Here is a 144,179-nt window from a genome sequence, read left to right as displayed (position 1 = left end):
CACATGGCCAGATGATGTGAAAGACAATGCCCTAGGGTTTGCTTTAGGTTGGGAGATCAGAAAGGTATTACAAAGAAGATGACATTTAAGTTAAAACCTCAATGACCAAAAGGAACTTGCCACAAACACATTTGGGGGACCAATAATTTGTCCAAAGGAAACAATTTCTAAATAAAACTACATGAGTGAGTGAGCTTGGGCTGTCTGAAGATTTCTGAAGCCAGCGAGGCTGGTAAAGATGGAGGGAAATGAAGTCAGTGGAAGACGAAGTTAGGGGAGTAGAAAGGTTACACATATCAGTCACCTTAGGCCCAGGTACTTTAATGTAGGAGAAATGGGAGTCTCCTGGCAGGTGTCAAGCAAAATAGTGATATGATATGATTTATATGTTTAAAAGGTTATCCTAAATACTAGGCTAGGGCAAGAGAAGAAGCAGGTAGTCAGATGAAAGATGGTGGTGGTTTAGATTAGGACAATAGTAACAGAAGTAGAGATATGTGAGTGGGTACGTGTTATGCTTTGGACATGGAACACGCTGTTGGATTGGATTAAGAAGTTGGGGAATGTTTTCCTTCTGCTGACTTGTGCATTTCTGGGCTCAACAACCGTGTATAGTGCTGTCATTTCCTGAGATAAAAAGTTCTGAGGAAGAAGAAGATTTGAGGGAATGGAACTCAAGATGTCCTTTTGGATATCTTACTTTTGAAGTAGCTATTGGTTTTTCCAGTGGAAATGTCAAATAGACATTGTGTATCTAAATGTAGTGTTTACAGGGATGCCATTCATTAACTCAATCACTCATTTCACAAAAACTTGTAGAAAACTATTATATGTTAGCTAATTCTGCCAGTGATGGGGGTGTTACTATAAAGAAGAAGTAAGATCATGCCTTGCTTTAAAAAGTTCATTTTTTGGCCCAGCGTGGTGACTCACACCTGTAATCCCAGCACTTTGGAACTCTGAGGCAGGCGGATCATGAGGTCAGGAGTTCGAGACCAGCCTGGCCAACATGGTGAAACCCCATCTCTACCAAAGATACAAAAAATTAGCCGGGCGTGGTGGTGCGCACCTGTAATCTCAGCTATTCAGGAGGCTGAAGCAGGAGAATCACTTGAACCCGGGAGGCAAAGGTTGCAGTCAAGATCATACCACTGCACACCAGCCTGGGCAACAGGGCAAGACTCTGTCTCAAAAAATATAGAAAATAAAAATAAAAATAAAAGTTCATTTTTTTGTGGGGAAAAGCAGACATATAGATGCATAATTACTATCAATATATAGTGCAATAAGTACTTTAATAAAGAAAGAAACAGCACTTTAAATAACAAGCAATGGCATGACCATTTCTGCTTAAAGGAATTGGTAAAGGACATAGTAAGGAATGACATTTTCAGAGTTGCTAAAATTTTGACGTTGATAGTATTTTATCTTTAGTGCAAATATGATGCCAAGTTACTAGAGTAAAATTTCTGAAAATAATCTTGTAAATGTGCATGTGATCTTTGAAAGCTAAGTGTAATATCTTCAGAAAGACCATGGGGAATTATCCCAAATACAAATTACCTCAAATACGAATAGAGACAAATCGAAGAATCAATGTGCTGCATGTGCGGAAAGTAAAAACATTTTTCACATGTTGTATTTTCTCTGATTAGTTTTAGCACTGTTTTGGGGGATAACATTTTCCAATGAATAATTGAATGGATGCCAATTTCCTTTCCATCTCCTTTACTATTGTCTAGGCAAGTGAGAATTTTTCAAAGTATATTTTTAAAAATAGCAATAAGCACCCAAATCCTCCAGGTAGTGTCTTGGCAACGCATGTATACCAAATCTTATTTCCTAATGCTTACTGCTGTTATTAACTACTCTACTTAATTAAGGATTCTGTTGACTTCTTGTTCTACCTCTGTCTGTTTCTGCTTCACGTATAGCCTTGAAAGCAGCAGGCAAACTGCTTGAAACCAAAAGTTTAATTGCTTCTTGTGCCCTTCTGGAAGCTGTGAGTCTAGGGGGAGAGACGAGTGATTAGGTGGAAAGTTTTCCTCAGTCGGACAGGTTGTAGATTCTTAGCACACAGTTAAGAAGCAAAGAAGCCCTAAATGGAGGAAGCAGGAGGGGTCCATTTATTTTTGGAGGTCGGTGTTCCAGCAAAAACCAGATCTGCAAGGCAAATTCTAAAACAGCTGTAACTGGGGGCGTGGTCAATTTACCAGCTTTCTTGTCCCTCCTCGGATGTGTGGTATAAGACATACAATGAAGGCCCAATATTGTGTGCTGCCTTAACATCTGGTGAAGCAAGGAGAACGTCAAATGGCCTAACCACAGCTCTCTATTCCCATAGACCAAGTCGTCTCGCCAAACAACCCTCCTTATCATGGGGAACAAGCACAGTGCCTGCTTATCCCTGAGTGGTGGGTTTCAGTTCCCTGCCAGTTCATGGAATATCCACACAGCCAATCACATCCTGCCATAGAACCAGGGACCACCCCACTTCCTTGGTACTGCAAAACCTGCCTCCCACAGGCCCTGGTTGTTCACCCTGTTAAGAGTCACCTATGTGTGGCTCTGCATGTGTGCTGTGTCCTTCTCTCTGGGCTGTGGGAATATGTGACTCATAAACTGCTGTTATCTCACCTGTCCAGTGTTGGGTGTGCTGTGTTCAGAAATCCTCATAGCTCTGGGGTAGAAAGTTCTCCATCACCAAGGGAAGTGAATAGTGGGTTGATTAAAATAAGTTGGTACTAAGAGGCACATAGCTCTTTTCCCTAGCCAGTTTCAGAGCACTTTAAGAACTGGAAGTATGTGCCTTTACCCCAAGAAGCGTAGAGGAAGGGCAGCTAATTTTGAAAGTGACCACAAGAAAGAATTTACCTTCTTTGCCATCCTAACCTTTCTTGAATTTTTGTGAAACTTGATGTTACACATCCAAGGCTCATGCTCTCTTCTTGCCTTTGTGCTTTCATCCTTCATTACACCATTGTGGTCTGATCTTCTACCCATATCAATGTCTTAATTCTCAATTCTGCATGGATTAGTTCCTCTCCTAATTATATTTTCCTTTACAGGGCCTTTCCAATATACACATTAGTTCTTCTCACACTGTGCTACCAAAGGTGTTAGAGAGCGGGGCTTCTGCCAGAGTAAATCTTTTCCAACTTCTTTTGGCCCTTGGCTTCTGCAATTATGATGCTTCAAGTTTTTCTTTTATTTTTTGCTGATACATAATAATTATACATATTTATCGGGTACATAGTGATGTGATATGTATGCAATGTATAGTGATCAGATTGAGGTTATTAGCATATATTCATTTCCTCAAACATTTGTCATCTCTGTGTTGGGGACATTCAAAATCCTCTTTTCTAGCTACTTGGGAATATACAGTAATTTATTGTTAACTATAGTCATCCTACAGTGCTATAAAACACTAGGACTCATTCCTCCTATCTAGCTGTAGTTTTGTATTTGTTAACAAATCTCTCTCCATCCTTTTCTCTCCTATACATTTCCCAGCATCTAATAACCATAATTCTACTCTCTACAACGTGCTCAACTTTTGAGGCTCCCACACTTGAGTGAGAACATGTGGTGTCCATCTTTCTGTGCCTGACCTATTTCACTTAACATAATGTTCTTCAGGTTCATCCATCTTGCCTTGAAAGACAGGATTTCATTCTTTTTTATGGCTAAATAGTATTATATTGTATATGTACACCATTTTTAAAATCCATTCACCTGTGGATGTACGTTTATGTTGATTCCATATCTTGGCTATTGTGAATGGTGCTTTAATGAACATGGGGGAGCAGACCAGGTATCTCTTTGATGTACTGATTTTCTTTCCTTTGGATAAATAGCCAGCAGTGGGAATGCTGTGATCCTCCAACTTTTGATTGGAGCCTATTCTTTATGTATCAGCTCCTGCCAAGTTCAGTAGTTGGAATGCTTGCATGTGGTGTCATTATTTTGTTTGGAGTATTATTCATTTTTAGATCACCAGGATATTCTTTTGAAAATATTAAAATTTTACTATAAATTCAAGCATAAGTGATAGATATTAGATTATTTCTGACCCTCGAACTAGCACAGTGAGTCAAAAGTTGACTTACATCCATTACCCACGTGGGCATGTTTGTGAATATTTCCACAATAGGCTGCGACCCAGCTGCAGGTATCTTTGGTTTCTAAGTACATAATGGTTGATGGCATCAACTTTGTAGCTATTTTCATACACAGGAGTAGCCACTCTAGTCACATATGGCACCTACATATACACACTCGAACATACTCCATTTTCATACATACAATAGATTTCTTATTTTTTTCTCCTTCTCTCTCCACTGCTGCAAAAAATATTGCATTTCCATTTGGCTCTGATAGAAAATGTTCTCCTGAGTTAAAGGGAGCACTTGGTTGTCTGATGAACTGGAGCTGCAGTGATAGCACACTCAGAGTTGTCAAGGAGGAGGAGATTGATTTCTGCAAATGGAATCACATGGCAACTGAAAGGGATAGCTACAAAACTATCACCCCCTTCTCTTTGACATTGATCCTTCTGCCATGTCCCAGATCATTATCTTGTGGGCAGAAGGGAATTGCAACTTTACGTAATTCATGGAAGTTTTACAAGAGGGAGTGGGAAAGGGAGACTGTCTGGTACAATGCCCTGATTGACAGAGGTTTGTAGCCCACAGTGATGACATGAAATACTCGAACAGAAAAGTATTTATTCATAAAATAAGGTTGCACTTACATGGCATGGAGATCATTTTAAGAAATGGTAAGAAAATTCACAATATGCGATTCTAATCCAGGTTAGTATTTAAAAGAATGGGCTTGTGTTAACATGGCATTTCCCAGGTCACACTTTGGTCTGCTGTGCAGCTTGAAGACAATTTTTTTTTTTTTTTCCATTTTGAGTCATTGTTACGCTTTGGTGCATTTCCAAGTCAGATTAAAGACAACTCATGGGCTGTGGAACGCATTACAGTTACCCACGTTAGGACCTGGTAATTGGTATGAATGAATCAATGCATTTGCTCTGGGAGGGTTCTGAGATCAAACAGGTTTAATAAAATTGTTTTAAATGGATTCTTCCTGTCATTTAAAAGAAGTGTCTGTAACCTCATCAATTTGCATTGAAAAGTTCTTTCCGCCTTCTGGAGAGATCAGTGTGGACATACACGTTTGATAGTATCGAATAGGTGCTGCCCTCTGCTACACAAGCTTTCGTGTGTCTGTCAAAATGTGTTCTTTGTCTTTGGGAATTGTGCATCTCAGACTATTTGCTTTAATATTGGAGATAATATAGATTTGATGGAACAGGAATCTATGTGACAAATGGAACAATGAATCTCCTGCCGCTAGAAAGAGTGTACTAAAGAGTACATTAAAATACACTGCAGCACTGGGCACGGTGGCTCACACCTGTAATCCCAGCACTTTGGGAGGCCGAGGTGGGCAGATCATGAGGTCAGGAGATTGAGACCATCCTGGCTAACACGGTGAAACCGCGTCTCTACTAAAAATACAAAAAATTAGCCGGGCGTTATTGCGGGCACCTGTAGTCCCTGCTACTCGGGAGGCTGAGACAGGAGAATGGTGTGAACCTGGGAGGCAGAGCTTGCAGTGAGCTGATATAATGCCACTGCACTCCAGCCTGGGTGACAGAGCAAGACTCTGCCTGAAACCAATAATAAAATAAAAATAAATAAATAATAAAATACACTGCAGCATAGGCACACTCTGCAACCGCAGATCTCATTTTTAAGGAATGGACACAGAGTAATTCTCTTGTCATCTTGATACATATCTTACTCACCCCCTAATGCATAGCTCACATCTCCCCTCTAGTTCCCAATCATTATCTGGCTTGCCTGTTCCACCTCCATGATCCTTACTCTCAATAGATAACATTTTCCCTATGGTATGAAAAGACAAAAGGTCATAATAAGCAGAAACCCTCACAAATGTTCTCTCACTGTTAAAAAAATTTTTTGAAAAGGAAACCATACCACAGTCCACTTCCTCATTCCCTGTTTGTTCGTCACCTACTGCAAACCAGCTTCTAGTGACACTGCACTACTAGAAAAGGTTCTCATTAAAACAATGACAACTTGCCAACTGGCAAATTCAACCACCATCTCTTGACCTTGGTGGCAATCAACATTACTCACTGTCTGTCTTCTTCCTTCTACAGTAGTCTCTGCCTTATGTATTGTTTCGCTTTCCATGATTTTAGTTATCTGAGGTCAACTGTCACCCTAAAATACTAAATTGTAAATTCCAGAAATAATTCATGTTTTATATTGCATTCCTGCACCGTCATTCCCCTCCTGCTCCATCCCACCTCTGGACAAGAATCATTTCTTTGTCCTATGTATCTACCCTGTGGACACTACTGGCCAGACACTCACTCAGGAGCCATCTCATTATCAGATTGACAAATCACAACAAGAAGAAGGGTAAGTATGGTAGAATAAGGTATTTGAGAGAGAGAGAGAGACCACATTCGTATAATCTTTATTGCATTATATTGTTATAATTGTTCTGTGTTGTTATTAGTTGCTGTTAATATCTTACTGTGCCTAACTCATAAGTTAAAATTTATCCTAGGCATGTATATATAGGAAAACAAATAGTACGTAGAATATATTGTGTTTGGTATCCACTGGGGGTCTTGGAACATTACCCTGTGGATAATTGGAGACTACTATAATCCAAAATACTGTTTTCTCTTGTTTTAACTTTTTTTCTTACCTCTCAGATTGTTACATTTCAGTTTATTTCAGGGACTGTCTCCTATGCTTGCCTTGGTAGAGGTGAGAGGAGGCATATGTTTGGCTGTAAGTATTCTTGAGTTAAACAGCACGTGGCTCCGTAATACTGGCTCCTCTCCTCTGCCTTCTGTGTTTTCTATAGCCCCTCTGTTACCATTTTCCCTCCAATTCTGTAGCCAGGCTTGGAGATAGAAAGTGCTTAATTTATTACTTGGTATATGCATAGTAAGTGCTTAATTAAAATCAGCTCATTATGGATGGATTTAAGTGATCTAACATACATATTTTAAATTTTGCTATAATTTAATTTTGTTATTAATTCTCAATAATGCTTCCCCATCTTTAAAACAATTCAATTTATTCAAATTGCAACTATCCATTAATTATCCTATGTTGCTTCTTTCTTCTATATTAAATCATTTCTCTTATTGGATTTGGGTCAATAGCTCTTTATACATTTCATCAGAGTTCTAGTAAAGCTTTTTGATAATTTCCTATTTAATTAAAACATTAATATAATTAGATAAAGGAGTTATACATAGATTAATATTGTAAAGTTAAAGATACGGCTGAGATGAGATGAAATGGACTCATGTATTTACTTCGACTGGGCATTTAGTTAGTCTAAAATGTACATTAGTAATAGAAATCACCACGTGGAGAGTTTGTAGATTTAGTTTTCATGTCAGAGACAGGATCTACCTGGAAAGCATTTGAAACGATTGCTAAGGAGACCAAACAACAATATCCCATTCCCTCTGACTCATGTAAAGTGATGATGAATACGAAAAAGGAAACACACATACACACACACACACACACACACACAGAGAGAGAGAGAGAGAGAGAGAAGAGAGAGAGAAGAGAGAGAGAAATAAGATTTAGTAGAAAAATACAAAAGACTTAGATTCAAATTATACCCGCAGCACTGATAGCTCTCTGATAACTCACTTAACCTCTTTAAATGGGACCCTATAGGTTGGGAAGAATTTCACCTACCTATCTATTTTCTGGTGCTGGAAAGTTAATTGTGATTAGTAACTGTTCTACACATGTAAAGGGTTATTTAGATTACCATGCACCTGATAAATATGCATTATCTGTGACTAAATTGAAGTGAATGTCACAGGAAGCTCAGTAGTCTTTCTTAAAAGATAATACCCTCAGGGAACATGCAGGTCAATCCTATGCTGCCTGAACCAAATTATTCTTACAATATTAACTGTTACTTTATCTTTCCAAGTTTTACTTTGTTCATCTGTAAAGCTGGGACATTAATAGTAGGTACCTACCTCATGGAAGAGTTATAAGGATTAATTGAGACAATACAGGCAATACCTCAGAGATACTGGAAGTTGGATTCCAGAGCACCACAATAAAGCAAACATCTCAATAAAGTGAGCCACACAAATGTTTTGTTTCCCCAGTGCATATAAAAGTTATGTATGTCTTAGAAAGTAGTCATACCTTAAAAATATTTTATTGCTAAAAAATGCTGTGTCCTGAGCGTTTTGGTATGTTGTATTTTTATTTGTCTCTTAGTATTTTCTAATTTTCCTTGTGATTTCTTCTGTGATTCATTGGTTGTTTAAGAGGACGTTGTTTCTTTTCCAAAATTGATGAATTGTCCCGTTTTCCTTCTGTTATTGATTTCTAACTTTATTCCATTGTGGTTAGAGAAGATACTTTGCATAATATCTATTTTTTAAAAATCTGTTAAGACTGAATTCATGGCCTAATACTTGGTCTATCATGGAACATTTCCCACGTGCATTCTGTTGTTGTTGGGTAGTGTTCTGTATATGTCTGTCAGATCTAGTAGCTTTATTGTTCAAGTCCTTTATTTCCTTATCTTCTCTTTGCTTGTTCTATGCATTCATTATTGAGTGGATTGTCGAAGTTTCTAGTATTTAAAAATGCCTATTTCTCCCCTCAATGGTGACAATTTCTCCTTCTTATATTTTGATCATCTACTAACAGTGTAAATGTTTATAATTGTTATATGTTCTTTCTGTATTGAATCTTTTATTCATATATAACATCCTTCTTTGTTTCTCATAAGCTCTTTTATTTTATTTATTCATTTATTTATTTTGAGATGCAGTCTGGCTCTGTCACCCAGGCTGGAGTACAGTAGCATGATTTTAGCTCACTGCAATTTCTGCCTTCCAGGTTCAAGCAATTCTTCAGCCTCCCAAGTGGCTGGAATTACAGTCATGTGCCACCACGCCCAGCTAATTTTTGTATTTTTAGTAGAGATGGGGTTTTGCCATGTTGATCAGACTGGTCTCAAACTCCTGACCTCAGTGATCCTCCTGCCTTGTCCTCCCAAAGCACTGGGATTACATGCCTGAGCCACTGCACCTGGCCAGATTCTCATAAGCTTCTTATCTTCTTTTTTACTTGAGCTTTTATTTTAGACACAGGGAGTACATGTGAAGGTTGGGTTACATGGGAATATTTCATGATGATGAGGTTTGGGGTATGGATCCCATCACCTCTGCAGTGAGCATAGTAGCAGATAGGTAGTTTTTAAACCTAGCCCCTCCTCTATTCTCTAGTAGTTCACAGTGTCAATTGTTCCCATATTTATGTCCATGTGTGCTCAATGTTTAACTCCCACTTTAACTGAGAATACACAGTATTTAGTTTTCTGTTCCTGTTTCAATTTGTTTAGGACTTTGGCCTTCAGCTCCATCTATGTTGCTGCAAAGAACATGATTTTATTCTTTTTTATGGAGGGATAGTTGCATAGTATTCCATGGTGTGTATATATATGTATAAAATGGTAGTGATAGATCATGGTGTAAATATATAGATATAGATATAGAGAGAGTAGCAAAGATATGGAATCAACCCAAGAGCCTATCAATGATAGATTGGATAAAGAAAATGTGAAATATATATATAAAAAATATAATGTGATATATAATATATATTATATATAATGTGATATATTATATATAATCTGATATATATTATATATAATGTGATATATTATATATAATATTATATATTACAGAAGTGGCCAAAAAACATGAAAAAATATTCAGCATCACTAATCATCAGAGAAATGTAAATCAACACCACAATAAGATACATCTCACAGCAGTCAGAATGGCTACTATTAAAAGTCAAAAAACAATAGATGCTGGTGAGGTTGTGGATAAAAGGCAATGCTTATACACTGTTGTGAGAGTGCAAATTAGCTCAGTCACTGTGAAAAGTGGTCTGGAGATTTCTGAAAGAACTTTTGACAGAGCCACCATTTGACCCAGCAATTGCATTACTGGGTATATCGCCAAAAGAAAACAAATTATTCTACCAAAAAGGCACATGCACTTGTATGTTCATTGCTGCATTATTTAAAATAGCAAAGATATGGAATCAACCCAAGACCCCATCAATGATAGATTGGATAAAGAAAATGTGATATATATATCACATTATATATACCAAAATCTGGCAGAAACAAAATGAAAAAAGAAAACTTCAGACTAGTATCTTTCATGAACATAGATGCAAAACTTCTTAATGAAATACTAGCAAACTGAATCCAGCAGCACATCAGAAAGTTAATATATCACAATCAAGTAGGCTTTATTCCTGGGATGCAAGGCTCTTTCAACATACACAAATTAATAAATGTGACTTACCACATAAATGGAATCTAAAGCAGAAACCATATGATCATCTCAATAGACACAGATAAAGCTTTTGATACAATTCAACATCCATTTATGATAGAAATGCAACAGACTAGGTGTTGAAGGAACATACCTAAAAATAATAAGAGCTATCAATGACAGACCCACAGCCAATACCATACTGAATGGGCAAAAGGTCAAACCATATTCCTTCAGAACTAGAACAAGACAAGGATGCCCCCATTCTCACCACTCCTCGTCAACATAATACCAGAAGTCCTAGATAGAGCAATCAGGGAAGACAAAGAAATAAAAGATACACAGATAGGAAAAGAAGTCAAACTATCTCTCTTTGCCAGCGATGTGATTCTAAACCTAGAAAATCCTGAAGACTTGCCTAAAGCCTCCTAGATTGATAAATGACTTTAGTAAGGCTTCAGGATCTAAAAAATAAATGTACAAAAATCAGTAGCATTTCTATTCAACAACAAAGTCCAGGCTGAGAGTAAAATCAATGACACAATTCCACTTACAACAGTCACAAAGAAAATGAAATACCTAGGAATATAGCTAACCAAGAAGGTAAAATATCTCTACAAAGGAGAAACTACAAAACACTCCTGAAAGAAATCAGAGACAATATAAAGAAATGGAAAAACATTTCATGCTCATAGATTGCAAGAATCAATATTGTAAAAATGGCCATACTGCCCAAAGCAACTCACACATTAAATGCTATTCCTATCAAGCTACCAACATCATGTTTCACAGAATTACAAAAAAAAAAAAAAATACTAAAATTTATGTGGAACCAAAAAAGCCCAAATAGCTAAAGCAGTCCTACATAAAAAGAGCAAAGCCAGAGGCATCGCATTGCCCAACTTCAAACTACACTGTAAAGCTACAGTAATCAAAACTGCTGGTACTGGTACAAAAACAGACACATAGACTAATGGAACAGAAGAGAAAACTCAGAAATCAAGCCATAACCTACAACCATCTGATCTTCAATAAGGCCAACAAAACGAGCAATGGGAAAGAACTCCCTATTCAATAAATGGTGCTGGGATTACTGGCTAGCCATATGAAGATTATTGAAGCTGGACCGCCTATCTTTTATCATATGCAAAAGTTCACTCAAAATGGATTAAAGATTTAAATGTAAGACCTCAAATTATACAAACTATATAATTTAAAGTCCATTTTGTTTGATATACTACAACCACCCCGCTCTCTTGTGATTACTACTGGCATGGAATATCCCTTTCCATTTCTTCACTATCAACCTGTTCGTGTCTTTGGATCTAATGTGAGTAGACAGCATATAGTTGGCTCATTTAAAAAAAAAATCCATTCTGCCAGTCTGTTTATTGACTGGATAGTTTAAGACATTTACACTTATAGTGATTACTGATATGGTGGAATTTACTTCTGTCGTGTTTAGATTTTTTTTCTATATGCCTTATAGGTTTTTCAACTTCATTTCTTGCATTACTGTTTTCTTCTGTGTTTCTCCAATTTATTGTAGTGAAACTTTACACTCCTTTCTCATTTCCCTTTGTGTAATTTTTCTTGTGGTTACCATTTTTGCATCATGCAAAATATCCTAAAGTTATATTCCAATGTGTTAACATTTGACTTGAATAATATGGTAACTCTGAATAGCAGATTCTTCCCTTTCCCCAGGGTTTCTTTTTTGTTGTTTGTTTTGTTTTCTTCTTTGTATTTTATTATTCTTTGCCCAGCACCAGCCTGAGATATAAACTTTAGGTCTTCTCAGGTTTTTTTATGAGCCTGCTCCTTTACCTAGGCATGCACAGTAACTTCTTAATTACTTCCATATATGCAGTTGCTTTTGAATGTCTTATTCTTCAATGTCTCACTCTCAAAAGGCAGGGCGGGGTGGGGGGGAGGGGGAGGAATAAAGGGGGAAAAAGATGCTGACCCTTTAAATTCCCTGGAGAATATGTCAGCTGAAGTGGGAGGGGCCTGCAGCAATGGTGAGAGGTGCAGCAATGACCACTACCTCTCTGTCTGCACCTCTCTGATCAGAAGCAATGATCAGCAACCACAGCAGAAATCCCTGATATTTGGAAGACTGAGTCTGCTTTTCCTGCCTTGGTCTCCTCAAGCTGTGTGTAAGCTGCTCCAAGAGCAAATGCACAGCTGTCTGCCATGGGCTGAAGAGTGGGGGATGGGTAGCTGCTCCTTTGCCAAGAGCTAAAATAGACCAAAATTAAATGCAATTTACCATCCAGGCCTTCCTGCTGGAAGCTGCAAATATACAATAGACTTCAGAGTTCCAAAACAGTTACATTAGACAGATCCTGCAAATGCAGTTGCTGGATAGGTGGGAAGACAGATTTTTGTTGCTTCCTACTATGTCATCTCAGATTCCCTGTATTTCTTCTCTTCCTTCAAGATATTCTATGCATTGCTTTAGTTAATATATTACACTATAATTGTTTGCTTATGTATTTGCACCTGGAACAGAACCAAGAGACCCAACTGCCATCCTCTACTTTGTTCTTAGTAAAAGAACTGTAATTTTCTTTTGAATAGCTTTCTACCCAGCTAAAAACCTGTATGCCCTCTGACCCTCTTGCTGCTAGGCTACCCACTTGACACAGTTCTAATCAATGAGAACAACTAGAATATTGCTAGTGGTTTTAAAATTAATTTTGGTTTCCTAATATAGGCATAGCCTCCTTCTTCATAACTGGAATTTTGATGAGAGGCTAGACATAGAGCATGCATTTTAGAGCCATGTGGCAAAGACGAAAATAAAAGCCATGTGTGAAGGATGATGAAACAAGAAGATAAAAAGGAAGCTATAGTGACAATATGAAACTCTGTACCATGCCTGGGTATGTACTATAGATGTTTCAAATACAATAAAATATCAACCTGTTTGATGAAGCCGGTGTTTCTATTTTCTTTAAACATCACAAAATACATGGAAAATTGGAATTATTTAATACTTGCCTGGAAAGGGAAATTCACGGGCAAAATCGAATATTCAAAATACTCTTCTCTCAGAGGAATGGAGGTTCATTATCTTGTCACACCTGTAACACATTGGCAAAACAAGAATGCATTATATAGTACACCTGTTTGGAATCTTTGCTAAGATTGCCTTTTCAGGCAGCTGAACATAATTTCTTACTAATACAGTTTCTCTAGCTAGACAATGAGATTATTGAGAGCAAAACTATGCATTATTTATCTTGTTTCTTGCTCACCTAGTATGGTGCTGGAAACTTGGTAGTTATTCAATAAATATTTGTTGAATACATGTAAAGAAAAAAACCAACTCAATGTCCCAGACTAGTTTTCTCACATTTCTGGATCATGCTTATTTCTGACTCAAAGCTTTAATTCAATTTTCTTTCTGCCTGGAAAAACTTTTTGACTCCTTTCCACATAACTAAATTCTACCTATTCGTTAAAGTTTTCTTAAATTTCAGCTCTTCCACGAAATTCCTCACCAACTTACTCTCTTCTCTGTACTCCTGTAACTCTTGTTGAAAGAAAGGTTCGGGGCCGGGTGCAATGGCTCACACCTGTAATCCCAGCACTTTGGGAGGCCAAGGTGGGCAGATAATGAGGTCAGGTGATTGAGACCATCCCGGCTAACCCGGTGAAACCCTGTCTCCACTAAAAATACAAAAAATTAGCCGAGTGTGGTGGCACGTGCCTGCAGTCCCAGCTACTCGGGAGGCTGAGGCAGGAGAACCGCTTGAACCTGGGAGACAGAGGTTGCAGTGAACTGAGATCATTGAGATCATGCCGCTGCACTCCAGCCTGGGCAACAGAGCGAGACCCCGTCTCAAAAAGAAAGAAAAAAAAAACAAAAAAAAGAAAGGTTCACTGTTGGATCATCTCATATGGGTATTTTTCAACTAATTGACCAGCTTTTCCATGTTGTCACATAGTAATCGTATTTTTTACTAACAAAATGTTGTACTTTGGCTATTCTTTTCCTAATAACATGTTTTATATTATGAAAATATAAACAATTGATGATACAAATAAATAAGTTAATCAAATAAACAAAACTAAACAATTTTAAAACTACATTTTAAATGTTCAATTTAAGAAAATATTCCACCTAAGATGGATCAGCCATAGCTTCTTAAAATATGAATCTAGTGAAGTTTAGTTAAATGTACCAAATTGGTTAGAAACCTGTAGTCCCCGCTATTCGGGAGGCTGAGGCAGAAGAACGGCGTGAACCAAAGAGGCGGAGATTGCAGTGAGCCGAGATCGTGCCACTGCACTCCAGTCTGGGTGACGGAGCGAGACTCCATCTCAAAAAAACAAAAAATTGGTCAGAATCTCCCTCAAAGTAAAAACTAGGAGTTTTCAGGGCTCCAAAGCTCTTAGAACTACACTCAAGAGACTATCATCTGTCCAAAATTTTTACTAAATTTGATGGGCAGGTAGGCTTATCAAGGTCTTTGGATGGTAAACCAAGATCAGGACACTTTTCACAAGTTTTCTGTTTTCATGAACAATTATCTGCTGTCTGATTCATCAACCTTAAATATCGTGGAGAAAAGTTCACATTTCTTGAGATACTTAGATACCTCTGGATCAGTGCTTATAATGTCACCTTTAGTTCTAATTTCTTTCCATTGGAATGCCTCTTGACACAGCCAAATTATTATTTACATACTCAGAAACTTCTTCCTTTGATTTCTTACTTTTCCTGTCCTTCAGCATTTTGCCAAAATTTGTGCTTGGGTGTGTTTGATTGTACATACACACCATCAGAAGTTATTGCAATTTGTGACCAGGCACAGTGGCTTATGCCTGTAACCCCAGCACTTTGGGAGGCTGAGGTGGGCAGATCACTTGAGGCAAGGAGTTCAAAACCAGCCTGGACAACATGGCAAAATTCTTTCTCTACTAAAAATAAAAAAAATAAAAAAATAGCTGGGTGTGGTCGTGCAATTTTTAGCCATATAGTGAGTAAATTGGACACTGATTAAACAGCCTGGTATATCACCTTTCTACTACTTTGGCTTGGCTTTGGAAAATTACTCGGGCTTTAGAAAATTTGAGTCTACCACAAGGAACACTGCCATCTAACATAGCAAGTAGCTTTTTATGTCTAAATGATCCTAGAATGTTCCTGAGTTTGATGTATGTAATGTTTCTAGAATTTACAGCCTTAATATTAAGGCTTTTATTCTCAGGTATAATATAATATGTAGGTAATCTCTTTAAAATTTCTGGTGATAAATACAGTCGAATTGGTGGAGATGGCAAAGAAGAAGCAAATATTGAAAAATGTGTACTTGGATTGGAGCCAAAAGCCTCCACTTTGCCTCTTAAAATTTGTGTGGCATTAGGCAGTAAATAAGTCACCTTGAGCTTTAACCTTCTGTAAAATGAAGATGATTCTAAACTTACCTATTACACATGGATATCATAAAAATCATATACCGTATTCAAAGTGCTTCGTAAACGAAACTACTATTTTAAAAATCTAGCTATATTTACTGGCTATCTAGTATCTACACATGAACCCCTCATTTGGTTAATTTATCTCTTGAATATTTCTGTTTTTTTTTTTTTTTTACTTCCAATTTCCTTCCAATTTAGAATATTTTAGTTCTAGTCATTCTATTCAATGAAGACAGAAATGTCAACCTGCCTTCTTTAATTTTAAAGCTGAAATAATGGATGAAACATTTATCTTTACCTTCAAGTTTTTATATCGTTAATTAGATGCATTGATAGATATTCTAAATATGTTGGAGATTTAAACACTGATGGCTTATAAATGCATTTCATTTGGTATTGTGTGGCTTGCCTACCCTTTTGATGTTCATACTAGATAAGCTTCAATTTTAAAGAAGCAGTTCCATTAAAGTATCTTCAAAACTGAGAAGTCACTTATCATTGACTCGAGAGATTCTATTTCTCCATAAAATTGATTGATTCAGTGGTTTTATTTTGAAAGGCTGGTTCACAGTACCACTGAAGTCCTTTAAAAGGAAGTTCATAGGGCCTGTTTACCAGGTAATACTGTCACATGCATTCAACTTGCAACTGTTTTTGAATTCAGAGCCATAAGGCTCTCTGCAGGTATGGTTTTCAGTTGGTTGTAAAATGCTTAAACAGATGGGACATTGTTATTAACATGGATAATATATTTTCATTGTATTAGGGTTGAAAGTGATTTTCCAGATAATGGCTTAGACAAATGTTTGTAGAATCTGTCCAGTTAATCTACCAAAAATGCAGCCTGGCTTTCAGCAGCAATTTCACTTTTATTAAATGTTTTTGATTAAATATTTAATTCTTGTGAATTTCTTACCACATTGTTGAATAATCTTTGTTAGTTTCTTTTTGGAATCATTATTATTGCATTATTTAACATAATATTGACCTTCAGAAACCCATTTAAAATTAAATAGCCCCAATGTTTTATTGTATATTAGGTGATTCACTTAAAAACATCTCAACAAAAGCCTTTTTATGTTTTCACAGGTCTCATGAAGTGAAGGTCAAAAGGTTGTTTGATAATTATTGGATGAGATGCTGTGTATTAGTCCATTTTCATACTGCTATAAAGAACTGCCTGAGACCGGGTAATTTATAAAGGAAAGAAGTTTAATTGACTCACAGTTCAGTATGGCCAGGGGGCTCAGGAAACTTACAATCATGGTGGAAGGTGAAGGGGAATTGAAGTACCCTCTTTATAAGGCAGCAGGAAGGCGAAGTGCCCAGAGAAGGGAAAAGAGACTCTTATAAAACCATCAGATCTCGTGAGAACTCACTCACTATCCCAAGAACAGCATAGGGGAAACTGCCCCCATGATTGCATTACTTCCACCTGGTCTCTCCCTTAACATGTGGGGATAATGGGGATTACAATTCAAAATGAGATTCGGGTGGGGACACGAAGTCTAACCATATCATGCTGTAACAGGGGTCCAAAGACCAAATAAATTGCTCACTCTCCAACCTAAGAATTAGCCACAGCATAGTAATGCCATCTATTTATTCAACCAACAAATTGAGTGTCTCTTATGTAGCAGTCACTATGTTAGGCACTGGGGACACAAAAATAGACAAGAGTTTCATGAAGACAAGAACATGACATTTAAAAAATACAATTTCAACTTTCTGTAATTAGGGCTATAGAAGAGATGTACTACTTATTGGCTATGTGGCCTACAAAAGTTACTCATTCTGTCCCCGCCTCAATTTCTGTATTAAGATGGGGGATATTAACAAACCTCCAGAGTTGTTTGAAGAGGCAAATGAGATATGACTGCCTGGTACAAATGGAAGCTCTATATAGTGAAAAAACAAACAATAATGACCTAAAAAATTAAAGTTTTAAATAATTTGAAGTTTGCAATATTTCAACATCATTTTTGCACTTCCTCAAATTTCTCGGCTGACAGTATCTTATCAACTATTTAAGTATTGATTTTTATTATTTCTCAAGTTCTTTGAGTCTCTAAAATTGCCACATTCCTATCTGTTGTTATTAACTTATGTGAGAAACTGGAAAGCTGTAATAGCTGCTCATGGTTTGGTAGACTTCCCATCCTGCCATTTCCTTCATCTTTGATTTCTTGACTCAATTATAAAATATATATCACCGACACCAATATTCCTCCTCCAACAGATAACAAATAACCCACAAAAATAGCTGTACTAGTTTCCTGATGTTGTTGTCACAAATTACCATAAGCTTAGTGGCTTAAATTAGCGCCAATTTATTCACATACTGTTCTGGAGGTCAGAAGTCTAAAATAGGCCAGCAGGGATGTGTTCATTCTGGAGACTCCAGGGGAGAGTCCATTTCCCTGCCTTTTCCAGGTTCTAGAGGCTCCCCATGTATCACGGTCTTTTATGACTCTGACTCCCCTGCCTCTCATTAGCACACTTGTGATTCTAATAGGCCTACTAGGAAAACCCAAGGTACTCACATCTCAAGGTCCTTAATCGCATAGATAAAAATTTTGTTTTGTTTTATTTTTTTGCCTTGTAAAAGAACATATTCACGGATTCCAGGAACTTAGCATATAGACATCTTTGTGAGGCCATTATTTTGCCTACCAAAATATCATAGGAAGACAAAAATAAATCTGAAGCGTGTTTCATTTTTTAGAAATAACTAGGATGGCAGAAAATAAACCAAGCACAGGCAATGAAGAAACGTGATACTATCTTTCAACAAATATGATCAAATTCCATTAGGGTGAATTGAAGAAAGAAGTCAAACAGCAGTGGAAAGTATGAATTACAGAATTTTGTTTGCGAAAGCAGTATTTTGGCATTGGGTATGAAGGGGTAACTAGAACTAAGACAGCTGGAAATAGTTCTAAGCGACACTGTTGATTTGTTTCAGGGAAAAGATAGGAATAGTAAGAAATTATCACATGGTTCCATCATGAAGTAATGATAATTTTTTTGTGGTAATTTAGATTTCACAAAAAAAGTTTTTTGAATATTGTTTTCTTTTTAATACTCCAAATACCCCTATATGGTAAACGAGGAATGCATTTTGAACTCTATGTTACTTATGAAGCAGTGACGCTGAGTGATATTAAACAACTAGCTCAGGATTACAGGCTAGAATGCTAGTTGAAGGCCTGAGAGGCAAAGGTCACGTGTGTGAACTCTAATGCCAGAGGCTACCTGAAATCCATTTAATCCCATAAGTAGCTGAAGCATCTCCTACCAAGCCTTGTTTACATGATGGTAGTTGCTTGATATTCTGACAGTCATACCCTAAGACTACAGAAAAATCTCTAAATTCACAAATAACATATTTTTTATATTTCTAATTTCTATTAGTGCCTTTAATGTAATTCATCACATCACACAGGTGAGCAACTATTGCACTAAATATTAAATATATAAGTGGTAGCTGAATGTTGAGAACACATGGACACAGGGCAGGGGAACAACACATACTGGGGCCTATGGGAAAGGGGAGTGGGAAGGGAGAGCACCAGGAAGAATAGCTAATAGGTGCTGGGCTTAATACCTGGGTGATGGGTTGATCTGTGCAACAAACCAACAGGCCACATGTTTACCTGTGTAACAAACCTGCACAAACTGCACATGTACCCCTGAACTTAAAAGCTGAAAAATAATTTCTTTTTGTTTCACCTTCTGTCACTATTATCAACAAAATGAATCACTATCTTCTCTTTTCTTGACCATCTCTAACAAAGGACGAAAATTTTTTTTATCGCTTTCAAAGATGACATATCTGGAATTGCTCTGACAAATTATTAATCACTGTTAAATAATGAACTACTTGCAGCTGTTCAACATTGGAACACGCCTACTAGAATCTTTTCATGTGAGAAGCAACTACCCTGCAAATTAAACCTGGAAATAAGAGGATCTGTTCTTGTGAGTCTCAATGTGGAGCTCAGTAGGTATATCTGGTCTTCTAGTCAACTCCCTACAGGAGCTCCTACTCTAGCTCCCCTGGAAAACCATGCTTATGTGTTGGTGTTCTCACCCCATCAAATGCTTTCTGTGTGTACTTGAAACCCAACTCTTTATGGCAGATCAGGATAGGCTTACTCTTACAATTTGGTATAAAAATCTGTCCTCAGTTTCACCTAGTCTAGAGGATAGCACCTTACCTTTTGAATTACCGCCAAAGCATCCCAAAGTGAAATTCCATCATTCCAATGTGTTCTCTAGATGTAGGCAACTAACATCCAGCTGTTTTCCTGGAATGAAACCAAATCTTGATTTTTATATAAAGGCAAGACTTTTATGTAAAAGGCAAGTTTTCCCGGAGCGAAACAAAATCTTGATTTTTATGTAAAGGCAAGAGGCACTGTTTATTTACAGATATGTAGTCAACAACAAAAATTCATATCAAATGATTGCTTAGGATTTCCAGCTTTGTAGAGTTCATATTTCAAATTTGTGTCTCAGCAAAATAAACCACAATATGTTATATACAGGTCTCCAATTTCATTCTTGCATAGTTCACCTGCACATTTTTCAAGTATCTTCTGAATTGATTTACTTAGCAAACATCATCAAATCCATTAGCTTTGTGTAGGATCACAAATAGCTTTTAAGTGAACTAAATAATGTAGAGAACATTTCAATCCAGTTTCTCTGTGAATTACCACAGGATCTCCTTAGTGCAATTAATAGAGTAAAACCAGGGAGACCCCTTATACACTCACCTCTGTACACACCTCACCTCCAACCCCTTTATTATGTTTTCATCTTCTCAAACTCTGCATAGGCAGCTGTTAAATCTACTTTGAAATATTATTTTTCTTAATAAGTTTCTTGGTGTATGTTATTGTCCAGTGAGGCTTATGGACTGGGGGAAAATGCTAACAAAAGTAAACAGTAAGTACTCTATCATTTTGAGAGGTTCCAGTTCCATAAGCCTTTATGACAGACTTTTGCTGTATTTTTTAGCAGCAGCTTGTCACGTGGGGCCCAGTTCATAGTATGGGTCATTATTTTCCAAATTGAATTGCTTATCTATGCTTCCCTTTATGGGTTCATTACCGAGAAAACCAAGCTCACACTACTTTTAAGAGTGTTCATCTGAACTCTGTTTTTCTCCTTTTTGAATACAATGCACTGGAATTAATAAAATAATGTATGTATCTGATAAAGTAGCTCATTTTATTTAGCCTCTTCTATTCCTTTGGTGCCTCAGATTTAAGAAAAAACTTAGACTCTTGATTCTTTTATTTCACTTTGCAAACTCGCATTTCACTGACTTCTGCCAAGAAGCTTTTTTTTTTTTTTTTTTTTTTTTTTTAAGCATTGCTATTTGGTTTCTTGCTAATTTAAAAATCTGTGGTCTGAGATCCTCCTCCTCCCACCCTTACCTTACATCAAGAGCAAGTGACCTTGTTTCAAGCTGAATATTGTTCTTGGCTTTGATATTCACATTCCCACCATCTTATTCGCTCCTATTACTGTTGTCTGTTCTTATTGGTGTTGACAGAGTCATCCCTAGAATAAAGCCTACCAAAGCAATTGCCGTTAGGTCTAAAGTGCTGGACACCTTCACATCTTTGTCACTAGGCTGCAGGTCAGGGAGTTGGGGTGGCGGTGGGCAGACAAGGTAGAGAGATGGTAGTGAGGGAAATATTTGACAGAGAATATTACAAAGAATCAGAGCTCACATTTTTTCAATAATTTATCAACCACCCTTTCTATTCCACACCCCCACAACCACCCCAAAGATAGGCAACGCTATTCCACTGATGCATTTATACACTCTATCAGTTCTGATTTCAAACAGTAGACATTAACACTGGCTATCTTCAGCTAAAGTAAAATTTACTGAGCTGTTATGGGGGTTCACAATATTAATGGGAGATCAAGTGTAGAAAAATGATAAAACCTGGAAACACCTAAGGGCTGGGCATCAGAAACCACATTAAAAGTGATGCTGCACAATCTGTCTGGTCCACAAGCTGCTATAGCTGAGATGCATATGGGGGCAACTTTCTATGCAAAACCTCAGAAGCAAGATCTGAGTGACCACAACTATTATTAGTCAGAAAAGAGTTGGAGTCTTCATGTTAATTAGAACATGATATCTCATCTGGGGAGAGGCAGCCTTATAGGAGCCAGGCTTTGCATGCAGATTCCAGCTAAATTTTAGTCTCTATTCATGAACAGATTCTGCAATTGGAAGGCGGGTACTATACACAGTGGGGAATTCCCCAAAAGGGAAAATGGGAGCAGGGTAATTAGAAGTGATTTTAAATATTGAAAAAGATTCATTGCATGCCCAGAAAAAGAAAGATGACATTTGCTGTTTACTTGTGCTTTCATTTTCCCCTAGAATGAAAACACAAGCTTGGGATGAGGCTGGGGATGAAAAGAATTTCCCTACTTTGTGGTTTGTATTGGCTTTAATATTCCTAAGTTCAGTTCCAGTAGACTTTCATAAGATCTCATATACATTCTATGAAGGAAAAAAATTAAAATTGTCAGCGTTAACAACCAGGAAAAACATTTTTCCTATAGTGACTATAGCATTTTTAGGAAGTGAGGGTTATAAAATTATGGAGTTTAGGAATTGTGGTATTTAATAACATGAATGCTTAGACCAAGATTTTGTTTGTTTGAATTAATTGCATGTCTAGATTAGTAATAATATGTTCTTGGTATAGCTAGTATAAAGTAGTAAAACGTCCTTTAAAAATGTTTTTGGTATGTATGCAATGATTCAGTAGCTTTCTGATTAAACATAGCTTAAACACATGCTTCTCATTTCTACTCCTCCCAAAACCTCATTAAAATGAAAATAAAAAATAAATAAATAAATAAAAATAGTAAATACACACAAGAACGCAAGAGGATACCAATAGTAGACTGAAACAGTACTATTAAGTGGATGGAAGAGCTAGCAGAGCACAGAAAGCAGCATAATAGCACTTGATGGGCAGAAAGGCAAGGATACCTGTACTTGATTTCTTCTCCAGACCCTGTACAGGCTCTGGAAGTGAGTATCACACAAAGCAGGGGAAAGTATGGGTCTACAATCAAGAAGGTGGTGGTAAGTCTCCTTAGAGACCATGAGATGAGTTCTCTTCTCCTCATGTGGATGGCCAGTGGACTCGGTTGTTTTGAGTTCAAAACTGTTATTCTGAATCAGAACAACAGGCTTTGGGCTCAGGGTCAGGAGGTAAAGCAGAAGGCATAAGAAAGGAGCTAAACTGAACACAGAGAGTTAAGTAAAAGTCTACATACCAAACTGTGAAGCCACTAGTCCCTACTGTTACTTGGCATACCCTGCTAGCAGGAGGTTAGAGCGTTCATTTTTGGAGAAAATGGCGAGCCTGTGGATAAGGAGTAGGGTGAAATTCCCAGTATAAAATGAGAGGGTTCCCAATAGATCACCATCATGTAGAAGCCCCTAAGTGGGAAGGCCCCATCTCCTCATACAGGGCATCCATTCAGGCTTTTAATGCCTTAATTTTAAAAATAAATGGACAACAAAAATCACTGGCTATTGAGGAAAGCCCCACCAGAGATTAAAAACACTAAAGACCAAAGAGAAAAATCGGAACTCATAGAAAACAGGGAATGCAGAAAGTAGATTCATTCTGCTCTCTAAAATTAAAATTATAATTTTTATTCTCAGATGAATGAAAAGTCGTTGTATTGAATAGGTTACCATAAAAATGGAGTGTCAGTTTGGCCACATGAAGTTCTTGAAAACTAGAAATATTCAGATGAAATAAAAGATTTATTGGAAGAGCTAAATACTAAAATTAAAGCATCCTCACATATAGCAGAAAAAAAATGAAATGGAAATTGCCATGGGTAAGAATATTAGTAAATCAGTTCAGGAGGTCCAAATCCTGATCAAAAAGAGATTTTGTTTGTTTGTCTTTTTCATAAAGCTAAGAAAAGGTAGGGAATTAGTAAACAAATAAGGAAGAAAAAGTTCCAAAACATAAGCCCCCAAGTTTCCAAACAAGAAAAGCCTAGCAAATGTCCAGCTTAATGATTTTTAAACATTACCACACTATGCTCATCAGCATGAAACTTTAAAATACTAACAATCATGAGCAGATGTAAAAATTTTCGAATAAAAATATTTAAAAGTTCACATACAAAATAATTTAGGATCCAAATAGACTTTTCAAGAGGCATACTCAAAGCTAGAATGCCAAGAAGAATTGGGGATGAATTCTGGACCCTCTAAAACCAGAAAATGACAATACAGAAAAGGAAAACTAAAGACTAATATCTCTCCTAAAGGTGCAAAATTCATCAACAACATATTAGCAACTCAAATCCAACAATATATAAGAAGAATTGGCTGGGCACAGTGGCTCACACTCTGAATCCCAGCACTTTGGGAGGCTGAGGCGGCAAGACTGCTTGATCCCGTGAGTTGGAGACCAGACTGGGCCACATGATGAGATCTCATCCCTAGAAAAAATTTTAAAAATTAATCAGACATAGTGGTGCATGCCTATGGTCCTAGCTAGTCAGGAGACTGAGGTGGGAGGATGATTAGAGCCTGGAAAATTGAGGCTGCGGTGAGCCATGGTTGTGCCGTTACACTCCAGTCTGGGTGATACAGCAAGACCCTGTGTCAAAAATAAAAATAAGTAAGTAAATAAAAGGAAGGAGAATTATGCAATGTAATTAAGTGGGATTTTTCTCAGATATTCAAGGCTGGCTCAACAATTAATGTAATCTCGCAAATCAACAAGCTAAATAAGAAAAATTATATGATTGTATCAAAAGACACAGAAAAATACCCATTCATGATTTAAAACAAAACAAACAAAACTCTCAGCAAACTAGGTATAGAGAAAGGCTTTCTCAACTCGATATAGAAAATTAACAAAAAACCTACACCTCACATTATACTTAATGGTGAGAAACTAGATGCTTTCCCCTTAAGATTAGGAACCAGGCAAGGTTGCCCCTCTCATGACTCTTATTCAACATCATAATATAAGTCCTAGCTTATGCAACAAGACAAGAAAAGGAAATGAAAGGTAAATAGATTGGGAAGGAAAAAATGAAACTGTCTTTGTCCACAGGTTACACGACCTCTGGAGAACATCCCAAAGAATTAACAACAACGAAAACACAACTGACGATATCAAATGTTGATGAGGATGTGGAATAACAGGAATGTTTATTGATTACTAGTGGGAACAATGAATGGTTCAGACACTTTGGGAAGTAGTTTGGCAGTTTCTTACGAAGCTAAACTTGGTCTTAACAATATGATCCAGCCATGTGCGGCTAGGTGTTTTTTCAAATGAGTTGAAAACTTTTGTCCTTACAAAAACCTGAACATAAATGCTTAGGGGAGCTTCATTCACAGTTGCCATAAAACTAGAAGCAACAAAGATGTCATTTAAAAGGTGAATGAATAAATAAACCATGATACATCCATAGAACAGACTACCATTAAGCAATAAAAATAAATGAGCTATCAAGCCCTGAAAAGATTTGGAGGAAACTTAAGTGCATATTACTTAGTGAAAGAAGTCAGTCTGAAAAAGCTGCATACTGTAGGATTCCAACTATATGATATTTGGAAAAGGCAAATCTAGAGAAATAGTAGAAAGATCAACGGGTGTCAGAAATTTGAGGGAGGCGAGGAGGAATGAACTAAAAAGGAATTTCTAGGCCCTAATGATTGACATTCAGATTGAACTTATGCTTTCCCAATCTTATCCCATTATTGAGTAAGGTTTAGGTCCAAGTCCAGAATATTTCATAACGTAAATTTGTTTGAGGTGAATTGGGGTCAGAAGAAGCTTCTCAGAAAAAGTTTCTCAGTTGCAGCTTTTTGAGAATGGCTTCTCTTGATTTGAAGATTCGTGAACTAAGAGACCTGTTATTTGACTTCCCCCAGCTCCCCCCATTTTACCCCTTCCACACACACACACACTGTGATTGGATAATTGCAATTCAAAACCAGGCAAATAGAAGGCCCAAAGAAGTCACTAATCAATTATAATTATAAATTCCAACCAAGCACCTGTTTTCCAGTCCTCGATTAGGGCTCAGTTCTACTTTTTGCAAGTGGTTTTCCTTATCCCTTCGTAAGTCACCCTCCTTTTATTTAGAAATGGCCTGTGTTTGCAGCTAAGTAGTTTTCTCAGTCTGTTTCCTGCTCATAAAAGTTTGGGAGCCAGGCAGTTTTTTTTCAAGGTAAGTGACTTGTGTTTAATTCAATCAAAGCTGGAAGTACTTCCACAAATATAATTCTCTTAAAAGCTTTCTGAGTTTCTTATAAATTCTTATTGTAGTTTATGCCATTAGACCAAGCCACACCCACAAAATTCTTTGAGACAGGTTTCACTTTACTAGGGGCTAAACAGAAATAAGGGTCTTCTGGACAAGGCCTTTAAGATTCTTAAAACCCTTTATCTACATGAGATGATCTCTGAGATGCAATCTTAAATTTCTTTGAGGTCACAGCAAAAGGTCTTATAGTCCCTTTGCATATGACCTTTACCCTGAGGCTATATTTTATTGGCAGAGTCCTAGCTTTGATCTTTGCCCTGAGACTATTTATTACTTTTATAGTCTTTCACAGGAAAGACGGAGATGAGAAACAATTTTCATTTTCAACCCATCATTTCCTGGTTCATTTGTATTTCTTTTAAATTCTGCTTGAAAATGGAACAGTCTCCTTTTTAGCTCATCTCAGTCCTCCTATACATTATCATAAGCAGCTAAATGAACCCAGATGGTATTTTCGACATTCCACTGAGGAACTTCCTTTGCCATATCCACAAGTTCCTTACGCACATTTTCTTTCTTTCACATTATTGCAGGTGGCAGTTTCCCTAATGATTTTACCAGTACACAATTCACATCCTCTTATCTGCTAGTCCCCAATAGCAAGTTTTTTACCACCTTTTCAGTCATCACTATATTCTGAAAAGTAAAAGAATTATGAAAGATCCACCTATTTCCAAAACAAATAAATTTCACTTATTTTCAGCGGCACCTGATTGACTTTGAGCCAACATTTTTATTTTATTTCATTTTTCTCTGTAATCTCTTGCTGCACAGCAAACAACTCAACACCTCATGGCTTAAACCAACAGTCACTTTATTTGTTCAAAGTTCTTCAGCAAAGAATCATCTCCACTTAGAGGTTATTGTGATAGTCTTACAAACAGGTGCTTATATATGTTTCCATTTCGCTGAGAGACCTTCTGGGGTTGGCTTAGGCAGGATGCCGGGGAGGTTTCATTTTCTCTCACTCCATTGACTCTCTCCCTCTCCATGTGACCTCTCCTTCTTACATAACATCTCATAGATCCCAATAGCACAGAAGTAGACACTACCAGGTCCCTTTATGGCTTAGGCCTGCAACTGGTATACCATCACTTTTGCCATATTATTTTGGTTCCAGTGAGTCATAGCTAGGGATAGACCAGATTTAAAGGGAAGACACCGTACAAGGTCATCGATACCAGGAAATTTGACCAGCTGGAGACCACTAACACTAAAGACTCCCACATTCCCTCTATTCTCTATTTAATCCAACAGCATATCTGGAGACTCCAGTAGCTCTGTGTTCTTGAATCCCTCCAATCCATTCTACACTCAGTAGCCAGAATGTCTTTAAAAACTACAGATTAGATAATGCAACTTTCCTGCTTACAATTCTCCAATGGCTTTCTATCACATTTTAAAAATGTCTTACAAGATTCTACATAGTATTTCTTCTGCCTCCCATTCTGACATGCTGACTCTTCTCACTATTCCCTAGACTGTAGCCACACTGGCCTGCTTTCATTTCCTTGAACATATCTAACTCATTCCTACTTTAAGGCCATTGTGTTAGCCATTTCCTCTCCCTGGAATGCTCTTCTCACAAATATTTATATGGATGAAACCTTGTCACTCAAATCTCAGCCTAAATGTCACCTCTTGGGGAGGTCTTCCCTGACCACCAATCAAAGTGTTGCTCTCCACTTCCTGATGACATAGTCAATCATAAGAGTTAATATGTTCTGATATTTTGTACTTTGTTTCTATTAGATTTCTATTTGCCTCCACTTATTAAATGTAAGATGCATGAGGTTGGGACATTGTTTTATTTCCTACCGTATACCCAGAGCCTAATCCAGTGTCTACTACATCGTGGGCCATAATTATTTGTGTATGAACCAGTAAGTGAACATTACTGTTAGTAGCAACATTCTTACCAATGTTGCTATGGGTATTGATTTAATAATAACATTACAATTACAATAGAAATTCATTTAGAAGCAAAGCTAGATGCTTCCATTAGAGATGAGTTTCTGGCTTGATTGTAGGCCCCTTGTGGCCCCACCAAAGTGCTGAGGAGTGAGGAGGATACATTCCACAGGGTGCCATCATGCTCTCCCTTGGTCTCTGTATGTATGAAATTTCCAAATCAGTGGAATTAACTATCCTTAGTCCCAGATTAAAACTAAAAATAAATGTTCACATAGCACTTAACAGAGGAAGCACTAAATGTAGGGTAGCTTTCTTTATTGTTAAGAACACAGGAAAAGAACCTCTGTCATGGAAAGTATTCTTACATTTCATTCATCATCCTTATTTTAGTAATGAAGCATCTGACCATGGAAACTATCCTTAGAACATATTTTTTAATTGTTAGACATATTGATGTGCCTCTATTTATTTAAATAGAAATTGTCATTATAAAATATTAAATAATAAGAACAACAATAACTAGTAAGGAAGTATTATCTATGGCACAATTTTACTTCTTATTGAAATGTATGCTGAATTCATTATCAGCAATTATAGTCCAGTTGTTAGTAGATTAAAATAGATTGACAAAATTGGAACATTTCCATTTTTTCTATAAATACCCTTTGACACTATCATGCACTCTCGTACACTGAAGAAAGATTCTAGTATGCTGAAATTATTTCTCTGCTTTGTCTTTTTGTCTTCCCACATAGCCACACTCATTTTCACAAGTAGCATTATCTCAGTGTTTCCTCACTGCAATTCTCTGTGGCAAGCACTTTACATAACATTCAGTCCCTATGACAACGCTGCAAGGTAGGCATCATAACAAGGTAGACAAACTTTTTTCTGTAAGGTACCCTAGATTAAGCAGCTTGGGCTCCGTAGGCCATATGATCTGTAATGTAACTTTCTGCTGTTGCAGTATGAAAGCAACATAAAAAGCAGACAGATAGTATGCAAACAAGTGAGCATGGCCATGTTCCAATAAAACTTTATTTATCCACCATGAAATTTAAATTTCATACGCTGTTCACAGGTCATGAAACATTGTTCTTTCTTTGATCTTTTTAACTCTTAAAAATATAAAAATCATTCTAAGCTTACAAGTAGTACCAAAGCAGTGAACAGGCCAGATTTGGCCCATAGGCCATAGTTTGCTGACCCCAGTAGAATACAGTCTAGGAGACTGGAGTTCAGAGAGAACACAGAACTTTTCCAAAGTGATAGCCGCAACGACTAGGGGAGCCAGGACTCAAAATAAGTACCTCTGATTTTTAACTCTTGTAGTATATTTCCTCTTGGACAGTTATCTTAAATCTAATCTAAATCTTAAGCTCTAATTTAACTGAGGTCACCTTTGTTTAGCATGGAAAGCTATTCACTATTTATTTAAAAAGCACTATTTATATGGCAAAAGGCATTCCTATTTCCAATCCTCATCCTCATCTTGGGATTATTTTCTGTTCTGGGGACTACCTATGTGTACATACATGCTCACATATGAAAGCACATGTTTCTTTCTTTTATAAGCATTTAAACTGTAGCGTGATAATTTAATCAAAGTTGATTAATTTGTACCAATGTGCAAACAGATCCATTTTCAACTAAAAATCAGTTTCTCCTAAGATCTATCCATAATGCCAACTATTACAACTCCCTCACTCTGACCTCCCAGTTGGGGATAGATAGAGGTGAGCTCACCAATTAGATAGACCACAGAGTTCTTCCAGATGATTCAGGATGATCATAATCATTGCACAGAGCCCTGTTCTGCCTCCTGTTAGTATAACTATAACTACATAGATGACTGAACATCTGGGACAGTGAGGGATACAAAATGAGTTTTTCAACCCTGAAAAAACAAGTAATGTGTCTGTACAAATGCTCATGTTTTTGTCTCCTCTACCTTATGTCTTCACCTCCTCACCCTCCCAATCTTTGCTCTCTTGGGGAGATTTGTATCCAGTCTGTTGAGAGCCTATGCATTATCTTGAACTCTAAGAATCTAACCTTTTGTATTTTAATTCAAAAGGGAACATTGTTCCAAACTGTCTATTATTTTCAACCAGGGCAAAATAATATAGGCTGTTGAGGGCCCCCAAACATGAGTAATTTATTGCTCAGAAATACTGGATTGAATGTGTTCCCCAGGAAAGCGTTCTTTAAAACCAAATATCAGGCACGGCTGTGCAGGAATCAGACTGTAAATGATTAAAAACACGATGGATCACTGGTCAGTTGTTCAGTCTGTCTAGAATCATTATGCTTGGAAGAGAAGTTAAGAAGCTAGGAAAGGAAACCCTTTGAGGTCTGTTCTCTATAAAGAAAAAGGATTAAAAAGAAAGCCAGGTCCTCCTCCCCCAACATCGTAGACAATGTTTGTGTACACACAGAGACAAACACACACACAGCCATATATTGCTCAACTAGCCCAAGGGTAAAGGTTAAAATTATGAGGGAAAGATTTAAAAACGCAAGTTTGGGCAATGATTTAAAACAGAGAGGAAAGAAGCCAAAATAAATGAGCATTATTTAATCCTATAAATGTGCTATCCTATGGTGTACATAAAGATGTAGGTAAGAGGCATTTGTTTGCTCACTGTTATGGCTGGAAGCCTAGGAAAATAAATTTATTCAGGCACGCCAGCCTGTCTGCAAAGACTTCCATTTCGCCTTTTATGGAAATCCTGAACAAAAGAGAATATCTTTGCTTCTGTCAGGAAGGGAGTTTCAATCAGACTGATGAATAAAAAGCACAGCTGCCAAACATGATCCACGACAGGGTAAAGTTTAGGTGCCCAACTGCCCATTTTTCTATTAAAATGTGTCATTAATGTTGGCCTGGGCCAATAGAGCAGGGCTATGCAGCACACTAAATTGCTTCTCAATTTTAAAATATCAATTCCAGGAAGAATTATGCAGGATAAAATGCAGAATATCGGCATCACAAAATAGTGGTTGTTCAGTGAGACAAAGGTTTGGTTTTGCCGCCACCAGATATTACTTCATAACATTTACATATTTGGTAATTCTGTGGTGATGCCTGTTTCCTTGGGAACTGTGTTCAATACATGATTATTCTGGGACATTACCATATTTTATCTGAAATAAGGAAGGCATTGCAGCTAAATTATTTCATTCAAAAGAAGCAACATATATGACACTTTTAGTTTCTAAAATAGTTCTGAGAAGTTAGGAAGCTGCAGAAAACTTAGCCTTTGATTTATACATCCTCCTTTTGCCAATGAAAGCATTCAGGATAGAAGAATTTGAGACTCCCTCAAACCACACGTCTAGAGGTGGTAAAGCAGCAGCCAGAATTTTAAATCCTAACCCTATCCTTTTTCCACTCAAATTACCTGTGGAAAAACATCAAGTTTGTGGTTTCTGGATAATATTTCCAGAAAGAGACCCTTAATATTTTAATGATTACAAATAACCAACCAATAAAACAACAGCAATAAAAAGATCTCTCACACAGAGAAACAAATCCTTCGAGTGCTAATCTCTCCTGTTACTGGCATGTCCTATGCAAGCTGTCTTTGGTGTATTCAAATGACATCAACTCTAATGTCCTCCTTGTAGTTTACCATGCTTGCTTCTGTTTTGTGGCATATTGCTGCATCAGAAAAGTAGCAAATATCTACTTTCTAAATATACGTAAACCTGGACTATTACAAAAATAAAGCAAAGAGAGAATAGGAAAGAAAGAAAACAAAGAGTCTTCTACATTTCTCATCAGGCTCATGCCAGAATATCATTTGCTTCTATTTTGAGACTAATGGCTTTAGGCCCTGGTCTCCTACACAAATGTTTATTGCTTATTTTTCAAAGACTGTTGTATTAGTTATCTACTGGAACATAGCAATTACCCAATAGCTTCATGGCTTAAAACAATAAGAATCTGTTTTACATTTTCTTTGGGTCAAGAATTTGGTTGTGGTATAGCTGGATGATTCAGGCTCAGGATCTCTTATGAGATCACAGTCAAGATGTCAGCTGAGGCTACATCTCCTCACTACTTGGCTTGGCCTGGAGGATGTGCTTCCCAGAAGGCTTACTCATGTGATGCTGGTAGTTGGCAAGAGGTTTCAATTTCTCTGCAGTGGACCCCTCTATGGACTGCTTGTATGTCCTCACAATATGGTGGCTGACTTATTCCAGAATGATCAATCCAGGACCGCCAAATGGAAATTAGAATGTCCTTAATGACCTAGCCTTGGAAGTCACGCAATAGTAAGGAAGTCATTTCTTCATTGTTCTATTAATTATAGAGGTTGACCCTGCTAAGAGTGAGGGAAGATTCTATAAGGGTGTAATGACGAAGAGCTGAGGATACTCCAGCGCCATCTTGGAAGCTAGCCCCACAATTGTTGTCTCTTAAACTTATGCTATGTCTACATTTAGGATAATTGTTTGATTTGGCTAAATGGGCTGGTCAATACAAATTATGCAGTTGTTGATTACTTTAAGCACACTATCACTTTCTAAGACACTGCTGTCCACTATTATTTACATAATAACAGTGCCTAGCTTATAATAATAACCTTATACTATTTATAAATATTTTCATAAGCATTATCTCATTTGATCACAACTTTCTTTTTTTCTAACTTCTTAAAATAATTTAAATGGTATTAACTTTAAATAAGAATTGCAAAGATAATAAAAATAATTCTCTTGTTCCTTTACCCAGATTTTCCTGTTGTTTACATCTTACATAACCTTACTAGTTGTCAAAACTGAGAAAATAATATTGATACAATACAATGAACTAAACTATAGGCTTTATTCAGATTTCCCCAGTGTTGTCATTAACATCCTTTTCCTGTTCTAGATTCCAATCTGAGATACCACATTGCATTTTGTCAGCATATCTCCTTAATTTCTTCTGTGACTATTCTTCAGTCTTTTCTTGTCATTCATGACCTGAGTCTTATGAAGAGTACTGGTCAGATATTTTGTAAAAAGCTCCTCAATTTGAGTTTGTCTGATATTTTCTCTTAATTAGACTTAGGGTAATGGACTTTGGGGAACAAAACCATAGAATTGATGGGCGCTTTTTATGATAGCAATATACATTACTATTACTGGTAATGTTAACCATGATTACTTGGTAATGGTGCTGGCAGGTTTCTCTACTGTAAAGTCACTGGTTTTTCATTTCAAAATTATATTTTTAAAGTGAGTCATTAAATCCCACTCAAGTGGGAGAAGAATTAAACTCTACCTGCTGGAGGGAGAAACTACAAAGAATTTATAAATGTAAGTTAAAGCCATCATAGTCATTAATAAACATTTTGGGTGAGATATCTTGAAGCTATGCAAACATCCTGTTTCTTTTTAAAGTTTTGCCCACTAATTTTAACATCCATCAGTGGATTTTGCTGTGGTATCCTAACAGTGAGTGTCTAGTCTCCTCATTCCTTCTACATTTATTCATTGGAATTGGTCTATTATGAAAGTTTCTCCATTCTCCTCCATTGAGTCACTCAGTCAATCATTTGTTTATATATCAACATAGGCTCATGAGTATGTGTTTTATATTTTTGGTTATAATCAATACTGTCATTATTTCTGTTAGTATTCAAATTGATCCAGGTAGCTAATGAAAAGTGTTTTAGGTTGCTGCCTATTTTCTTATGACCATCCCCTTTCCCCCCATCTATCTGTCTGCTGCTGCTTTTTTTTTTTTTTTAATTTTAAGAACCTCTTGCTTTCTGACACCCTGAAATATTCTAAGTTTATCTTGATTTTATTTTTTTTGGCCCAACTCTAGAATTAGTATCTTTTTCAAGGAGCTGTTTGTTTGTTTGTTTGGAGAATGATATTGAAAGTCAAGATTCGAGCATTAGTTGTATTCATTGGCCCTGGAGTGTTGCAGCTTCTAGGCTCTCTCTGCAGAGGGACCTGGGAAACATAAACACATATGTGAAACCGGGTACAACTTTTATTTTTGAGTGTCTTCTATATGTCAGACACCATATTAGGCACTTATTATTTCTCATTTCATCTTGTTCTCACGGAAGCTTTATAGAGTTAGGTTTTATGAGGCTCATTTTACAGAGAAAGTAATAAAATTTCAAATTATATGTCACGCAACAAAGAAGAAGAGCTAATATGAGAAATTAGGTCAGTAGACTCTAAATCATATCCTAATTTCTTTAAATTAGCTTAAGTAGCTATGGACGCTTTCTCTTTCTGGGACCCTTTTTTTATCTTTCCTTCCTTATATTTCTTCTCATTTTAATCCTCCTCTTATATTAATTCCATCATGGCAATAGATAAATTAGGTGTATATTTAATGAGTTGTGTCTAGGCAGTAGAATTACTATGACCTTTTACACATGTTTTTAGCTTAAGTTCTTGTTTTTGGCAGGATTTTGATATTTGGAATGAGACTCTTCAAAAGATTTTCCTCACCAAGTGTACAGCATCTCAATCCATCACTCTACTAATATTTATCATTATGATGTAGTAGGCCCAATTCTAGATGCTTGGATACAGTGGTGGGAAAAAATAGACAAAAGTTCTATTTTCGTGGAGTTTATTATCTAGCGTGGAAGAAAAATAAAAAATAAAATACAGTAATTCTGTGGTTTATTAGAAGGTGATGTGGAAAAATAAAGCAAGGAAGGGGATGAAAAGAGACAAGAGTAATTACAATTTCAACAGAGTAGTGGAGATAGTCCTGTCTGGTAGGGTGACAATTGATCAAATATATATAGGAGACCTGGAAAGGGTCTACATGCATTTATGGGTGAAGCCCATTAAGGAGAATGGAGAAAAATGAATTCAAAAATTCTGAGCCAGGACTGTACATCTTGTATTTGAGGAACAAATAGAAGACCAGTGAACCGGAGCCAGATGAGCCTGTGAAAGCAGGAGACAATGAGGAGTGGAGAGTTATGGATGGGAGCATAGATCATGTAGAACCGTGAGACCATTCTAAGGGCTTTGGCTTTTTCTCCTAGTGGGGGAGGGATGCAGTAGAATTGTTTTTGTTTTGTTTTGTTTTTTTTGAGGGGTTGTCTCACTTTGTCGCCTAGTCTGGAGTGCAGTGGCACGATCTTGGCTCACTGCAAGCTCCGCCTCCCGGGTTCACGCCATTCTCCTGCCTCAGCCTCTAGAGTAGCTGGGACCACAGGGGCCCACCACCACGCCCGGCTAATTTTTGTTGTATTTTTAGTAGAGACCGGGTTTCACTGTGTTAGCTAGGATGGTCTCGATCTCCTGATCTCGTGATCCGCCCACCTTGACCTTCCAAAGTGCTGGGATTACAGGCGTGAGCCACCGCGCCCGGCCAGTAGAATGTTTTGAGCAGAGGAGTGACCTCATGTAACTTATATTTCAAAAGGACCACTCTGCCCACCATATGGAAAATAGAAAGGCCCAGAGCTGAAGCTGAAAGCACAGTTAGAAGGTGGCTCAGTGAGATTCAGTGATCGCTGGGACCTGCGTAGTAAGTCTGGCAGTAGAGAAAGGTTATCAGATATTAGAAACATTTATAAGTTGAACCAAGAGGATTCTCTTAGCCATAGGATAGGTGGTCTGAGAGAAAGAGAGAAGCCAGTCGAGACTTCCAACATTTTAGTATAAGCAACTGGAAAGAGGAAGTTGCCATTATGGTAGAAAAAGATTTGGGGTGGAGAAGAAATACTTCAGTGTTAGGTTTGGGATGTCTATATATAATTTGCATGATGTAAGATTAAATGAGACTGGGGAAAATATGAGGCTGTAGTCAACAGGTGTCTCTCTGAGACTGAAGATAGGAATATAACCCCAGTCTATCAGAGCCATGATCCAATCTTAAGTTGGTATAAGGAATAAAATTTGACTGGGAAAGTTGGCATACCTGGGAATAAAGCAATCTCAAGACGAGGGAATGTTTTCAAAATATCCACCAGCACTTGAAAATGCATATTGGATCACCCAAGTCTAAATTTATTTGTATATTAAAAACGTAATTTTTATCTCTCCTCATTACTGTAATTTAAAATAATGCTTCCTTTATTTTTCTTAACAACAGGATTTGATGATAATTTCACATTCATTCTCAACCTACTTTATATTTTGATGAGCATTTGTCTTTTCAGACTATGGAGGTCTAAATTTTGCAACCTCTTTTTCTATGACCAACCCTCACTGAAAAGAATTTCCAAAAGATACTTTTTATGTATGTATGTATGTATTTGTTTATTTTTCCCCAGAAAGTCAAATAAATAGCTATCTAAAGGAGCAATTACAAAGCAAGATAGAACCTCATCTACACACACTGACAATGATTGGAAAAAAGAGAAAGTTTTAATGGGGAGAAGGAATGAGTTTGTCAGAGACTACTTCTTGTAGGTGAAGAATCTTCAACTTGGCTTTAAAAGAAGTGAGGGCTCACATAAAAGGAAGGCCCATTTATAAGATTAGTTTGCCTGGGTGAATGAGAAAAGTTCATGTATTTTTTTGAAGGCAATTATAGGCTTTCTGTCTCATCCTCTTTTGCTTTTTATTTTCAAAAACCACTGTATTTTGAAAAAGCTCATCCCATTTAACTCTCCTGTGGTTTAAAAATCTAACGTAGACATATGCTGTTAATACTTTCATATGTCAGGAGCCTGAAGGGTAGAAACAATTTTAAACTTAACTTTTTAATTTTGGTTTCTTGACAATGCTTTTTTATTCAGCCTGAGGAATTTCACAATGCCAAAAGTTATGAATTGTTCTATACTCAAACCAGTAAGTGGGGTGACATGAAGCAAATGATTGATTATAAACAAATGATGGGGTACAGGAAGGTGTCCCCATCTGCTGATATACATTTTGGGGGTATTTTTATCATGGTACTGGAAAGGCTGACAAAGTGTAAGATAATGATGGAAATAAATGAAAGGAAAAACTTGAAACCAGTAAAAAAAAAAAAAAAAAAATGCAGTAAGACACTTTTTCTTCAAAAAAATTGAACTTAAGCTTTTGAGAACAGGCACCACATCATCCCTAGTAGAGAAGTCGATTCATGATAATAGTAGCTCAGTCAATACATTTAAATTGAATCGTTATGACTCATTTTTTTAAAATGTTAATTCTGCAGTCTGAAAAAGATCAACCTTATTTCTCTCATTTGGTGAGTATTTTCAGATGGCTCTTAAAATTTTTTTTTCTTTCTTTCTCTTTCAATTGCTGGAGAGTAACTAGAAACAAATCTGTTCCTTGGAATAAATGTTCAGTCCATATGTTATTTTTCTTGGTAACTGATGGAAGTGTGAAGTCCTCAATAAATTCAGCCTGCACACTTGCTCTCCTCCCCCATCCCCCATTGCCACCATATGTAACACATCTTGGGAATGAAGAGAATAATTCCTTTATCATTTGACTTTTGTAGCTTCCATTTTTCCTCAAGTAACATGGAGATTTTAAAGAGGATCAGAGGTACTAGTGTAAAGAGTTGATAGGCCAACCCAGCTCTTTTGAAAGGCATTTATGATAAGCAATGGTCAATGGAAATATAAAGAAAACCTATGTATAACTTTTGCTTCCCCCCAAATTTAACTACTAATCACTTACTGTTGACTAGAAGTCTTACCTATAACATAAACAGTCAATACATATTTTGTATATGTGTTATATATTGTATTCTCACAATGAAGTAAGCTAGAAAAAATAAAATTTTCTTGGGAAAATCATAAGGAAGAGATAATATGTTTACTATTAATTAAGTGGAAATGGATCATCATAAAGGTCTTTATCCTTGTGGGCATGTTCAGTAGTCTGGGAATGAGGAGGATAGGTTGATCCTGTTGTTTCAGAGATGGCAGAGGCAGAAGAAAATCCACATACAATTGGACCAACACAGTTCAAACCCATGTTGTTCAATGGTCAACTGTAATTATAAACATTAACTATATTCCTCAAGTCTATACACTGTGGGAGACAGGATAATTATCATAGGCTTTGGAAGTAGAGAGATCTGGCTTCATCCCCAGCACCACCACCTACCTATGTGATTCAGACAAGTTTCTTAATCTGAATCTGAATGTTCTCACATGGAGAATGGTGGTACATAACCTCACAGTGCTAATGCAAGAATTTAGTAAGATAATGCAAGAACAGTGACTAGAACATAGAAAGTGTTCACTATTTGTTTCCTTATTCTCATCCTTCCATCTCACTATCATTCCTGTTATCAGTGATGAAAAGCTCTTGTTTGTGTTTCAGTGATTTATGAGTGTTCAACCAAGACCATGAATGTGATCAAGTATATGTTTTATAGTAAAAGATTCACTAGACATTTTCTTTTATAGTAAAAAGTCAGTCTAAGTTGACTGCTTTTGGCAAAGTTTCTGGTGCAGTTTGTAGGTGGGAGTTTAAATATAGATGAATGCTATAGGAGATTTTAACTCTAGGCCAGATGTTTTATGCTGGGAAAATAGTCTTTGATATTTGAATGGCTCTAAATGTTACACTGAGAGCCAAATGTGTAGGGGTATGACCCCTTGTGAATTGAAATATCAAAAAAGATTTGCATTAATTTCCTGCAAACCAAATATATAGAGTTTCACGCAGCTCTAATTGAAATGTAATAACTGTTTACAGATTTGACTGCATCATCACCACGAAGTAATTGGTTTTCCACACCAAGCAAACGGGAGATGAAGTAAATGTGTCTAGAAGGGTTTTGAAATTAAATACAATATTTCTAAAATTACTGCTATGAATGTTGTCCTTCCTGCCTTGACACCCACTTAGAGTTGGACCTCGATGGAATCAAGTTACTGCTGGTCTTGAGTTTCAGAAGAGACCTTTATTACTCCAGGTTGGGTTTGTTAAAACATGAAGCTGCATTATCTCAAAAAAGCTGCATTTTCAAAAGGTTATTTATTGTTGGTCTTTTATATGTTCTTCATAGTATTGGGCTTGACTAATCAGAGACTTGTTGGCTTTTTATTCACAGTAAGTATGTTGGTATCTCTTGGAAGGCAGAAAGAGAGAAGGCAAAGAACAGTGGCAAACTTGAATTCCTAACGAATCCCATTGCAATTTGGTCATTGTGAATATGCTTGATTGATTTATAATGAAATAATAACCAACCCTGCTCAAAACAACCAAGAATATAGTGTTGTTGTTGTTGTTGTTTTTAAAAAAAAAGAAAAAGAAAAAGAAAGAAACAGGATTTGAGAAACTGTTTACTCAACACAATAAAAGAAAATGTAACTTTCCTCCATACCCATTCCCACAGGCTTCAGAGTATCTTTATAAATGGCAAAATAATTGAGGAAAAGAGGAGAGTTCTACCTTTCGAGAATGTTGTAAAAAATGATAGTCCATTAGAGAAGGAATCTAGTTTTTGAGAGTTTATAACAATCCATGGTGCCAGTGTTGTTTTCCCCATTTTAAACAGAAGGAATCCAAGGCTCTGGGAAGTTAATTATTTTCCACAGAGAGTAATTTGCAAAATACCGATACAAAGATCATCTGTACTTTCTCCAAAATCAATGGTCTTGCTTGCACAACTGACCAGTTTCAAAATTTAAGAAGAGATCAAAATATCTACCATAGGTTCAAAGGAAAAATCCATTTTTTGTTATTAGGATCTGACTTGAATGTTAGTTCATTATTTTCATACATTATATGCTACTACTTAGAAAGTTAAAACATGAGAGAATGATTGAAATAAAATTGCTAGACCACAGGTTTCTGCTTTAAAAGATGAAAAGTATAATTTAAATTTCCCAGGGATATTATGAAAGGTCCATGAAAAACAATAGTTACTGAGCAGTTGGGAAATATTGGTACATTTTTCCCTCTCTTTTCTTTTTTGAGGGAGTCTCCCTCTATCGCCCAGGCTGGAGTGTAGTGGCCTGATCTCAGCTCACTGCAACCTCTGCCTCCCAGGCTCAAGCAATTCTCCTGCCTCGGCCTCTTGAGTAGGTGGGATTACAGGTGACCGCCACTACGCTGGGCTAATTCTTGTATTTTTAGTAGAGAGGGGGTTTCACCATGTTGGCTGGGCTGGTCTCGAACTCCTGACCTCAAGGGATCCACCCGCCTCTGCCTCCCAAAGTGCTGGGATTACAGACGTGAGCCACTGCCCCCGGCTGGGAAATATCAGTACTTTTTGTGATGAGCATTTTGTACTAACTGAAGCCATTTTGTTTTTTCATATGCTTTTAACAGACCTGACTTGGAATGCCAGCACTGTTTATGTAATAACAAGAAGATTGTGTAATAGCTGAGGCAACTGAAACCTCAGTTTCTGTATCTACAAAGTGGGATCATAAAAGTGCACATCGCACAAAATAAGAAAATGCATGTAAAGGGTATAGTATGGCTACTAGCACATAGTAAGAATTCATCATTCATTTTTATTTTTGACACAGTAGCTCTGGCAATATCGGTAATATAGCTTAGAGCAAAATTGCAGGTTTCCCAAATGGAAAGAACCTGCTCCCTAAATTGTTTCAATTATTTGTTAACATATTTCATACCGATCTTTCAATAACTTTTTTCCAGATGTAAGATTTGGCAAGGTACTTTTATAATGGCCTTTGAAGATTTTAGGGTTGCAGTGTATCCTTTGTGAGATGGTACCTTTTCTAGATCAATATAACATTTTTCACAGAAGAAATTTAGAAAAAATAAACTAATCTAATTGAATATTTACACTTTTTTTCATTGCTGTACTTTATGTTTTATATCATCTTCTCTAGCATGAACCATACACAGTTAAATATGTCTTCAAATCCTACACACCAACACACATAATAAATAGAAAATAGCATGGCAGAGGTTTTGTGGTAGGCAAAATAATACATCTCCCCCAAGGTGTTCAGGTCTTAATCCCCCAGACTTGTCACTATGTTACTGTACATGACACTTTGCTGATGTGATTAAGGATCTTCAGATGGGAAGATTATTTTAGAATATCTGGGTAGGCCAATGGAATCAGATGAGGATTTTTTTTTTTTTTCCTAACTCTTTTTGTTTGTTTGTTTGTTTGTTTGTTTTGTTTGGAGACAGAGTTTCAGTCTATCGCCCAGGCTGGAGTGCAGTGGTGCAACCTCGGCTCTGCAACCTCTGCCTCCCAGGTTCAAGCAATTCTCCTGCCTCAGACTTCTGAGTAGCTGGGATTACAGGCATGTGCCACCACGCACAGCTTATTATTTTGTATTATTAGTAGAGAGAGGGTTTCACCATGTTGGTCAGGCTGGTCTCAAACTCTTGACCTCAGATGATTCACCCGACTCAGCCTCCCCAAATGCTGGGATTACAGGTGTGAGGCAGCTGCGCCTGACCAACTTTTTTTTTGTTTTTTGCTTTTTTTTTACTTTTTATGTTGTACTTTAAGATCCAGGATACATGTGCAGAATGTGCAGGTTTGTTACATAGGTATACATGAGGTTCCTTGTAAGAGCAAGGTGGAAGAATCAGAGTCAGAAAAGGAAATGTGACAAGGGAAGCAGAGGAGAGAGAGGTGGCATTCCTGCAAGGGGCCATGAGCCAAAAAGTGGAGGACGTTTCTAGAAGTGGGAAAAGATAACGGCTGGGACCTTTAGAGTCTCCAGAATAAACACAGTCTCCTGACTCCTTGCTTTTATTCCTGTAGAACGCATTTTTGGACTTCTGACCTCCAGAAAGGTAAGGTGATAATCTCATGCTGTTTTAATTAATGAAATTTGTGGTAATTTGTTACAGTAAGCGCAGGAAACTAATATGCCTGTCTTTTTCATATTAAGTAGCTACTACATTGGAGCTCTGAAAAGTTATTATCAAGACAAAAACATTTTGTCATAAAACATGTATATACACAAATGTATATACACACAAATATATATTTGTACACAAATATAGGTATATCAAGAGGTATAAGCCATAACAATATTATCTTACATATTATTTTACTTTAACAGGCAATGTATCAAATTGAGGATAAAATCATCTTAGAAAACAATAAAATAGAAATGTTAACATTACCCAAACCTTAAATAAAAAGAGTCTCTTTTTCCTTTTTCAAAACCATTATTGCAGGGTATTCAATAACTTTGGCCACAATCTAAATATATTTGAGAAACCGAATTCTACACATTTAAAAAGAAAGTTTTTTTTTCCCCCCATAGCATTTTCCACAGATTAGATGTCCTGCTGACTCATGATATATTTCGTCTGCCTTTATTCAAATACAAGTTTTCAGTGCATGCAAGAGAAATGAAATGAATTAGAGGATCATCTTTATTCTTCGTGTTCTTTGGATACGTCTCTTGAAATGGCAGTTCATGGAGAATTTTAAATTTAATTTGTCTACAGAATTGATTAAAAAGTAAATGGATTGGTTTATTGTTGTCTTTTCTTATTTTGATTATGGTTATAATATATTTTAATGGGCTTAACAAAATGAATTTAAATTGGCAAATCCATTGCTTCATAAGTTTGATAAAATAAAGTCCAGAGAATAATTTTTTGTCCTATTGTTTTTGAAAAAAAATGATTCTTGAAACGTGCTTGGTCTGTAAATTTGATTCCACTCTTCTCTCTCGTTTGCTAGTTGACCTCAAGCTAGACACTGGAGTTGTTGTTCCTCTGTTGTTTCCTCATTCAAAAGATAAGGGAGATATCAAATTGCTTGTAAAAATAGCTCTAAAGTACTGTACTAAAATATACCAAGCATATAAACTGCTCCACAGACTATGTAACAAGCCCCCAGAAGCTGTTAAAATTAACACTGAGCTGTCATTAACTAAGTGTCCTCAAATTATATTGTTCTTATTGGTCTACAGAAGAAGACTGAAAAATAGCCATACAGTGTTTTTGAATCTTGAAATCATAAAACAAATTCTCCACAATCTGTAAATTCTAAAACCAACTCCAACATTTATGTAACTACTTATTTTCAGATAAATGTTGTGAGATAATCCAGGTAAGTATGTCTTATACTTGTATAATCCAGAGATCCATAGAGTATTTGAACTGGACTTGATTTTATATATTATTTAATCCAGTCCTCTAAATTTACATCCTGAGACAGATGCCTAAATGCTCTCAGTTATCTAGTTAGCTTGGGTAGTGCTACAAGTGAAACTCAGTCTAAAGATTTATAAAGTTCATTTCACAAATCTCAGTATTTCTCTTTACAAGGATTTCCAGTAAATGTACTGCCTAAATATTACCCTTCATTCACAAATATCAGATTGATTCTTGTAGAATGTGAAAGTCATTGATTCCATATATTTTTCTTAATGAATGGCCAATACTACTAGCAGGGAATGGTATTCTTGACTACCATTTAGATGATGTTTTAGCCATAAGGTAGCATCTATTCAGGGATTTACTGCCAGATAGTTTAGCTGGGACTGGAAAATGACCAAGAAGGAAATTATGTTGGATGAAGAGCCAGAAGAGTGAGGAACACTTAACTCCCCATTGTTACATACTTAAACACTGACAGCCCTTCCTAGCATTTGCTATTAAACTGTGAGTAAGTTGAAGACAAGAATAAAGACTTATTCATTTTTTCTAACTTATTTTCCTTCTTCATATTCTACATGTTAAACTCAATCAATTCCATTTGTTAAATGAATGAATGATTATAGCTTCCCTCTACAAAGTGTACCAGATTGTCTGGGTCTAAATCCCAGCTCTACTAAATGCATATTAGCTGTGTAGCCACAGGAAGCTAACCCCTATGTCCCACTTTCCACAATTTTAAAAATGGAGTTAATAAAAATATTTTAATTATAAAAAGATTTTGAGGATTAAGTTAATTTATACTTGTAAAAGTGCTTAAACTTTACCTATGTAGGGTAGGCAAAATTTTACCTCTATGCTCCTAGAGTTTTTGGGCAGGCCTGTAAGTTAAAGTGACCTGAGGCCTATTAACAAGAGAAAAGCATACAGAATTATTTAATATAAGTTTTACATAGCACAGGAGCCCCCATAAGAAAATGAAGGCCCAAATAAGTAGTTACAGTTGAACACTTATATATTGAGTTGGACAAGGTGCAGTAAATTATGAAAATGTTGCAGGGCAAGGGGACTTGGGCTAGGGCAGTTAATTGTGGAGAAGTGACTGGAAAGGCAAGGGTTAGTTTACAAGGTTGGTTTGCATAGACTTCTCTCAGCCTCAATTTCTAGTCCTTGGATGACAAGAATGTGACTCTCCTCCTGGTATAAGGAGAATATCTTCCGTATGTGTTTTTTTGTTTGTTTGTTTGTTTTCAGGAAAAGCAGTGGAGGTCATAGGGGGCCTTCTTATACCTGCTGTTTTTTAAGTGCCTTCAGCTCAAAACAATATTTTGGGGATTGCATATATTGCCACACTTCACTTACAAAGGTCTGAACAAATATGAGCTAGTACTAGTGGTTCCCAATGAGATATTAATTTTGCTCCCCCAGGGGACATTGGTCCATTTCTGGAGTCATTTTTGATTGTCACAACTTGGGGGAAATCTACTGGATATGGGTCATAGATTCTACTAAATATCCTACAATGCACAAGGCATCTCCCACAACAAAGAAGTATCTGGCCCAAAATGTCATTTGGGCTGAGGTAGAAAAACCCTAAGCTATTACTACCACTGTTATTACTACTCCTGCCACCCAGCCATTACTCCTGAGAGGCGTAATATGGCCATAATTTTTGTTTGTTTATTTGTTCATTGTTGTTGTCAATTAAATATGGAGATAAGACAATTCCTTCTCAAAGGAGTAAAGGGAATTGAGTCATATTAGTCAATGCCTACTATCTTAATACAAAAATTGCTTTCTATGAATAATATGTTTGCCTAAACCAATCTTCAATTCAGAACAGGGCAAGCTTAACTTTGTTAAGAATTTCACTAAAACTGATCAGGATCTTAAGCATTAAAAAGAAAAGTTCTCTTCAATGGCCAATTTAACATTAATATTCTCAAAGATTAGGGGGTCCCCATATTTGTGGTTTAATGGATAGCAGACTAGCTAGCTGGAATATTAAGAATGTTGATTTGATTGTGTAAAACTCAAATTCTTTTAAAGTTCGTGACATCACTGATGTTCTAAATGTGAGACATTATATTTTTTTCTAATTTTTAAATTCAGCTTTCCCAGGGGATGAAAATAGAAAGATAGATGAAAGCAACGAGTGAGAGAAGAAAATTTTATTCTACTCCATTGTAATCTCTCTCTCTCTCTGGGACTAATTAGAGCTGGGAATTTTATTTGAAAGCATGTTTTAAATTTTGCATGTTGCAATTAATTAATTCTGAAGAAAATTTCTTAGGTTTACTTTTCTGCGCAAATTGTTATTTTTTACCATTAGTCTGAGAGGTTAATATGTAGAAGAAAATACTCACATTTAAATATATGCCATATTTACATTTTTTACATTGTAGAACACTGTCCATGAAATAAAGAAGAATATATGTTCATAAGCCTCCAATTTTTAGAGTCTAACACGTATTTTGATTGTAATAAATTAATTTTGAACTAAGCAGAATTCACAGCATAGTTTCAACATTTATGTCCTTGGCAAAAGAAAAAAATGTTAACTGAATCCTTGTGATCTAACGTTAGGAAAAAAAAAAAAAATGATTACCAGGCTTTGAATGTGACTTTGGATAATCTTTAGAAATATTTTAGGCATGTAAAACGTTAAAGTCCAATTTCCTGTGATCTACTAATTTATTAAAAACATCAGGTCAATGTTTTTGGCTTTCTAATCAGTTACCAAAATTTCCACCTTCCTCTTCCTTTCCCCATCTTGCCCTCCTTCTGCTCTTATTGTGATAAAATTCTGCAGTATTTGGATTTAGAAATACCCTAGAGAAAAATTTCTGTACTATAAATTATGAAAGAAAGAGTCTATGATATGTGATTTATGACAACATTAGATGGAATCCCTCTTCCAAGCCTGGTGATTATCTCTTCAATCTAATCCTTCACGATCTTTCTTGAGTGATGGCAAAATCTTTGCAAAGAACAGTGGATGATTCCACACTTGCCCCAACACCTGACCCCTTCAGTTCATTCTCCACTGAGACTTCTTTTCACAGTGTAACTCAGATAAACATCGTCCCTCCAGCCTACAACTCTTCAAAGGGTTTATAATAAGATCCAAACTCCAGTCTGTATGTGCTGCTTTCTTTTCATCATTTTATCCTTGGTACATCTCTTATCTCTTCAGACAGTTGTTCTGCGATCACTTTGGTTAAAGCTTTAAAGTTCAATTTCCTCTGTTCCACTAGTTTATTAAAAAATCAGGCTTTTTTTTTTTTTTTTTTTTTTTTTTTGGCTTTCTAGCTAGTTACCAAAATTTCCACCTTCCTCTTTCTTTCCCCATCTTGGCCTCCTCCTGCTGTTATTGTGATAAAGTTCCCAGTCCCCACCAAGCCAATCTTCAACTCATCCTGTTTTACTTTCTTTGTAGCACTTGCCACTCTTGAATACCTATGTATACATTTATTCTGTCTCACAATTGTATTGTTACCTTCACTCCATTACAATCTTAGGTCCACTACAGCAAAGATTTTGCTCTGTCACGTTCATTGATGTGCCCTTGTGCCTATATTAGCACTGGCATATAGTAGGTACTTGTATTGTTTTTTTGTTTTTTTTTTTTAAACTTCCTGTGTTACAAATTACAAAGAAGACCTAGAGGTTTAAAACAATTCAGACATATTCTCTCATGGTTTCACAGGTCAGAAGTCTAGTCACGGCTCAGGCAGATTCTCTGCTCAGTGTCTCATCAGGCTGAAATAAAAATATCTGCTGCGCTGTGCTATTTTCTGAAGCTTGGGATCCTGTTTTAATTTCATATGGCAATTGGCAGAATTAAGTTCCAAGTGGTTGTGGCACTGAGGTTCATCTTCGTTTCCTGGTTTTCTTTTCCTTCTTTTCCTGGTTTTCTTTTCCTTCTTTTCTTTTGTCATTAAAACTGATGGCAAAACCCGCAATTACTTCTGCACCAACTTATAGATCACGTAATTTGTTTTCTCATTTTAAACTACTCTCTTAATGTAATGCTTAATATTTTCCTTGCAATGGTATGTGATTTTCTGATGAGGATTTAGAATAAATCATTAAAAATATTGTAATTCTCTTCACATTTTGTTTTATTCTTTAATGTTTTTCTCTCCAAAATAGGAAAAAAGCTTTAATTTTAGTTTTGATTGTGAATGTGTGTTTATCATGATAGATAGTACACAGGAAAGATCAGGCTCTCTGGACTCATCAAACTCTGTTTGACTTTGGAGTCCACTCTGTAATTGTTGTAAGTTGTAATCGTGAGAAACATCTTCCTTCCACTTCAATTAGCCTGTCAATAAAATGTGGATAATAATACTTAACTCAAAAGACTGGTGTAAAGAGTGAAAAAAACAAATCATTTGTAAAAGTGGTCAAACAATAGGTGTGAAAGTGAGATTTCTTTTCACAGGTGGAAAATACAGATATGGGTAGTATTTCCCTAAGCAGGCTCAAGGGTACTTGCTAAAAAGGCAAAATCCTAACGCCCTTCCTCAGACCTACCAGATCAGATGTCCTAGAACCAAACTCAGAAATCTACATTTTAAACCAATATTTCAAGTTGTTATTAGCACACTAATGTTTGAAAACCAAAAGATAGGTAACTACACAAAAATTTCCTTAAAGTATATTTTCATGTGTTTAAAATGTTGAAAAATATTTTTCATATTTGTAAAGGAATAATCATCATGTAAAATGTCATTTTCTTTCCTGTTTTGTTAAATTCTGCATACTACCTGTTAACTTTCATTGTATTAAAACAAATAATGCATAACTTAATAATCATATTTTTACTTCTTCCAACGTGTTGCAGACTGAAATAACTTCATCCCTCTCACTGTCCAGTGTCTTTGAGGCCTGTATTTTCAAAGAACCATATTCAAGAAGTCAAATACTATTCACATTCTGAGTCTTAAGTTTCACATTATAAAGATGGGCTTATATATATGTGTTTTATATATATGTATATGCTTGATCTTCTATTAGAAACAAAGTAGTGATGATTATAAAACAAATACATCTTAATCTTTTAAATGTGTGTATGAGGTATACAAGCATATTTTTGGAACAAAAATCAACATGTGGTTAAAATGGATGGAGACAACTGGAGAGAATATTTGACTATTTGAAGCCAGCATATCCTGGAAAATCAGCCAAAATCTGGAGGTTCACTAAATGTCTGCATGCCTGATTACTGTATTGAATAAAGAATATGAAAAGGCTCTTAGGTCTTTTAATTTCTAGGGTTTTATATTTTAAATGTTATGAAATTCAGAAAGATGCCTCTCTTCTCTTCTGTAAACCCCATCTCCACTCCGACCTTGAACTGTCTGTAGTTTGATTTTTGATTAGAACCATGTGCAACACTATTCTTTACTAGGATAGAAGCTGTTCATTGCAGTGCAGCATAGCTGAAACTCATAAAAAGCTTTATTGCCATCATCCTTTGAAACTGATAGAGAATGTGGTCCATCTTCCCACTGTGTCACATCAGCCCAGCAAATTATATCTTTTCCCTTCGTGAGGAGCCACAAAATGCACAGATGCGTTTTCTAAAGCACAATTTGAAAATAATGAGACAAATACCGGATACAACATGCTCTTAACAGAGGCCACTGAGTCTAAATCTGTGAAAGAGAATTAATTTGGCGAGATATTGCAGCTACAGCTTAACTTCTCTGACTTCTGCGATCATTGGGATTCTCAGATTTAGAAGATACCAATGCACAGATCAAAAATTATGCTCTAAAATGAAAATGACAGTTTTACAATTGCCAGTGACATTGAGCCTTGTTCTTGGATGGCAGAACTGAGGAAGCCTAACTATTTATGTAGCTTACATTGCTCACATGAGTGTCAAGGGTTTAGATTTAAGCTACTCCCCACCCTCCAAAAAATGCCTTACTTCTTTCTAGTTTCAAGGAAATAAGACTTCAAATAGACACTGCAATTTTATACTTGATATTTTGTTGTGATACTAAAAAGATCTTTCCTGGTACTAAATATGACAAAAGCTATATAAAAAGGTTATACATACACTTAAAAATGTCCAAAGGAATAAATAGATAAATAAAGGATACAATAGGATGTAAAACTAATTTAATATTTATTTTGAATTATATTATCTGCTGAAAGCACAGATTTTGGAGGCAGATTCAAATTCCAGCTCTGGCAAATTACTAGTTTCAGAACTTTAGAGAAGTTACTTAGACTCTTTGGGTCTTAATTTCCTCACCTATATAATGAGGATAGAACCGACCACTCATAGTTGTCGTAAGAGTGAAGAGTTACTACATGGACAATACTGAGAATGTTGACTAGCACATCTTAAGTACTTAACAAATATTATCATTAACATTAACTATAACAATTAATAGCTACGATCATTCGTAACAACTATTAGCATTAAAAATAATTTTAATATTAGTAATTAATAACAATGCTAATGTTAGCATTACTGATAACTATTTTTAGTGATAATTTTTATCACTCATGATAACTTATAACTGCTCTAGCTAGTGATGGTATATGATACCTGTCATTACTTTTTAAGCATTACTTCTTCTAATTTCAGAAAAACCTTCCTAACCATGGTTCTAGTTTCTTCCTTATGCAGATGCTTGATCATGCAAAGTCAAGAAAGAAAAAATAAAATTGCTTGAGATTATATGACCAATAACTGGCAGCACTGGGCAGAAGTTGTCTAACTCCAAAATGTGAGGGATTATATGTTTTTGCCTCTGAGTTTAAGCAAATAATTCAAAAACAAATGTAAAAAGGCAACTACACACATAAAAACCTGCGTATGGATGTTTATTTATAATTGCTGGAAGCAAGCAAGATGTCCTTCAGAAGACGAATGGACATATAAACTGTGGTACCTCAAAACAAAGGACTGTCGTTACTCAGTACTAAAAATAAACGAGTTATAACTCTGTAACTTTATAAAGCCATGAAAAGAAAAGGAGGAAACTTCAATGCATTATTACTAAATGAAAGAAGCCAATCTGAAAATGTCTACGTACTGTATGATTCCAACCATATGACATTCTGGGAAAGGCAAAACTATGGAGATAGTAAAAGGATCAGTGGTTACCTGAGGTTAGGAGGAAAGGGAAAAAAAAGTGGAGCATGGGTGATTTTTAGGGCAGTGAAGCTATTCTGTGTGGTACTGCAATGGTGGATACATATAGTCATATACTTGTCCAAACCCTTAGAATGTACAACCCTGAGAGTGAGCCCTAATGTAAACTATGGACTTTGGGTGGTAATGATGTGTCAATGTAGGTTCATCAGTTGTAACAAATTTACCCCTCTAATGAGGATGTTGGTAGTGGAGGAGGTTGGTGGGGGAAGGGGTATATGGAAACTCTATACTTTCTTCTCATTTCTTGTGATCCAACAACTGATTTTAAAAAAAGGCTTTGGGGGGAAAGTAACTACCATTTATTGGGCTGTACCTATGCTCAATGGGGTCTTTATTCTGCATAGGGACTGTGTTTCCCCACTGAGACATCTGGAAGCAGATCTTCAGCTGCTTTCTTTTGATATCAGGTAATACATTTGTGTGCTGTGTATGGGGGATGACGAGGGGAGATCCCCTCCAAACCTCTCCCACCCTTCCAGCAGCATTCTTAGCAAGTGTTTATCAGTGTCCAGAGACACTGAAAATAATGAGCCAGATGATATCCTAGCAATGTCCAAAGATTCAGCCACCTAGTCCTTCACCATCAACTCTCAAATTGACTGTCTTCTATCTTCTATGTCTACAAGACATTATTCCAGGCATGGAGGCTTAGCACTGAAAAAGAAAAACTGCTCTCATGGAGCTTACAACTCCACAAATGAAGAAGAAAGACCACAAGTGAACAATAAACCATAATATGTATCAGTATAAAGGGCTGAACTGTGTGACGGAGGATGACTATCTACTTTAAATCTAGTGATCAGGAAAGGCCATTCTGAACATTTGAGCTGAGATCTGAATGACAAAAAAGAAGTAGCTATGGAAAGATTAGAGGAAAGTGCATTTTGAGAAGGAAGAGTTAGACAAAAACCACCCAACATGCGAAGAGCCTGACATTTTTGAAGAACCGAAAAGTCCAGGATGACAGGGAGTATTGGACAAGGAAAGTGGGCTAGACTAAAGAGAGCTTGATAAGCCACGATCCCATAGTTAGATGTTACTGTGAGTGATAGGAAAAGCCATTGGAGGCAGTGAAGTGATCTGGTTTACATTGATTTTTTCCATCACTGTGGCTGCCACATAAAGCATAGATTTTAGAAGAACGAAAGAAAAAGGCCACTGGGAAACTAGTGTGGAGGCTATTGTAGGGTTCCAGGTAAGATATGAGGGTGGATTGGACCAAAGTAATTGAAGTACAAAATGGAGGGACGTAGACAGGTGTGCAGGTGAGCTTATGAAAGAGACCTGATAGGTTTGCCAAAGGGTTTCATGTACATATTCAGGTGAAGAAAAGAATCAAGGATGACTATAACTCCTAGTGGTCAGTGATTGAAGTCTACAGTTAAATCTAGATGTCAATAGAAAGGACAGACAAAGTGGTTTCTGAGCCCAAACACTTTTAGTGTCTATTGAGAATTGGAAGCATTTCTTCTCATGGAGCTACTAAGGTAGGAGGGGCAGACAGTGCTCCTACATCTCTGGACACTGACTCTCCTCCTGTTTGTGTGGTCCTACCAGCTCTTATTCCTTCATTTAAGGCCCCACTGACCTCCCCTTGGGCCAATTCTCTTCTGTCTCTCAACTTTCTTGTATAACCAAAGACATCCTCCTAGTTTTAGGAGAAGTGACCTGTTCTCTTATTCTTTGCACATTCCCCCATACCTCTTGCCTAAGAACACGCATCTTCCATTTTCCAAGCCTAGATTTTATGCTTCTAAAACACAAAAGCTACAAATTTATTGCGTTTTTGTTTCTGGTATGTAATTTCCTTTCTGTGTCAAATAAATGTTGAACGTATGTTGTGTCTAAATAGACGAAGAGCCTAGGTTAGAAGAAAACTCCAAGAAACAGAAACACACACATGCAGACATACATTGATTAATATTTCAAAATCGCTGTCCCTCCATGTGTACTTTGCCTTTATTTAGTCTCAACTACCATTTTTTTGTTCCTACTACTCACTGACTTTAAGCTTGTCCCTTGGCCTCTTATGGGTTAGTTTTATCATACATTAAATTAGGAAATTGTAATGAATAATAATTAAATCTCTTTTAGATCCACAATAATAAACTATAATTCCATTCTAGATTCTGGATAGAAACTAATATTCACTTGCTGCCTACTGTCTCCCAGGAGTTTAGGAGAAAACTCAGTCAGAGTTTGTCAGCCTATATTGTGTCCCTCGCTTGGATTCAAGATACATGATAAGAGCATCAATCAAGACTACTAGGATTCTATTTGAATTGGTGCACTAGATGTCTTCAAGAAGAGAAGTCATCCAAAAATCCCAGATAAAGCCTAAGTTGTGTGTCTTGAGAACCTAGGGCTATTCTGAGGATTGCAGGAACCTGGTGGGAAATAGCAACACCTCGCAGTAGCAGCTTGTCTGCAGGTACCAAAGGCAATAGTTGAGATTACAGGGAGACTAAAGGGAAGGAGAAAAAAAGGCAGGAGTGAGGGAAAAAATAAAAGAAAGGAAAGAAAGGGAAGGAAATAGGAAAGAAAAAAGAATAGAAGATACATAAGGTAGACATATACATAGCGGATACATACAGCAGAAAATATACATAGTAGATATTACACATGAAACATATCATGAGAAACCCCAGAAATAAGTGTGGAGGGGCAAGAGATAAGAAGATGATAATTTGACTACACAGTGGTAGCTGAGGAATACAGTTCACACTTGTAATCGATTGTTCTAGAAACTGAAGTTTAAAAGGTTAATTTTGCAATATTTTATATAAATAGAAAAAGTGGGAAAAGAATTAACGCATCCTTTCAAATAATATTTGTTGAGCACTTACCATGTGTCAGGCACCATTTTGGGCAGTGAGGATACAACAGTGATAGAAAATGTCACTGACCTCATGGAATTTATATGAGATAACAATTAGCAACTAAATAAGTATGTTTTATATCAGATGGGGATAGTACCACAGAGAAAAATGGAATAATGTTGAAGGAATAGAGAATGGAAGGGGTAGCGTGGGGCAAGCCACATTATTTTATATAATGGAAGTTCTCACTGTTACAGGGATTGATAAGGTTAGCAAACCAAAGTCTGAATAAATGTGACGGGTTAACACTTGATTCCCCAGTGCCTAAGCATAACGAGTTGTCATATCTTTATGGTTCCAAAGACAATGTAACCTTCCGATTACAACAATGCCTTAGTCATGGTATATTCAACACAACATGCAAAATAATACAAGTCATGGATAAGATCAGAAATAAAATTCCATTTTAAATGTTGAAATCCCTAAATCATGCTATTCCTCTACCTGCTTGACTGAAATTATACTACCCAACATAATATTGTAAATAGGGACCATACAATTATAAAAAAAGTTAAGGACACACAAAATCAGAGGTAAGGCAGAAATCTAGGATAGGTGATTGCAAGTCAGATAAGGAATAGCTTGCATTCACTCTTTAATAGGAGACATTCTAGTGCCAAAACATTGTTACCGACATTTCATTTTCCTGAACACTAAAAGAGTCTTTTCAGATGTTTCCTTTAAAAATAGTTAATTCTGGCTCTAGGTCTTATTGAATTGATTAAAGAGAATCTTGTTGGAATTTGCCTTAGCCTTGCAAGTCAAAATACCAATTGTGTTTTTAATCCCAAATAAGGAAATGAGAGAAAGTATATTGCTATATTTAGGGAACTGCTCATGTAATTGTCTCCTTGAAAATTTCTTAAGTTCGAAAACCAAGAAATTTGAGCTTTCTATAGCTAAACAATCACGTGATGCTGGCGCATTAACAGGGAAATTGGCAGCTGCCAACCTCAAAAATTTCGATGGGATATTTTCTATATCCTTGCCACCCTCACCTGCCATCAATCCACTATCACTCTCCAGGAATTATACTTAACCATGTTAGAACTGAAGACTTTAATTTCCTGTGATGCAGATTCTTCCCACTATGCCTCTTTTTTGCTGTGAAATCTTGAATTTATTTTCTTTAGATCATTGCTTCCTCATTTTTAAAATTGGTGTTAGTTAGATATTTCTAAAGTATCTTTAAACTCTAGTAGCCTTAAGTCTTTGTAACACTTGCGAGATGTTTTACAGATTGAGAAATATTTAAACGCCTTTTGAGTCAAACATGCATTTGAAGCCTGATTCATCAACTTATTAGTTGGGTAGCCTTGGGCTAATAAGTTAGTCATTCTGTACATATATTTTTGTCTTTAAAATGGAGATTAAAAATACAACATATTTAAAAAGATACATTAGGTAATAATGAATGAGAAGTACTTAGTTCAATGTCCAGCACTTAATAAATATTCAATAGATGTTTCCTATTACATCCATGTGTCGTGCTGCTCATTTTCCCAAAGACTGTCGATAGCTTTTGACCATCATTGCATTCATCATATTGCCAAAAAGGGTGTGGTGTCTGCAGTTTTACTAGAAAAAGGACAGCAATTAGACGTGCTTGTACAAAGACATGTTGGGCTTATATAGTCAACATTCTTAAGTTTGAAACAAATTCCTCTTTGAATGAAATTGCTAGCTCCACCAGCATTGACTTTGTGTTTAGAAATTTTCTAAAAGTACATTTGTTAGATGTACCGTGGAACAAACTACTTCCAAACTTAGTGACATAAAACAACCATCATTTTATTTAGCCCACAGTTCTGTGGGTCAGCTAGACAGTTTTTCTGTTCTAAGCAGGTCTGGCTGGTCTCTGCCAGGCTCTCTTATGTACCTGTGTCTAGCTGGGCAGTAAGGTGCTACTCGTATACTGTCAGTTAACAGGCTGTTGATGAGGGCAGCAGAAGTGCCTGGGATGACAGGGTCTCGATCTCTCGTTAGCCAGCATGCTTGCCTGGGCTTCTTGATATAGCGATGATGACAGTTTTAGCAAAGCATGAAGGGAGAGCAACAGTCAACGCACACACAAAAAGTTTGCAATTTTTAGCTTGTGACACATTTGCTACTATCCCATTGACCAAACCTAGTCACACGGCCAAGCCCAGACTGAATATGGAAAGCCAATGCCTATCCAGGGCCTTGGAGAAATGAATGGGAATGATTTAAGCTGCCTGCAGAGATTCTGCTGGACATGTACATGCTGTGTTGATTAATCAATGTTTAATTAACATTACAAAGTTAAAAGACAGCTGCTTGAAAGAGTAAATAATTGCAGCCACCTTAATGTTTATTTTAAAAATTCTGCAATATTAACTGTCTGTTGGTAACCCTCTTTTTTTTCTGCTGAATACACTCTATGATTTACAAATCAAATTGAAGCAAGGTATTCTACTGAGAAAAAAATAGATAGCATCCAAATATACTTTTCATTATTGTCTTAAATCCTGAAAAATTTAGGACTACACTTCTTATTCTTGATTGGTACCTTAAATACTATAAGGAAAATAAAATGTTCAGACTGACATGGGAAAGCTCAAAATAGCAGGTTTGCTTTTATACTGTAAAACAGGTATGAAGAAATATGCAGTGAAACATAGTATATTACCAATCTGGCAGTAAATACTTATGGGTTTTTTTTTTATTTTTTTCTAGAGCCAATAAGAGAATATAGATAACAATACATTTTTTATGAGTCTTCACTATTCCAATGACATACATAAAAACTATGTTAATTTTAGTTAGACTGATTAAGTCTAATACTAGTTAAGTCTGGCAATAGTAATGTGATGACTTCTTACCTCCTTTATCTCTCTTCACTCTTCCAAATGGCCAGCATCATAAATCAAGCAGAAGGGAATTCACATGTATTCCATGTGCACAGCATTTTGGATATTCTGCTAATGGTATAATGTATCTTATTTCTTTTCATTTTGAAATATATTTTGGAGGATGCTCAAGCCTGCTGTACAAACTATGGTAAGAAGTAGTTCTCACTTGGTGTCAGATGCCCTTTTGATTCTTAAACTATGAGAAGTAAAGCATGTGGTTTTGTGGCTTTTAGTTGTATCAGAGAACAATCATATCAAGAACCAGAGCCATATTCTAGCTATTCTTGTGCCGAATAGTATTTCCCAAAAGTCTATGAAAAAATAAAATAATAGGCATAAGAGTACTTCTTAACTTAATAACTCATTGATAAACAAAAGTATTTAGCCTATATGATATAGAAGACACAGTCTAAACACTGGGAATAAAAGCAATACAAGCTGTGCCAAGGTCAGGGTGTAAGGAATGGTCTGTCCCAGGTGCAGACAATTAGGAGGTGTGTTGTTCATGGAGAATTTGAAGACAATCATAAAGGCAATTAAAAGTCAATCTTCTTTTTATTATCACTATATACTGGAAATTGTAAGCAAAATTAGTCATAAAGTACTCTACCCCACCCCCAATATCTTGTTAGTATAAATATTTGAAACCAATGTTGCAACTACCGTCCAGCTTTTATAATATATAAATATTCCTTCATTTAAACACCTGTTTCTAAGCAAACAAAGGTAGCACATTACACAGATGAAAAACAGAGCTTGAGTTACCACGATCTTATCTTACGGGGCCACTTGGAATTTATATTTGTTCTTAAAGCAGAGTGCAAATTTTCAGGTGTAGTATTTTTGGTTGGTAAGTGCAAATTTTAGTTTACAGATAAAATATATTTGTTGTACTTATTGATTACTACTGAAAATAATTTTATCAAATGGGAGGATGTTAAAAAACTATCTGCTCCAGCTATCAAATAATGTTACTATAGCAACCTATTTGATATAAATACACCACCTAGTAAAAGCACAATCACAATTAAAATATATTTCTAGGCTTATGAAGTTTTCAATATAGTAAGTCAAATCGATATTAGAATGGGTAATTATAATACTGCATAATTACGTACATACAGCACCCTGTTGGAACAGGGAAAGGATAAATAGGAATATAGAAGGCCTTTAGAATTATTTCAGACCAATTGACAATGGCCCCCCCCCCCCAAAAAAAAAAATCCCTTGAAAAGAGGACATCTTGGAAATATTTTTAATCTTTTTGGTATTATTTTCCAATGTCCTATGACCAAGGGGAAAATTTTTCAGACTAGAATTATATGTTTTATCTGTGTGCTTGCATTTTCATCTCTGTGTTATCTTTTGTACTTTCTATTTCTATGAAATAAAATATGTGAGTGCAAATAAAACAACACTAGGCATAATTGTTCATTTGAAACTATTTACTTCTTGGAAATCTTATGTTTGCCTGTGGTTCATACACACATTTGTGCATCTGTTAGTCTATTATCACATTGCTGTAAAGAAATACCTGACACTGGGTATTATGAAGAAAAGAGTTTTAACTGGCTCATGGTTCTACAGGCTGCACAGAACAGGCGTCTGCTCAGCTTCCGGGAAAGCCTCAATACACAATCATGGCGGAAGGCGAAGGGGGAACAGTCACATCACATGGCCAGAGCAGGAGCAAGAGAGAGAGAGGGGAGGTGCCACACACTTTTAAACAACAAGATCTCTCGAGAACTCGCTATTGACAGGACAGCACCCAAGAGGATGGTGCTAAACCATTCATGAGAAGCCACCTCCATGAGCCAATCACCTCCCACCAGGCCACACCTCCAACATCAGGGATTACATTTTGACATAAGATATGGGCAGGCACACACATGAAATCTATATCAGTGTGTTTTGTTTCAAATAAGCTTTGAAAGCTGCGTACCAATTATTACCATTTTCAGTGTCAGAAGAGATACTCTATTAGGAAAAATATAAACACTTTTATTTAAATAAGTGGTTCACAATATAATCTGTGAACTCAAAATTAAAGTTTGCTTTAAGCTTTAAGAAAGCTTAAAGTTTGCAAGTTCTCTTAAGTAATTACCTTGCTAAACTTTTTGGAACGTTATGAGTAAAATAAAGGAATTTTATTGCTTTGTTCTAAAATGGCATTTTAACCAACACCATGGATTTTTAAAAAATATATATATATAATTAAGTAGAAAGAGAAAGAAGTCTTGTTAATATTGCAAACAGAAACTGGACAGAATGATATACTTAAATTTGAGGCACTCTCAAAGATTAGAACACAATGGCATGCAGAAATAAGTAATACCTGGGACTACTGATTAGCTTTTTGTTCTTCTTCCTAAAAATATTATTTAAATAGAATAATTAGAGTTAAGTGATACATACAATGTAGATACATTTATATACATATACATGTATATGTGTGTGCATATGTATGTATATATCAGGTTGATTAACTTAAGGATCAAATCCCATAAGAGAAAATCTACCCGTATAGCATGAAAGAGATAAAAATAAGAATTAGGCAATACTATAATATTTTAAGACACCCCTTTTTCAGCAACTTGTAATTTTTTGGAATTCAAGGGTTTTAAGGAGTAGAGTTTGGGATTTTCAGGACATAGAAAAATGTTGAATTATTTAAGATTCTAGATGGAAAGAATCTATACTTCTAAATATGCCAATGAGAATCTAAATGTACTACTCATAAACACACTTAGATTCAGAAAGCACTTTTAAATTCAAATGTCTGTTTTCTGTAATAAATAAGCACTAGATCTGTAGTAATATCGGAATTAGAAATAAAAATTAAATTCAATTTTAGTGTAAAAATACAAAAAAACAAGTAACATGTCATCTTTCACAATAACTTTAATATCTGAGTTCATTTTTTTTTTTTACACATAATTTTATTTCTTTGTACATAAACGTTTTCAAAAAGGTACTATGACTATCTGGGATCTGCTTTATAAATAAACAAGGTAGGGATATAATCTTAAATTCTCAGTAGCAGAGTTCTTTTGTTTTGTTTTGTTTTGTTTTTTTGAGATGGAGTCTCGCTCTGTCGCCCAGGCTGGGGTGCAGTGATGCGATCTTGGCTCACTGCAAGCTTCGCCTCCCGGGTTCACGCCATTCTCCTTCCTCAGCCTCCCGAGTAGCTGGAACTACAGGCGCCCGCCACCACGCCCGGCTAATTTTTTGTATTTTTAGCAGAGACAGGGTTTCATCGTGTTAGCAGGATGGTCTCGATCTCCTGACTTCACCATCCTCCCGCCCCGGCCTCCCAAAGTGCTGGGATTACAGGCGTGAGTCACTGTGCCCAATCCCATTCTGATTTAAAGAGGCTCAAACTACTAAGCTCAAATAGTAGTTAAAAGGACCCCTTGAGAAATAAGAAAACATTTTTTAGTAGATGGGAATGAATTGATATTCATCTCTTATTTCTTCTCCTAGATATCTAAGGAATCTATCCCAATATTTCTGGAGCAAATCTATTCCAAAAATATTTGTCTCAGTAATATTCAGCAAAAAATGAAAGCTCTATAAAACACTTTTCATGAAGCACGATGGTAATATAAACCTTGATAAAAGCGGAATTTGTCAACAGCATTTTTTTCCTTGCCATCTTCTTTTCAAAGTCACGTAACACTTGTTAAACTTAGTAGAAGGTGGTATATTCTAATATTATGACATTCACTTTATCTTATTATAAACATAGGTTCCCATTTGCCACTGCTTTGTTTTTTTGTTATATAAAATATTCACCCCTCCTCAGGCTTCCTGAGTCTGTTATGATTAGTATAGGGTGTTCTGTTTATTTTAAGTCATATGGAGCAGTGAAGTCAACAAGAATCTAAGATTTTAGCATTGCTCAGAGCAAACTTAATCTTTTCTTATGTCACATAAACACTTGGAGTATTCAATCAAGTAAAGATAGGCTATTCTTCAACATCTTCTCTTTGCTCATGGCCAAAAACAACTGTGGCCACCCTGTTGGAGCTCTGTGGACTAGAGATGTTTCTCATGATTTTTCAGTGAGTTCTTAGGGGCCCCAGCCTCTCAGGCAGGTTATCATGACTTTCCCTCTGAGCTGATGAGATCGGACATCAAATAAAAATGTTCCACCATGTCGCATTTTTTTAAAAAAAGAAATTGACAGTTGTGGATTACTGGCTTTTGACTTTGTCTAAGAAACTTTGGCTTCCTTACTTGTGAAATGTGGATCATATGAAAGGTTATAATCATTTCACTGGAAATAACAAATGGGGTGTGGAGGAAGCCCTCCCACAACGTCCTACTTCTGCCTAGACTCTAAAAGTGACTAAAAGAGAAAGACGAATGAGTCCTTGTCCGACAATAGAAATTTGATCCCTCCTCATGGCAACTCTAGCTCCAACTTGTGTCTCTGTCATGTTGCTAAGATGGACATTCCATGAATGATGGATGAAAGCTACTGTGGTTTGAGTTATGATTGTGTGCTGGGCTCTGTGCTAAGTGCCTGATGTTTTTTGTTTTATCTGATTTTCACAGCAAATTATTCACATTTTCGGACAAGGAGATTGAGACTTAAGTATTGGCAACAGTTAAAAGGTGGTGTTTAAAAATTTATGTGTCTCATTTCAGAGGTAATGGTAAATGAATTGAAGTACTTCTGTGCCTTATTCTGTCCCAGTGTAATCCTCTGGGTGATTAGAATTCATCGTCACCACTCTGCTTTGCTTGTTTCTTCAGATTCCATCCTTGTATTTAGAGCATTAATTGTATTAATTAGGATGGGTGATATTTTGCTGCAATAACAAGCAGCCCATAATCTCAATAGCTTAAAGCAGCACAGGTCTATTTCTTGTTTGTGTTACATATCCTTTGCTGGTCAGTTGGGGATTCTGCTTCTCAGTATCCATGCTCCACGGCTAAGGCTACTCTTCTAGTTGATCAATATAACATGTTTGTTTTCTACATCATAAAATAATATTTTACGTCATCTGTTATGTGGATACACCCTAACTTTCTTAACAAATCCCCAATTATTGCATCTAGATGGTTTCACAATATTAGTTATCCGATATTCCCATGACTGTGAGAAGATATATTTCCTAATGTTAAAGAGCACAGTCCTCAGCCAGGTGCATTGGTTCACGCCTGTAATTCCAGCACTTTGGGAGGTCGAGGTGGGTGGTTCACTTGAGGTCAGGAGTCTGAGACCATCCTGGCTAACATGGTGAAACCCCGTCTCTGCAAAAATTAGAGGGGTGTGGTGGTGCATCTGTAATCTCAGCTACTCGGGAGGCTGAGGCAAGAGGATTGCTTGAGCCCAGGAGGCAGAGGTTTCAGTGAGCTGAGATCAGGCCACCACACTCCAGCCTGGATGACAGAGGGAGACTCCATCTAAAAAGAAAAAAAAAAAAAGCACAGTCCTCAAGAACCAGACCCTATCCAGACCCTATGGATTTACTGCATTTGTGCCAAAAGCTGTATGACATTAAGGAAGCTACTTAAACATCTTGCATCTCAGTGTCCTCATATGTGAAATGTACTTGTAACTTACAGGGTAACTGTGTGGATTAATTGAGGATTTAGATGTATACAAAATATGTAGACTATGGCTGGCTCATGGTGACTGCATATATATATATATATAGGTTAATAATTCATGATTAAAAACATAAAAGTTTCTGGGAGTAGAATATTCAAGTGACAGGTTATACAAATATTAAGACTTTCAATACACAAAGCAAAATTGAAATGTATTTTTAAACTGATTCCCTGAGAGGAGCTAAAATTACTCTATGGAGTAGATCATGCACCATTTTCTAATGAAGAGTAAGGAACGAATGAAGCCCTCAGCTGCATGTGGACAGCTCAGTGTTTTTTCAGTACTATTTTCATCCTAAATAACACCAGATCTGCAGTCTCCTTTAATCAACTTCCTCTTTACACTCTGGCCTATGACCCACACAGAATTGCAGGAATATTTATTCTTTGTTAAAAAGCTTATTTCTGGATCTCAGACTCTCTCTGATGTAAGGCAAGCCCATCTGTCAGCCCCACCCTTCAGACCTTTAGCCCGTTTCCTTTATAAAAGGCAAGCAAGAACAATTCAACTTAACAAACATCGTTGATAGATGCAGGAACCAGTTCCACGTTTTCTCTCCATGTTTCAAGGCTCTCAGCAGCATATTCTTCCCCAGACATTTAATGCATCCCATCAACATTTACATTTTTTCTTACCATAAGGCTATATCGCCTACACAATGTTTACATGAGGCAATGAAGTTTCCAAAAATAAAAAATATCACTACAGCACAGTCCATATGTTGTTAAGAGTATCATTATACTTACTATTTGACTTTTTCTTCCTGAAGAATCTAAAAACCTTATGTTCTTTCTTGAAACTCCATGTACTTACTACATATTGCTTTTTACTAAAATAATATACATATTACAGAGAAATAAATGCAAAATTTGCATCTAATTTGCTAAACAAACAAATGAGTTGAATATTATAGTTTTAGTAACAAAACATGTGGCCACATGTCAGTGTAATCTGAGAGCCTAGAAATCCCCATATTCATGGATGGAAAGACTCAGATACCATTGATTTAAAAACTCAAAGTCCAGTGAAAACACAGAGCCCAGATTTAGCTCTTTGTTCCCTAACCCATCTGACTAGCATTTGGTTAATGTCAGTGTCTTGATAATACGTTTAGGGCAATCTCTTCCTCAGCATGATTAACTGTAATAGGGCTGCTGCTGAAAAGGTGTGCTTAATGTATTGTAAAGGGTCACAGATGGGAAGAATTAAGTCCAAGATGCCCAGCTAGCTAGACTATGAAAGACATAATCCATATTTAATATCCTTTCTCATTAACGATAACAGTCACATATAAGCAATTTCAGTTAAGAACTAATCTAAAGCGGTAACAAAGTTAGATGGCATCCCTAATTATAGAAGGTAGGGCTTCATTAGTCCCACCCACTATTGGCTGTTCATCAATGTTACTAGAAATTAAGGTGGGTCTTATGACAATAGGGTGCTCAAAGCAGATTTTTGGCATATGGCTATTTAAGAAAAAAAAAGGATCAAGTTTATTGCACATCTTCAGTCATTTCTTTTAAAAAGCATGATTAAAAAATCATCTAACTTAATATGTACTCATGTTTCTTCTTTTTATTCTTTTTTGAAAATTAGTGGATATTTATAGGGCAATTTATGTATTCAGTATAAATGAAGCCTCTTTCAAAATATGACTATTTTTGAGATCATCTGATTTTGTTTAGTGGGATTAATTAAATTTATTTTCACCAGATAGACTCTTTTCTTTCTGACAGTACATTATAAAAATGACCTAATGTACTTACTAATTTACAACCAGATCAATTAAGGTGAACCTAGTGTCTGCAGCCTTGAAGGATACTGTTAAGTTAAAAAAAATTGCATAGATAAGTTATAATAAAACCATCAAGGCACCCACAGCAGAAAGGTACCCATGCTTGACTATGGTTCCAATTTAGTAGGAATTTTCCATATAAGTTTGAGACTTTGTGCTCACAGCCTTTACCAATTTCCTATTCCTCTTCCACATGGGATTGTTAGCCCAGTGCACATTCATAAACTGGCATTCATTTGTTCAATTGGTATTTATTAATCACCGTACTGATCGACATACTAAGAGAGAAACAGTTATAACAAAATAGACAAACTCTAATCTTATATTTCTAACTTCAATATTCTAGTAGAGGAGGTAGGTTACTTAACAAATATAAACACACAAAAAACATAAATTATTATGAATTTATATAAGAACAATTTATATAAATGTCTAATTAGGAATTTATTTTATAAAGCCATCAGTACACTGATTTAAATTGGGTGAAATGGAGAAAGCCTTTTAAAAGGAGTACATTGAATAACAGGAATTTAGAAGACAGAGCAGGGGGGATCTTTCAGATCACACAGAAGAGCATGTGCAAGTTTCTTGGATGGTAATGAGCTTGATGACATCAGGAAACTGAAAGAAGGACTGAGTGAGGTTTTTGCTTGTTTGTTTGTTTTGTTTTTAAAGTGTCTTTTGCATGATTAATCTTGGGGAACAAATTATCATCAGGTGGTAAAGGATAAGTGCACATATTGTGTCACAGAATTTAATTTGCTCTGGCTTAACACAGAAGTATTTTTTCATAGTTTTGGCTGGATTTATGCCCAAGGCAGGCTCTTCTCAGAAGCTCCAGGCCCCGGGAAGAATAACGTTCAATCCACCCACAGAGTCTGGATCTAAATGGATAAATTCCACCAGCAATTGAATTGCATTGAGCTGTTTATTGCTTTATCATGAATCTGTTGCCTAGAAGCTCCTTAGACAGCCTCTCTCTGTCTCAGTCAAATTCAGCCCACTACTAGATTTCTGGTCATCTAACCGCAAAAGAATGCTTGTATCTCCAAATCCTTTTCCTCATCATCTTCTGCAGACATTTTCTTCTTGTTCCCCACCCTCCATCTCTTCACCTCTGGGGCTAATCAAATATTAAGCTTCCTAATTTCTTATTCCTTTATCTTCTGTCAGTCAAATATCTTACATACCTATAACCAATTTGCCAAGATTACAGTTAAGACAAGTAAGTTGCTTTTTTTAAAATAGCATCTCTTATCACCCATATTATCACATAAAACAGCTATAATGGAAATCAAGAGAATGAGAAGACAAGCCACAGAAAACAAAATATTTGCAAAAGACACATCCGATAAAGGAATATCATCTAAAATTATGAAGAACTCTTAACATTCAATAATAAGGAAACAAATGACCTGATTTTAAAAATGGGCAAAATACCTGAACAGATATCTCACCAAAGAAGGCATACAGATGGAAAGCAAACATATGAGAAGATGTTCAATATCATGTCATTAGCAAATTGCAAATTAAAACAATGCTATACTGCTACACACCTATTAATGCTCAAAACCCAAAACACTGACACCACCAAATGCTCGTAGAGATGGGGAGCAACAGAAACTCTCATTCACTGCTGGTGGGAAAACAAAATGGTACACTTACTTTGGAAGACAGTTCAGCAGTTTCTTACCAAACTAAACATACTCTTATCATGAAATCCAACAATACTCCTTAGTATTACCCAAATGAATTGAAAATGTATGTCCACACAAAAACCTGCATAGGAATGTTTATACTGGCTTCATTTATAATTGTCAAAACTTGGGAGCAACCAAGATGTCCATCAGTAGGTAAGTGGATAAATAAACTGTGGTACATCCAGACAATAGACTACAATTCACTATTTAAAAAGTAGTTATCAAACTATGAAAAGACATGGCAATAACTTCAATATATATTGCTAAGTGAAAGAATCCAATCTAACAAACTTACATACTGTGTGGTTCTAACTATATGACATTCTGGAAAATGCAAAGCTATGTAAATAGTAAAAGATCAGTGGTTGCCACAGGTTGGTAGGGTAGGAGAAGAATAGGTGGAGCATGCAAGCTCTTTAGGGCAGTGAAACTACTTTATGTGAAACTTCAGTGGTAGATATATGTCATCATACCTTTGTCCAAACACATAGAATGCACAACACCAAGAATGAGCCCTAACATGAACTACGGCCTCTGTGGGTATGTCAGTGTAGGTTCATGGATTGAGACAAATGTACTTCTCTGGTGAGGGATGTTGACAGTGGGGGATGCTATGCATGTGTTGGTGGAGGGCGGGGTACAGAAATCTCTGTACCTTCTGCTTAATTTTGCTGTGAACCTAAAATTGCTCTGAAAATAAAGTTTGTTAATAATTATTATTATATTTGTAAACAAAACAGACCAAAGCTTACAGCCAATTATATTAAAATATATGAGTAACTACATTTACATTTATACAAATATAACTACAAATTATAAGAAACCTAATGGAAGAAAAGTAGAGGTAAGAGTATATAACAAGTGAAATTTAAGTTAATTTAAACTTAAAGATGAGTAGCTATTAGTTGGACAAAGAGTGGGAAGGACAATTATTCCAGGAAGAAAGGTAAGTATGTGACTAAGAAAGAATGATATCGACAGTAAGGTCAAACACGTATGTTAAGAAATAGGTAATGGAGGTCAGAAAGGTACAGAGGTGAAGATACTAATAGATGAGAAAATGTTTTCTTCAAGCTTCCAGGCAATAAATATGTGGTTCTAAGGTGCCTGCATTAGTGGATTGTGTTTAAGATGTATCAATGACAAGTGAAACAAATTAACACATGCCAACTTAAATAGTATATTGAAAAAGGCTACACAGTATGGAATTATTGTGGGGCATCCTGTGGCTATTACACTTATTAATTTGCAATATCAAAGCTATTCATTCTTTGGTGTGTGAATCTTAGTACAGGCTTTCCCATATTTATACTATTTGTGTAGATTCGTGTTTTCTATTTTACTTTGCTTTTAGATGATACCTGGAGCTGGACAAATGGAAAATTGTGAAGGCACAGTTCCCAAGACTGCCCTCACTTCTAATAACAACTGCTAGTTTGGGTTGGAGGGGTTTTAAAACCACCCTCAGGCTGGATAATTCACTAGAAGGACTCACAGAACTCACCAAAAGCTGTTACTTCACAGTTATGGTTTACTACAGGGAAAGGATATAAGTCAGAACCAGTGAAAATAAAACATGTGTAAGGCAGAGTATAGAAGGTTTCCAAACATGAAGCTCCTGATTTCTCAGGATGTTCCGTCCTCTCAGTATAGATAAATGGCAATATGCAAAGAGGATTGCCAACCTGGGAACCTCACCCTAGCTTTGGTGTCCAGAGTTTTTGTTGGGGCTTCATTATGTAAGCTTAATTGATTGACTTGTTGCCCACGTGATTGAACTCAACCTCCAGCCACATTCTGCCCCTATTCAAGATGCCATGTGGCCACAGGAGCACACGATGAGTCACCTTGTTAGCATAAACTATTAGGTGTGGTAAGAGGGGCCCACCATGAATAACAAACGCACTCCCAGGCAATTAAGCACAGTAACAAACTACAAAATTAGGAGAATCAGTATAGATGCTCACATCCAGTTATTGCTATGTTGTGGTTGGTGAGTAATTTCTATCACTCACCTGGATCCAGTGCTTTTGCAGTTGGAAAATGGGTCAGTTATATCACTTATCAAAAGGGTTCCAGGCATTAAAAACAAGTGGCAGTGGTGTTTAGTGAATTGTCTTTACATAAAATAAAAACGAAAGCCCTAGATAAGCCTCAAAACCTTGACAAATTCTGTGTCAGCATGGCATGTGTTTGGATTCCATACAAGTCAGGTAGAGAAAGTCCTTGGGAGGGAAGTTTGGGTAATAGGTGTGGCATATTTTCAGGGCTACCTCCAATTCTGTATTATCCAACTAAACAAAGAAATTGTGTCTTATGTACTTCCTATTAAACTACAAAAGAGAAGGAGAGAGAAACAGGATGGAGAAATTTTGTCTATATTTTTGCAACTAGAACATCTAGAAAGATGCTATCTTAAATCCAACACAGTTCATTGCTTTACAGTTAGTAATGTTTTGTTTTATGAATTACATTTGTATGAAAGCTAAACTCAAAAGTTTTTAATCCAACTCTACCCAAGCCAACCGGAAGAAAATTTCTGAATGTCTTGATTTTAAGATTGAATAAACAGGAAGATGTCATAGACAGGGAAATAAGAACAACATTCAAAGTTCAACATCTGTGAGTAAATGAAATGTGACTGATAATCAAAGGAAAGAGCTCTTCCTTTTCTTTCTTTTAGATGGAAACTGAGAAGAAGCCACAGGTGCATATTAGATGTCTGATTCAGATGCAGGAAAACCTCATTGAGAAAGAGAGATGAATTTCATCTAAGCATCTAGCTAAAAAAAAAAAGTGAGAAAACACATCCTGCAAGGCATAGAAATAATGATATATTGATTGATGATTCATTCCATTTATATTTAGCATCTAGTGTCTGCAAGGTACTCTGCTAGATACTGGGGATAGTGGGAATAGAGAAATAAACAAAATAAAAGGAGTCATGGCCCTCAGGTGGCTTATACTGTAAAGGCAGAGACATCCAACATACAACTTATTATGCACATAATTAGATATAATTCTAATATATCTTTAAAGGAGAATTATGACATGCTAGAGAATACCCAGGTGGGAAATACAACCAAGAATGTGTGTGTATGCCTGTGTGTGTATGCGTGTGTGTGCACACACACACGCATACACTTTGAAAGGTGCAGTTTGAAAGAAAGGAGCAAGGCATGTGCACTTTGAAAGAAAGGAGCAATGAGGAAAGATTTTTCCAAGGAGGTAATATTTTAAGTCAAGACCAAAAGGATGACGATACATTAACCAAGTAAAAACAGAGGGTGTTGGTAAGAGCAGCTAATAGGCAGAAACAACATTGTATAAATGTCTCTGACTGGAATTTAGATAGCAAGAGGCATAAAGTGAGGATACTAATGTTGAGATGATGCATAACCAGATGAGACCTACTAATAATTTGGGTGTCCAATATATGGAAAGACCTTAAGGGTATCCTGAAATGATCAGTGTTACCAGAAGGTTATTCTGTGAAATAGAGAATGGATAAAGCAAGATCAACATGGAAAGCAAGAAGGCCAATTCGGAGTCTATATTCTTATGTCATCAGTCTATAATGGTAGCTTGGACTAGAGTCACAGAGTGGACATAGAAAAAGGTAGACAGATTTGGGAAATATTTTAGGAACTAACATTGACATTGTAAGTTTAGTAATTGACAATATAATGGCTGAAAAGGGGGTGATGTCTAAAATGACTTCCAAGTTTTTGTGTCTCATTTTCGAACGTATACTTTTGAAAGAAAAAACAAAAATTGACTTTAATTTCTTTAAGACTCTTGAATCTCTAACAAAAAAAAAAATTTACCTTTTTTTTTTTTATATTTGTGAAGATGCACTTTAGTAGAATTAAACATACTTTTGGTAGACGGAATTCTGACCTTTCCGAGTGCTATATCAGATTCTTTTCTTTAAAATGGGAAGTGGGGATGAGGGTTTCTTAGGAAAATAAATAAAAAAAGCAGTGGATGGGTGGCAGTGATGAAATACGTTCACAGAGCCTATTCACTTGTCACTTGGCAGTGACCTAGATTATGGAGCCTTGCTACCATTTCTGACAGTTTCATTAGATAAGTCAAGTTCAGGGCTGTCAGAAAAGCTAAGATCTCTTCTCTTCAGTCTTAAAAAATAGTCCAGAAATTTACCTTGGCATATTTGCAGAAAAGAGCCTGGAACTGCTATCTTTGGAGACATCTGCTTGCAAGGTTGTCTCTTGGCTGGTGTCTATGAGCTTGTGTGGCAAATGGTTCCCTGCACTAATATAAAACTCTCCCTAAGTAATAACAGTGGCTCACTGTGCCTAAATTATATAAACAATATGGTTTATGCTAGACATCTGCTTTCCTTTTGGAAACCTGACATTTTGGTACAAGCTACAATAGAGAGTGCCCATGTGACCAGCTCCCAATAAAAACCCAGGGTGCTGAGTCTCTAACAAGCTTCCCTGGCAGATAACATTTCACACATGTTGTTACAAATCACTGGCTGGGGGAATAAAGAATGTTCTGTGTGACTCCCCTGGAAGACAACTCTTGAGGGCTTGTGCCTGGTTTCCTCTGACATCTGCCCCATGTACTTTCTCCCTTTCTTGATTTTGATTTGTTCCTTTTCCCTGTAACCAATCTTTGCCATGAACATGATTATAAGTTGAGTCCTATGAGTCCTTATAGGGAAGTATCAAACCAGGGGATGGTCTTGGGGATCCCCGATACAGTAAATTACGGAGAACATTATCTTGCTGTCACCCGAGTTATTCCTTTAACAAGGCATTGGACATGGATTATCAATATAATAATTCAAGAGAGTAATGAGCTTGTCATGTACTTTGGGTCAAGATTATTTAGGACAATCTCAAATGTGAGCGCATCCCTTTAATATATCTTGAATTTGTTCGATTCACCTGAAGAAGATGAAAGTATGATTAGAATTATAATTTTGCATGTGATAATCTCCAGGAGTATAAAAACAAAAATGTCACTGATGTAAGTACTTTGGACTTCGTTTTCATTAAATTTTCTTTTTGGACTTCGTTTTCATTAAATTTTCTTTCTTGCTCACATTCATATCATTGATGTTATATTCAGACTACAAAGCTTTATATGAGAGGGTTCCAGTATTCAAAACGTTTTCTAAACAAAGGTAAAATATCTCATTGAAATGATGGTGAATGAACAACATACAGGAAGCAGCTGAAAACTGCTTCATGCTAAAAGCTTCCTGTGCCACAGATGCAACAGCATAAATAACATTGTCAACCATAAGTGACCCCTGGATTTGAATTGTGATTGCAGAAATGGCAATGTCCTTTCATTTAGGCAATTACTAAACCTCTTAGAGCAACTTATGTGTGCAGGGTCCAAGATTCTTATTACCTGCTGAAGCCTTTATTACCCTGCACAAATTTAGCACTCACTCTCTAATGCTCTGCTTTATCAAATTCTCATAAAATATCAATAATGTGCCCTGAAGAATTTTCTACATTTTTCCCCTCTGGAGCCATAACACAGTTCTTTAACCTCTGGTTATTATTTTTCAGTTGAAACATACTAGGCTTCTCTTGAAATGTATTCCTAACCCTACCTCACCCAGGTCCATGATTGAATTGACACTGTGTATGTGTGTGTGTGTGTGTGTGTGTGTGTGTGTGTGTGTGTGTGTCTACTAAAAATGTCCTTGGGTAAGGATAAAGAGTAATTGTGAATATTAGCCCATGCTTCACTTTATGTGATTTTTGAACTCATTCGTAAGCTCTCCTAAGGTTTGAAAATAAAAGTTAAATATTTACCAAGAGAGTATTACTTGCCTGATACTATTCTATTTTTTTTTTTATTATAAACACACCAACTCATTTAAACCTTACAGTAGGCTGGGCACAATGGCTCATGTCTGCAATTCCAGCATTTTGGGAGGCTGAAGCTGGTGGATCACTTGAGGTCAGGAGTTTGAGACTAGCCTGGGAAACACTGTGAAAACAATCTCTACAAAAAATACAAAAATTAGCCGGGCATGGTGGCGGGGGCCTGTGATCTCAGCTACTTGGGAGGCTGAGGCAGGAGAATCACTTGAACTCAGGCGGTGGAGGTTGCAGTGAGCTGAGATCGTCCCACTGTACTCTAGCCTGGGAAACAGAGCAACACCCTGCCTCAAACAACCACCACCACCACCACCACCAAACCTCACAGCAGCTTATGCATTAGGTGCTGTGGTTATCTTCATTATATCAATGGAGAAACAAGACACAGAGGGGTTAAGCCCCTTGTCCTAGGTCACACAGCTCTTCAGGGGAAGAGCCAGCGTGGGATGGGTCACAACCTCAGGGACTTAGTCACTGAATATTCATCCTTTGTTTTTCATATTCACCCCCTCAGTCACCGGTGACTGTGACTCCCTCTAATCACAATTCATTTGTTTCTACAGCTGTATGCTCTTCTACACTTTTGCCCATGATGTGCTTTGTCCTATGCATTCTCAGTCTGCCAGCTCTTCACTCAGGCGCCCTCTCCTGTAAAAGCGTTTCACAGTCTGATAGGCAGCCTGAGAAACACCGTGCAGACGACGCAGGAACAATTATTGCCCGTGGGGCTCAGACTGTGAGCAAAGTGTAAAAGATTATTTCTGATTCCATTACTTTCGATTATTTAGACTCCCTTACCCTAATGTGAGGAAGTGGAACTATACCAAAAATCTAGACTTCTAACATCAAAGAACGCAATTCCAAAAGACAAAAATTCTGACAAAAGAGGGCCCAGCCTTGCTTTCTCAGTATTGAATCCATGTTTGACTGTAGAACGTGTCAGACCGTTTTAAACACACGCCGTCAATTTCTACTGGGAGGCTTTAGAACATTTTCCCTTCCAGTGAAATTATATAATTCTCATTAAAATATTATCTTATGCTTCAAATGACAAGCAAATACTATATTCTCTGAATCCAAGAAAGTTGAAATTTGGTAGGAGAAGAAAATTTCACTAACTACTACATGTTTTGTTAACAAAAAAATCTCCTTAGCTTACCATATAGAACTTCTTTCTTTCCTTCTTTTCTTTCCTTCCTCCCTTCCTTCCTTCCTCTCCCTCTCTCTCTCTCTTTCTTTCTTTCTTTCTTTCTTTCTTTCTTTCTTTCTTTCTTTCTTTCTTTCTTTCTTTCTTTCTTTCTTTCTTCCTTCCTTGCTTCCTTCCTTCTTTCCTTCCTTCCTTCCCTCCTTCCTTCCTTCCTTCTTTCCTTCCTTTCTTCCTTTCATTCTTTCGTTCTTTCTTTCGGTTATAATATTCTGGATACTTTTCAGTCATGCCACACTTATTCTTTCCCAGTCTCTAGTTCTCTGTCTCAGAAATAAAACATTTTCCAAAACAGTACCAAGAATTTTCTAATTCCTCAGAGTGTCTATAATGTTAAACTGATGGAAAATCTTAAGGTTTTTCAAGTGTAGTATTTTCTTTCTTGTAAGTGACAGCTATTTTCAATTTTCTCGCCTTTTCCTAAGCAACTTTCCCAGGTCATTTTCTAATCTGTTAATTCTATTAATGAACTAAAGAAATCTCAACAGAAAGAAACAAATGGAAACTGTTGATAAGACTCATCAATCTTGCATATTTTTCAGGCAAATTAGTTTTTTAGACTGGAGTCCAGTTTAGGACTATTTGTCAATTGTTTATAAATGGATTCTTTTGGAAATATTAAGAAGAGTTAGAGATTCACTGGAGTTACTTGAATGGAGAAAAAGACTTAAGTAGTACTCAGTGGTGTCCTTCACCAAATTAAATTTTCCTGAATATGAAATTGTATCTTACATTGTTGGCTACAGATATCACAAAGAGGGATTATAGATAAGAAACATGATGGAAACTATATCTCATAAAAGTTTATGATTCAGGCCCCACTCACATTTCATGAGCATCTGTGATAACAAGCAATTATAATTTATAAGTAATAAGAAGGTGGATAAATGGATGGATGGATAGATGGATGAATGGACAGGTGGGTGGATGGATGAATGGATGGATGGATAGATGAATCCAACACTCGCTTTACATATAGAGTGATGACGATTCATTATTCCTTCAGCTCTCATTTTCCCCTGTGCACTACGGTCATATAGATGTTTCTACTTGATGCTTAATAAGTGTTTCAAACTTAACGCATCCAAAATGTCTTAATTTCTTACCCTGCTCACGTACATCTCTTCACTCCCACCACCCTCCAAAGCTACTTTCCCCCCAATATTCCAAAAACCAGTTCTTTGCACCACCATTCATTCCATTAGTTTGCCAGCCCCAAAATGTATCATCCAGGTTTCTTTTCTTCAGCACCATCTCCCTACATCCAATCTATCAGCAAATCCTGTCAGCTCTGTCTTCAAAATATATCCCAAATCCCAACAGTTCCGACTATTTTCATGATCGTTTATTCAAATCTCTGGGCAATAGCATCCTAATTTGTTTCTTGATTTCTATAGTCCCCTTCTACAACCAATTCTAAAATAGCAGAAAATAGGATATTAATGTGTAGACCTATTATTCTCTGATGGAAACTCTTCCATGGTTTCCTATTCCAATTAGAATAAATTTAAGATTTCTTCTTATGGCCTAAATGATCCACCAGTGTCTGATCCCTGCATACCTCTCCTGGGTGATCTCTTACTGTTCATTTCCTTGCCCATCCTGCTCCATGTCGAACTCTTTCTGTTAAGCCTCGTCACTAGCTGGTCTCTCTGTCCAGAAAGCTGTTCTTCCATCCCTTTCCCTGGCCAGCTTCTTCCTACCATCCACACCTCTATTAAAATGTTATCTTCTCAGAGAGGTCTTCTTCAACCAGCCTAATCAAATAGCTGCCCTCACTGTCCATTCTATTATCCTGTTTTATTTTCTTAAAATCACCTATCATTATCTGATAGTGTGCTATTACATACATTTTTATTGTATTTATTTGTTTAATATTTTTCTTCTCCCAATCAAATGCAAGCTTCACGTGGCAGGGTCTTTGTCTGTTTTATTAACTTCGGTGTTTCCAGTGCCTAGCATGGGAATTGCCCTGTAGTTGGAGCACAAATAATATTTGCTGAATAATTGAGCAAATAAATCATATCAGGTAATTTACATAACCACCTTGTAAGATGAGTGGCATCATCACTGGAATTTCAAGGCAGTAAAATGAGCTTTCTAAAATCACACCTGGTCAGACTCAGGACTCTTCACACAATTTCTAGTTTCATCTCCATCAATGATGGTTCCTCTCAAATGTTTCCCCACAGTGAACAGATATTTACATTAATGTTCAAATTAAACTACATTACTCAATATATTCCCATCCCACTTTAAAAAGAAGTCAACTTTCCACATACCTTAAGGAGCAAATTATGTCAGGACAAAGACACAAACATTTATTACTGCCAATGCAGCATGACAACAACCCAAAAACTGCAAATTAACTGGACATAATTTTGGTTGTGTTGTTCTCTAGAGCCCTTCCCTGAATGAGAAAATAATTGAGGAAAAATGTAAGTGAAAAGGAGAAGCTTTCATCTGGGATGCATAGAAAGTGTAACTGGAAACTTAGGCACGTGCCAATCACTTCTGGAGAATTTCAGAGCCTGGAGACCAGAGGTTCTCAAGAAATGAGTCATTATTTCAAGAACAGAGAAATGCAGTAGGTTAAAAAAAACGATGTTGCTGCAGCTTTTGGGTTTACACTTGTTGCAGTTTATTCAATTTAGATATCTTTCTGAAACTTTAGATCAAGTCTAAAAAGTAATATCACAGGCAGGCATTTGTTTAATTCATTAATGAATATTTGTGATAAAAATTTTGAGCTTCATATAAAGTCCTGGGTCTATGCCTGTGGTTGTAGGAAAGCAAGAACTCCTGGTGTTTTTCACAGTAATTTTCACTTGGAAATATTACTCTGGTAAGGATAATAGGGACTTCACAAAACAGGGAGTGCTATGGCAAACCATAGACATCAAAGATACCAGTTCTGGTTAAAGATGGCAGTTAAAGTTTAATGCTTAAGAAATCTTGATCACTATTAGTATCAATAACTTTATCCAGCATCTGTTTTGTGGAAGAACTGATGATGTAAATAAATCTATTGCACAATCTGTCAAGAATATTGCAATCCATAAAGAAAAATAATATGTATGCCTAACCTATTATCCATTTTTGCTTCTTAAGAGTTTCACTCTTTTTGCCCAGGCTGGAGTACAGTGGTGCAATCTGGGCTCACTGCATCCTCCACCTCCTGAGTTCAAGTGATTCTCCTACCTCAGGCTCCCACTACCACAGCTGGCTACCTTTCTTTTTATTTATTTATTTATTTTTTTTTTATTTTTAGTAGAGGCGGCGTTTCACCATGTTGGCATGTTGGCATGTTGGCCTGACTGGTCTCGAACTCTTGACCTCAGGTGATTCACCGGCCTCAACCTCCCAAAGTGCTGGGATTACGGGCATGAGCCACTGTGCCCTGCCCCGATGTTCTCTTTAGCTTAAGTTACCTAGAGTTGGTTTCTGTTGTTTGCAACTAGAGAACCCTAACTAATTTTTATACTAAATCTTTCTGAAAAAATGCAGATTTAGTATTTTTGGGCTTCAGAATGAGAATGTGCTTATCTTTTATCCAAGGGGACCAATTTGACTATAAGAAATGCACAGAGGTAGAGAATAACATGAAGGCCTCCTAGATATTTTTATTTAGAAAAGAAAGGCACATTCACCAAAAATCTTAGCATAACTAAAGACATGTACTGTCTACCAGATACTAGGATTAATCTTAGAAACAACAACAAAAAATCAGTTCTTCATTTTAGACAATTAAAGTTGTCAAATAAATTCAAGAGCTGCTAGAAATCTGAAGAGTCATGTTAAAGAACATGGTGTTTCACATATCCATGAAAGTGAATTGATCGAGAAAGCAGCTGCAGAAGATTGAAGTGTCAGATTTCTTTGTCTTCACTTTCAACAGGAGGAGCTGTACCATTTTCTATGGGCCTGAGGCTTTCTCGGGAAGCTTCCCGGTCAGGGGAGGATCCAGATCTCTCCGTTGCAGGGATTAGCAGGATCCACTGCAACAGGGAAGTTGGTGGGACATGAGTTGAGATGCCACTTTTCCATGATCCCCAGACATAAAGAAAAAAAACAAAAGTGCAGGTTGGCTATATAGCCTTAGAATGATCCTGGCAGTAGCTTCTGTTTACATTGCTAAATTAGGATCAGAAGCTAATGTATTTGGTATCGTTGTGCACGTCCAATGCAGGCAAAGATTTCTGTCCCACACTTAGTTGTTGGTAAGAGTAATTCAGTCTTGTATTTAAGCAATAATGTGAAATAGCCACCAGGAACCTTAAGAAAATGCCAGACACTTACCCATTTACAACAGTCCAAAGACATTTATTGTCTTACCTTGAGGCAACTAGAATTCCCCTGGATCTTTTGACATTGAAACCGTCATTCCATCACTTCAGTCTTGAGGACTGCTAGGAATTGTAGCCTCCCTTTGTACCTTTTAGAACTTGGCAGTCAGTCAAGAACGTACACATGCTCCTCTTCACTGGGAGTCACTTCTCTGGGCCTCCTCTGAGTGAGGCCAGGAGCCCTACCTGATCTATACCTGCTGAGCCGTTGTGACCTTCTCCATGCAGCCATGGCTCCAGCCCACCACGCTCCCAATGAAGCTTCTTTTTGCTTCACTGCGGCTCTTGATAAGCAAGACTTTAATCAGTAACTCAGGTTTATATTGGAGCACTTTTATTATAAAATAATATATTTTAAGTAACAAAGTTTGAGACTAAACATAACCCTGATACATTTTATTGTTTCTTGGTCCCATTAGGTAAAGCAAGTAGACATTCTTTATTTAATTAGTCTATTGCAATCTTAAGACACTGAATTCTATTTTAGATACAAAGTTGGAAAAATTAAAATGAATTTTAACATATATATCATTCTTACATATATTTATTTCTATGTATGAAAAATATCCATATATAATCAGCTAATCTTTCAGTTTGCCTCATTCACTGGGGCTTAGGATGTTAAAGGAGAGAACAAAAATCAGTTGAGACTGAATTTTTAAAAAATGAATATGAGAACTGCTCGGATTTGAGAGTACCTAGTATCAAGAATCACAAAGCCCTTTATTAGCCTATCTTTGTAATTAAACAACCACATATTACAGTTTTATATTGATAAAGGGTTTACCAAAGACTCTTATACTCTTTAATCCTGTATGTCATTCATAAGAAGGGTGGATATAGTTTTGGTTGTTGTTATTTTTTCCTTTTATAATATGAAATGGTTAAAAATAGCGGCACAGAGTAAAAATATGTCAACATATGGAACATGGATAGGTTTGTTTGTTTTGTTTCCTTAAGTTACAGTTTACAAGCATTTCAGATTCCCCACACATACACTCACATTTGTTAGCTGTTATTACGGTAGCTATTATGCGAATGGATAAACAGATGGTAACATAAACGGGGCTTTCTAAAACCTGCTTTCTTGAGTTGTTCCTTCTATATCTCTAGCCGTGCTGAGTTTAAGCAATAAGAGTGTTAGACAATCATTTATTTCACTGTTATTGGGAAGAGGTAACTAATATTTTAAGTGCCTGTTTTGTAGCAAATACTGCCCTGAAAATTTTCTATTTGCTACAACTAAATCTTCACAGCAATGTTGAGAAGTACGAGATTATCTCTATGTTATCCCCAATGAAACTGAGTCACAGAGGTTACCTAGCTTGATGAGGGCTACCCACCTATTCTGAATGGCACCAGACCCCAAATCCAAATCTGTTTGACTCCATGCTCTTTCCATCTGTCTCTTGCCAAACATTATTTTGTATAAAGTACCCCTAAAGGCAGACGAGAATGAATATACACCCCTAGGGAGTCTGGGGGTGTAGTTCAAAGGGAAGCACAGCAAGTGTGAAATTTCTTTGAAGTTTCATCTTTTATCTTTAACATGCGTACAGTCTACTCCATAGTATATCTATATTTGTTTTAATATAAAATGTTTGTTTTCTAAAATCTTCAAATAAAACTGAAACCCTAGAAATATGCATTGTGTTTATCCTGTGGCCTCAAGATTCCTCCATGGGTATCACGTATAAAAAGCACAAACCATTCACGATACAACCTCTAAAAAATGAAGCATACAATTCTAGTCCTATTGGTTTTGATGTGAAATCTCAATTTACCACGGTGGTTCTTTAGAAGTGACAAGTTAAAGCACCCTCCCTATGCTTCCACAGCACCCTATACTTCTCTTTTACAGCATTCATCATATTTGTAATTACTTATTCAATGTCTCCCTGCCTCATCCGAGTATAAATTTTATGAAGTAGAAATTCTGTGTTGGTTACTTCTATATCCCTAGCACCTACCCCGATCCCGGGAACACAGTAATGCCAAATGCACATTTGCTAAATAAACCTTTGATGCCTTTTGTTTGCGAAATCTTTTCATGAACACTTAAGTAAGAAATGATGTAAGTGAGATAGTCCTTACTCCATCATGATTAAGCTCATGTGGATTTGATATTAAGATACCTACCGGAGGCTTAAGAGCTGAAACTTTTAACTCTGCTCACAGAACTGATTTGTTCATTGATCCTAGATAGAGGAAACGGTGAAAAGTAATTAGCAACAAGGCAGGAGATAAACTTTTTATGGCTTCACATCCTCATCTTGAATATGTATGTAACCACATGTCAGGGTTTCAGAAGCCCTGGTGCTTACCCATTGGTATATAGGCAAGCCCACATCTAGACGGGGAGACACTGGCTTACACCTAACCACATTCGCATTCAGAATCAGCATCTAGTAAACTGTATATATTATAATAACTGTGATCAATATAGACTATTAGCAAACAACCTGTAGGCTCAGGCAGCAACCATCAGACCAGTTTTATTTTTACTTTTTTGCAATGGCAGGTAAAGTCAGTGCATAGAGATTTTGGAGTAGTTAAGGGTGGATATTGTAAATTAGAAGTTTTCTGAGAGTCCAGAACACCATGACCTTGATTTTGTGGCACATTCTCAGGTGACTCGTCTCCAGGAAATCGTTGTACCCCTCCCTTGTAAGTTATGAGCTCCTTTCTCTGGGCTCCATTGGGACTTTGTACAAAGTCTATGAATATATTTAATTTTATTTCTTAAAGACTGTTTATCTCAATTAGGATTCATTTAGTGAGGATCTCTTGAAGACAAGTACTTCATTCTAGTCACATTTGTTGCTATATCCTAGAGACTGGCGCATAAAAAATGCTCCTTAAATGGTTTTTGACTAACTGAATGGATGAATTGTACCACCGTTTTCTAGGACCTTCTGTTTTTTCTATACATCGATAGAAGTGGATATGAATGTTCAATTGTATTAAATCGTTACACAAATGAACTAACTGATTAAACAATAACATCACAGGTAGCTACAGCTGCCAAAAAGGGTTTGAGATTGTAGTACCAGAAATATTAGAATGTATGTGCTTAGTGGGATTGGCAGCACTTTTCCATTTTACTGAACCTGGAGAATTTCTTCCTTCTTTTCCTAAAAATGTCCTCTCTCTGCTGAAGCTTAGACATGATATATGGACAGGCCCGAGACCAAGCAGAGAAAAAATATACAATGAAGACAGTGAGCTAGCTAGCATAAGCTGCTGGCTCTTCCTGAAAGCCAGCTCTGAAAGCTGTTTGAGGTGGTGCTTTTGGAAAGTATGAGGGAAGAGCAATGAGGGAAGAGGAGGAAGAGAAGGATGCTGCAGGCTGTAGACAGAACGTCGGTTGGAGGATCTGCTCTTGCTTCTTGGTGGCTGGCACATGGCAGCTGGCAGTGATTGACTATGATGTATTCTTAAACCTACGTGGATCAGGCTGTTGCTGTTGGTGTCCATGGGGTAATTTCAAAGCAATGCAAAGCCTTTCTGGGGCAAGGAGTTGATAAAAACGGATACATAATAAGTTACTCCCCTGAGCATCCCCTCCTTCCCTTCTAAACCTCCAAGTTTGATAGATTATAGCCTAGGGAGGTTTCATCTCCCCATACTGCTTCTCCTAAAGTGTTTAGAATTAAAGTTGAGTTAGAGGATTTCCCCCAAGGGAGTGGCTTCGTGGTACTAGGAGCTCTCTACATTGGGCTTTATCTTCCCTCTCTCTGAATTTAGTGTTGCTGTCATAATCCAGGGCCTAGGCTTAGGCCCCTTCCTAACATACAGGAGCCAAAGAGAGAAGTTAAATGTAAAGTTACAAGACACAATAAATTGACATTTGAGAAATAATATTAGGTAATATTGTAAAAGAAAGGCAAAAGTATACTACCTACACTGGCTACAATAGAATTAGCATGCCACCTGAAGCAGAGCTATTGACACACGTGGACCAACAATTAAAAGTTGTCATGACAGGCCGGGCGCGGTGGCTCAAGCCTGTAATCCCAGCACTTTGGGAGGCCGAGGCGGGCGGATCACGAGGTCAGGAGATCGAGACCATCCTGGCTAACATGGTGAAACCCCGCCTCTACTAAAAATACAAAAACTAGTCAAGGCGTGGTGGCGGGCGCCCAGTCCCAGCTACCTCGGAGGCTGAGGCAGGAGAATGGCCTGAACCTGGGAGGCTTGCAGTGAGCCGAGATCAGCTGCCCCACTGCACTCCAGCCTGGGTGACAGCACGAGACCTCGGCCTCAAAAAAAAAAAAAAAAAAAAAAAAAAAAAAAAAAGTTGTCATGACAAATGTGAGAAAGAATATGAAGAATGATATTAGCATTTTCAAGCAAGTACAAAAGTCATAAAAAAGAAGCAATTGCAAACATTAGGTATGAATATTGTAATCAGTGAAATTGAGAAAACAGTAGATAACATTTTTTTAAAGTGTGAACTTAACTAGAGAAAAAAATGGTGAGCTGGAAGATCAGAAGGCAAAAGGAAGGGATAAAATAAACCTAAGAGGTACAGAGAAAATGATAGGAGTTGAAGAAGGAGAGAAAACTAAAAATGAAAAGAAGGATTTATTTGGAGAAATACTGGAAACAAATTTCCAGATTTGATAAACACATTAGATTAAAAGAGGAACTGAAGTGTTAAGTAGGCAGGACAGGGGAAAAACCTATATCTAGATATCTGACATTTAAGAATATCAAAGGCCAAAAGAAAATTCTAACAGCTTCCAGAGGGGAAAAAGCAGATTGCCTATGGGAGACTAAAAATTAGATTCAGACTTCTTAATAGAAACAGTGAAACCTAGACAATAATGGAACAACATCTTTAAGTTTTTAAATAAAAGAAGCTGTGAACCCAATGTATAGCCAACAAATTTGTCATTCCAAAATTAAGGCATAATATAAAAATATTCTCAGCCATATGAGACATCACAGGCTTTGCCAAAGACCCAAATAAAAAACACTTTCAAAGGAAATTCTCATTAATTAATCAGTCCAGAAGATGCTATGTGAAGTTGAGGTGGTATAGCTTATTGCTAATTAAAATTTGAGACATTACTAATATAATAGCAAGGGGAGACAATATTGGCATGTCAATATGCTAAAATACTTATTTTACTAGGGAAAAATATACATTTTAATTGTTTTCAGAATAAATAGGATTAAATAATTTTAAGTATATACAAGAAGCCCAGCCATAAACATAGAAATAGAATGTATAATTTTTAAGCGACTTGAAGGCTACTCGAGCTATCTAACAAAGAACCAGAAGTGAGGGAGAAAGAAAAAGAGAAAAAAAAGAAAGCATTACAAATGAAAATATGAAATATGATAATAGAAATAATTTGAAATGACTATAGATGTAATACAGTGAAATTTGTCAAAACTATCTCTTAATGATAGAGACTATCAAATTGGGTCTAAAAACATCCAGTGATAGGTATATATAAAGAGATACAGTCTTAGAGAACAAAGAAAGCATTGTGTATTCATTTTATATTGCATCATAACAAATTATCACAAATTTAGTGGCTTAAAACAACAAACATTTACCATCTGACAGCTTCTTTGAGTCTGTAGTTTGGGCATGTTTTGACTGGGTCCACCGATAAATCTCACAAGCCTGGAATCAAGGTGAAAGTGGTTTTGTTCTCATCTGAAAGTTGGACTAGGGAAGAATCTACTTGCAAGCTCATTCAGTTTTGGAGCCATAGCCAGTAAGAAGCTACCTCAGCCACACAGGTCCTAGGGTTCACCCAAGAACTGGGTCAAGTGTGCTTCTCCAGGGGCAGTCCGTAGTGTGCCTGCTGGCTTATTCAAGGCCAGCAGGAGAGTCTATCTCTCTATTCTGAGTCTTTTATAATGTAACATAATCGTAGGAGAGATATCTCATCACCTTTATTATATTCAACTGGACGGAAGCAAGTTACAATTCTACTCACAATTGAAGAGAGACGATTGCACAAAGGTGTGGCTCATTAGGGGTGTTACCATAGGATATTTCTGTCACACTTAAGAATAAAATAAAAATTCATAAAGCCACAAGAATTAAAGCAGATAAGAAGAAGCCATGGTGAGGGAACCCAATGGTTTATCAAAGAGCAGACAGATGGAAAATAAGCCTTAAAAATACCCTCGATGATACATATTTAGTTAAACTTTTGCATAATACTCAGAGTGGTACAAATTTTTCAGAGTCAACATAAAACAACAAACAAACAAATAACAGAGAAAGGAGGTCACTATTATAAAAATAGTTACCATTCTCATTCATAAAGTAAAGGGAATAAATAGTAAAAACAAATAAGAAGTAGGTGAGGAAGCTGCTGAATATGAAAAGAAGTGGATTTCAATACAGCCAGAGCAGAGACACTTCCTTTAACTTAATATGGCTAAGAAGTTTACAGATTTTTATCGAAAGAAGGAACTGGAAGTCAAAATCAAAACCCAAAACATGTAATTTCCTGTCTGTTAAATACATAACTAAGCTTCAGAAAGCTGTTTAGTAAACTATAGTTCATGTTTCAAAATGTGAGCTTATTCAGTTGTTCTCAGTTAATCTTTTGTTTTTATCATAGTCAAACCTCTTCTAGGTGGTTTTACACATAAATATAAACTTACACTAGCATAATGTGGATTTTGGAGCAGGTAGATGTATTGAGGTGCCGGGGGCTCTATTTCTGTTCGGAGCTATCCCATATTATATACCCCTCCTCTGTTTCCCTTTACAACAAAATTACTTGAAGCCTTGATACTTGCTTTCGCCAGGGCTCATGCCCTTCTTTCTCGAACCTGCCTCAGCCCAGTCTTTACAACTGCAGGCAAATTGCTCTGGTTCAAGTTACAAAGAATCATCTCTCCCTTTGCTAATCAAATGTCAATCTCAGTGTGCCATCTTCCTAGACTCATCAGTAGTGTTTACCACCCTTGATCTTTGACCCTTGTCTTTGAAACTCAGGCTTCTTTTGGTATCTGAAGCACACACTCTGCTGGATCTCCCCACCACCTACTTCACTGGTCACTCCTTCTCAGATTCCTCTGCAGGATTCCCCTCCTTTCAGCAAACTCTGCTTGTGGATGTGCCATGCCAGAGATTAATCCCCAGGACTTTCCTCTGTCTACCTAGGTGGTTTCATTCAGTTTAACATGCTGATGACTCCCGAATGCATATTTCTAGCCTCCAACAATTGCCCCACTCTCATTCACATTGTATATCATTCTTCAAGTTCTTGCCTTCATATGTGCTCACACTGTCCCCTCCTCATATGAATAGAAAGTCACAATCATTTTTCTGACAGGACTGCTTCCTGGCTGCTCTTTCTCTGTGATGTCTATCAGCCCCCTCTCTGCCTTCAATGCCTTACTATGGACTGAATTGTGTCCCTCAAAATTCACTTATATTGAAGCCCTAACCCCCAATGCAGCTGTATATAGAGATAGGGCCTTTAAGGAAATAATAAAGGTTACATGTCATAAGGGTGGGGATCTAACTTCATAAGATTGGTGTCCTTATAAGAAGTGAAAGAGAGACCAGGGCTTGTTTTCTCTCTCTGTCACGTGAAGACACAGCTAAAAGGCAGGTGTCTGCCAGCAGGAAGAAAGCTCTCACCAGAAATTGAACTGAGAAAACTAATGTCTGTTATTTAAGCCACCCAATCTATGACATTTTGCTATGGCAGCCCAAACTGACTGGGACATGTTTTTTCAAGGCTCTGATGTCATTCTTTTATCGCAGATAGCATACTGCATTATAATTGTTTGCTTACTTCTCTTTCTCTCCAACTAAACTGGAAAATATTTGAGTGCAGGCCTTATTTTGTTTATTTTTATTTCCCAACAACCTGCAAGTACCCAAGGCATAGTAGATGTAAAGAAGGAATTTTGCAACTGATTTGAATTGATTACCAGACATGAAGGAAGGGAATTTTTGCGAAAGCTTAGGTTCTAGCTTCTTTCCCGCACAGGTTAGTTGATTTCTACGTAGAAGTAGACCTTAGCAAAACCAATGAGCAGGACGGTTCACTCTCTCTGTATAGTAAATATGTATTATATATCACTATATATAACATATTACGTTTGTATAATTTTCACTCAATTTATATATACATTTCTCTCACATGTAGTCTCATATCTCTATACACACTCATATCTATTCCAGTATATATGAGTATATATGATATATATAGTGTGTATATATTTCAGTGTGTACAGGTATGAGACTACTATATATATGAGAGACATGTATAAGTAAATTAAGTGAAAATTATACATACATATATACATACATGTATTATATATATGTATGTATAATATATTGTGTGTATATACATACATTATACATGCATGTATATATACACAAATATATACACATATACAAATATATATACATATATACACAAATATATATTCATATATACACAAATATATATACATATATACACAAATGTATATATGCAAATAAGGTTTTGCCTGAGAGTTCTATATATATAGTTATATATATATTACTATATATAGTACATATATAACTATATATCGTAAAATATATATATAGATGAGTGTGTACAGGTATGAGACTACTATATATGAGAGATATGTATAAGTAAGTTGAGTGAAAATTATGCATATATCCATACATATATATTATACATACATGTATTATACATATGTGTTATACATACATGTATACATATATGTAAGCATAATATATATACATATATACACTATATATAAACATATATACACAAATGTACAAATATATATATATACACACACACACAAATAGGGTTTTGCCTGAGAGTTCATTGAAATAATCAGCAAATACAAATATATATACATTTGTATATATATTTGTCTATATATTTTTTGTGTGTGTGTGTGTGTATATATATATATTTGTATTTGCCGATTGTTTCAATGAACTCTCAGGTAAAGCCCTAGAGTTTTGGCTGAAAAGGATGGAAAGCGATTTTATCTGGAAAAAGACAAAGGACAACTCTTACCAATTATTTAGTCTCTGTGTAATATCTGATTTTGAGTATTTATGTATCAGATGGGCCCTTCTAAATGTAGAGGTTTTCAATTCTACCCCACGTAGCAGAATTCAAGCATTATAATGTTGTCATTTATTACCGTGACAGATATCTACCATGTCCTAGATAATGAGCTAAATATTGAAAATACAATATTGAACAAAATGGATATAGCACCTATTGTCATGGAACTGATGATATTGGATCTAAGTACCTACTTATCTTTTATTTTGTTCACATAAATGTTGGAGAACATTCAACAAATGCAGTGCTTCTATTTACAGCACAATTGCTGTAAAAATGCCATTCTGACCATAGTTAGCTGATGGATTTAGCTGTTCCTTAAAACCAGTTTATGCAATAAAAAATTACAAGTAGTAGAATGCAGGCGCATCTGTTGTATTCTTTAGTAGAGACATGTCTTTTGATCTTCATGTTGCCACTACATATCATAGTGCCTGGCATGCAGGCAGTGTTGAATACATATTTGTTAAAATGAACTGTCATCCTATTTTCTATAGCTGGAGAATACACATCCAATTTATGTAAGAGTGGTGGCAATTTATTTGTAGATAAATTGGAAAGAAACAGGTTTCAGTCACAACTGTGTATCTGGGAAAATGTACCAATCAAAACTCATATTTTGTATTTAAATGTAAACTTTTTCAAAGAGATCAGCTATTTAATATGACTCTTTTCCATACCTGTTTTACTGGAGTTAATGAAGGATACCATTGTCATGTGCATACCTAAGATAACAGTTGATAACTATAACAACTGCCTGTTGATAGACTGGTCAGTGATCTCAGCTAGGAGATTTTTCATAGTCATCCTTACTTAATTAAAGACTTCTGGTACTCAACATACTTCATGCTAACTTCTGATGCTTCACCACTGAAAGTGGAATATTTCTGGAATTTATTCACTTCTCTCACTCACCATCTCTCCTCTATTCTAAGCCACCACCTCTCTACCTGAATGAGATAACCTCTGCCTGCCTTCTTATCCATCTTCAACAATGCAGTCAAAGTGAGTTTCTACATATGCACATATGATCTTGACTCATCTCCATTAAATCTTCATGGGTTTTAACTATATAAAAGAGAAATTCCCTAATTCCTGATGTCATCTTTAAGGTACTCAGGACTTGGCCTCAGTCTCCACTACAGATTCATCTCTAACACTTTGCTCTCCACTCATCACCTTATGTCAAGACTTTTCCGCTTCCTTTAAATTTTTAATGTCCTTATTTCTCAGGAACTTCACAAATTTGGTTTCCTCTCCTTAGAACCCTGTGTCTTCTAGATTCTGCCTGGTTCACTTGCACTCAGCCTTTAATTTCAGCTCAAACATAATTTCTTGCAAGATGCCTTCTCTTACTGTTCCCACTTCTAAATCTAAATTGAGTCTTGTGATACACTTTCATAGCACCCTCTATAATTCCTTCATAGGACTTATCTCAGATTGTAACTATATAATTTTAATGTGTTTTATAGTTATCTGCCCTCCCGTATAGCTTGGGAATATCTCTAGTTTCTAGCATAAAGCTGTTCTTTAGATAAATTCATTTACTCGATGCATGTATGAAGTACTGAAAGTTGTAGGCACAGAAATTAAAAGTTGCATGCATGGAGTGGGTGAAAGCCTCTAGAACACAATTTCAAAGAGAGAAGGGGATGCGATCTCGTATTTGCTAATCCTAGAATAAAGCACATATGAGTTAATAATATGAAGAATTACCCACATTAGTCAGGAGATTCTTAACAGTTCTACTTTAAGTGTGTTTATGATAAAACCTCTAAGAAAACAAGACTTTCAAAATACGAAAGAAATGCAGTTATAGTTAATATTTACTGAGAACTTACTGTACTGAATACATTCATTCATTATTGTAGGCAGTTCTTTCAGTGATCCTGTAATATGTTGTGTTGGTGGAAAAGTAATTGTGATTTTTGCCATTAGGTAATGGTAAAAACAGTAACAACTCTTGTCCCAATCTAATAGATACAATCTGACAGACAGAATAATAAAGAGCTGCAAGTGGCAAAACTGGGGTATGAAAACCCAAGCAGGCTAGTTCCAGAGTAAGTGTAGCCACTATGCTATTGTTCTAATTTGAATATGTTTTAAATCCCTTTAATTTAATTGAGCAAATATATCTTGAGTATCTACCATGCACCAAGCACTCCTCTAGAGCACTGAGGATTCAGCCATGATCAAAACAGATACTCATTGCTCTCACAATTCTTACACTCTAGTAGAGGCAGACAATTAACATGAAAATAACAGTGATAGCTTCAGATAAGGATCTTTAGAAATAAAATGTAACAGTTTGCCCAGTGTATGACTGGAATGGGGGATCAAGTTTAGATTGGATAATCAAGGTAGGGAAGTGGGGCCATTTAAGTAAAGGTCTGCAAGTAGTGAATTTTGCAGGAAGAGCCCTGACAAAAAGCCAGAAAGCCAGGAAAGCTCGAGTGGTGAAGGATGCCAGTGTGCTTAGAGGACAGGGCACAGGGGAAAGATGGAAAAGAGACGTGGTCAGAGAAAGAGGCACCGACAAATCTACCAAAAACCTTGAAAACCTTAAAGAATTTGGTAAGGAGTGTAGATTATATTCTAAATTTGATAGGAAGATAATCCAGTTTAAGACAAATGAGTCGATCTGACTTCGATTTCAACTTTACTTTTCAATCACGTAGTCTCCATTAGTAACATTGTGTTGTGTTTAAAAGTGTTGAATATAATTGTATCAATGTGCTATTCGAAGAGAAGTAAAATTGGCTAGAATTGGTCATTTCCAGTGTTGTCAGCCATTTGTGCCTGGAGAGACTTTTCCTGGGAGACACAAGTCCTTGGAAACCTGAAAAAGCACGGTGGCTCAACCCTGCAATCCCAGCACATTGGGAGGCTGAGGCAGGCAGATCACTTGAGGTCAGGAGTTCAAGACCAGCCTGGACAACATGGCGAAAATCTATCTCTACTAAAAGTACAAAAATGAGCCAGGCGTAGAGGCACACACCTATAGTCCCAGCTAAAACATGAGAATTTATTGAACCAGGAGGTGGAGGTTGCAGTGAGCCAGGATCACACCACAGCACCCCAGACTGGGCAACAGAGCAAAGCACTGACTCAAAAAAAAAAAAAAAAGCTGCAAATAGTGTGAAAATACTGATACCCAAGGTAAATAATAAAAATAACATTTTAATTTTAAATAAAATGGTTCTTTTCTTTCCACTTATGATGATTCTGATAAAAGTCTGTGACTATCCCAGGCTCTCAGCAGCTACATACTCTGTTGAATTTTTATTCTAAGCAATATGTGTTCTCCAGCCACAGAAACTGCCATTGTTACTGACATTTTAATAGTCTTTTATAGTAAACAATAAATGATATCATGGAAGGAAAAATACAATTTGGAAATAGTAGAAATGAGAATATTCTCCAGATTTCTTTTTTTACATCTTCTTTTTGTTAATGAAAAAAATGACACATCCCCCATGAAGTTATGAAACAGCTAAAAGTGGAAAGCAGCATCAGCTAATGCAATAAAATATAATCTATGATTAATTATTGAGCACACATTCCTGAATTAGGCACTACTGGAGGTTAGGGACACGAGCAACTTCACTGAGGGAGAAAATTGAATTTACCAGGCATAAGCTCCCTCCGGCGTCATGACTCAAACTTGACTATAATAATAATATAATAGCAGTCATTTATTAAATGCATACTATGTGTCCAGTATTGTGAAGTGATTTACATATATTATCACATTTGTTCTTGGTAAGAGCCCTTTGAAGGAGATACTGTCTTCATTTTGTAGACGAGGAAGCTGGGGCTTCAGGTCAGGCTATTTGTCCATGTCCTTACCTTGGTAAACAGCAGAGTTGAATTCAAGTTCAGTCTATGTGATTTCAAAACATATGCGTTGCACCTAACCACTGAACTTATTGCCTTCCTTCTATGAGTGAGTTTTTGGCTAATTTGACTGCAGCTTTTCCCTGGTCTATAGCCATTACCGATTCTGCGTATTCTGAATTTCAATATTTTTACCCTTTTCAGGAAGGAACTCAAGCAAGCATGGCTCTTTCCAGAACTATTATATAATTAACAGCATGTCGCTTGTCTCAAAACTGAACTTCTTAGTTTTGAATAGCAGCTTTATTGATCATTTGTTCTATGACCTTGGGCAGATAAGCTAACTCCTCCAGACCTCAGTTTTCTCATCTTTAAAAATACAATATAATATCTACGTCATAGGGCTGTGAAATAAACACATGTCTCTCATTGAAAACCCTTGTAATAGTTCCTGTACACAAGTGCTTCAGTAAATGTTAGGTATTTATAACATGTAATGATGTAATTTTATTAATGGTCTGAAATTTAGATGCTGACAAAGCATCTTAAATATTTTGTGCAAAAAAAGCCAGGAGCTTCAATAGATGAATCAATAATGAAAAAAGAATACACCAAGTCATACTGATATATATTTCGAGTTCTTTTTTTTCCCATTTTTAACTTTTCTCTACTTTCTCCATTTTATTCCGCTGAATTTAGCTTTCTTCTTTTTCAACAACCTGACTCTGAAAAATTTTAAATGGAAATATGGAAATCTTGCCCTTAAGGCAAAGAATGCGTTCTTTCTCTCTCTCTTTATCCTTCTCTGTCTCTGACTCTCTCTCTCTCTCTCTCTCTCTCTCTCTCTCTCTGTGTGTGGGGGTGGGGGGCAGGGGGGTTGGAAACCTAAGTTGCAAATGTGAAAAATAATTCAAAGTTGTATATGACTGCTTGATTACAGGCTGATATAACAGGTAACAGGCTGATCCTCCTGTCGTAAAGATCATCTATTTTTGCCTGTGTTAACAGGATGATATATAGAAACTGTTGGGAATAACCCCTGCCTGCTTCAAGGCTGGCCAATTTTCCCTGGTAAAATATTCTATCAAAAACACTGATAAACTGGAGTGGCCTCAGAGGAGAATTACTTGTTGACGCAGATTGAGAGACTCTAAAAATCCTATTGTATGTGACATAGAGAAGCTTGGAAGGCTTGAACTTGAAATGGAAATGTTTTGAATGCTTGAAGAGTTGTGTTGAGGAAGAGAATCTTTCATGGTGTCCCCACAGGGGAAATTTAGGACAAAGACACCAAGGTTACAAGGAAAGCCTATTTCTTTCTTTCTTTCTTTCTTTTTTTTTTTTTTTTTTTTGAGACGGAGTCTCGCTCTGTCGCCTAGGCTGGAGTGCAGTGGCCGGATCTCAGCTCACTGCAAGCTCCGCCTCCCGGGTTCACGCCATTCTCCTGCCTCAGCCTGGAGCAGCTGGGATTACAGGCGCCCGCCACCTCGCCCGGCTAGGTTTTTTTGTTTTTTTTTTTTTGGTATTTTTTAGTAGAGACGGGGTTTCACTGGGTTAGCCAGGATGGTCTCGATCTCCTGACCTCGTGATCCGCCCGCCTCGGCCTCCCAAAGTGCTGGGATTACAGGCTTGAGCCACCGCGCCCGGCCGGAAAGCCTATTTCAGACTGATGTAGCATAAACTTTGCAGCATTGAAACTTGCTTGAACACAAGGAACAGACTGCTTTTTGAGAAAGTTATCTTATGGGAAAATTCACTGTCAATAAAGGTTTTCAAGGAGAGGTGTTGGGTCTTCCTATGGAAGGCATTATAGTAGGGACTTTAGTATGCAGCTGCAGACTGAACCCCATCAGTGTTTCTTTTTCTTTCTTTCTTTTATTTTTTTGAGATGGAGTTTTACTCTTGTTGCCCTGGCTGGAGTGTAATGGTACAATCTTGGCTCGCTGCAACCTCCGCCTCCCAGGTTCAAGCGATTCCCCTGCCACAGCCTCCCAAGCAGCTGGGATCACAGGCGTGAGCCATCACACCTGGCTAATTTTGTATTTTTAGTAGAGACAGAATTTCGCCATGTTGGCCAGGCTGTTCTCGAACTCCTGACCCCAGGTGATCCACCCATCTTGGCCTCCCAAAGTGCTGGGATTACAAGCGTGAACCACCGTGCCTGGCCTCCATCAGTATTTCTTAAACTTTAATTTGGAGCCAATGCCACTGTACACACAAAATGGAAAATAGAAAGGCAATGGGTTTAATTTTATATAAAGATAAACTTTTTTAAAAAAGGATATTCTTTGTTCTAAGATAATATTCTTTTTAAAAAAATATATAGTCTTCTGTGCAGTGGTTAAAACTGTGATAGAAAACTGCCCTGGGTCGAACCCTAGACAAATGTCTTAGCACTTGTGCAGTCTTGGGTAGTTCCACATCTTTCTGGACTTCAGTCTTTTCAACTGTAACATGGGGAGACTATCATTAATCATACAAACTGTACTAAAGATGAAAAAACATGATGTCCAGAAGTTGCTCTGCTGGCTGCTTGATTCACACTCATTAGATGCCTGCCTCCCCTCTAAAAATATTTACTTTCAAGAAACGGTGGTGTTGGTAGAAATAACTTTACATAGTTTATTTTACTCATTTAGCTATTATCTGGATTATACATTTACATGATCCGAGATGCAAACAGTCCCAAAAATTTCCACCAGGTACCACCAATTCTTCTTCCCTGAAGGCATCAATTATTATTGTGTTTCTTTCACATACTTTCAGATATATTTTACGCCGATGTAAGCAAATACATATAGGTGTATATATTCTGCTACTCCTTTTTTTTTTGCTCAACAGGTTGCATGTAATATTTGCTGTTCTATAACTTTTAAAAATAATATATCTTACATTTCATTTATTATAGTATATAAAAAAACTCATCATTGTTTTTATGTATTCTATTGCAGTCTATGTATTGTGTTCTATTGATATCAAGTGATGCTATCTTGTTAACTAGTCCCCTGGGTATTTAGTTTGCTTTCAATATTTTACTACAAAAATCAACATGCAGTAAACAACCTTGTTCATTTCATACATCTGTAACATCTGTAGAAAAAACTTCTGGAAGTAGAATTTCTGGACAAACACAAATTTATGTTTGTAGTTATGATTTTGCCACATTACCCTCTATCGATGTTATGCCAGTTAAAAGTTCTAGTAGCAATATATCCACGTTCTTGTTACTCCTATCTTTCATCAGTATGTTATCATACTGGTTGATCTTAGCCTAAATGGAAGGTGAAAAATGGTATCTCATTGTCTGCTCAGTTTATACTTCCCTCGTAAGTAATATCAAGTGAGTTTTTTTCATGTCTGTATGTGGTAAGCAGGATTCTAAAGGTGTCCCCCTAAGATTCTCATGCCTGTTGTAAAGAAAATAAAATCAAACATGACTTCACATACTGTTGTGAAATGACTTTGCAGATGTATTTAAAGTTACTAATCAGCTGACATTAAAATAGGGAGATTATCCTGGAACACCTGGATGGGCCCAATCTAATCACAAAGTCCTTAAAAGCAGAACAGAAAATGGAAGAGTCAGTCAGAGATATGCAGTAAAAGAGGAACGCAAGAGAGAGGAGGCAGAAGGAGAGGTCAGCGAGACTTGAAGCATGAGAAGGACTCGATTGGTCATTGCTGGCTTCAAAGACAGAGAAAGGGTCCATGAGCCAAGGAATACAGGAGCCTGTTGAAACTAAAAATAACCCTTTGCTCACAGTGAGTAAGGAAATGGGGACTTTAGTCTACTTGGAACAGAATTCTTACAACCCGTTAATAAACATATTTAGAAAGGGTAAATAAAAAGGGTAAATTTCAATGTTTATCAATTTTAACTCAATCAAGAAAAAAAGGAAAACAGTAAAATGGTATAAAATAAAAAGGGTAAATTTCAATGTTTATAAATTTTACCTCAATCAAGAAAAAAAGGAAAACAGTAAAATGCATTTTTTTTTAGGTTAGGAAGTGATAAAACATATTTTTCAACACTCAGGAAAGAAATATGAGACATGAATTTTTATATCCTTCAAGTGTAAGGCCATTGACAACCAATCAAAGGAAGTTTTGAACAGGCAAGCCCCCTGAGAATATCATTCCCATGAGTATTTGCTCAGGAATGTAGTAGAGAATAAACTTCTGCCACAACAAAATGACCAGAAAAAACTTCATTTATGAGGTCTATGAGGTGTGAACTGAAAATATTTAACTGTAGAACTGAGACAAAAAGAGGAAGATACACTTTGGCAGAATAGTATATAAATATAATATGCTTTAAGAGTAAAAGGTGTATTTAGTGCATTCTTGCATTGCTATAAAGAAATACTTGAGACTGGGTAATTTATGAAGAAAAGAGTTTTAATTGTCTCACAGTTCTGCAGGCTGTACAGGAAGCATAGCGTCTGGGGAGGCCTCAAGGAACTTTTACTCATGGTGGAAGGCAAAGTGGGAGCAGGCACGTCACAGGGAGAGAGCAGGAGTGAGAGAGAGTTGCGGGGAAGGAAGGTGCCACATACTTTTGAAAAACCAGATCTCATGAGAACTCACTCACTGTCATAAGACAGGACCTGGGGGATGGTGCTAAACTATTCATGAGAAAACTGCCCCCATGATTTAATCACCTCCCACCAGGCCCCACCTCCAACACTGGGGATTACAATTCAACGTGAGATTTAGAGGGGACACGTAACTCAACTATATCAAAAGGCATTATGAAACTAACAAAAATATGAAATGAGGAGAACTAATGGAAAGTCAAATTAGCTCTCCGATATTTTCATAGATTTTAATAGGGAGTATAAGGGTATTAGCCGAAATTCACAAATGCAGCAGTTTAGTATACTTAGGAATGAAAATATTAAAATTAAAATTATATCAGTGGTTAAAATTGGAAAATGAGAAAGAGGAAAGAAGAAAATAAATAGATATTGCCTAATTTCAATATTGCTTATAGTAAAAACTAAGCTTCCAAAGAAAGAGGTGACTTAAGGGTGTTATATACAGTTATTAATATAAATGTAACAACTAGAGAAAAAAGATATACTTTCTAAATATCAAAAGAAATACTAAAACCACAGAGAATTCAAACCACAATATGAAAGACATTGAAAAGATAATGTGAAACAATGTCGTAGAACTAAGACTAAACCAATCACTCCTATCAATGTGAGCTTATTGAACATATTAAAAGAAAAAAATTCAGCCGGGCGCCGTGGCTCACACCTGTAATTCCAGCACTTTGGGAGGCCAAGGCGGGCGGACCACGAGGTCAGCAGATCGAGACCATCCTGGCTAACACGGTGAAACCCCGTCTCCCTTAAAAATACAAAAAATTCTCCGGGCGTGGTGGCGGGCGCCTGTAGTCCCAGTTACTCCGGAGGCAGGAGAATGGCGTGAACCCCGAGGCGGAGCTTGCAGTGAGCCGAGATGGCGCCACTGCACTCCAGCCTGGGCGACAGAGCGAGACTCCATCTTAAAAAAAGAAAAAAAGCCTGTAATCCCAGCACTTTGGGAGGCCGAGACGGGCGGATCGCGAGGTCAGGAGATCGAGACCATCCTGGCTAACATGGTGAAACCCCGTCTCTACTAAAAAATACAAAAAACTAGCCGGGCGAGGTGGCGGGCGCCTGTAGTCCCAGCTACCCGGGAGGCTGAGGCGGGAGAATGGCGTGAACCCGGGAGGCGGAGCTTGCAGTGAGCGGAGATTGCGCCACTGCACTCCAGTCTGGGCACAGAGCGAGACTCCGTCTCAAAAAAAAAAAAAAAACAAAAACAAAACAAAAAATCAGTTTGGCTAGCAAAACAAAGTGCAGCTCAAGGCTATATGAAAAAATATGCTTAAAACAAATATATTTAGATAGTTAAAATGAAAAGGATTGGCAAAGAATTAACAGGCAAAGGCACATAAAAAATACATCAGCCATAATGTTAATAACAGACAAATGAAATTCAGGCCAAAACAAACAAACAAAAAACCGTTTTCTTCTCATTGTTATGCCAATTCGACAAGTAGAATGAAGTTATCTCTTATTTCAGAAATTTTAACTGTTATCTGGGGGAAATTCAAACCTATACAAAGAAAGAAAGAATGACTAAATAAATCCCCATCAAGCCATCTCTCAGCTTCAATAACGATGAAAATTCTGCCATGTTGGTGCTGGGATAATTGGCAAGCCACATGTGGAAGAGTGAAAATAGATCCTCATGTCTCATCCTGTACAAAAATCAACTCATGATGAATCAAAGACTTATATCTAAGACCTGAAACCATGAAAATTCTAGAAGATAAGATTAAAAAGCCCCTTCTAGACATTGGCTTAGGCAAAGACTTCATGATCAAGAACCCCAAAACAAATGCAAAAGAAAACAAAGATTAATAGATGGGACTTAATTAAATTAAAAAGCTTCTGCACAGCAAAAGAAATTATCAGCAGAGTTAATAGATAACCCAGAGTGGGGGAAAACCTTTGCAATCTATATACATCTGACAAAGGACTAATATCCGAAATCTACAAGGAACTCGAACAAATCAGCAAGAACAAAACAAATGATCCTATCAAAAACTGGGCTAACAACATGAACAGACAATTCTTAAAAGAAGATATACAGATGGCCAACAAACATGAAAAAATGATCAACATCACTAATTATCAGGGAAATGCAAATCAAAACCACAATGAGATACCTCCTCACTCTTGCAAGAATGGCAATAATCAAAAAATCAAAAAGTAATAGATATTGGCGTGAATATGGTGAAAATGGAACACTTTTACACTATTGGTGGGGATATAAATTAGTACAACTACTATGGAAAACAGTGTGGAGATTCCTTAAAGAAATAAAAGTTGATCTACCATTTGATCCAACAATCCCACTACTGGGTGGCTACCCAGAGGAAAAGAAGTCATTATATGAAAAAGATACCTGCACACACATGTTTAGAGCAGCATGATTCACAACTGCAAAAATATGGACCAGCTCAATCAATGAGTGGATAACAAAAATGTGAAAGGGAGAAATATATATATATATATTTCTCTCCATGGAATACTACTGAGCCATAAAAAAAGAACAAAATAATGGCATTTGCAGCAACCTGGATGGAACTGGAGACCATTATTCTAAGTGAAGTAACTCAGGAACGAAAAACCAAATATTTCATGTTCTTGCTCATAAGTGGGAGCTAAGCTATGAGGATGCAAAGGCATAAGAATGATACAATGGACTCTGGGGACTCGGGGGAAAGGGTGGGAGGGGAGTGAGGAATAAGAGACTACACACTGGGTACAGGGTATACTGCTCAGGTGGTGAGTGCACCAAAATCTCAGAAATTACTGCTAAAGAACTTATCTATGCAACCAAACACCACCTGTTCCCCAAAAACCTATTAAAATTAAAAATGAATAATTAAAAAAGAAAAATAAAACAAAAACAAAAACAAAATTTTGCCATTTTTTGCTTTATCTGTGCTTCCTCCCACTCTGTAACTCTCATTTGATTATTCATTGGTATTGGTTGCCTTTTTTATTTCAGTTACATGTGCAGACATTTAAATTCAGTAATCTTAACTGCATAATTTTGACAAATGTATACACTTCTTAACCCAAATCCCATCAAGATAAAATATGTTTCTATCACTCCAGAAAGTTATCTTATGCCCCTTTTCAATTAGTCTCCCTACAAAAGACAACAACTATTTCAATTTTGTTTGTTTGTTGGTTTGTTTGTTTGTTTGAGACAGGGCCTTGCTTTGTTGCCCAAGCTAAACTGCAGTAGTGCGGTCACGGCTCACTGCAGCCTCATCCTCCTAGGCTCAAGCAATCCGCCCACCTCAGCCTTCTGAGTAGCTGGGACCACAGGTGTGTGTCACCACACCTGCCTAATTTTTTGATGCGTTTTTTGTTGTTGTCGTTGTTGTTGTTGTTGTTGTTGTAGAGAAGGGGTCTTACTATGTTGCCCAGGCTGGCCTCAAACTCCTGAACTCAAGCACTCCTCTTGCCTCAACCTTCCAAAGTGCTGGGATTACAGTCGTATGTTACCGTGCCTAGCCCGAATTTTTAAAAAATATAGTCATGTTTGCCTGTTCTAGAACTTCACATAAATGGAATCAAATGGTATATAATATTTTGAATCCAGCTTCTTTCACCCAGCCTAGTGTCTCTGATATTCATTTAGATATTGGGTACGTCAGTAATTTGTTCCTTTTGATAGCTTAGTATCATTCCACACTATATTCTTTGTATATCTTTTCTTCTGTGAATTATTAATGAAGCTAGTATAAATATTCTTCTATACAAGCGTATTATAGTGAATGTTTTTTAATTTTACTGAATAAATACCAAGAATCAAAATTTCTGTGTCTAAGGTACATATATGTTTATTCTTGTAAAGGACTACTAAACCTTTTCCTAAAGTGGTTGGATCATTTTAGATCCTCACCAGCAATGAGTAAGTGTGGATACTCCATGTCCTCCCAATATTTGGAGTTGTCAGTCTTTTAATTTTAACCATTCTAGTATCTGCGTAGTGGTATTTGATTGAAGTCTTAATTTATATTTTCTTAATAACTAATAAGTCTGAGCACCTATTTATGTGCTAAAGTTTTTTTAGATATTTGTTCTGTGTACAACTACATTTTTCTTCAGTGCTTTAATTATATGTATATATTGTATGTATATATTTATATAATATATATTAAATTTATTAAATATAAATTATATATTTATATTTAATTGTATTTTATATAATATAGATCATCAGACCTTCGAAATTCAATTTTATTCACATATTTTTTTATTTTTTTTTAAACATAGAGCTTCACTCTAGTTGCCCAGGCTGGAGTGCAGTGGTATGATCGCAGCTCACTACAACCTCTGCCTCCTGGGTTCAAGTGATTCTCCTGCATTGGCCTCCCAAGTAGCTGGAATTACAGGCATCCGCCACCACACCTGGCTAATTTTTGTATTTTTAGTAGAGATGGGGTTTCACCATGTCAGCCATACTGGTCTCGAACTACTGACCTCAAGTGATCCGTCTGCCTCAACTTCCCAAAGTGCTGGGATTACAGGCGTGAGCCACTGCGCCCAGCCTATTTTTGTTTTCATTTTTTTATTCCACTTTGTTTCTAAGCTATATTAATTCCTGTTTTACATCCTCCTGTTTTATTGTTATATCCTCCTTGAACTACTACATCTCTTCTTTGTATTTATATTTCATAAATAGAAAAATTTTAATGTATTTTTAATGATGACAAAATATATGATCTCAATTTGAAGATACTCCATGAAAATAATTTTCTCATAAAGGTTTAATATCTGCATTTCTGTTGCTTTATTTTGATTATTGTGCTAATGTGTCAATCATTTTTGGGTTATATTTAGAATACTTATTTTTGAAGTTAGTGTGTACTTTTTCATTTATTTGTAGGGGCTCATTAGTAGGAGAAACTTAGAGTTTTTCTAAACTTTTCTTAGACTCAATATTTGGGTTGAAAAGTTTATACTTTACTTTTCTTGAACCAATGGCAATAGTAGCTGTGGCATTCATGTGTATACATATATATATACTGAAATTCAAGTGTGTGTTCTTAATGTTTACACCCATTTTTGATGCTACTAACAGGTGGTTAGGATTGTACTTTTCAGAAAGTAGCTCTAGAAAAGTATTCTGCTATTCTGACATTTGTGGCTTTCCTGTCCTTTGTGACACTCCTCTTCTATTGCCACTGCCCTTGAAAATGCCTTCCTATTCTAAAATTTGAGGCTACAAATACCTCCCAGTTTTACTGAAAGTGTGTCTTGTACATTTTTTCATGGTTTTCTTTCTGCTTTGAATGATTTCTAAGAAAAAAAGAGAAAAAGATGTTGAATCTAAACTGCCGTTTCCAAACTGGCAGTGGTATTTTTTAATACTTTTTTCACTGTATAAAAGTTCTATATCAGTATCTTTCCTCCTTCGGGCTACTTATTTTACTGTTTAGAATTTTGGGTTACATTTTCAAATGCTGCTAGTCCATGAACTTCAACAGTCTGAAAAGCACTGTGTGAGATAATCCATCTTTCCAGTTTTAATTTTAATTTTTCTTTTGATAATGGGGGCTGAACTGTTTCCCTTACCACCAATACTGTGGAATGATAAATACAAGTTGCCATTTATCATAACAAAGATACTTTCTGGGGGCAGACATGGTGAAGAGTTCCTTCTGCTCAGCTCCTAAAAGCTCAAAGGCCTGTGTCTACCCCGGCGGAGTTTACAGTCAAGAGACAGTGTTACTATTGTTGGTCTGATACAATCCCTGGCAGGAGTTTAGTTGTATTTATTTGAAGTAGCAGAACAAAGCTTCTTTACCAGTGGCCAAACTACCAAAGCTTTCAACTCATTTGTTAGTCAGTTGCATATGGATATTTTTAGAGAGTGAATGAGTGTGTGTATGTCTCTGAGAGGGTGTGCGCATGTGTGTGAGCTGATGGTCACTACGGAGTCACTCTCCTTTTGACGTTACATTTTATAGATTCACATAAAGAATGAATTATATATTTTAGAAAATCCAATATATGAAAAATCTGTATTTAAAAGTATAATTTAGGAAAGGGATTTATTTGTGGGTGTCTTCAAAGAACAAACTTTCCAATGCATTTCAAATGAATTGATTTGTCTCCTCCCAAAAATTTTTCTTAGAAAAAAATGTAGGTACATACTAACTGTATACTGTATGGTACACACATACGTATATTTAACTACTTCTAGAAACTAGGAAACGCTCCAGTGTCATTCATAACTAACCATTTGCTAGGAGAAGCCAAGTTATTTCTGACTTAAGCTAAGAAGAAAAATGAGACTATATGCTAAGGAGTTACCTTCCTCCAGTTTCAAATGATCACATCAATGATTGAAATGAATAGACAATCCAGGAGTATGCATGCCTCTTGGACAGTGTTGTATTAAAAGATGTTTAAAGAAGAATATTGCTTTGCTGCTTGCTTTATGAGCAAAGCCTTTTTGCAGCCACAAAGGATAAGGAATGATCTTGGTTTGCATACAGAAACTAGATGCTCCCAGTTCCATTAGATACTCAGATATTCTGCAAGACTGATGAATGGCAAGCAAATTCAGGAGGAATTTCTCAACAAATGTATCCCCAAATTTTCTATATACAATAAGAATGTACCTTTGCAGAGATTAGAATGCAAATATCTAACATCCTGAGCATCTCTTTCACAGTATCAAGGGGAAAGTCAAGGAAAATAAAATTATATTTGCTGAGAACCTAGTGTATTTCCAGAACTTTTACATGTGTTATCTCATTAAATCCTCAAGCAATTAATACAGTTCAGAGCATAATTCAGTTAGTGTATGTTAAAAGGCCCGTATTATTTCTATTCTACTATTATCTCAGAGAAAAATAGCCATCTGAAGATTTGGGGTAAATATAGAAATTGAGCAAAGGGATTCAGATAATCTTGAAGGATGATTCAAACAGGGTCTGTAAAATCCCAGTGGCTTGTTCTATATCCTAAGCTGCTTCAATCAACATAATCATAATTGAATCAGGAGTCCTTAATCTATTAAATCCCAGGTTAATACAAAGCTCCTGACATATTTTGTACCTTCCTTTCTTCATTTCTGCTACACTCAAGGACTAAGGTTGCTTTCTTTCCCTCTTTAAACACTTTTCTATCTTTTGTAGGCTCCCTCCACTCAAGAATGCTTATGAAGTGAGTTAAATTCAACTCAAAGATCTTCCCATTCATGTGTATCCCTGAAGATCAGCACATGAGAATTTAAAATTTTTATTTTCAGTGGGGAAGGGGTGAGTTGTTCCCTTCTTATCTATTAGTTTTGCAACCCATCCAGCTATCTATCACTTCAGTCAGGTTTCCCGAATATAGTGTTGGATTGTTCTGGCCAAAGGTACACTATTTTTTTCTTCTTGGTCAGATATTCTCTGCTATAGTCTAAGTCATTTTTGCCCTATTTATAATTTCTCACCCATGCAACCATTTCTGATACCCAAAGGTGAGCCAAAGGTGACTTTGACCTCCTTCCATAGCTTTAAGATTTAATCAAAACCTCTCTCCCTCAAATTGAGAATCTTGAATGAAAATGCAACACGAATTCATCTTTATTGCTGAGAGTCCCTGACCTAAACTGGTTTATGCTCTTTTAGAGATTTAGTATCGTATTTGATTGAATTCCATGAGTTATCCAGGCATACTTGTAATATATCCCCTTGTGGTTTAAGTTAGCCATTATCTATTTGTATGACTTGCAGCCAAATACAGTCATGTGCTGCATAACAACATTACAATCAGCAGTGAACTGCGTATATGATTGTAGTCCCATAAAATTACAATGGTGCTGGAAAATTCCTATCTTCTACTGATATCTTGACGATTTTGACCCTGTGTAGACCTATGCTAATATGTGTGTTTGTGTCTTAATTTTCAACAATTTTTTCTAAGTAAAAAAAAAAATAATAAAAATGGGAAAAATGTTACAGAAAAAAGATATAAAGAAATAAAATATTTTCATATAACTATAAAATGGGTTTGTGTTTTAAGCTAAATATTATTATAAAAGAGTCAAGTCTGAAAATTTTAAGAGTTTATAAATTTAAAAAGTTACGGCAAGCTAAGATGAATATATTATTGAAGAAGTATAAATTTCTTTAATATAAATTTAGTGTAGCCTAGATAAACCATTTATAAAGTCTGAAGTACTGAACAGTAATGTCCTAGGTTTTCACAGTCACTCACCACTCACTCACTGACTCATCCAGAGCAACCTTCAGTCTTGCAAGCTCCATTCCTGCTAAGTACCCTATGCAGTTGTACCTTTCTAAATTCTTTTATGCTGCATTTTACCATACCTTTTCTGTGTTTAGATATGTTTAGATACACAGCTACTTACCATTGTGATATCAATTGCCTACAGTATTCAGTATAGTAACCTGCTGTACATGGCTGTAGCCTAGGTTTGTAGTAAGCTAGACCATATTGGTTTAAGTTCACTCTTCGATGTTTGCACAATGATGAAATCATCTAATGATGCATTTCTCAGAATTCATCCCCATAATTTAGCAATGCATGATTGTACGTATAAAATAATACATCCATGAATTCTTGATATGATGTCATAGCCTGCTAAATGAAGCCAAACAATAGAGAGGAAAGCTCCTAACCTTTTACCTCATCCACCCCTTAAAACCCGGAGTCCAGAATTAGTCCTAAGCCTCTATTTCCATGCCCTGTTGTGTCTTAAAGACCAAGTGCCCTTCCCAATGACAACACTCCAAACCCCAATAAGGATGGTGCTACCCCTTTAATATTGCCCACAATTGGAGAGGACCTAGGGCAAGAAGAGGCTTTTATAATCCTTTCCTGCTCCTTCATAGGAGGCTCAGCTCCCTCAGGCTCCACTACAGCTTAGAGAGGGAAACAGATGGTGAAACTTTATTATCCCTTCCAAGTCTTTCCATTTCCTTGACAGCTTAATTATATGACATTAAATGGGGCCCTGCTTTTGGAGGAAGGTTTAAGGATAAAAGAGTATGGACAATATTATTTGATTATTTCCCAATCCCTTGAAAAAAATCAGTCACCTAATCTTTATATTATGCCTGACATGCAATAGCACTGAGTTGTTACGATATATATCGATCCCAGCCCAGTCAATAACACAATTCTAAGCCTCCTCTCAGCCTATAGCATTGACATGGCCTAGATTATTCACATTATATTGGTTTGCTAAGTATCCATTTCAGATGGTGGCTTCTCCCTGAACTTGTTTGTGTTACCCACTGTAAAATCTACACACTGACCCCCTTACTCTCCCCAGGTCTCCACTCTACTTTCCCCTGTGTTGATGCCATTTCCAGGCAGTTTCTCTTCTTGTGAGAACAGAAACCCTGGGTTTGTGTTCTCACAAGAAGTATTCACTGATAGCAACAGTTTGACTCAAACCTTGGGCTTGAAACTCATTGTCCCATATAGGGTCATGTGACCATTTCTGAACCAATCACTGTCACCAATGACAAAGATTCTGTTTTAGCTCTGTGTCACTTTATCTGACACAGAGGGGTTGGGATTACGGCCAGCTCAATTCAAATCACATAAACGGAATGGGAATATTGGAAATAGAGGCTAGGCAAACAACAACAACAACAACAACAAAATTCGGTTGTATATAAATGTGCATGTTTTGGGGAAGAATTGAGGATAATTCTTTGATTTAGTGGAAAATATGTTTTTAATGCCTCAAATTTGAAAATCTGAGGATGTTTGTCCTCAGAAACATTGTTTATCTTAATGGTGAAAGTTGTGTTTACTAATAATATATCTGTATGTGTATGTATGTAAGTATATATATAAAACCAATGTACATAAACACACACATACATACATACAAATATTATATGTACATGTAGGTTATATGTGCACATAGACACACATATGATATCTATGGCTTATTTAATTAACTCTTCTTGAACCTCATCGCTCTATTGTAGGACTTGTATATTTTTCAAATATTAATGTATTGATATAACTCAGGTGTCACATGAAATATTTTTTCACTCAGTCTAAGAAATAATCACCAGCTATAGAAGCATTTTTATCATTTATGTAATCTGTGCTTACAAATCATGTACACTGTATACACTTAAATATGTACTATATACAAACACAACTGCATGTATATGTTTGTGTGTATCTTTATGCATACATGCACTCATGTATGTGTATGTGTGTGTGTGTGCAGCCAAATTATAGCAGGGGCAAATGTTTGGTGTTTCTTTTCCACATTGGAAGCATTTGCAAACCATTGCTTGACTAACTCACCCTCTCAATGCCACTCTGAACAAAATGTTTACCTGGAGCTAAACAGATTGTTAAGAATCTACCAGACAAATCTACATGCTCTAGTTAATTTGCTTCACAGTCATTCATTTACTAGTATGTCAAGCAATCCGAACATATTTTGAAGATTGCTATTTCAGAGAAACCAAACTCTATTTTAGCTTTTGTGTGCACTTATTCTCAGGAATTAAAAGGCACATTTCCCACTAGAGACAAGGAGAGATGATTTCATTTCTTCCCTCTACTTCTGGGCAGAATTTTACTTACCTCTTCTCTCATCTCATAAAATCTTCTCCAGCCTACTGAACTACTCTTAGGATCTTGATTCACCATTATTCTCAAATCTTTTGTTTTGTGCTAAGGTAGAAAAAAGAGACAGAATAATGGCCCAGTTTCTGATTCTAAGACATGTGCAGCACTTTGAAGGTAAAAGGTGCCAACTGCATATTTTTTTTCTCTGCTCTGGAACATAGTGTCATATCTCACTTCTTTTGCTTTTCTGAACCCTCTGAGCCAAAAGAGGAAGTGAGGTGAATTTTTTTGGAATCCTCCGAGAGTTCTCTCAGAGTTGATTTCAACTCCTGTCTTTTCCAGGAGATGGTGTTGACTTAATCTCAATATTGCGCCCAACTGCAAGCCTTCAGCCCTGACTTGTGTGTTTGTGGGCTCTGTTATTAACCAGGCAAGTTGCATTAAGCCAAGTCATCTTGCTGGAGTAGAATGCATACTTCCTTGAACACCTGAATGCAAACATGCAGCCTTCTCCTGTGACCCTAAGAGAGTCAATTTCAGCACTTTCACTAGTGCAGATTCTGCAAAGTCCCTACAACTGAGAATGAACAGCAGGCAAAGGACCTATGAGGATTTTTTAAGCCATCAACTTTAAATCTAATATTTCAAAATTCAGGAAAGAAAAAAACTGCAATAATCATTACCATTGCAGATTAGTGAATAGAATGACTCTCAATGAACATAAAACCACCTGGAATTGCATATTTGGTTACCTCCACCTAAAACTATTTTGGATGCAGTGTTTCCTCACATCCAGTTAGTTTAGAAATTTTGGAATAAGAATAGAGTGGAGAGAATGGATAGAATTATCTGGGTAAGTTATGTTTACATTTTCTAATCACTGAAAGAAAAACTCACGTTTTGTTTAAAATTCACTACTCTAAATATAGACATTTGCTTCTCAAAAATTTATACTTAAAATATTTATATTCTTAATTTTAGTTGAGAAAAAAGAGATAAATATATACATAATACATACTATTACATTTATAAATACAAATATATGTATTTAATATATTTTCATCAGAAATACTTTTGTTTAAATTCAAAAAATATTTACAATATTGAGAATTTGCTTTCTTTATAACACTGTTGGCGGTAGAATGTACAATCTGACGTACATTTATTTATTTATTTATTCTATTTATATTTTGAGACAGAGTCTCTCTCTGTCACCCAGGCTGGAGTGCAATGGCGCGATCTTGGCTCACTGCAAGCTCCACCTCCCGGGTTCATGCCATTCTCCTGCCTCAGCCTCCCCAGTAGCTGGGACTACAGGTGCCTGCCACCACGCCCAGCTAATTTTTTTGTATTTTTAGTAGAGATGGGGTTTCACCATGTTAGCCAGGATGGTCTTGATCTCCTAACCACTTAGTGATCCACCCTCCTCAGCCTCCCAAAGTACTGGGATTACAGGTGTGAGCTACCTCGCCTGGCCCAGTCTGACATAAATTTATTATCTGAAATGATAAGAAGCAAATTATATACTGAGAACAACAGCAATATTTAATGACTTCTATCATGATTATTTGAATCAGGTTTTACAGTATTCATAGATACATGCCATTAAACTTTAGGAAAAAATTTTCAGTGAAAGAAATAGGTTTGTGCTATTTTTAATTCCATTTTACAAAAGCAAAACTAGAGTGATTTGCTCAAAACTACATGTTCTTTAGAAAGTGGTAGAGCTAAGATATATAAAAGTTTATCTTTTGAATGAAGATTCTGTGCTTTTGATATCACACAACTGATCAAATAACGACATGGAGGTCTTAGAAACAGTTTATCAAGCTTGAGTACTTGCTAGACACTAGTTTTCTTTCTTTAGTGCCTGAGGGACAATAAAATAATTGAAAAAAAATAGGTTAATAAGTATAGGCAGCTGGTTTTGAGGTAAAGACAATTTACTTTTTTTAAAGCATTTGCATAGCATCTAGGGGAGAATCCATTAAACGTCAATAAAAGCAGCATATCCACTTTAGAGTGCTTTACAAATGCAGGAGATGTGGAATTTAAAGTATCGTTTTGGCACTGTCTAGGAGACAATTCATGGTTAAAGCTTGTAAGGGGCAGAACTAACATTTCAGTACAGATTTTCCTTACTTCAGGGAGATTGCTTAAGTGCACCATTGTTGTCTATGCTCTAAAAGAACATGAAAAAATAAAGAAAAAGAAAAGAAAAGAAAGAAAGCCTTACAAGGGAGGGAGGCTCAGCTCATAGCAAGCTTGTATCAATGCACTGATACAAATAAAATCTTGAGATTTCAGCTTTTATATCGTGATCTCCATCAGTTCTTTTTCAGATCTATGGCAGTGAGATTTAGACTTATATCCCATGGTATTAAATTTAGTACTGTTCATTGAACAACATCTTTATGAGGCACTGTAGCAGGCACTGATGTAGCTAGAGAGAATAAGTCTCCCCTCTAAGGAAGTCTATAATCTTATCGAGGCTTAAAAATGGACACACATAAATTTACTGTAATGAAAAATGTATCAAAGTACATTGTTCTGTTTTAGTCTAAAGAAGCAAGAAAGAGATGACAATTTATGAAAGATATCAGAATGGGTTTAGGGAGAAAATAATAATCCTACAGGTTGACATAGAAGGCTTGTTAAGGCACAGACATAGAGAAGACAACAAGAATATTCCAAGTACTAGATTAATTGTAAGTAATGTTATCACTGTGGGACAGTGTAGTGGGTTAGAGAAAACTTTGTCTTTTTTGTAAGTTTTAACTGATAATCTATGTTGAGGGTTGTATCATCAGAGTCCCCTTAAGTTTAGATATATTAATTCAACCAATAATTATTGAACACCCACTAAATGCCAAGTATTGTCTTAAACAGGAATGACTAAGACAGGCATGTTTTCCGCTGTGAAGCTTAGATTCTATGGGGGAAAGACACAGTAAACACAAATCATTAAAGAATTAAGTAGTTTCAACTGTGGTAAGTTCTTTCAGGAAATTAAAGATGATACTTAAATATGAAGGGAAACCTGGTACCCTCTAAGGAGTCAATAAAGGCTCATCTGAATAAGTGTCATTCAAGCTGAGACTTGAAAGATATGTGGGCATTAATTAGATAAAAAGTTTGGACAATGGGTGAAGGGAAGTGGGACACAGGGATCGTTCTGGTCACATTCAAAAGTCCTGAAATAAGCAGAAATAAGCTTGCTTAGTTCAAGGATATGAAAGAAAGTCAATTTGGCTGGTGTGCGGTAGTGACAGGGAAGGTGAAGAAGGAATGAAGTTGAGCCAGATTGGGGAAAGTTTATGCAGGGCCTGTGGCCTAGTGAAAGCATTTTGACATTTAAAAGCAATGGAAAGTCACTGAGTGATTTCTAAAAAGGGTTCTAGATCAGTTTAGGAAAGAGATAGGGGCCAGATAAATAGACTGCCCTTGTTGGTATAGGGCCAGGGAGCCACTTCTTCATAGGTGTTAACTTCCGTTTTACGGAAGCTCAACTACAAGAACTCCTATCTCTCCATGTACTCAGAACCAGGGAATGGAGGCATGGTTGTTAAATGCGAGAAGAAACTCGGCATGCTTGGCCCTTGTCCATCCTTGGAAGTCAGTCTGTGCTTTCAGTCACTTTCCCCTCTACTAATCCTTGTGCTGAGACAGTTTCTGCTGCTGAGGGTGAGGATTTGAGAATTGTGGCTTTTGGAAAAAGCGGTATCAAGATCCAGCATTTTTGTAATATATATATGTTGGCTGGGAACATTGAAAAATGAAACAAGAATAATTAAGGGGAGCAAAATATACATAGTGAGTGATGAAGCATCTGGTGTTGCCAGAGTATACGGCTTAGGGCTTTAAATTTTATATGCAGGCCGGATGTTTTGATGTTGGTGACTTTTAAAAGGTTATATGGATCCGCTTTAAACTGCCGCAGCCTGAACGAAAGCTTAAAACTTTGGGTCAAAGGTGTTTTTACTTAAGTGAGTGACCTCAGACTATAATAGGTTTGTCACACCCAAGTGGGATCTTTCTATAGAGACAGCAACCTGAGTACACAAGGGCCTCAAGAAAGGCTTTCAGACCACAGCAAAGATACTTGGGCTTGCCAAAAGTGCTCAGGTGGTGAAGGCGCATAAAGGAAGTTCAGTAAAGGTCTGAACACTTTTTAGATTGTGTCAAAGGACTTCAGCCAAGCAGATTTTGGCAAACTGTTGATGGTTTTAGCAATTAGCAGGCAATTTCAGTGTGCGGGCTGGTGTAGAGCATCATTACAGTCACCGTAAGGTTTGGCACTGCGGGCTAGAATGAGTGTGCTGAGACTACTAGCTAGTTTTGACCTGTTTTCTCTTCTTCTAGGTTGCATCTAGATCGTATTTCCAGTCTCTCCTGCAGTTAGCTAGGTCCACATGATTGAGTTTTCGCTGATAGAATATGAGTGGTAATGGTACCATGTTCAGCCCTGTCTCATATAAACCTTCCTGGTGAACTTCCTCTCTGCTTTAGTCCTCTCCATTAGCTTAGTCAGATGAACAAGGTGACCTTGGCGGCCACCTGTGGGAGATGGTGGAACTAAGGAGAAAATTAAGAAGTATCAAACATAGTAGATCTTGCTTTCCCGTAAAGAGTAAATGCTTAGGATTTAATTTATCATCTTGCTGGTAGGTTTCTCTCAGTTGAGATTAAGTCCATTGGTTATGGATTATGGATGGATTAGACTGCATCCTAATGACACTAGAAACAAGCAGAATGTCCCCTTCTATGCTTTCCTTTGCTCAAATAATGTAAAAGAGTTTTGCTGTGTTTTTTAATATATCATTGAGTACTAAGTTTCTAATTTTACATAAGAGAAAAGCTATTCTAGGAGCTGGGGACTGTACTGTCTGAAAAAAATTAACTGACTTGAGTCCAGTGCTGTAATAATCTTGGATGTTTGGATGCCATTACTGTGAGATAAAAATATTAAACCCACAATAAGATACTGCTGCCCACCTACAATTGGATAAAATTAAAAAGACAATGAATAACCAAAATTCTCAGTATTACCATAAGAGTATAAAATGATACATCTATTTGATAGTTTATTGTAAAATTAAATATGCTTCTACCATATACCCAGGAATTCTACTCCTAAGTATTCATCCAAGAAAAATGAAAAATTACCCACTAGAATCCTTGTACAATACTGCCATATATATATGTGTATGCAAGTGTGGGTGTGTGTGTGTGTGTATATATATATATATATATATATATATGTAGGCTCTGAACCAACAGAAAGTATTTAGATCCAAAGTTCATTATGTATATATCATAAACTCCAAGAAGCTGGAAACAGTTCAGAATCCATCAACAGGAGAATTAATTAAAAAAAAAAAAAATTACACCGTGATATATTTATGCAGTAGAATATCACTCTGTAATAAAAAGGAATGAACTATTGATACATATAACAACATAAATGAGTACACACTTTATGATTCTGTGTACACATCTTTCTAGATCAGGCAAAATTGATGTTTGGTAAGAGAAATCAGAACAATGGCCACTTCTTCATGAACAGGAATTTCTTGGCAAGCAGCTCAAGGGAATTTTCTGCAGTGACAGAAATATTCTACTTCTTAATGCAAGTGTGGGTGTATATATTTGTCAAAACTGCTTGAATTATACACTTAAGATCTGCATATGACACTATTTGTAAATCACCCCTCAATGGAAACATAAATAATACATTATCTCTACATTAAAAAATGAGGCATAAAATTCTGATATATGGAAGAAAGAATCATATATGAAAGAACCATATCCATGCCACCCTAGGCTTGAACTTTTAAGGGAGCCTGAAGTCTACCCAGGCATTGAGAACATCTCCAACCACAACCATGAAGAGTAGGACATACAGAGATGAATTTTTGACTCTTTTTTTCTGTGAACTTTTAATTCATGTGGAATTTGATTTTGATTTTAATTCTATTGAAATTTTATTGAATCTTCAACCTCTCTCTGGTAATTTTATAATATCAGGGAGCTTATAGTCACATTTCGATTATCTATCTATTGGGGTTAAATTTTTTACTGGATAATCTTTATTTTGTTTTTATCATATGGGTATCCTAATGTGGTTCTTTAATTTTATTGGCGAATCCCCAACATGTTAGGTTGCACAACATGGCTGGACATACTTTGGGATGTAAAAAGGAATACAGAGCAAAATTTTTGCTGTTGGTACAGAGGCTTCAGATCAAATTGACACTGCCCGCTGGGATCCCAAGAGGATACTCAAAATGGAGAGACTTGCCATGGTCCCCATTTGTGGTAAGTGGGCAGGGAGTTGTGAGGGCCGTTTAGCTGATCCATTTGCTCCCCATATAAAGCTGAGTCCTCCTTCTTAACTGTAGCGATATAAAAGTTATTTTATTCTCTATCTGCAGACTTGTCTTACATCTCAATTAAGAATTTGGGTAAGATGGAGAGATAGCTGTGTCTTTAGAACTGATATTTAAAATCAGTAGCATTTCAATTATCCACAGAGAGAATGCACAAAGAAACACAAAGAGGACTGAAAAAGAATTATTAAGATATATTATTTATAAAGGATATCAAAGAATAAGAAGAGTCAGTGAATTAAATAGAGAATGAGTGACTGAGAGGTAGGAGAAGCTACAGAAGGAAAGAAACAGCCAATGAGAAGCTTTAAGAAGATCCAGTCAGTCAGGTTCAGTGATACACAGCTCTAAGAGGAGGACAAATCAGAAAGGCAATTTTGCATTCCAATATCCATTCAATTGCAAAATACATGGCAATCTCCAAAAAGCCTTGCAATACACTCTCATTGTTCATTGCTAGCATGTAATCATTATTGAAATGAACATGAGTTCCTGAAGGGATGAGATTGTGTACTGTTCATTTTGTGTGCCTAGTCCCCATTGGCATTTAGTAACGTATTTGTGCAATAGATGGTCTTACACTCCCTCTCCTCAATCTTGAGTAAATATTTTTATTGTGTTTGTTTTACAGGTAAAGAAGTAAAATACTTGGCCAGAATCACCAATTGCAGTTAGTGACTGAGCCAGACTCCTGATAATTGGTACTGCACTGTTTAATAGCAGTAAAACATTCAAATCTCACCTCTCTCACCTCCTTTACATCTTTGTTCAAATGTTAATTTCTCAGTTAGGCAAACCCTGAGGGTTTCATTTAAAATAACACTTCCTTCTCCAACCATTCACCCTGTTCTGTGGCTCTTCACCGCATTTACTCCTTTCTTTTCTTTTCTTTTCTTTTTTTTTTCAGTTATACTTTAAGTTCTGCCATACATGTGTAGAATGTGCAGTTTTGTTACATACGTTATACAATTTCTACCTACATTATACAATTTCTAGTATGTTACACAATTTCTAGTATGTTACACAATTAACTTATTTGTTGTGTTTCTAACTTACCCCTTGATCCAGAATGGAAGCTAGAGTAGAAATATTTTTGTCAGCTTTCTTTTCTTTTCTTTTCTCTTTTCTTTTCTTTTTTTTTTTTCTTTCCTTTTTTTTTTTTGAGACAGAGTCTAGCTCTGTCACACAGGCTGGGGTGCAGCGGCCAATCTCGGCTCACTGCAGCCTCCACCTCCTGAGTTCAAGAAGTTCTCCTGGCTCAGCCTCAGCCTCCCGAGTAACTGGGATTACAGGCACTTGCCACCTTGCTCAACTAATTTTTGTGTTTTTAGTAGAGATGGGGTTTCGCCATGTTTGCCAGACGGGTCTTGAACTCCTGACCTCAGGCGATCTGCCTGCCTCGGCCTCCCAAAATGTTGGTATTCCAGGTGTGAGCCACTGCGCTCAGCCATTTTTGTCAGTTTTCTTCACACATATACAGTCCAGATGTTTTCAAGGGTGACTGGCACTAAGTGGATATTTAAAAATTATGTTTATTGAATTAATTAAAAGGTACAGCTATTTGGAAGCATAAGAAAATGAAACAACACTTTTATAGTCACAGAATTTAGTTGGATTTTAGAAACTATTAAATCGTAGCTTTTTCACTTTTCATCATTTTAAAATTCCTGAAGCTAATCAATGAGCAAAACATTAGTAGTACTGCTACTTTATGTAACTTATGTAGCACACTGAGCTATTTGGCAAAAAATGACTCTAAAACATAATATATGTTAACATATGTAAAGTGGATAGTGACTGATTTTCAAAACATTATTCATACATGTGTGACTTTAATTAGGAAGCTATAATAGATACACTATGAATTTTCATGAAGAAAAAAACCAGCATCTGGACTTGAGATTCTACACAAAGAAAAAGCTGGATTTCTTCCTTCTTTTCCAGAGTGTATAGAACCTACATTTCCTCCAGTTAGAATTTTCTCAGAAATAGCAAAATAAAACTCTAGTAAAATCAATAAGCTTTCACTGCCAGTTTTAACAATGGTAATTCAAAGCTTATAAAAAAGGACCATGATTCCACATTTTTAATTTCCTCACAGAACTATAACCTGAAAATATTTTATATACATTACTATTTTGCACTTGTAGTTTTTAAAGATACTAACTTGTTAGAAGTATATTTATCTGAAGATGTTCATCTTTTTTGCTGTTTCTTTTAAATTTTTTCAGCTGTAAACCTTCTGAGATTTGAGTTTTTTAATACTGTCAAAAAACACTTCAAGAAACATTATTCTCCTAAATTTATAGAAAATATTTCAAGAGATCATATTAGATAATTTTGTATTAGATATTCATAAAGAATTTTCTTTCATAAAATAAACAGATTTTGCCATTTTATAAGTGCATAGAAAAGCAGTAACTGTTTTTAATTTACCAACATTTCTTTTTGGCTGCTAGAACACTTACATCTGACATAATAAAATAATTACTAAGTGTCTTGTAATTGTTTCTTTAATGTATCACCTCTCCCAAAACTTTGAAATCACCTGGAAGACAATAAACTGCTGAAATAATTTTTCTTTCCTTGTTCTATTATTCAACATAAAGTAAACATTCAAAAATATTTGTTTCATTCAACGATTGGAAATTAATTTGAATACTACCCACTCAATGCAAATAGCTGTACATATTCAAAAATTATGTGTCATATCATCCTTTAAGCCAGGTAAATAAGTAATTGTTCAAAGAAATTAAACCGCTATATTTTTCCTTTATTGTTAAATATTCATTCAATCTTGCTTCCTTGCAAAATTACTAAATGAATATATATTGCTTTGATCATTCAAAGTTGTGTATCTATACACATACATACACACACATACATGGCTATTCAGCTATTCGCTATGCACAGTGTTAGATCCATTGCGTGTGTTTTCTTTCTTTCCTCCCAACATCCCTTAAGAGCATGATTGTCTTCACATTACAGATGAGAGAACTGAAGATTAGAGAAGCACAATTAATTGTCTAAGGTTTTACTGTGAGTAACAATCAAAGTTGGGATTTAAATGCAAATATTTGGAATGTAAATTTAATTATATTTCTAAAATATTACAGTTAATTCTTCACAGGCATATTCTATCTTCAAACAAATGGGCATTACTTATATATATTAAGTACATATATATACTGAAGCATATTCTAAGAGATAGAGTAGCCTGTACACACAGATAGTCAACTGTAAATGGATATACAGTAAGGCATACACAGGCACAGGACTGCCTTTCTTGACTTGACATTGTGTATATGCACCAAGTAAAAGAGAGCTGCATTTCAGCCCTTTTCAATGTGGCTCTTATTTGAGTTAGAAAAATAGTGATTATTTTTTGTGACAAGAAGGATCAGATAATCTTAATCCATCATCTCCTTTGCATTCACTCTGAATCATTTTTCTATCTTGACCTGCAAATTAGTAATGGTTTTTATTACTTAACAATGCAAATAATTATCTCATCATCCAAGTTTAACTCCATACTATTTAACGTAATGGATATTTGCCATTTGTTAGGCGTATTGTAGATATTAAGATATTTACTGAGTTTAGACTGTATGATGGATTTTCTCTGAAGCTAAGACCACTAGGTCAGTTAAAGTATTCCATCCAAACCCCACTGTGAATTATATTGCTGATTTTAAATGAGTTTCTACCCAGGCTGTTCAAGCACATGTTTCTTTCAGATCTTTGGCATCTCTGATTTTATTGTACCTTCAGGAATTAGGAAAATCAAGCTGAGTCCTTTAGTTTTATGTTTCCTCTCTATAAGTAGCCTCTACAATAAATACCAAAGCTTAAAGATTAATAAATCCCTCCATATACAACAAGATTTGTGACAGAAAACTGCAGTATTTTTTGCTAATTATTACAAATGACAATTGAAAATACCCACTTCTGGCTTTGCTCTTTTCATGACTATAAACGCCACTAGCAGAGGCATGCATCTTTTTGGTTAGCTTCATAATCTTTGATTTGTCTTCTTCAATTCTGAGAAAATAAGCACCGAGGGGGGTCTGGTTTGCATTACTGGGACAAGAAGATGGCTCTAATCTGCAATCTTCTATTTTGTTTCTATTGTTCAAAAACCAATTTCAATTTTAACTTGCCTGCTGTCCCTTCTCTCTTGGTACAAAGCTGTTTTGATTACAGGAGGGTGGAGGTGGTGGGAGTGAGGTGATGTCAGTGGTGATGGTGGTGGTGTGTGTGTGCCTGTGTGTGTGTGTTTGTGTGTGTGTGTGTGTGTGTGTATAAAGGAGCTGGGCTGGTAGAGGAATGGGAGGCAGAATACATAAGCTGTATTTGTTAATCTGCTTATAAACCTAACAGATTTTTCAGCTGAAATTTGGCCAATGTTAATTGTACACACTGAATTCATGCTGGGAAAATCTCTTTGGAAAAAAAAAAAAAAGAGAGACAGAGAGCACAGCCGGCCTGTTATGTAAGATGTTTATTTTCATCCAATCCAACCCACCATAGGCAGTACAGAAAATAGGCCAGTGCTTCTGACCGGTGACATCACCTCATCATCAGGAGAAAGCGGGAATGGCTGATCACCATATTGTTAGTAAAGAGGATAATTTCCTTTCACAATTGTTTTTCTTTTGGAAACCTTTATTTCTGGAGATAGTGATCTCATCTCCGTGGGATGTTTATTTCTTCAGATTCTGTAATAACAGTGAAGCTACCTGGATTTCAGCTCTTGTACAATGCACATAAACACTTATTTTGGTACTTTTTCTCTAGGTCTCCAAACTTTAAAAGATTGGGTCATTTTAGCAGAACATTGACCATCTTAAGAAAATTGTGACGGGAAAAGAATAATTATTCTGATATTTAACCTTATGAAATATTTTATGTAGCATTTGGTCGTTTGCTTTGCAGAATGCCTCCTTTTCTTAGGCTGTGTCACACTATATTTGGGTAGATGGGCATTGTGTTTATTTTATGAATACTAAGAATGAAATGCACAGTTTTTAGAAACTGTTTTAAGCAGGTCATTATCTGTGCTACAATATAGACATTTTTGCAATGTGTAAGTAGTAAAGTGGGTGAAATTTTGTAGGTGTGTGCATGTAGCTTTTTTTCTAATTCAAAATTAATAGAAAACTAAAAATAGGGTCTTTATTATAGAAGCTAATTCAGCTACTTAGAAAATATACCACAATAAAATTAACCAGTCTATGGTTTGTTTATGACAGATTTGGTTAAATGACTTCTTTCCGTTAAGGGACCATTTTCAGGATTACTCAAATTCACCCAGTTTTTAAAATAAATAATTTGCCTATTCTTGCTTCATTCTCCCTCTAGAGGACATCAGTGAGTATTACAATTCAAACATTAAATATGCCAGTAGGTCTAATTTAAATACAGCACGATCCTGAGAACAGTTCCTTGACTTCATTTGTATTCAGCTTAACTCGGTTCTAGAAGCCATTATCTTAAGTAGCTCCAAGTTTGCAGCACTTTTTTCCTTTAAGCCAAGGTGTCAATATCTTAAGGAGGTCATTTTTGTTTTGTTTTGTTTTTGTTTTTTTTTAAACAGCAAAATCAAAATCTTAACCCTAGTGAAGAGCAGTACTGAAAAAGTTAGAGTTTCAGTTTCTAATACAATGAGTGGTGTGTATTTGTGACTCTAAAAGTCTGATTAGCATGTTCTGGGATATTCACATTACGTCTGCTAGGCAGCCTTTGAGGACACTGGAGGCCATTTAATGTTGTATAATTTAAGTATCACAATAAAAACTGGTCCAGTAACCTGCAGATACGACAGTCAAATAGTAGAATTGGTACAAACATATTCATAGACATTCACCTGAAGATGAGCATAGGAAAGGGCTCCTTATCCTGCTTTCAAGAGACATGGTTTGATTTGCAAAAGCTGCCTAATCATTCAGAGCCTATTTTCTCTATCAGCAAATAGGAATAATTATATCACCTTCTAGTAGTATGAAGACCAGATAAAATCTAGAAAATGCCTAATGTGTGATTGACTTGGAGTAAATTATGTTCTTTTCCATTGTTATAACAATTCTCTGTTTGGAGCTAAGAAGTGAAAATATAAACATTAGCAAAACCTTTCAGGAGATTCCCCTCATTTCTTGATTTATTTTCTTATATGTTCTGTACTTTCGATTTCAGAGTCATGGCATGATTTTATCTTCAAAATGTTGTTACAGGACTCTTGTAGAAATGCCAGTTGTAGGTGGACAGTCTAGAAAAAGAAATTCATGATTCTGTTCTCAGGGTGGGACTGTGGGGCTTTATTTCTTTTTGGTAGGACATAGAAAGGGAGAAATAGGTAGTTCTTTACGTTTTGACTTGGAAAGAAGTTCAGCACATAAAGTTTAAAAAAGAAAGATGTTATAGAATATAATAATATATTTCCGTTTGTATTTTAAAAGCCTAAAAATTATTTATGAAACTATTTGCAAGAAGTTGGGATTAGGCAGAAGTTTGGAAAACTTTTTCTTTCTCTGTACAGTTTACATAAAAATATTTTCATAAAGAATATACATGGTAAAATTTCTTAAGGTGAAAACTGTATCTTTCATTTCTGAACTCCAGTACCTTAATTTCCCTCTCAAAGACACCCACAGTTTATAGTTCATCACTTTTGTAAGATTTTGCTAGGCAATATGTACATATATATATATGTATTGTTTGTTTTCAGTAGGTGTGTTCTATAGTCTTCGTGAACACTGAATTAGTTACTACTGTACCATTGCCCCAGTGGGAAATACAGAGGTAGGTTTCTGAAAGCCTTTGGTCACAACAGTGTCATCATCTGATCCATACGTAATCTTGTTGTGTGTGTTTTTGTGTTTGAAGGCATCTTATTTATGATTCATTAACATTAAACTCACAGCCACTGTAGCTCATACCCAAAGTTTATCACACATGTTTTCACGATAAGGCACATCACAGCCTTCTTGTGCTTAGGAACAGTAGACAGCACTTCGGCACTATGCTTGGGGGAAATTTTAAACAGTAAAATCACTAGCAAAAAAGCCCCAAAATTAGACACATTTGGCACTAAATAGACCATGAAAAGGACACTTGTTTATACTATGGAAGCTGAAATAAGAAGGCAGAGCATTGCCTTCTTTAACCTAGAAAGTTCTGCAAGTATTGATTTTGGAGTTATTAATACAAATATATTTTAGGAAGTAGAAGAACCCATGAATAATGAGGATCAACTGTATATGTATGTATGTATTTATATGTATGTGTGTATGCATATATATATTCTTTTAACCATATACTAGCAATATATTACATGCACTACTCTGACAGTTGCTTTACAGTATTGCTCAGCAGACTCTGAAGTCAGACTGTAGGATCAAAACCTGTCATTATCCTTTACTAGCTGTGTTACCTTGGTCAGGTTACCTAACTTTCCTGTGCTTCTCTTTAGTCTTCTATAATACAGGACTTATAAGGGTATTTACTTAATGGAGTTGTCTTGAGGATCAAATTAGTTGCTACACAAAAGGCATTTAGAATATATCTGACACATCATAAACACTATCTATTTGCTGCATCATCATTTAAGGTATTTGGAGAATATTCCTTTTTGGCCTATATAGCACGTTCTCACTCTTTTTGAAAACAACATTGTGTTACATCATATGGATACATCATAATTTTTAAACCTGGTGCCCACAGAGTGCATTTAGAGAGCTTTGTATCTTTTGCTTCAATCATCTAACACATTTCATGTACACATGTGGAAATCTACCTGTAGGCAAAGGGGTTGTGCAGTTTTAATTTTATATTACCACATTTCCCACAGATTTATTATAATAATCATGTATAATTTTAAAAACTATTTACTTTCAATACAAAGAGAGAAAAGAATGACTCTTATCTTTTGCTCAAATGCAGATTTTTTTTGCAATATATTGAATAAATAATCACATTTACCATGTAAATGATTACAGTGACATTTAATGCTACCCATTTTTTAGGTTTATTAAACACCAAAATGTTTACAAATATTTTGCAGACTTTATATAAATTATCTCTAAGCTTGCCAGTCCAGAATATTCTATCAGTCCAGTAAGAATATATCATCTCAGTTAAGTAGGAGTAAACCTATCATTTCCTCTACTTGATACTTCTCTTTATGTTAGCAACTGCCCAATAATTTCACTTATTACATTGTGTAAAAAATGAAATAGAAAGCAAAATAACTGATGTACCCCGTACTTTAAAGGCACTAGTATTAGCTGTAGAAACTTGAGAAAAATACCAAATCTTGCTCAAAAAGGATTATTTTTAATACAAAGAGCACTAATAACTTCCACAAAACAACTCTAACATTAAGTACATTAAGTAGTCTTCCGGTTTCTTCAATACTTCCGCCTTGCTGACGTTTGCCTGCCTTCCAAATCACTGAAGGAAGGGCATGATTGAGTTTTTGCTTCCTTTCACAACTTCTTCAGAGCAGATTACGTTTCACTTCTTTTATTTCCTTAATTGTTTCTTTTGGAACATTCATTAATCTCTTTACAGGCAATCACAAAGGTATCAGGAATTCTGATTACGCGCTGTGGTAACAATAACCACAAAGGACTGAGCTGAGGTACATTTTCAACAAGGGGAGGATGTCTTTGGAAGCTCTCTATGGGATTGAAAAAAAGGTTCTAGAAAATAGCATGAGTCACTCTTATTAAGGGAGTCAGGGAGGAGAACAGCTGTGCAAAATTAGTACCAGTATCTTCCTACCTTTCATTTTAAACTTTTCAAAAGATTTTTTCTGGTCACTTCCTCCTGAGAAGGGCAACCTAATCAGACATAATCTTTGCTTTTAGAAGTTACCATGGTGACTGGCCAGGACAGACTGTCTTCTCTCGGCATCATAAACACACATTTTCTATGGTGCTAAATAAGCCTGTATACCATCAGAGCCTTTCTTTGAGTGATAAAACAAATAGGGAACATTGAAATGGTTCACAGCAATCAGAAATGATATTTTCCCATATTGATTTTTTTTCTTTCTTTTTGCCCTTTCTCTATCTGTGCCATGTCTCTTTGAAGTATACATCAAGGCACAATACTTATTGCAGGAAGCAAAATCAAGTGAATCTTTTTTTTTTTTTTTTTTTTTCATGTGGACCAAGATAGTCAAAGATTTTCCTTACCACTTATGTTCTGCCAAGTGAAAGACAATTTCACTCACCAAGGTTGACAGACAACAGAGACTCATACACAATCAGAAGACAGTACTGTGACTGAGTATGAGAGCAATCACTAATTTGTGAGAAGTGGGGCAGAGAGAACAGTGCATACTAATTTTTTAGCTTCTTGAACAGACTTTATTTTTTAGAGCACTTTTAGTTTCATAGCAAAATTGAGTAGAAAGTACAGAGTTCCCTTCTACCCCATTCACCTACAGTCTCCCGAACCATCAACATCCCCCACCAGAGTCTTACATTTGTTACAATTGGTGAGCCTGCATTAATACATCATTATCACCCAGAGTCCATAGTTTGCATTAGGGTTCACGCTTGGTGCACATTTTATGGGTTTGGACAAATGTATAATGACGTTTCTATCCTTATAGCGTTATATAGAATAGTCTCACAGTCCTAAACATTGTATTCTGTGTATTCATCCCATCCTCCCATCCTAACCTGTGGCAAGCACTGATTTTTTTTTTATTTTATTTTACTGTCTCCATGGTTTTGTCTTTCCAGAATGCCGTAGAGTTGGAATCATACAATATGTAGCCTTTTCAGATGGGCTTCTTTCACTTTGTAATATACACTTAAGGTTTTCACATTTTTAAAGGAAATCTCGTGTTCCTTTTCTGTCATGTGACCATTTCATTTTCCAAAGGCTTTTGACCAAAGTGTAGTTAGCAGAAAATGCCAAGCACCAACTTCTTCAAAATTTGAAATCAATTTTTCAGGTGGGGGGGGAAAAAGAGCTAATGGAAACACACACAAAAAAAATACAGAGAGGAACAAACCCATATTACCGCAACCACCAGAAGACAAGATGGCAAGGGAAAGACTGACCTAGATTCTGAACTGCATAAGCTTTAGAAAAGCAGATAATGACTGATGGATGGGGTGAGATGGGAGCGAGGGGGACCTCTAACAGTAAGTGAAGATGTATGAGAAGAATCCTTTAGCAAAAAACTACCTTTAAGCTGTGGACTCTCCAAAGCACACAAATGCTGTTATGCAGGAGTTGAAGAACCAGAATAATCCTCTGCACACCAACTCCAAATTACCCAGAGAGCAAAAGAAATGCCCAGAGAGTTGTTAATATTCTCTTTGCTGGTGGACTATGACTCAATGCTGGTTGGAAGTATTCTTCAATTACCTGATTTAAATTAATTGCCTTCTCAGTACAGTCAGAGATTTTTGTTTATGACTCTTGTGAGCTGATTAATCATTTCAGGTGTTGCATTACTGTTATTTATGTTCTAGTCTTTCTTCTTCACTAGACTGCAAATTCCTCTAGGACAAGCATCTTATTTTCCTTCAACTTTGTGTTATGCAAAGTACATTACAAACAGGAAAAGTTCAGTAAGCATTGGTTAAATCAAACTGAGCTTGAGTTGGTAGGTGTGTGATAGGAGTCCTCCTCCCAACAAAAGGACATTTATGCATGCCAAAGTTCTTTACCAATTTTATTATAGTCCAGTAAAACGGGTGGCTATGATAGATAAAAACATGGTGAGCAAACATTTTGAGATACACTCCTTTTCTTACCCCCTAACCCCCCATGAGTCTTTCTGAGTTTTGGTTTAAAAAAATATATCTGAACACTTGGAAGAAGAAATTTTAAAGAGTAGATGGGTTATTTTGCAATAAACTAGTACACAAAACAACACCCCCCAACACACACACACACACACACACACACAGCAAATATCCTTATAAAGAGAACTCTGGGTTGGGGTGGGTGGGGGAGAAATGAGAAATGAAATAGAGTGGTCTATGTGTCTCAAATGCAGAGGAAAAACTGTACATTGCAAGACAACAAAGCCCAAGGAAAAATTGGCCATGAGGCCCATAAGGCAGGTAGCTCCCTGTATGCAATATGGAAAAGGATTTTTATGCCTGAATAGTAGCTCAGAATAGCAGAGAATCTCTGAATCTGAAGGAAACCAAGCAGATGGAGATAATGGATGTTCCAGAGAAGATCAGCATGCCCAAGTGACTAGATAGCAGATTGCTTCCCCTTCCTCCACTTGTATTCCCCAACCACATTGCCTTGCGAAAGATTCTGGAAGGGAAGCTGGAGTTGAACCACAGGAAATAAATCCTCAAAGCTTATGAGATCAAGGTTTCCATCAGTGGTGGTATAGGGGCTCTGTGTAAGAAATTAAGTTGAATTACAGAAAATAAACCAAGTTTCATTACTTCAACAATTATATTTGTGAACTGAAATTCATACTTATTTCAGAATTTAGGGGCAGAGATAAGCTCCCACTCTTTAATCTCAATACCTCTAAAATAGAAGAGGGGCAGAGGCAGTTGGGCCAACAGCTTACTGTGAAATAAAAAGAGAAATAATTTGGCAAAATGTCCTAATTGTCCCATTTCTCCTGCTGAAACTCTCAAGTCAATAGAATTTAGGTTATCAGTGTCAAAATATGTTCCCAGTTGGAACGAGGTAAAATTGTGTAAGATAAATAAAAATGAATTCTGGATACTCTAATTTGCACATTCATATTTACTTGTGAGTGTTGGTATTTTACAGGAGACAGTTGCTTCTTCAATGCAAGTGTTGAGGCCATTATCATAAAAGCCTGAAGTTCAAAGGGACAGTCATGACATTGTTTTCTGAGCAACTGCTGTGTCATTCCTTCCATGACTAGACATCAGGATAAGAATATAAGCACCACCATTTGGCTATGATTTTCTTTCTTGGTACCTTTTCCTAATGACCCAAGAGACTCATACAATAAACAAAGAAATTACAAATCCTCTACGTTGTCTTCAGGCACCTTAGCTCAAGCTAACCTCACATTTACTCTCCTCCTGTCTCTTATTTAATAGAGAAAGAGTATGATGAACAATCATGATCCTAACACATACAAATATGCATATACACACAATATTACATATAATATAGACATATTCATATGAATTTATATCCATATATATGTAATCAAAGGAAGGAATACTCCTTCTCCTGTAACAATCCTCCTCCTGTGCTTTCTCTGATCTCCTTCACTCTAACACACATGCTTTATCATGGCAAATGAAGCCATCCCTTATCTCCTTTCCTGGCAGATTTTCTGACCCAGCCATCTCTTTTTACTGTGTGCTGCAATTGTGGTGAGGAACTTCCGTTCCCTAATCATACCATGTGGTTTCACCTTTTTATATGCAGCTCACTTTACCTGCAGTTCTTTACATCTACTCCATAGCAGCTCTGATGAACACCTACAACTCAGAAAGGCGAATTAAAGCATCTGCTCTATGCATCCGTTACACTCTACTTCCCCCCACCTGCCAGGTAGAATGGTCCACTTGCCCTTTGTGTCCCACTGCACCATACACATCATTCATTTATTCATTCATCAAACACTTATTAAATAATATTTGTTGTGTGCCAGATGCTGTGTGAGGTGCTTTCATACTGAGGAAGGAGGTTTATGCTCTTCACAGCCATGCACACTAGTTGCAGCTGTAGTTTAGGCGTGTGTTCTCACTCAATTACATTGAGGATCATTGAAGACTGATACTGTATCTTATTCATTGTTGTGTCCCAAGCACCACATATAGGGCCTGAGACCTAGTAGGTGTTAAATAAGTACGCTGAATTCAAAATTTCCTCTTGTCATAAATGATAAAGTAGAATCCCTTAAAAATTTATTTAAAAACATTTAAATTTTAAAAATTAATGTGTGTATATTTGTTTTCAAGCAATACAGAGGTGAAGAACTTGATTTCCTCGCCAACTTTAATCTCTCTGAAGAAACCAATGTTACCACGATAATTCCATTCTTTTCTCTATCTCTCACACAAGGCTATGCAAACATTTGTAGGGTTTTTATTGGCACATTTTATTAAAATATAGCATATATTTTCATGAGGAATATCTGTCTGTGGCTTTCTTATAATGTCTGTGGAAAACTTTTTAATTACATATTTAATCTGTAATATGAAGAAGCCTAAAAACACAATACTCAATTCAGAAGAGGAGATATATATATGCATGTACATGTATACATAGATTCAGAAATATGTGTACATATATATGTTTTTGTATATTTGTCTATATCTATATCTCTAGATATGGGTATCTAAATCTCTTCTAGATCTACATTTAGAAATTAAGTTGAATTATAGAAAGTAAGCCAAATTTTATTACTTCAAAAATTATATTTGTAGACTGAAATTCATATTTATTTCAGAATTTAGGGGCAGGAATAAGCTCCCACTCTTGAATCTTAATACCTCTAAAATAGAAGAGGGGCAGAGGTAGTTGAGTCAATAGCTTACTGTGAAATAAAAAGAGACAAATCTAGTGTATTAGTCAGGGTTCTCTAGAAGGACAGAACTATTGAAATACATACACACACACACACACACACACACATAAAGGAGAGTTTATTAAGTATTAACTCACATGATCACAAGGTCCCACAATAGGCTGTCTGCAGGCTGAGGAGCAAGGAGAGACAGTCCGAGTTCCAAAACTGAAGAACTTGGAGTCTGATATTCGAGGGCAGGAGACATCCAGCACGGGAGAAAGATGTAGGCTGGGAAGCTAGGCCAATCTAGTCTTTTCATGTTTTTCTGCCTGCTTTACATTCTAGCTGCGCTGGTGGCTGATTAGATGGTGCCCACCCAGATAAAGGGTGGGTCTGCCTTTTCCAGCCCATTGACTCAAATGTTAATCTCTAGGGCAACACCCTCACAGACATACCCTGAATCACTATTTTGTATCCTTCAATCCAATCAAGTTGACACTCAGTATTAATCATCACATCTAGATCTCTAAATCTGTATATAGATCTAGAGCTATAGATAATTACTACAGGGAAAATACTTTTTTTCTGAATGATAGTTTAAGAAAATAATAGTTACTTATTGAGAGCTATTGCTTAATAGAGTTCTAAACATTTAATGTGTAGTGTCTCTTATAATTCACATAAATTATGAGATTATTCCCATTTTACAGATGAGGAAACTGAAGCAAAAAGTTAGTAACATTGTCACAGCTGTATGACTTTGTAAATGACGAAGATGGAGTGTAAGCCCAGGTAGTCTGAGTCTCACCTCGCAGCAGAATTTAAAACAATGACCATCTGCTCTCAATAACATTCTAAAATAGTAGATTATAAAAGATAAAAATGAGATAACACAAAAGGGGTCAGCTGAACAGGGAGCTCAAAAATTGGCAGATGCTAATAGAAAACTTGACATCTTTGAGGTAGGGAAATGTTATAAGAACATTTCAAAGCAGCAGGATTAAAATCAGCATTAGAAACAATAAACAATAGAATCAGATTCTCAAAAATACCAAATCAGTGATGTATCAGAGACACAAAACTTAAAAAGAGAAAAAGCTTTCTATAATTTTTTTTAAAGATGAAAACATAAGAGAGAATTTTTTAGCTATGATGGCTGGAGAATGGAGAATGCAGACACAGCAGAAAAATACATGGCCTTCATCTCCTGATCAGCTGAACTGAATTTATATAACCAATGCTTAGTTCCATCCCAGTGTAATTTCAATTCTCTGGTCTAAATTTTTGAGATCCCCTGAGTAGTTTTGCAAAAGAATTTGTTGAAAAATATTTATTTTGAGGTACAAAATATAGGTTATGGTAGAGTCTAAAATGGGAACTTAAAACATATATAACACGTATTGTATATTTGCAGAAGAGTCATTTGTTTTAGGTAAAGATTTCTAGATATGACACGTATATAGAAGAAATATGTGCCAGATACTGTCCTAGAAGCTTTAAATGCATTATCTCATTAAAACTTCACAAAACTGGCCAGGCACAGTGGCTTATGCCTGTAATTCCAGCACTTTGGGAGGACAAGGCAGGTGGATCATGAAGTCAGCAGATTGAGACCACCCTGGCTAACACTGTGAAACCCTGTCTCTACTAAAAATACAAAAATTAGCTGGGTGTGGTGGCACATGCCTGTAGTCCCAGCAACTCGGGAGGCTGAGACAGGAGAATCGCTTGAACCTGGGAGGCGGAGGTTGCAGTGAGCCGAGATCACGCCACTGCACTGCAGCCTGGGTGACAGAGTGAGACTGTCTCAAAAAAAAAAAAAAAAGAAAAAACTTCACAAAACTACCCTCCATTTATGAATGGAAGTACTGAGAATAGAAAGGGTGAGTACAATTAGTAAACAGTAAAGAATCAGAAGAATCCCTTGGATGATAGACTGAGAAATCAAAGGTATCAGGCAGATTCTGAAGTCTGCCTTTTATACACTAGATTAAGATCAATATTCTAATTATGTCTCCATTTGGCAAACAGTAACAATACTTAGTATAGTTATGGCTTTCATAACACTTTCACATATTTTGTCTAATTTTATACTCATACCCTTCGGGGGAAAAACTATTGCTATTACTATTTTATAAATAAGGAAACTGAGGCTCACAGAAGTTTACATGACCTTCCTAAGGTTCAATATCTAGTGAAGGGTGAGAGCAATCAAGCCCAGGTCTCCTGATAGCTAAAATATCATGCTATGCTTTATGTAACCAGTGTCTTTTATAATAATTCACTAAGAGTTTTCCCAGTAGCTTAAATAAAATTAGCACATTATATTAGAAGGGGTTTTTGAACCTATGCCAGAAGAGTGATGAGTCAATGATGATCTGATTGATACAACTGCATTGCCACAATGCCAGTTAATTCTACAGCAAAAAAACAGCTTTAAAAATTCAATCTTGGGACCATTGTCGTGAGATCCAACCTCAGAAACTCTGAGAGTAGTACTTTCTTTAAACTCACTTCATCTGAACCAGCTGGGGAGAATTCAGTTTCCACCATGATCCATATTGACATAAGTCACCTAAAATTTACCACCATTATGTCCAATGGTCAGTGGGAGACACTGCTTTTTAATATTTAGTCAAGGGGATTATTTATAATCTTCAAGGTGGGAAGGAAGGAAGGAAGTTGGGAGGGAGGGAGGGAGGGAGGGAAGGGAGGTGGGAAGGAAGAAGCAGGGCAAGAGGGATGATAAGAAGGAAGGAAGAAGGGAAAGAGGAAGGAAGAAAGAAAGGAGAGAAGTGAAGGAGGGGAGGAGGGAGAAAAAGAGGGAGGAAAGGAGAAAGGCAGGGAAAGAAGGTGGAGGAAAGAAGAGTGGCAAAAAAGGAAAGTACCCAATTTCCTCCTCCAGCGTGATCACTGTGGAACTGGAGATTTTAAAGCATTTCTTCATGCCCTTTCTCTAGAGGGAAAATCGTACACACAGGGAGACTTTAAATAGAAGCAGCCGATTGATTGTTCCCTTTAGTCAGTCCCTGTGGGAACTCCTCTCTTATTCTAAAAGAACTCTTTTATTTTGCAGCTCAAAATTATTTTTTGTCAGTTCTATTTGCAAATTTGAAATGTTAGGATTGTTTTCCAGTAAACTGTTTTATACACATAGTAACGCACTCTGGTGTCTGTGCTGGCCAGCCAACATTTGCACACCTTCAGTCTACTGAGACTCTCATCTGTTCTTCAGTCCTCGATTCACTTCAAGACTGCTTTGTGTTGGCTGCTGAATATACAAAGTTGTACGTTATTAATTTCATGGCTTATTTCGAAACTTGCCCCTGAGACCATCTCTTCAACAGCCCTTCAGCCTGAGATACAAAGCTTTCACTCTCTAAAATTTTCTATCAAAATAATTTATATTATCATAATTTTTTCAATTTCCTTCCAGAATAATACCATCTATTTTGAGTTTTTATTTGACTTGCATAGCCGAAGAATTCTGGACCAAAGTAATTAAATGAAGCAAATGAGACAGTTATTGATGGCAATATGTTATTGAGTGCACAGGAGCATTTTAGAGGTAAGGTGTTTTGTTTTGTTTTTTTCCCCAAAAGTAACACATTGCCATCTGTTCCCATTTCACACAAATCAGTACTGAGGGAACAAGATAAAAGAGAAAACTGGGTCAACATTTACATTTCAAGTCAGGTTAGATTTTTGCTTTGTCAGTTTTTTTAGCCTGGAAATCTAGAGGTTAAAAGATGATTTCACACACGTGATCAGCAAGACAGAAAATGGATTTCTTTGGGTAGCCCCAAGAAACTGTGAGACCAAAATAGAGGCAAGAAAAATTATAGGAAAGAAGTAATATTTTGTGTGATCTAGGTCTTTCCTTAAATTTATGAGACCAAAAGGATGAAAAAGCTAACTTTAACTTGTCATTGTTAGATCTCTGTGTTCAAACGGCTCTTATTTTTGAACTGTTCTTGGCCCAAACATGTGCCTCTAGGTTGCATAGTAGCCTGTAGGGTTTTCCCTGTGACTGAAGGTGTAGAAATATCTAGTACTTAAAAAGAGAAATCTCAAAGCACATAACAATGCCGAAAATAAAATATACTATCTTTACATTCCCTTCCTGTATCAAAGACTAACGTTTGATAAAAATCACAGAGTGACTGAATCGTGGACTTTGTGGTCAAGAGAGACAAGGAAACTAGAAAATCACTTTAATCCTACACGAATATCTTGAAAGATTCTGAACCAGAACAAATTCTTCCTGCTGACTCAGCTCTGTGTGTGGGGGTGTGTGTGGGTGTGACTGTGTGTGTGTGAGTGTGTGTGTGTGGATGCTTTGGGAATGGCATTATGATAGAATTCTTTTTGTTGTTGTTGCTTATTCTTAGTCAGGTTTAATGCATGTCTAAGTATTATAAAGCATCCCTTTTCTTCATTCTGTAAATTTTATTTTTACATGTTAAAAATTATTTGGTCTGATAATCTTTGTTTCATTTTATTTTTAGAAATTTCTTCTTCATGGCCCAAACCTATTTAAATGTTTTACTTAGCACTCTCCTGATGACATTTGGTGTAGATTTTGGCAAACCAACAATATAAAATTTATTGTCAGCTTTATATCATCTACTTACCTGCTAAAATTCTTCTTTGTCTTTTCATTGCCCTTCACGTAAAATATTAATTTGTTACCTTAATATGAAACCTCTACATTGTCAGCCTCTTAAAATTATTCCATCTTAGAATTTTCTTCCTAGTTTTAACAAAGCATGTATTCTTCAGTTGTTGGGTGTTGTGTTCTAAAAATGTCAGTTAGGTCGATTGTTTAATAGGGTTGTATCTTTACTGGTATTTTGACCCATTTCTTCTACAAATTACTGACAAAGGGTTATTAAAATCTTCAACTATGACTTTTTTTTCTGTTTGATTTTCTACCTATTTCAAAGTTTTTTTATTAGGTGTTTGCATATTTAAGATTTTTGTAGCTTCTTGAAAAATTTACAATTTTATTATTATGAAATATCTCTTTTTGTCTCTAGTAATAATATTTTTTGGTCATAAAGTCTACTTTGTGTGATGTTAATGTAGCTGTATCAGCTTTCTTGTGCTTAGTATTACATCATTTTAACTTCAACCTATTTGTATCTTACATTTAAAATTTGTTTCTGGAAAGTGGCATAAATTTGGTCTAGTTCTTTAATCCATTTTGGATTTAAAAAGTGAATATTTAATCCAATTACATTTTTAAATGTTTTGTTTATTTTCACTATTGTATTTTGAAATATTTTAAAACCTACATAAAAGTTACAACAATCATACAGAGAGTTCACATATAACCTATACCTTGATACCCTTATGCTAACTTAAACAACCACTGTATGATTATCAAAACCAGAAAATTGGTAGAATACTAAATAAATTTAATAAACCATAAGCCTTACTTGAATTTCACAGTTTTCTGCGTAATGTTTCTTTTACCCTTTTAGAATCAAATTTAAGATCTCATAATGCATTTAATTATTGTGGCTCCTTTGTCTCTTTCAATCACTAATAGTTTGTAAATGTTTTCTTATCTTTCGTGGCCTTGACATTTTTGATGAGCTCTAATAAGTCATTTTGTCGAATATTTGGATTTGTCTGCCTGGATTTGTCTGATGTTTTGTCGTGATCATATGGAGATTATGCATTTTTTGGCAAGGATACCACAGAAGTGTTGTCTTTTTGTCAGTACACTATACCAGGGAGCACAATATTTTGATGTGCCTCATTGCTAGTGTGTTAACCTTGATTATCTGGTACAGGTATTATCTGCTGAGTTTCACCACTATAAAGTTACTATATTTCTCTTTATAATTGATAAATATCTTTGGAAAGCTACTTCGAGATTATGCCAACATACAGTTTCTCCTCAAAATTTTGCCCTTTGATATTGACATCCATTGGTGGTAGCATATTTTGAACTTGTAAATATTACATTGACACATGTATTGGGAAGGACGTGGACCTGCTCATTTTGAGTGAGGCTAGAGAAGAAAGACCACTTTAACAGCTATGAGGAGCTATGCCACATGAGGCATATAACCTGGCAGTGCCATGGTTAGTAGCATCTGTGGGAAAGAAAGATGCCAAATGGAGCCCCTGGCAAGTCTAGTAGGAGAATCACAGCACAGGCCTCTGAGATTATGGAACTAGGCCTTGCCATCTGCAGAAAAGAACTTATGTATCATTTGAAAAGCAGCTCATGATATGTTACAATGCCATGATTAAAAAAAAAAAAGAAAGAAAAAAAAGTCTGACTATGGAAACTAAAGTAACCTTCATGTACTGTCTACTATAAGACCAACCAAGATATAAGATGAGGTAGGCTAATCAGCAATTTATCACAAGAGGGCTATTATACATGAAGGATTGGCATTGAACATGCTAGAGATTACAGTAATCTTCACAAAAAGATGACCCATGTAGTTATGTCACCAACTGTATGACACCACTCTTTCAACTCATTCCTGTGGCTTCATGAGCTATCAGCTGAGAGAGGAAGAAAAGGCCCAAACTGAGCTCATGAAAGGGCCAACTTAAAATACGATTGCAAGATGGAATTTTTTTTCTGCAACAAAGTTCCAGGCAAGGAAGGTCCTGGAAGATAGTGGTGGAGGAAAATCCTATCAATTGGGAGAGTATTGGAAAGTACATCTGGTCATTCACTTAATGTGGAGAGAGAAGTGGCCTTAAGTAAGGGTATACATAAACTCATGAGCAATAAATAACTTAGCTCCCTGTTGAAGAGCCTATAATGAGTGAAAGTAGAAGTTCAAGGAGGGGAAAAATGTGTATGGACTTACAGAAATGAACAGAAAGTATGAGCATCACTATACTACTTCATAATGCCATTGTGGAAGAGGCAGTAAACAACCAGGTGGAGAGAATTACTTCACTAGTTGATGTCAGCTGGATTCTGTCATCAGCCATCTCAATGCTAGTAAACTAGGTTCATGAATATTGTTCTCATTATGGTAGAGACAGAGGCTATTCCTTGACCCAACAGCTTGGGCTCCCTCTCAACTGAACTGTCCTAACTATTGCTTCCAATGCAGGTCTTATCTTCCAGGAACAGAAAGTGAAACTGAACCCCAAATGTGGTAACATGCTTTGAGGAAAGCAGCCAGCCATATATTGGCAATTAGATTATATCACATCTCTTGCATCCTAAAAATCCCAACATTCCTGTGTGATGTGACTCACTAACTGAGGTTAGCTAAGTTCAAAACTATGACTATTTCTGGTACTTTGGGATTGTTGCGTCAGTGGACTAGGAAGCAAACAAAGGAGCTAGCATAAGGTAACTGACTGTTATCATCATGGGAAGTAGAGGTGTTGCTTTATAAAGTGGACAGTAGGAGCATCTATAGCACTTAAGTGATCCATTGATGGGCTCATGGTACATCCAGGCCTAGTTATAATTTTAAATGTACAAGTACATCAATCATGTCATTTTGGAGCATGGTAAACAGGCACTCAGTTCTCTCAGGAATGAGGGTTTAAGTAAACCCAGCAGACAAGGCACCCAGACAAATAGATGTGCTAGCTGAGGAGTAGGGGAATCTAGAATAAGAGATGGAGAAAGAACATGATGAGTGGTATTAGTTATGGCCTCAGTATCATCCATAGCAGTCAAGTTTGTAGTTTATCCCAGTAGCTCTCTAGAAAAGTCTCCAAGAAATTGTAAGCAACAAATATCACAAAGAAGCTGTGCCTGGATAGAGCGAACTTTAAGCGAAGGTGCTTCTGAGTGCTGGAAAGGGATCTTGAAAATAATTCTGAGTGGTGCAAGTGGTAAATTAGAATTGATGCTATTGGTGCCTCACCCTGATTCCTCTTTAATAGCAAGTGCCCCCATTTCTTACTGTTGTGTTGATCAGCTCACAGCTGTTCCTTTTACTAGAGATTTGTCTTTAGCCAAATGGGAGTTACTTTGCCTGGGAGGCAGTGCTGTCCACTGATAAATTCCTGGACGCAGAACTTGGCCCATGATTAACTGGCATGAGATATAAAAGATGGACCTCCTTCCCTCAAAGTAGGAACAATTCTGGGTCCAATCTTTGTCCCCAAACTTGCCCATGTGATCAGACTGAAATTAGTTTCCATCTGAGACTACACCCTTGCTTTATTTGCCCCAGTTGTATCCTGTTTCCATCATTACTTTTTCTTGAAAGAGGTCCCCAATAAATTACTTAAATCTTAAATAAGAATTTTCATGTTAGCTGCTGTTTCTAGGGGACCTGAAGGAAGACATCCACTATCAGATCATCTATTTAGAAATATGCATATGTTTATATGCATACACATATCTTATACAAGGTATGTTTATGTATCTTGTGTTCTCTACTTGCCTACTTACTGATTATTGCAGGCAAGATACATTCTTCCTCATCTTTGTAGTCTTTAGTCCTTTGCATAATACTATGAGCAAAGTTGGTCTTCAATAAACATTTCTGGATGTAAAGGCAGAAATTAGATAACCATGTGAAGATCTTTTTTTTTATTATTATACTTTAAGTTCTTGGACACATGGGCAGAATGCGGTTTGTTACATAGGTATACACGTGCCATGGTGGTTTGCTGCACTCATCAACCTGTCATCTACATTAGGGATTTCTCCTAATGCTATCCCTCCCCTAGGCCCCGACCCCCCAACAGGCTCAGTGTGTGATGTTCCCCTCCCTTTCTCCATGTGTTCTCACTGTTCAACTCCTACTTATGAGTGAGAATATGCAGTGTTTGGTTTTCTGTTTCCGTGTTAGTTTGCTGAGAATGATGGTTTCCAGCTCCATCCCTGTCCCTGCAAAGCACAAGAACTCATCCTTTTTTATGGCTTCATATTATTGCATGGTGTATATGTGCCATCTTTTCTTTATCCAGTCTAACTTTGATGGATATTTGGGTTGATTCCACATCTTTGCTATTGTGAATAGTGCTACAGTAGACATACATGTGCATATGTCTTTATAGTAGAATGATTTCTTTCTTTTTTATTTATTCATTTTTTTTTTGAGATGGAGTCTTGCTCTCTTCCCCAGGCTGGAGTGCAGTGGTGCAATCTCGGCTCACTGCAGTCTCCATTCCCAGGTTCACATCACTCTCGTGCCTCAGCTTCCCGAGTAGCTGGACTACAGGTGCCTGCCACCACACCCGGCTAATTTTTTTTTTTTTTTTGTATTTTTAGTAGAGACGGGGTGTCACCGTGTTAGCCAGGATGGTCTCTATCTCCTGACCTCGTGATCCGCCTGCCTGGCCTCCCAAAGTGCTGAGATTACAGGTATGAGCCACTGCACCCAGCCTATAGTATAATGATTTCTAATCCTTTGGGTATATACCCAGTAATGGGACTGCTGGGTCAAATGATATTTCTGGTTCTAGATCCTTGAGGAATCACCACACTGTCTTCCACAATGGTTGAACTAATTTACCCTCCCACCAACAGTGTAAAAGCATTCCTAAATATCCACATCCTCTCCAGCATCTGTTGTTTCCTGACTTTTTAATGATCACCATTCTAACTGGGATGAGATGGTATCTCATTGTGGTTTTGATTTGCATTTCTCTAATGACCAGTGATGATGAGCTTTTTTTCATATGTTTGTTCATCCATAAGTGTCTTCTTTTGTGAAGTGTCTGCTCATATCCTTCACCCACTTTTTGATGGGGTTGTTTGTTTTTTCTTGTAAATTTGTTTAAGTTTCTTGTAGCTTCTGGATATTAGCCCTTTGTCAGATGAATAGATTGCAAAAATTTTCTCCCATTCTGTAGATTGCCTGTTCACTCAGATGATAGTTTATCTTGCTGTGCAGAAGCTCTTTAGTCATTTGTCAATTTTGGCTTTTGGGGCCATTACTTTTGGCATTTTAGTCATGAAGTCTTTGCCCATGCCTATGTCCTGAATGGTATTGCCAAGGTTTTCTTCTAGGGTTTCTATGGTTTTAAGTCTTATATTCAAATCTTTAATCCATCATGAGTTAATTTCTGTATAAGATCTAAGGAAGGGGTACAGTTTCAGTGTTCTGCATATGGCTAGCCAGTTTTCCCAGCACCATTTATTAAATAGGAAATCATTTCCCCATTGCTTGTTTTTCTCAGGTTTGTCAAAGATTAGATGGTTCTAGATGTGTGGTGTTATTTCTGAGGCCTCTGTTCTGTTCTATTGGTCTATATATCTGTTTTGGTACCAGTACCATGCTGTTTTGGTTACTGTAGCCTTGTAGTATAGTTTGAAGTTAGGTAGTGTGATGCCTACAGCTTTGTTCTTTTTTCTTAGGATTGTCTTGGCTATACGGGCTCTTTCTTGGTTCCACATGAAATTTAAAGTAGTTTTTTCTAATTCTGTGAAGAAAGTCAATGGTAGCTTGATGGAGACAGCATTGAATCTGTAAGTTACTTTGGGCAGTATGGCCATTTTCATGATATTGATTCTTCCTATCCATGAGCATGGAATGTTTTTCCATTTGTTTGTGTCCTCTCTTATTTCCTTGAGCAGTGGTTTGTAGTTCTCCTTGAAGAGGTCTTTAACATCCTTTGTAAGTTGTATTACTAGGTATTTTATTCTCTTTGTAGCAATTGTGAGTGGGAGTTCACTCATGATTTGGCTCTCTGTTTGTCTATTAATGGTATGTAGGAATGCTTGTGATTTTTGCCCATTGATTTTGTATCCTGAAATTTTATTTAAGTTGCTTGCCAACTTAAGGAGATTTTGGGCTGAGACGATGGGGTTTTCTAAATATACAATCATGTCATCTGCAAAGAGAGACAGTTTGACTTCCTCTCTTCTAATTTAAATGCACTTTGTTAATTTCTCTTGCCTGATTGCCCTGGCCAGAACTTCCAATATTATGATGAATAGGAGTGGTGAGAGAGGGCATCCTTGTCTTGTGCCAGTTTTCAAGGGGAATGCTTCCAGTTTTTGCCTATTCAGTATGATATTGGCTGTGGGTTTATCATAAATAGCTCTTATTATTTTGAGATATGTTCCATCAATACCTAGTTTACTTAGAGTTTTTAGCATGAAGCGTTTTTTGATTTTATTGAAGGCTTTTTCTACATCTATTGAGATAATCATGTGGTTCTTGTCATTGGTTCTGTTTATGTGATGGATTACGTTTATTGATTTCTGCATGTTGAACTAGTCTTGCATCCCAGGGATGAAGCCAACTTGATCATGGTGGATAAGCTTTTTGATTTGCTGCTGGATTCGGTTTGCCATTATTTTATTGAGGATCTTTGCATTGATGTTCACCAGGGATATTGGCCTGCAGTTTTCTTTTTTTATTATGTCTCTGCCATGTTTTGCTATCAAGATGATGCTGGCCTCATTAAATGAGTTAGGGAGGAGTCCCTCTTTTTCTATTGTTTGGAATAGTTTCAGAAGGAATGGTACCGGCTCCTCCGTATACCTCTGGTAGAATTCAGTTGTGAATCTGTCTGGTCTTGGGTTTTTTTTTTTGTTTGTTTGTTTGTTTTTCTTCGTTGGTAGGCTATTAGTTACTGCCTCAATTTCAGAACTTATTATTGTTCTACTCAGGGATTCAACTTTTTCCTGGTTTAGTCTTGGGAGGGTGCATGTTTCCAGGAATTTATCCATTTCTTGTAGATTTTCTAGTTTATTTGCATAGAGGTGTTTATAGTATGCTCTGATGGTAATTAGTATTTCCGTGGGATCAGTGGTGATATCCCTTTTATCATTTTGTATTGTGTCTATTTGATTCTTCTCACTTTTCTTCTTTATTAGTTTGGCTAGTGGTCTATCTATTTTGTTAATCTTTTCAAAAAATCACCTCCTGGATTCATTGATTTTTTTTTGAAAGGCTTTTTTTTGTGTGTCTTTATCTCCTTCAGTTCTACTCTGATCTTAATTATTTCTTGTCTTCTGCTAACTTTTGAATTTGTTTGCTCTCGCTTCTCTAGTTCTTTTAATTGTGATGTTAGGGTGTCAATTTTAGATCTTTCCTGCTTTCTCTTGTGAGCATTTAGTGCTATAAAATTCCCTCTAAATGCTGCTTTAGCTGTTTCCCAGAGATTCTGGTATGTTGTGTCTTTGTTCTCATTGGTTTCAAAGAGTTTATTTATTTCTGCCTTAATTTTGATATTTACTCAGTAGTCATTCAGAAGAAAGTAGTTCAGTTTCCACATAGTTGTGTGGTTTTGAGTGGGTTTCTTAATCATGGGTTCTAATTTGATTGCACTGCTGTCTGAGAGATTGTTTGTTATGATTTCCATTATTTTGCATTTGCTAAGGAATGTTTTACTTCCAATTATGTGGTCAATTTTAGAATAAGTGAGATATGGTGCTGAGAAAAATATATATTCTGTTGATTTGGGGTGGAGGGTTCTGTAGATGTCTATTAGGTCTGCTTGGTCCAAAGCTGAGTTCAAGTCCTGGATATCCTTGTTAATTTTCTGTCTCGTTCATCTGTCTAATATTGACAGTGGGGTGTTAAAGACTCCCACTATTATTGTGTGGGAGTCTAAGTCTCTTCGTATACCTCTAAGAACTTGCTTTATGAATCTGGATGCTCCTGTATTGGGTGCATACATATTTAGGATAGTTATCTCTTCTTGTTGAGTTGATCCCTTTACCATTATGTAATGTTCTTCTTTGTCTTTTCTTATCTTTGTTGGTTTAAAGTCTGTTTTATCAGAGACTAAAATTGCAATCCCTGATTTTTTTTTTGCCTTCCATTTTCTTGGTGAATATTCCTCCATCCCTTTATTTTGAGTCTATGTGTGTCTTTGCACATGAGATGGGTCTCCTGAATATAGCACACCAATGGGTCTTGACACTTTATCCAATTTCCCAGTCTGTGTCTTTTAATTGGGGTATTTAGTCCATTTACATTCAAGATTAATATTGTTATGTGTGGTTTTGATCAGGTCATTATAATGCTAGCTGGTTATTTTGTCTGTTAGTTGATGCAGTTTCTTCATAGTGTTGATGGTCTTTAACAATTTGTTATGTTTTTGCAGTGGCTGGTACCAGTTTTTCCTTTCCATATTTAGACCATCTTTCAGGAGCTCTTCTTAGGCAGGCCTGGTGGTGACAAATCTCTCAGCATTCGCTTTTCTGTAAAGAATTTTATTCCTTCTTTGCTTATGAAGCTTAGTTTGGCTGGATATGAAACTCTGGGTTGAAAATTCTTTTCTTTAAGAATGTTGAATATTAGCCCCCACTCTCTTCTGGCTTGTAGGGTTTCTGCAGAAAGATCTGCTGTTATTCTGATGGGCTTCCCTTTGTGGGTAACTCAATCTGTCTTTCTGGCTGCCCTTAACATTTTTTCCTTCATTTCAACCTTGGTGAACCTGACGATTATGTGTCTTGGGGTTGCTCTCCTTGAGAACTATCTTTGTGGTCATCTCTGTATTTCCTGAATTTGAATGCTGGCCTGTCTTGCTAGGTAGGGGAAGTTCTCCTGTATAATATCCTGAAGAGTGTTTTCCACCTTGGTTCTATTCTCCCTGTCATGTTCAGGTAAACGAATCAAATGTATGTTTGTTCTTTTCACAAAGTCCCATATTTCTTAGAGGTTTTCTTCATTCCTTGTCATTCTTTTTTCTCTAATCTTGTCTTCATGCTTTATTTCATTACGTTGATCTTCAATCTCTGATATCCTTTCTTGTGCTTGATTGATTCGGCTATTGATACTTGTGTATGTTTCATGAAGTTCTCATGTTGTGTTATTCACCTCCATCATGTCATTTATGTTCTTCTCTAAACTGGTTATTCTAGTTTACAATTCTTCTAACCTTTTTTCAAGGTTCTTAGCTTCCTTGCATTTGATTAGAACATGCTCCTTTAGCTCTGAGAAGTTTATTACCTACCTTCTGAAGCCTATTTCTGTCAATTCGTCAAACTCATTCTCCATCCAGTTTTGTTCTCTAAGTGGTGAGAAGTTGTGATCCTTTGCATGGAAGAGATGTTCATGTTTTTGGAATTTTCAGCCTTTTTGCTCTGGCTTTTTCTTATCTTCATGGATTTATCTACCTTTGGTCTTTGATGCTAGTGACCTTAGGATGGGGTTTTTGTGTGGACATCCTTTTTGTTGATGTTGAGGCTATTCCTTTCTGTCTGTTGGTTTTCCTTCTAAGAGTCAGGTCCCTCTGCTGCAGGTCTGCTGGAGTTTGCTGGAGGTCCACTCCAGACCCTGTTTGCCTGAGTATCACCAGCTGAGGCTGCAGAACAGCAAAGATTGCTGCATGTTCCTTCCTCTGGAAGCTTTTTCCTAGAGGGGCACCCGCCAGATGCCAGCCAGAGTTCTCCAGTATGAAGTGTCTGTTCACACCTGCTGGGAGGTGTCTCCCAGTCAGGAGGCATGGGGGTCAGGGATCCACTTGAGGAGGCCATCTGTCACTTAGCAGAGCTTGAATACTGTGCTGGGAGATCCACTGCTCTCTTCAGAGCTGGCAGGCAGGAACATTTAAGTCTGCTGAAGCTGTGCCCACAACCACCCCTTCCCCCAGGCGCTCTGTCCCAGGGAGACGGGAGTATTATCTATAAGGCCCTGACTGGGGCTTCTGCCTTTCTTTCAGAAATGCCCTGTCCAGAGAGGAGGAATCCAGAGAGGCAGTCTGGCTACAGCAGCTTTGCCAAACTGCAGCAGGCTCTGCCCAGTTTGAACTTCCTGGCAGCTTTGTTTACACTGTGAGGAGAATATTGCCTACTCAAGTCTCAGTAATGGTGGATGCCCCTCCCCACAGCAAGCTTGACAGTCTCAGATCAACCTCAGACTGCTATGCTGGCAGCAAGCATTTCAAGCCACTGGATCTTAGTTTGCTGGGTTCTGTGGGGGTGGGATCCGCTGAGCGAAACCACTCGGTTCTCTGGCTTCACTCCCCTTTCCAGGGGAGAGAATGGTTCTGTCTCACTGGCATTCCAGGTGCCACCGGGATTCAAAAAAAACTCCTGGATCTAGCTTGGTGTCTGCCCAAACTGCCACCCAGTTTTGTGCTTGAAACCCAGGGCCCTAGTGACATAGGCACCGAGGGAATCTCCTGGTCTGTGGATTGCAAAGACCATGTAAAAACCTAGTTTCTGGTGCTGGAAGGCACCATTCCTTATAGCACAGTCCCTTACAACTTCCCTTGGTTAGGGGATGGAGTTCCCTGACCCCTTGTGCCTCCTAGGTGAAACAGTGCCCCACCATGCTTTGGCTCGCCCTCCGTGGGCTGCACCCACTGTCTAACCAGTCCCAATAAGATGAGCCGGGTACCTCAATTGGAAATGCAAAAATCACCCACGTTCTGTGTTGATCTCGCTAGGAGCTGCAGATTGGAGCTTTTCCTGTTTGGCCATCTTGCCAGCCACCCCACTGAGATCTCTTTTCTTTAACAAACCATCCGCTTTATAAGAGATCTGAGCTATATTCTCCATAAATGAATTTTTAATGTATTTTATAGTGGAAAGTTGGCTAATAAAAGACAAGCTCAAAGATACAGCATTAAACCCTCATGGTCTCAATTCTTACTGAGCATCATCATTTTTATTGTTGTTTCCAAAATGAGATCATCTTTCTCTCTTGCTTTTACATTAACTAAATTTGCTCAAAGACCTGACGTTAATGTCATCAGCCTGGGCTATTGCATGAGTTCCACTAACTGAGTTTTAAAATATAGGCAATGGCATGCTGTAGAGGAAGATTTGATCTCATCGTGCTGTAAATCACTTGTTTTCCTGAGAAGACTGGAAATGTGACAGGCAGCTGTGCTTTATCAATGTTTTCATTTATACATATATTTTTCCCACTTCAAAGTTTGCAGAAGAGAAGTGAGATAATGTGATTAGGAGGCCACGCATATTCAATGTTCTGAAAACTGGGTCATTGTTGAGATTAATTGAAGGATTAAAAAGGTTTAAAAAGGTGGTAAGTTTTTGATTTGCATATTTCTCTAAAGAGTCTTGACTCTTGTCAAGCCCCCCTCCCACCTTTCACAGAGCAGCAAGCCAAAGCTTTCTATCTAGCAATTTAGTAGTTGCAAATTACTCTTGCCAATGTGGTGATTTTTTTTTCTTTTGACCTAGAGCAAATTATCAGTATTTCCACACTAGATTTATTTTCCATAATCTATCAACTGCATTGCTTTGAGGGCTTTGAAAATGAGACAGGAGAGTGCTGATGTGACAGATGAGGACTGAAATAATTAAATAGTGCTCAGCGTAAGGCTACTATACATCTCTTTGACCAGGCACCTTTTGAAAATGCCTTAAATGCCAATTAAATAAAGACTACTTAGTGGTGAACATTGCTCAATGCCATTCTTCCTTTTGGCAATTTTGACCTCATCAATGGCATTTTCTAAAAGATAAATTAATGGCTTTCTACTAGAAGGGTGATCGTAATTTATTCTATTTGGTTCTTTAGTTCATAGGATAGCACTATGATCAGTATAAATTATATGAACATATATATGTGAATATTTGAGAAACAATTCTTTTTAAAACTGTAAATTATAAAAAATTGAAATAAATGTTCTACCACAAACTTATTCACTCATTTATTTATTCATTCATTCATTCATTCATTCATTTATTCATTCATTCAATAAACCAGCTTGTATGTAGAGAGGAGAGAGACATATAAATAAATGATTATAATAAAATGAGTCCATATAGCAGTAGATGTGTGTTCATGGTACATATTTGGAAACACAAAGAAAGAATACCTAACCCAAGGGGAAGATACTGGGAAAACCTTTCTGGCAGAGATGATGTCAGCAGCTATTTCTGGTAAATGAATTAAAGTCAATCAGGTGGAGGATAAGATGTAGGATACCCTGGGTGAGATGAAGTGAGATGAGATGAGTGAAGGACATCTCAAGAAGAAGGAAAAACACATGTGAAATCAGTGAGGCAGGACTAGAGAAAGACTTTTAGGTGGAAACTCAAAATGAAACACTATTTTCTGAAATGACACAAGATATTGTAAATGCTGAAATTAAAATACTTTTGTTTTCCTAGATTTTCTATTGGCAACATTCTAAACTAATCTTTATCATTTTGGGGAAGTGAGATGAGACAGATGTTTGTTTTCTTTTATTCCCAGATGCCTACATTTGGCATTCAGTTTACCTGGGGAACTATTGCAACAATACACAAGGGTAGAAGGCAGCTATCATGGTATGGATTGGATGTAAAGTGAGGCTAAAGAGTTTAGCAGGTTCATACCATGAATCCACCCTCGTTGATATGCCAAGAAGTTTTACCTTTGTTGATGACAGTAGGAAGTCAAGGAAAATTTAAAAATTTTAAAAAGAAAAGGGACATGACATGCTGCTATAAAGTCCTGGCATACTACCTATTACATTTTTTAAAAAAAATTTATGTGTTTATTTATTGGGGACAGAGTCTCACTCTGACACCTAGCTGGAATGCAGTGTCATGATCATAGCTCACTGTAACCTCAAACTCTTGGGCTCAAGTGATTTTCCCACCCCAGCCTCCCAAGTAGCTGGGACTATAGGTGCCACCACATCCAGCATGGTCCAGTTTTCTCTTGAAGAGAAAACAGGATCATGGTTAATGTCAGTGAATATATCACGAAATAACTGTTATTAAAAACTTAATGCAAACATTATATAAGATGAAATAAAACCTGAACCCATGGGATTTGATTATTTTACTAAACAGTTGCTTGGTTTTACATTGAAGAGCAATTTCATATTTAGTTTTTAAACTTACCAAAGACATTGTAACTTTGATATGTGTTCAAAAGGTATTAAGTTTGTACTTAAAATGTTTCATTTAGAAATGACTATAGTAACCTGAAAACACACAAATTATGCATATTGTTACCAGTGGTGAATCCATACCAGCCTGCAGCAAATTCCTTTCTTGCCCCTTTGGAGGAAAGAATTCCGCTGAGGGGCATAAGGAAGAGTGACAGTCTGAGGCAAATTTTACAGCAAGAGTGAAAGCTTATTAACAAGTTTTAAAGCAGAAATGAAAGGAAGTAAAGTAAACTTGGAAGAGGGCCAAGTGGGTGACTTGAGAGATCCAAGTGTTCTGTCCCACCTTGACTTGGAGTTTTATCCATTGGCATGGTTCCAGGGTTTCCATTTCTCCTCCCTTGATTTTTCTCTTGGGGCGGGCTGCCTGCATGTGCAGTGGCCTGCCAGCCCTTAGGAGGGGCCACATGCACACTGTGTTTACTAAAGTTGTGCACATGCTTAGTTGTGCGCATGCTTATTTGAGGCGTTTTTCCCTTACCAGTCCAGTGTTCCTAGAAGAAGGTCACATGCCAGTTAAACTTTGCTGTTTTCCCTCTTAATGCAATATTTGAGCTCACTCGTCCAACTCCTGAGATCTTTTCGGAAAGCTTCTGATTACCAATTTGAGGTGTTTTCTATTTATTGGGAGACTGCCTTTCCCTGACACTGGCTGCCACTGATTATTATTTTAGAGAGACAGTTTAACAACCACCTGACTATCACTTGATGGTAGCCTGATAATCCTGGAGGAGAGGAACCTCTTTTGCCCTGCTCATGTCTGCCTAGCTACCTACTCTAACAATATTACTTATTCGACTTCTAACGGAGTTTTCAGGAATATCCATTAGTACAACTACCATTTCATTAAAAAAAAAAAAAAATCACATGATTGACAAATCTAATTAGTTTTTTATATAAAGAAGCTGTGGTTGAGGGTGGAAAATAAAATATCTTGGCAACATCACCAGTGTTGAAACATCAATACTTAATTGCAAAGCCAGATGAAGTCAATTACATGGCCCTACTAAATCTATAAACTTTACCTTTCACAATTAGAAACTACATATGGAATCTCTCTTTCTCTATGTGTGTGTGTGTGTGTGTGTGTGTGTGTGTGTGTATATATATAGTACATATATTTTAAATTACAAAAATTATACCCTCTATTACAGTAGGTAGCTAGTCAGGCATGAGGAGGGACAGAAGAGCCTCTGCCATCATCAGAAATGTCAGACGACCATCAGGTGATGGTCAGGCAATTGTTACACTGTATTTCTGAAATAATGACTGTTCACAGCCAGCACCAGCGATAGTCTCCCTATAGATAGAAAAAACCCGAAACTGGTGATCAGCAACTTCCCAATAAGATCTTAGGAGTTGAGCAAGTGGGCTTACACATGCGCACTAAGAGGCAAAATGGTGGCGTTTAACCGCTATACGACCTCCTAGAGATACTCCCCTGGTAAGGGAAGAACACCTCAAGTGAGCATGCCTACAACTCCAGTAAACACACTGCACCTGCTGCCCTCACAAGGGCTAGCCCGCTGCTGTTAATGCAGAGAGCCCAGCCCAAAGAAAGAAGCAGGAGAGAGGGAACACAAGACCCCAGAAGTAGCCAACATGTAAAACCCCAAGTCAGAAAGTCAAACCGCGCACTTGTCTTTCAAGTCGACCACTTGGCCCTCTTCCAAGTGTACTTTCCTTCGTTTTGTTCCTGCTCTAAAGTTTTTTTTAATAAAGTTTCACTTCTGCTCTAATCCTTCCCTTGGTCTCTCCTTCTGCCTTATGCCCCTCAGTCAAATTATTTGTGTCTCAGCGGAGACACAAATTGAGGTTGTTACAAACTTGTATGAATTCACTGCCGCTAACGTATTTTGGTGCCGTATGACTCAAATAACTCCCATTG

General features: G+C 36.7%; 1 long non-coding RNA gene across 2 annotated transcripts; it reads left to right on the top strand.

Moving 5' to 3' along the window:
• Window positions 1–41,494: 41,494 nt before the first annotated feature.
• Window positions 41,495–111,865, top strand: LOC103875952. Of its 2 annotated transcripts, XR_634980.4 has the most exons (4): window positions 41,495–41,788; window positions 101,221–101,343; window positions 110,803–110,959; window positions 111,662–111,865. It is a non-coding gene; the product is annotated as an uncharacterized LOC103875952 (long non-coding RNA). The 2 variants fall into 2 exon arrangements; XR_001892861.3 differs by lacking the exon at window positions 101,221–101,343.
• The last annotated feature ends 32,314 nt before the right edge of the window (window positions 111,866–144,179 follow it).

Source organism: Papio anubis, chromosome 9, assembly GCF_008728515.1.
Source record: "Papio anubis isolate 15944 chromosome 9, Panubis1.0, whole genome shotgun sequence".
Lineage (NCBI taxonomy): Eukaryota > Metazoa > Chordata > Mammalia > Primates > Cercopithecidae > Papio > Papio anubis.
This window is presented reverse-complemented; position numbering and strand designations above follow the sequence as displayed.